Source organism: Crocodylus siamensis, chromosome 8, assembly GCF_052110815.1.
Source record: "Crocodylus siamensis isolate JL-2025a chromosome 8, ASM5211081v1, whole genome shotgun sequence".
Classification (NCBI taxonomy): domain Eukaryota; kingdom Metazoa; phylum Chordata; order Crocodylia; family Crocodylidae; genus Crocodylus; species Crocodylus siamensis.
In genome coordinates this window covers 18,325,101-18,444,483 of record NC_143402.1, presented here as the reverse complement: position 1 = coordinate 18,444,483, position 119,383 = coordinate 18,325,101, and the positions used below count along the sequence as shown (strand labels likewise).

Below are 119,383 nucleotides of genomic sequence, written 5' to 3'. Positions count from 1 at the left end.
ACTTCTTGCAAGCATTCCTACCCTCTTCTCCACCTGACTGACATGAAGTAAGTCTTTACATTAAAAATATTCCTATAAAATAAATGTCTTCATTTAAATTAATTCTTCCATGAGCATGAAGCCCAGAAATGTGACTCAAAAATGTGCAGTCATCCAGTTGGGGAGCAAAAACAATACCACATGACTTCAGTTACCAACCATACTTGGTTGTCAAGCAACATCCACACTGAATATTTGGGAGAAAATTGCAATGTGTCCATGAAGAGAGACAAATAAATTATTCCTGTGCTTGTTCAGCTTTTCTTGCTAGACAGGAAGCCAGTCATTAGGGGCTGTTAAGATTGCAGGCGTTTGTTCAAGAGCAGTAGGACCTATTTATGTTCATTTCCATCCACAGTGGAATTAAGTGAGCAGCAGAGCTAAGTGCAGAGAGGCCAGCCCCTTTCAGAATCTATTTTGCCACATTTCTGAAACCAAAGAGGATTAAAAAAAAAGGGCAGCTTAAAAAAAAAGCCCCGCCTTTCCCATAGGATATTAACCCCAGGTCACAGCATCAGTCTCCGTTTTAATAAAGGACCCTCAGACATTTATCATAAGGCTTGTCACATATATAAAAGGAGGGAAAGAATGATACATGGGAGGGAAGGAAAAAAAGGTGAGTGCTGCAAGGTGGCAAAAAGAGGTCAGTGTAGCTGGAGACATACAAGAGTGTGTTACAGCACTTCGGCTCTTTTTCCTGCCATGGCTTAGAGGCTGTGTGTTAGAGGCTAGGCAGAATCTGTGTGAATCATAGGGAGTCAAACTGCTGTTAGCATTTTATCTTCTGCTTCAAAATCCTTTAGCACCTGGAATCACAAATCCAAATGAGGCCAAGATAGATGAGGAAGAGTAAACTAGTCAGGTAACCCTGCTTCATCTTTCTCCAGCAGAAAAGCAGGCTCCTGACTGTGTTTTGTCCCCAGTTCTGTGTAAATTGTTACAAGACCTGGCTGGCGGATTTTTAGCTTTGCTTCAGGGCTTTTCGAAACTGCCCATCTCATCCAGGCTCGTGACTGCAATGGAAAACAAGGATTGTGTAGGTTTGACCCTGCATCATCTAGCCCTATATAAAAGAGGAATAACAGCTGATCCTTGTCTATGTGAGCTTCCAGTCAGGGAAGCCTATGCTTACTTCTAAGCATCATCTTTAAGTCTCCTAGTTCTCAGTGAAATTCAGGCACGCAGCTACAGTTCATTAGGTGCTGAAGAGCTGTGCTGAGTTAGTTTTGCTTGCTGGCTGAGCAGTAACTCTGCAGAAAAGGACCTGGGAGTTACAGTGGACAACAAGCTGAATATGAGCCAACAGTGTGCGCTTGTTGGAAAGAAGGCTAACAGCATCCTGGGCTGCATTAGTAGGAGTGTTGCCAGAGATCAAGGGAAGTGATTGTTCATCTTTATGCGGCATTGGGGAGGCCACATCTGGAATACTGTGTCCAGTTTTGCACACCCTCCCCCCCACTACTGAAGGATGTGGACAAACTAGATAGAGTTCAGCAGAGGGCAATGAAAATAGTTAGTGTGCCTGGGGCACATGACTTAGGAGGAGAGGTTGAGGGAACTGCGCTTATTTAGTCTGGAGAAGAGAAGACTGAGGGAGGATTTAAGAGCAGCCATCAGCTACCTGAAGAGTGGTTCTAAAAAGGATGGAGCTGGACTGTTCTCAGTGGTAACAGATGGGAGAACAAGGAACAGGGACAATGATCTTAAGTTGCAGCAAGGGAAGTTTGGGTTAGATATTAGGAAAAACTTTCTCACTCGGAGGGTAGTAAAACACTGGAACACATTACCCAGAAAGGTGGTGAAATCTCCATCCTTGGAGGTTTTCAAGACCTGTCTAGACAAAGCCTTGGGTGGGATGATCTAGTTGGGGATGGCTTTGAGCAGGGGGTTGCACTAGACGACCTCCTAGGGTCCCTTTTAACTCTAATTTTCTATGATTCTATAAATCAAGGCAACAAAACTTGAGCCTTGGCCATTGCTGATATTAGTAAGACTGCATCAATAGTGAGGTCTGAGTCCTAATTTTTCAGGCAGGGACAGCTCTTCTGTCAAGGAAATGAAATTGACCCTTCACACTAGCTTAGGGCTGTGGTCTGATATGGCTTCCTGCCTGGTCAATGAAGGTTTACAGCTAGTCCAAGTGTTCTTGCTGATTTCTAATATTGTGAATACATTTCTAGCCAGGGTCATTAACATCCAGTGCCATTTTTTGTGGCACAAACCCTAATGAGGCAATGTGGTTGCCTGTGATAATACCACACTGGATTCAGCATGCCAGAGAGGTCACTTCCAACCTTGTTCTGATATGGAAGTCTTAACTGCCTGTCTATGTCCCCTTTAATGATGAAGATTTGGTTTTTATGTGTTGCTGTTTGGTACAGATGCGTAATGGGTGCTTCGGGGGGTGGGGAAACTAAAGATAGGGGGGTTGATTGCATCAGTGGTGCGAATCAGAAGCAGTAACACCAATGTGCATAGTACCAGAAGTGAATTCTTTAGTTATTCCTTTTTACACTAGTATTGCATTCACCCCTCTCCCCTCAGGTTTTAGAGAAAAAGTTAAACAGAGCTTTCTTCCACTGAGGACTATAAACAGCAAGGAAATCAAGCAGCAGAAAAATGCAGCTTTAAAACAGTCCAAAGGGTGATTGATTAATAATGTAGCAGGATGTTTATCCATAAGGAATGGCTCTGTCTTCACTGGAGATCCAGGTGAGGTGCCTTTTGACATTAATTACAGGCCATGTTGCTGTGATGTTCTGTTTATGGAATGAACATTCTTAACTGTACCAATGATCTTTGGTGCATTTAAGAAAGGAAAACTATTAAGCCACAGATAAGGTTATTGCTTCTCAAAATGAAGTCTTTTATCTAAAAATAGGCACTGCAGTACAGCAGATAAGGAATAGTAAAAAAAAATGGAAACTGCCAGTGACAATGCATCAGCTTGTTCATACATAGATCAATAATATAGTCAACTTCTAGATGCAGGCATCCCTGACACATCCCGGGTAGCTGGTGGTAGGTGCTACATGTCATAGTCAGACCACTTGCTAGAAACACTTTGCTGACTCCTCTTTCTCTCCTGTGCTCTAACTGACTTGTTCTTTGCAGTAGGAGCTCAGTACTATTTGTCCATCTTAAACCATGTTGTCTGAGTACCCTGCATCTGCAAGTCACCAACAAGGGCTTATTATGGCTAAGCTTATAATGCTGGCTTGCCTCCTCTGCCACAGTCAGAGATTTATCAGTAGGCTCATGCAGAAGATTGGCCTGCTGCTCATGGTCATATCTCCCTCTAGTGGCTGAGCCCAGGACCTATAACAGCCTACTACAGTAAAGCCGGCTTAATTCACTTTGGAAAAATTGGCTGTTGTCCCAGTTCCCTGGTGCAGTGCTCTCCACATCTGGTGATCAACTCCTGATAAGTGGTCACTGCTGGATAATTCACCATCCTTCATTCCCCTCGGGGTGGTGAATTAGCCGGAGTTTGGAGTGTTTCCTTGAACTTGAAGGTAACTGTTTTGTGTTTCTGGTCTAGGTGGCAGAGCCTGTCCCTGTGAAAACAGTGATGCGTATAAGTGGGCCCATAATATGTACATGCACAATATCTGACTCTCTCCTTGGCCTTTTAGTTTCACTGTGTTTTCATTACAGCATGACTCAGAGTGGAATACAAGGCAAGGCTGTAGCTTCATCACCCTATGGGTACAATGTCCAGTTGCCTGGATCTCCCTTTACCTCTCTCTGTCTCTGCATTGTAAGCCTGACCTCTTGGCTACACACCCAGTGCATGCATGTTACACTTGCCTGGGACCATTTGATTTTCTTCCTGTGGAGATGCACATCATTAGGGATGGGAGCATGTGACCCCCACTTTAGCCTGACCCTGTATGTGAGACCCAGCCTGTCTCTGCTGGTCACAGGCACTGACTTGGCACATTCAATTGTGCACCCTGTGCTGGTCAGACTGTGCGGATCAGCACGATGTTTTCTACAGAGCATAGGGTGTTTTCCCTGGGCTTATCTTATGTTCGTTGGACTCTGGAACTGAACCCACTCGAGCCAGACCTAAACATGGTCCTTTGCAACTCCTGCTGTACCGGCTGAGCTCAACTGGCTTCTGGGTTTGGATTCCTTCCAGTATAAATGTCAGGTCAAAGATTTTAATTAGAACTGGAGATTCCACTGAGTCCAGTCCTGTGTATTCACAGACAGACTTTAACAGAAGAAATCCCCAGGATCGCCCCTCCAACCCTTCCGCACCATTGCAGGACACAGTACCCAGAATACTCAGAACTACCCCAAACCTGCCATAGGAAAAGCAATGCCAGTGACCTGCCTCAGAAATGATGTGGAAGCAGCTGGCTGATACCGGTATACTCCAGAAGATCCCAGAAAAATTATTGGTCTCCCGCTAAGGAGAGAACCAGGCCTCCAGAATGTACATGGCCTCTGCCCCATCCTTTCCTTAAGCTGCTTCTTTACCTGTCTCAAATACACACGCTGTCCATACCAAATTTTCAGCTGGTCACTATTAATACACAGCATGCTGCCTAGATCACAGGCAATAATTTGTATTGTTCACAAGGAGTAATGTGGATGAATGTTTCAGGCACTTGCTTAGAGATAGTAAGGACAGCTGTACCTCACAGCTCCTCTCCTTATTTGTCTTAGAGCTGAGGAAAGTCTCTGGAAGTGGGCCTGGCTTCTTGCTGCGTGAATGGAACAGACCACAGGTTCTAATATGTTCCCACCCACATACTCCACTCCATCTGTGCACTTGGAGTTGTAGCTTATTTCACAGACCGCAGAGAAAGCAATAGTTCTATGTATTTATTTTTATGGGCTCATTTATGGGCTGTTCATGCTGGCAGGAAAAGGCAGAGTGCACAAAAGCTACCTATCCAAGGCCATAAATTTAATAAGAATGGGGCAGCAAGCATTATTTTGGGTAGAATTATACTAGTTTCCTGTCCCTTTCTGCTGTGCCAGTTTCTTTTATGGATGTAGAGTTCAGAGGGATGAATGCTCAGTTGCAACAAGGAGAGAGTGAAATATTTCAAAGAAGAATGGGCTGGCTTGGTTTTATTTTCAGATCTCTCAAGGAGAACCATACCACCCGAGTCTGTGATCTCTCAAACTAGGCAGGGTTAGGAGTGGTCTCTACTTGAAAGACAGACCTTCAGAGAAATCCCTGAAAATTCAAGTGCTGCTATTTATTCCTCTGGAACAACACCCAAGCGAAGTATTAAGAAGCGTTATGCCACTGGTGTGCTGACTTCCAGATGAGATGTAAGATGGAGGTCCCTTCCACTGACAACAAAGATCTTTTGGCAGTTCATACAGGAGTTATCTTATGAATCCTGAGTATTCAGGTTCAGATTCCTAGCTCCCATTTTCTTGATTCAGTGGGTAGGTCTACACTGCAGTCAAGGTATAACTGCAGCTTGCATAGACATACCCAAGCTGGATGCACCTGAGCTAGCCTCAGTTCAAGGACTGGAAGCAAGGTAGCCACATCCACATGGAGCTCAGCATAGGCTAACTGCCTAGGAATTAACCGAGTTACTCACCTCAGTTTTGCAACCTGCAGTAAGGTCTGCGCTGTAACTACAGTGCAGGCAGTACTGGAGGTAGCTATTTAAAGGAACCTTGGGTATGACTATGGGAAGTGCAGCGTGGATATATTCTGAGTCACTTCCTTGGAAACATCACATGGATTTGCTAGTGCTGACCCTCCATTTGCAAAAAGTTGTACTGGATATTCTTCATCAAGCTTTTGCTTCTTTGTGCTCCTCGGTACTTTCTCCAGATAATGTTCCTGTGGTGTAACAGCTGCTGGAGTTTGTAGCTTTGTAGATCTCTCCCTTTCCAAAAATAAAAGCAGCAGGAAAAAGTCAATTGATTGGTGCCAGGATTGCACCCAGCATGAGTGAAAAATGCTATATTCAATGCCAGGGAGTGAAGTCTTAGGAGTTTTTTCACAGACCTGATGCAAGTGAGAAGGGCCCTTCTTGGCACTGGTGTGATTATGACTCAGAATTTGATACCAGCATGGCACCTGTGACAGAGCAGTGTAAACAGTGGTTCAGGCTGTCTTCGTAAGAGCTCTGGCCATCTTTTTTACAGACCTACTTGAGTCTTATCTGCTTACCAGCTTCTACCACTGTTGCTATCTCGGAAGCTGCCTTGGTGGTGAATACCAGCTGATCAGTGAAAAGAGAGCCAACAGAGGCAGTTTTGAGTAACTCATCCTGGAATAGGATGAAAGGATTCGTCTTCTAATGCTACCTGAGCTCAGATGGCTTTGATTGTCTGGTTACTGTAACTTAGGTACCTGTCTGAAATCAAAAGCAGAAATGCAGTCGTCTATAATCCAATCAAATGATGCTAGGAAATAATAATTCATCCTCCTATTTCTTCATGGAAAACTCCTGGGAGGTCTTCTTTGTGGAATGCTCATCCCTGCTACATTTCGAGGGCTGCAGCATGAACAGCAATGTGCTGCCACAGTCCTCCAGTCAAGCTAGAGCCATTTCAAGGGGTCTGGGATTACCAGCCTGCCAGCAAAGGAATGTCTCTTTTCCATTTCCCTGTGACTTCTATTTGTCATTGACCAAGGGAAAAAAAATTATATGGTGCTATGATAATTTGTATCAGCTGAGGATCTACCTTGACACCTTTTTCCAGCTATGAAAGTTAGGTGCCTACATCGATTTTTAAATAAAATTAATTAGATTTCCCTACCTGAGATTGGTAACAGCCATATCTCCCATTAAAAACAGTGCGATTCAGCACCCCTGAAAATCAGGCTGTCACTTTTGATGCCTAAGTATGAATATGTTTTCCAGAGGCAAATCACTGTGCACAACCAGGGAATTTTGGCCTTAATGTTCACTCTTATAAATGGGGCTTCCAAGTCATTTGTTTTATGCTAACAATATACCTGTCACCTTTTGGTTCCTCTCACTCTGTTCAGCTCATTTGGGATGACAGCAGTCCAGGAAGTCCTCAAAATAAGAAAGCAGTATGGGGGAACCTGAAAAATCCCCCATGTAAAGCCAGACTCTTGGACCAACAGCTTCAGACATAGCACAGGTGTGATGATATCACTCCTTTGTTGAATGAATTTACTTGATCTATGTTAACAAGGTGTGGGCTCCAAAATTTAAGTAGACATTCATCTTTTCTTTTGCCAAATCTATAGTTTGTTTCTAAAATTGCTAACCAAATGAGTCAGCTCCTGTCACGTTTGTCCCTCTTGAGTTACCATCACTGGAAAATATAAAGCCTTAGCCCTTTATCCTAAGGTTTAATGTTGCCACTGTGCACTGTGAAACGGTCTACGAAGGGCCCTGATTTTGGATGGGAACAATCCATCCCATTATTGGTTTGCTTGAGGAAATGCCCTTATCTTGGGCGGAAGTGGGGTGGGGGTATGTGTGTAGGTAGATATAGAGAGAAAGAGACATTTTCATAGAAGGATTCTTGTTGTATGTTAATACAGTATGTGTACACACAGATCAGGTATTGATGCATGGGAGTAGCCACTGAGGCATTCACTGGCCAATAGTGCTTGCAAATACTCAAGTCAAACATAGTGTATGCTCACACAAATTAGACAGGAGGTAAAAATGCTGCAAGCATTCAGCCCTGACCATCTGCCTAGAAATTATGAGCCAACGTATGACAATAAGGAGAGCTGTCAAGATGCATATCTATAATAATGCGTATATAACATCTATCCATATAGATAATGCAACTGTGTGTGTAGATATATAGTGTGATTGTATAGGTTCCCAAGATATGGGGTGTTATATCTATATAGAGAAAGATTCCTCTTGGCTGTACCTCTTATGGCTAAAGAACAGTATAGCATAGGCTGCATGATGGACACGTGCTTTGATAAAGGGCAAGAGGGAAAACCAGTAAATTGCTTAGCTGGAATAAAAAGGGTGCATAAAGTCCCTCCTTCAAATAAAATAAGATTCATTCCCTTGAATCTGTGCAGCTTTTTCCTTTAGAAATTGTTTAATTGTTTTCAAATGAGGCACAGGAATTATAAACCAATTCCAAGTGCCACAGTGAGCCAGTGGGAACAGAATACAAGACTCCTTACTCCAGTTTACCTACCTTACACGTGGGATAAGGGGTATGTAGGGGGAAGGCACAGAAATTAAAAAATACAGTAATCTGACTGTAAGACATGATAAGCAGGTGCATTTTATATAGACATATATGCACACACACATGTATGTATACTTATTACATTACACACACAACAGGTTTTTTGTTTGTTGGGGGGGTTATTGGGGAGGGCTTTCCCCCTTTTAATTTAAGCTAAATTGGTTGTCTTTACCTCCTCCTTGGTAACATTGAAAAATGATTTCTGGAAAGATATGTTAAGAATGTGCCCCAGGGTTGATAACACCTCTGTTAAGATTTCTTCCCATATTGTCTTTCTACTGCTATAATTGTGAGCCCCGGAGGAACGGGATTTCCACTAACTAGCTGGGGTCAATACTTAGTCTGTGTCACTAGGTGGCACTGCTGCTGTGCCATAAAGGCTTAATGTATGGAGGTAGCAATTGCAGTTATAGTTCCAGGGCACATCAGCTTGTTTCTAATTTTTGTTTATACAGGTGTAAAGAGGGAGGTGTTTCACTGCCATCAGTAGCTACTCCAGCAGATGGAAGCCAGAACCAGGCTCTGTGAGCTGTGCTGCGATCACGGGTTTAGTACATGCAAAGTGCAGCTGCTACTGCAGTAAAATACATGAGCTTTCTCAATAAAGAACAGGGACTGCAGGCCGGGTTGCAGAGCAGACAGGCCAGGCACTTAGAGTGAGGAGGTCTGTTCTATTGGGGATTCTGCCACAAGAAAACCACAGCACAAACTGCACCAAGCCCAGAGATGGCTGCATCTGGTTTCTAGCCACTAAGCTCACAAACCCCATCCCACAACTTGAAAGACTGTGAAACACCATTTTACTGAAGACTGCCCATTCTGGGGTCCCAGTTCTGGATGCCCCAACCAGAATCATTGAAAAAGTGGGGCCACATAAATCTGGCAGAAGCCATACAGATGTGACCATACTCTGGTGGTTTCTCTCTGGTGGCTGCTGTCCACTACTGCCTGCTGTTGGCACTTCTGGTCTTGGGTAAACAAGGCCAGAGCCTCTCAGGTGGATAGTGCTTTGGAAGTACAGTGCATACTTTTATCGACAGATCCAAAGTTTCCTAGCTTGATTTGCCAGGCTCAAACCATTGCTGGTTCAGACAAGCTTAAAGTCCTGTTGTAGATGAATTGTACCAAATACCTCCAACCACATGATGGGTGCAGTTACTTCAGCAACAGATGAAAGCACTTGTCACTTCATAAAATTGGGCCCGTATTTAGCTTTGCATGAAGGGGTGCTTATGATCTGTGGATTTTTCAGAAGACCAACATGAACATATATAATGTACAATGCACTTCTAATCATGGCTGGCTCTGCCTATAGAAGCAAGGGAATGAGGGCAGTGGACCGTAGCGGGATTGTTCAGTTTGCCTAGAGCAGCAGAAAGCCCTGAGCGGGAGCTGACTGGCCTGGGTTGTTCTGTGCACAAATCACATGCTTGCTACGGAGATAAATCAGGATGATTTGCTTTTCTCTGCATAATCCCCAGGTGACAGTGGCAGAAGCTTGGGATTCCCTCTGGAATTCCAGACCAAGCTCCCAGCCCAGATCCTAAAGAGACTCTCTTTCTTCTCTGTCTCCTTTTTTCCTGTTGAGGCAGTTTTATATGTGTTAATTGCACCCAGGGACTTACCTCTGCATTGCTTCTTCATGCAAAAACAGATCAAAATTACCCATGGATTTGCTTTGCATTAACTATAGTGTGAGGAAGAAAATGCTGGATTGACAGGCCTGGGCCCATGCTGTGTCGTTTTCACGTTACAGTCCCACGTTTCTCCCCTGCATTTACACAGAGAATGGAATAGGCCACCAGAAATAATCCTGTTGGTGTAATTACTCTGAGGTATTAGCACTCACATGTATATACAAAACATGCCTAATGAAGATGGGTGAGCACAGAAAGGTGAAGTGACAGGCTGAAGGTCTCACAGCAATTTAGTGGCAGAGCATGGTATGAAAGCCAGGTCCTTGGTCTAGCAGCTTGGGTGCTGAGCCTGCTCTACCCTAGAGGTTGGTTGGTTAATACATTTACAGATTTTAAACCCAGGGGGACCTTCCCGTGTTATGAGGACAGAGAAACCACCTGCCAGACTTTGGGTGTGTCACCTTCATACGCCTTGAGAAGCTGCTCTGCTGCATATTTTACTGATTTCTAGTGGAGTGGAGGGTGCTTAGCACCTACAGTCTAGAGTTGGGCATGTAATAATAAAACAAAGCGCACTGGATTGAAGGCTGCCTGTGCTAAAAGCTTAGAGCACAAGAGTCATGCATCAAGGCAGGGCCTGGCTCAGGAGTGGAACCCAGGGCTGTCCTGGCCGCATGACCATCATCCCTCCTTATGAACTGGCTGGAGGAGCTGATGTAACCCCAACTAATTCTTGATCTCCATGGAAATGTCTCAAGGCTGAGATCACTGTTGCTATAAATAGCCTCTTAGATTTTTTTTGTTGCTGTCACATAAAATATTATTTTACAGTTGGATTCTTGCCTTCCCCACGCGCTGTCATCAGAGGGTGTTTCTATTGGTGGGACACTTCTTGTGAAGGTGTTGTCATCCTATTAAAGAAATAAACTGTAGCTACTTGGACTAACTGCAGTAATAAAACTGGAGGTGGAAAGGGTGGGTGCATGAAACTGTCCAGGAAGATTCTGCTCTCAGCAAGATATTGCACTTAAGTCTTTTTTTTTTAATAGCTCAAATTGCTAAAACCCTTTTGGAAACATTCCTCTTAACTTATGGCAATGAAAATATTGCAGGAGTTGTTAGCAAAGGGCTGCCCCTGGCAATGTCAGATGACATGATAACTCTACTGCACACACAGAGTTCAGATGCAGATGACACATTTATGAAGAAACGCTGCCAAGTCACTGCTCATTTGTTTTCATTTTTTTAAGTATTATTGCTGCTGTTATTACTTTCTGTTACCTAGATACTGGAAAACTTACAATCCTGGCCCAGACCCAGCAGGGTAAATTAGGTATCTTAGCAGGAGGTAAGCAGAATTTAGGGGCTGAAGTCATAAAAAAATGAGTCTGAATAAAGCAATTCCAATGGATACAAAATTCCCTTGGCAGCTATATCATTCAGCACCTAAATTTTGACCTGAAAAAGTTCCCAGGCATCTAAGCTTGGGCTTCTGAGCATGTACAGAAGCATCCTACTCTCACAGCTACAAAGCCTTTAACTACAGCCTAAACTCTGCTGTGATCCAGAAGAGAAGTAAAGTGGTATCCAGACTCGATGTAACTCTCCAAGAGCCCAATCCTTTAGGCATGCTCAAAGCTCACCCAATAGCAATGAGTTCAATATAAACTACAGTGCCCATGACTAGTCTCCCAAAAAAGACCAAAGCAGAGGCAGCCTAATGGTTACGGCATTCAGTTAGGAGGATGGAGCCTGGTTCCTCGCTCTTGGTATTAAGTCTAGTTTTCAGGCAAAGAAGGATGTTTTATGCATTTTACACTGGCCTCTCCTTCTTCATTTGGGAGTTGGAGGTTATGGTCCCAATCCTCTTGGTTCCATGAATCTTGCATTCTTGACTGCCTCGGGTACATCCACACTCCTCAATTATAGTTGCAGGTGGTGCTGTAATGAGGCAGGCGGTGCCAGCTCTGCACATGCTACATCCTGAACTGGAAGTGGCATAGCTGCCTTTGTGTGGGGCTGTGTGACTGCTGGTAAGCTCCTCTGCCTGTTGGGGAAGTGGAGGTCACTGACAGGCATGCAGCTCTGCATGAAGGTGGCTCTGGTTTGGCAGGTGTTATGTGCAGTGTGGACATGGTATGTCTTGGTACAGCAATGCCTACCACCATAACCAAGCAGTTCAGACAAGTACTGCTACCCAAACTGGGCCAGCTTCTCAGGGAAGGTGCCCCACTCAGCCTGTTCTATAGCAGTGGGAGGATGATGTGAGTTTGAATCCCTGGAGACAGAGGGCAGCCCAAACCCCAAGTTTCCCAGTCTCTTGGTAAGTGCTCTGACCAGGAGCCTTTTGTACAAAAGACCACTGAGCACCTACTCTCAGAGGAGAACTGAGTGGTCTGGAGCCTGAGTGGCTAAGCTAACATCCAGCCCTGAGTTGAGTATTTGCGTTCAAGAGAGGGGCAGGAACCTATTTGAATCAGGTTCTCTTCCCTGCTGGGATATGGCCTCTTCATTTTTGAACATTGATCTTTACCCATTTTTATTTGTTTTTAATGGGTCACAGACAACTTCGTTTAGCTCCTTTCCAGTCTCTGTGCCGTATCATGCTCTCACCAAAGAAGCCTCGATATGGTTTATGCAGAGTGTTTCTTTTCAACGTGCAGTGTTGAGAATGCATGCACGGGCATTCAAAACTTCATCGTCTTAGTGACATTTTACTACCACAGATCTCACTCTCTGAAACCACGTTCTCAGGCTGCTGCCAGTGGATGACTCCATCTCTGTTTTCTCCCCTTCTGCTCCTGAAATCATTTACTTCTTTGAAATAATTTATCTGTTCCCTGTGTGTCAGGCCAGCTGTAATGGCTGTCTTAACTAAAGTTGAAATCTAAAAGAAAAAGCGTTTCTAATGACAGTCACAGGGAAAAAGTAACCACGTCAAGCATGGAAATGTCTGTGCTGGAAGCCACTTGCTGACATAATCAATTTCCAAATGCTGACTTGTGCTGCTTGACCACATGCAGCATGTTGCTTTTGATGTCTGATCCAGACTGCTCTGAGGGTGGACTAAAGGCCTTGTACAAGGTCACAAGATATGGCTGCTTCACTGAAAACAAACTCACTTTACCAAATGCTCTTAGCAGTTGCATTCCCTTGATTTAGGCATATCATGCTGATAAGTTTCCTCTGATGTTTGCGTAAGATGTTTCTATTCAGCCACATTTTCATTTCTGCAAAACGACATGCTATCCTGACTTTGGTGTCAGGAAGGTTCTAGCAATGCTTGGGGAAAGACCACCTTTGGGAGATAAAAAAGAGCTGTTTTCACCATTGTTCCACCTTAGCAATTGTAGGATTAATGGACAGTTGTTGGACTCTATGATAGCCACTATTTGCAAATTTTCTTCTGAGGCTGTCCTGGATCTGATCCACTTCTCGCTGAAAACAGAAGTCTTTCTATTGCCTGGAGGGAGGGGGGAAGATAGGCTGGCTCTGAAGAATGTGGTTTATTTTATAGCAACTGTCCTTTCACAAGTGACAAAACAAGGGAAGTTGGTGCGAGATAACACACCACACTCCTGCAGTGCCGTGGTCACTCACTTGGTGAATTCTGTTTGTTAGTGCAATTTGAAAGTGTTGATGAGATAGTGGGTGATTTCCCTTGAGGTGCGTATTCCCTCCTACACTGGGCTAATGGGTGGCAATAAAGGAACCTGTGTAGACAGACCATCCACCAAGGCATCATAAGTGATAAAAGTTATCACTTAATCCTTTAAAGGGACACTGTCAGCCTAAACATCATAGGAGATACCCTGGCCCCATGGAAGTCACTGAGACTATGACTGTTAACTTCTACCCAGCCACATATGGTTAAAGCAGTATTCCTTACCTGTTATTAATGGAAACTTAGTAAAAGGAAATAGAGGGCTTTAACAATCTCCTTCCCATTTTGTATTACATTCAGTTTGGTAAGTGACACAAGCTAACTGCGTTTCCTCTTCTTTCTGCTTCGTGTCTTTACCTGGCTTTAATGCACTAGCCCAAGGCTGCCAGGTTTGCACTGCAAGTACTCCAGGTGGTGGTTTACAGCCAAAAAAAGCTGCTTCTAATTTGAAAGAGAAATCCTGCAGATTTGCAACTTGGTTGCAAATATGAGAGAGCTCTTTTGGTCTTTACCTTCATAACAATGTCAACATGATCTTCAAAGCAGGCCATGGGTAGGACTTGAGCTACCTCAGTGATTGCATCACTGTCCACCACCCACCAAAGCAGCTGGGTCTGTGACAAAGCAGCTTTGATCACACAGCAAAGCCTTCCATCTTGATAAAGACAGCGTGATTTGGATAAATAGGGTAAAATGTCAAACAAAACAAGACCTATAAACCTATGATGTGAGAGTGGCTCTGTGATGCCCTCTTAGAGGTTGCCTGTGAAGAGCCAATACTGGCTGCTATAGAAAAATGAAAGGTTGAGGTGGGAACGGGGGTGCCAAAAATAGCCACCAGGGCAGGAAATCCTGGATTCAGACCTGAGGGTAGTGACATGAAGACATGGGTCACCTGCCTCCAGCAGGCCCTTCTGCAATTGTCATGGCCCTTCCCACATAAAGTGAATCTGGCAGTTCCCCTCATGGATTCTCCTTCCCGCTCCTAGCCATTTAGCTGGATTTTTCCCATATGCAAGGTAGGCCTAAATTAACATCCCTCCAGTAATATTACACTTTTCTATTGGCCTTACACCTCTATTTGTTGGAGGAGCTCTTAATTTGCGAGGCAATTTTTTTGTTAACTTCAAGTTTGAATCAGTCAGGTGAGTATCCAGATTTCCCTTTGGAATCAGCCTGTGTGAGAGGGTTAGGGATACTCTGGTTTTTGTCTTCATGCAGAATGGGTCACTTTTGTCAGGTGCCACAGGCTGCTGAGTTAGCACATTTGTAACATTATTCAAAAGTTTAATAATAAAGATTAAATTCAAGCAAACATTTTAAAAAACAGCTGAGAGACTGCAGCAGCACTTTTGGGAGTCCTGAAGAAGGCTGGCTTTTCTCTGTGGAGACACTATACATCTGTATAGTACCAAGGACAACAGGGCATGACTGGTACCACAACATAAATATGAATTAAATATATGCTTCCTATTCAACTATATTGATGCTCACTGACTATGTCTACATGACATGCTTACTGCACAGTAACTCATTACTACTGTGTTGCAGCTCATTACTACTGCACAGTAGCATCACAGGGCATGAACCGGGCCATGAAGCAGCTGCGCAGTAGTAATGAGCTACTGTACGGTCAGCATCACCACGAAGCTGTGCCGGGATGCTACTGCGCAGTAATGCCAGCTACTGCAGCATTACATCTGGGCAGCATGTGGAGCCAGGCTTGGCTAGAGAAAGCACAGAACACAGGGGGGGCTGGGTAGGGTGTAGAGCCCCCCCGCCACTACCACTGTCCCTGGGTGGGCCCAGGTCCATGCAAAGCCCAGCTGAGAGGGCAGGAGCAGGTCGGGAGTCCCCTCCCTCCCCCTGCCTGGACAGCTGCAGACTGGCAGCAATCAGCTATGTGGGGAGGATGCGTTCCTGAGCATAGAAGGGAAGAGAGGAGATCCTTACTTGCTTTGAGGACTTATAGGGAAGTCTCCAGCTGCTGTTCCACAGCCAGCAGTGGCATGTGTGAGTGAAAGGGGGTCCATCCATAGCACTGCGCCCCTCCCGGAGCCACCTTTCATGTTGGCGTTCTGAAGCTCCAGTGCTACAGGAGACTTGTCGGTGGTATGACATTGGCACACAGCTGTGCTACTGTTGTGGCAGAAGCGGTTAATCAGATACAACCCTAATTTGGGAATGTGCTGAAAACATTGAGACTTTCTTTTCCACTTGAAATACAGAGCCCACTTCCATGGTAAAGTCTTTTCACACTTGCAGTCAACTCCCAGAGGTGTGATTCCAACCAGCAGGGGGCAGTGGAGGACGGCCAGAGCATTCCCAACCAGAGGCACTGAAAATGGGAACAGGGACAAAACCCCCAAAGCTGAGAGGCTCCCTAAAGATGGGCTTTGTCCTCAGAAGTCCAGGGGAGGAAGGACTCAGGAGGTTCCTTTTGCTTTGAAAGACATTTAAAGAGAAGCTACAGGGCAAAGTTACAGGAGTGAGGCTGCATCCAGGGCCGTGGATAATGCCAGGAGGTGTTTGAGATCTGGCCTTGCTGTCTAGTGCACAAGCACAGCTCAAGACCAATGCAGAAATAGGTATCCACCGATTGTGGGAGAAAGCAGCCTGGCATGGGCTCTTTGCACAATCTACCAGTCACTGATTTGCAAGCCAGGGGGAAGGCAGGTCAGGGAAAGGAAAACAAGAGCAACAAGGAGAAAAGAGAGGATCTTTCTAAACACAAGCCAAGGCAAGATGACATAAACCAAACAAAGCCCTGCCCGGCCCATGGGTTAGCCCACTCCTTAGAAACCCATCAGGGCTCTGTGACTCTTCCTCTGCCAGGAGAGGGAATGGGAAGGTGGAGTTAAACTCCTCTGTACCCTGGACAAGCTAATGCCTCTGCCCCACTTCCTTTTCCAGACCATTTTAATTAATAACCCTAGATAGCTCCAGCATAGAGAGAGAGAGAGATCACTGTGAAGTTTGAAGCTATTATTTTAATCTAATAGGAGTTTGATACTACCGTAGATGTTCAAGCAAAGAAAGAGTAACAATTTAGACTTGACATATAGTAAAGCATAAATAACTTCAGGTGAGCGGGTTAGGAGGCCTGCTTTAGCACGTGTGCTTTCAGTTTACTGAAGTGCAGAACCAGGAAGGGAGGTACTTGTTTAAAGCAAAATAAATGCATCAGAGGGCATGTCCCCAGCATGTTTTACGTAGCTGTAATGCCTCTTCAATTGCATGCCTACTGCCATCAGTGGGAGCATGGTGCACTGTTGTGCTTAACACTTAACCATCTAGTACCACAGGACCCTGGGATGTACACAGGTCCTTAAGAACATTTATGTAATATTTTTGACTATGATTAACCAGCAAGCTCTTAACCTTGAGGGCCAATAGAGGGTGATATCTCAGACTGTGAAAACTTTTGTGCTTAAAAGATGTGGCTGAATTAAAAACCGTAGTTGGAAAAACAACTAAGAGCTGAATAAACATCCTTCCTTAAGCTGTATTGTGCCACCAACTCCATGTCCTTGCTTTTTGTACTTGGACAGTTAAAACAGTTGAGAAATGCCCAGGGGAAGGTTTGAATCCAACAAAAAAATTGTTTTCCGCAAAGTTTTAATGGCCTCAACAGAGTATTTCTGGTACTGGTCTGCGCTGTAAAAGGCCTGCTCACTAACACATGAGGGTTTGGCCTATGTCATAAGGAAAGGAAGGGCATGTTGCATCACACTGCCATCTGTATTGATTTGGACTGCAAATATTTCCCCAGACAGCTCTTGGCACCACAGGGCTGCCCATCGCAGAGAGCTGGCCAGGCAGGCCCCAGTTGTTCAAGGGATACATAGTCCTGTTGAAGCCACATGGGAGTAACCAACCTTCTCTGCAGAGCATTCACCATCTGGGCAGGCATGCCAACATCTTGCAAGTCAACATCCACTGGCATGCTGGCAGTCTGCCCAAAAACACTGCTGACCCCTGAGCTAAAGGATGTGAAAGTGAACAACCCTGTGCCTGAGAGCGGCCCTAAGGTGCTTTGGTGCGTAGCCGCTGATGGCACCAAGCCCCTCTCTGCCTGCCCAGGCCGTGCCCACCTGCGGCATGGGGCATCCAAGGTGGTGGCTGGGGCAAGGGACAGCTTAGGCTCCTCTGCTTTGGCCAGTCTATAAGATGCATCTCTACCCTCTACTGTGTGTGTGTGTGTGTGTGTGTGTGTGTGTGTGTGTGTGTGTGTGTGTAGGGCTCTCTGTGTGCATGCAGGGGTGCATGTGGTGGGCTCTCCGTGTGTGTGTGTGTGTGTGTGTGTGTGTGTGTGTGTGTGTGTGTGCACGCATGTGGAGGAGTGTGGGGGGGTGCAGGGCTGTGTGTGTGGAGGGGTGTGTGCATGTGGAGGCCTCTCTGTGTGTGCAGGACTATGTGTGCATGTGTGTGTGGAAAGGTGTGCATGTGCAGAGGGCTCTCTGTGTGTACTGAGCAGTGTGTGTGTGCGTGCGTAAGCAGGGCTCTGTATGTGTGTGTGTGTGTGGAGGGGGTGTGCATGTCGAAGGCCCTCTGTGTCTGCAGGGCTCTGTGTGTGGGGGGGGGATGTGCATGTGGAGGGCTCTCAGTGTGTGCAGGGCCATGTCTGTGTGTGTGGAGGGGGTGTGCATGCGGAGGGCTGCCCATGTGTGCAGGGCCGGGTGTGTGTGTGTGTGTAGGGGTGTGCGTGCAGCGGGCTGTCCGTGTGTGTGTGTGTAGGGGTGTGCGTGCGGCGGGCTGTCCGTGTGTGTGTGTGCATGTGTATGTGTGTGTAGGGGTGTGTGTGCAGCAGGCTGTCCGTGTGTGTGTGTGTGTGTGTGTGTAGGGGTATGCGTGCGGCGGGCTGTCTGTGTGAGTGTGTGTGGGGGGGGTGCGTGCAGCGGGCTGTCTGTGTGTGCATGTGCGTGTGCGCGTGTGTGTAGGGGTGTGCGTGCGGCAGGCTGTCCGTGTGTGCACGCGCGTGTGTGTTTGTGGAGGGGTCTGTGCGTGGCGGGCTGTCCATCTGTGTGTGTGTGTGTGTGTGTGTGTGTGTGTGTGGAAGGGTGTGTGTGCAGCGGGCTGTCCGTGTGTGTGCATGTGTGTGTGTGTGGAGGGGTGTGCGTACAGCGGGCTGTCCATGTGTGTGCGTGTGTGTGTAGAGGGGTGTGCATGCGGCGGACTCTGTGTGTGTGTGTGCACGTGTGTGTGGAGGGGTGTGCGTGCAGCAGGCTGTGTGTGCACGTGTGTGTGGAGGGGTGTGCATGCAGCGGGCTGTCTGTGTGTGTGTGTGTGTGTGTGTGCGGAGGGGTGTGCGTGCAGCGGACTGTGTGTGTGCGTGTGTGTGCGCGGAGGGGTGTGCATGTGGCGGGCTGTGCACGTGTGTGTGTGGAGGGGTGTGCATGCAGCAGGCTGTGTGTGTGCGCGCGCGTGTGTGTGTGCGGAGGGGTGTGCATGCAGCGGGCTGTGTGTGTGTGTGTGTGTGCGCGTGTGTGTGGAGGGGTGTGCGTGCGGCGGGCTGTGTGTGTGTGCGTGTGTGCGTGTGTGTGCGCGGAGGGCTGTGCGTGCGGCGGGCTGTGCGTGTGAGTGCGCGGAGGGGTGTGCGTGCGGCGGGCTGTGTGTGTGTGTGTGCGCGCGGAGGGGTGTGCGTGCGGCGGGCTGTGCGTGTGTGCGTGTGTGCGCGTGGAGGGCTGTGCGTGCGGCGGGCTGTGCGTGTGTGTGTGGAGGGGTGTGCGTGCGGCGGGCGGTGTGTGTGTGTGCGTGCGCGCGGAGGGGTGTGCGTGCGGCGGGCTGTGCGTGTGAGTGCGCGGAGGGGTGCGTGTGCGTGCAGCGGACTGTGCGTGTGTGTGTGTGCGTGTGCGCGGAGGGGTGTGCGTGCGGCGGGCTGTGCGTGCGTGCGGCGGGCTGTGTGTGTGTGTGTGCGCGCGGAGGGGTGTGCGTGCGGCGGGCTGTGTGTGTGTGTGTGTGCGCGGAGGGGTGTGCGTGTGAGTGCGTGTGAGTGCGTGGAGGGGTGTGTGCGTGTGTGTGCGCGGAGGGGTGTGCGTGCGGCGGGCTGTGCGTGTGTGTGCGCGGAGGGGTGTGCGTGCGTGTGAGTGCGTGTGAGTGTGCGTGCGGCGGGCTGTGCGTGTGAGTGCAGGAGGGGTGTGCGTGCGGCGGGCTGTGTGTGTGTGTGTGCGTGTGAGTGCGGGAGGGGTGTGCGTGCGGCGGGCTGTGCGTGTGAGTGCGTGCGGCGGGCTGTGTGTGTGTGTGAGTGCGCGGAGGGGTGTGCGTGCGGCGGGCTGTGTGTGTGTGTGTGTGCGCGGAGGGGTGTGCGTGTGAGTGCGGCGGAGGGGTGTGCGTGCGGCGGGCTGTGTGTGTGTGTGTGTGCGTGCGGCGGGCTGTGTGTGTGTGTGTGCGCGCGGAGGGGTGTGAGTGCGCGGAGGGGTGTGCGTGCGGCGGGCTGTGCGTGTGAGTGCGCGGAGGGGTGTGCGTGCGGCGGGCGGGCTGTGTGTGTGTGTGTGCGCGCGGAGGGGTGTGCGTGCGGCGGGCTGTGTGTGTGTGTGAGTGCGCGGAGGGGTGTGCGTGCGGCGGGCTGTGCGTGTGAGTGCGCGGAGGGGTGTGCGTGCGGCGGGCTGTGCGTGTGTGTGCGCGTGTGCGCGCGGAGGGGCGTGCGTGCGGCGGGCTGCCCGTGTGCAGGGCCGCGTGTGCGCGCGCGCGTGCGGGGAGGCGCCGCCGCGCCGGGGTGGGCCGGGCCGGGGGCGGCGCCGGCCGCGCTCTGCCTATGAAGCGCGGCGCTGGGGGGGCCCGGCCGGTGCTAGCGGCGCCAGATCCGGGGATTGGGCCGCGCCGGGGGCCGGGCCGCAGCCCCCCGTGCCCGCGCCGCTGCTCCGCGCCGCGCGCGCTGCTGGTGCTGCCGCTGCTGCAGCCGGGCTCAGCCTGAGGTCGCGGCCCGGGCCGGCCATGCAGCGGGACCCGGCGGGGGCGGGCACGGGGGACCGGCTGCTGGACAGAGCCGGCCCCGGCCCCGGCCCCGGCCCCGGCCCCGGGACGGCGGCGCTGCGCCCGGCCGAGGCGGCGGCGGAGGCGGGCGCGGGCGCGGGCGCGGGCGAGGCGGGCGCCGCGTTCCGGCCCCCCGAGGGCGGCTTCGGCTGGGTGGTGGTGCTGGCCGCCACCTGGTGCAGCGGGGCCATCTTCGGCATCCAGAACTCCTTCGGCATCCTCTACGTTATGCTGCAGGGGGACCTGCCCCCCGCGCGCCGCGACCCCTCGCTGGAGTTCAAGACAGGTCGGGGCAGGGGCATCCCGGGACGGGGATGGGCAGGGCTGGCGAGGATCCGCGGCTCCTTCCCTCCGGGGGGTTGGGGGACCCCACATCCTCCCTTATTGGGGTTCGCTGTCCCTGCGCAGGGGGCATCCCCGGGTCCTGGCAGCCAAGATGCTGGTTTATAGCATGGGGAGCAGGCCAGGATGGGGGGTGTCATCTCCTTGTTTTATCCCTCTCCTCACGAAGAGACTCCTAGGAAGAGAATTGGCAGGAGGGGACCGAGCTCGCAGGGCCGCTACTGAAAGCCGAGGGAAGCCTGGGAGAAAGAGGAAGGAGGGGAGCACAGTGTGGGGCCGCAGGGGTGGGTGCTTCTCATTGTGGGCCCTTGGATCCCCCCCCCCCCACACACACACACTTACTATAACGTCCACCTTTGGATGAAACATTCCCGGTCTGGTCCTTACCCAAAAGTGAACTCGTTAAGTAAGGGAGGTTGAAGGTAGGAAGAATCCAGCTGTCTTTTTTGGAAGGGAGGAGAAGAGGAGAGTGATGTTTCCTATATTTGGCTTCAAAAGCTCCTGGCCCTGTCCACCTGCGCAGGTCGGGGTTATCCCGAGGACACAGGCCTGCTCTGGCTGCTGTTCCATTTCTCCCTTCTGTTTTAAAAACATTAGGGATTTGCATCAAAAGCTGACAGGAGGATGTCAGGATTGCATCCAAGAGTGCAAAGTAACTGAGTTCAGGTTGCATGTGGACCCAATGCTCTCCCTTTGGGCATGTGCATGACAGTCGCCCCTGGCGTGCAACATGCAGGTGACACACACAGCCCACTTGGCTTTTTTTTTCTTTCTTTTTTTTTTTTTTTTTTGCAGCAACATTAGCCCTTTATCTGTTTCATCCACTGTTTTGCACTTGAAGAAGGCTGCTGGCAAGGGGTCTTGGTCTAGCAAACACACCCACCAGAAATTTCACTTGCTTAGTTTGAATAGGGATGTGAATGTTAGTAAAGTTACTAACAGGCTTAGGTGTTTACCGGGTTGGCTTTTCAGTTATTGAAAAGAGAGAAAATAATTTCCTTGCAACACATGTCCCTCTAAGCTTGTTTGTATCATGATAGCACCAGCAGGCCCTCAGTTGTGGTCAGGGCCATGCTATGTTAAATGCCAGATAAACACAGTAATAGACGGTAGACGGTCCCTCCAGCAGAGTGCTTACGGTTTAAATAGTCAGACTAAGTGTGCCAAGAGAGGAGAAAAAAACGGCCAAAGAGGTGAACTGAAATGCTTACAGTCGCACAGCAGGTCAGCAGGCAGAGCTGACGGGAGACTCCAGGTCTTTCAGGAGCCCTGGCCTCTAGACTATGCTGCCTTCCCTAAGCTAATGAAGATGTGCTTGAGTAGCAGGGGTCAACCTTTTTGCCAGGTGTGCCACCAATTAGTCCTGCACTCTTTCCAAGTGCCACTGCAGTCCCTTTCCCTTACCGGTTCTGATGCTCTGCTTCTGCTGTCTGTCTTGTCTGCCACTTTCCTGCCTGTCCCCTCCCCAGCGTGTGTGTACCGCACACAGAGGCTGCCCATGTCCCTTACAGCACCCGTGCTACAGGTTGGCCACCCCTGCACTAGACAACTGCTATAAAGAGTGTACGCTAGTGAAAGAAATTCACAAGATGCTGCACCTCCGAGATTCCAGAACTACCTGGATGATACCGTGGCTTGTGTAACAGCACAATTAAATACCATTGTGCAGTTAGTGCATAGCCATGTGATGATGGAGTTCAAAGTATATGGGCGACCTTCATTCCCTATTTAATTATTGTTGATGGAATAGATCTCATATCTCTCTGCATAGGTATAATCATCACTTGGTTGCCTCTTTCCTTCTTGCCATGATCGCATCACCAAAAGCCCAAGGTGGAAATGGATAAAAAGTATTTCTAAAAAAAGAAACTGGAAGAAATGTTTAAATCTTGCTGGTTTAAATAATATGTGCCCAAGAGGCAGCATGTGGGAGCTGCCTCCTTCCTTCTCTAACCTGTTTCTTACTTTAAATACACTTGTATTTATTTAAGGGTATAACTGCACACAGGGCCTTTATAAAGAAAGACGCCAGTGTAGGCGTGTGACTCAGCCCTATGGCTTTGTCATTAAGTTGCCCATATGCCACATGCATCTGAGTCTCTGTGCTTAATGAAGGGAGTCTCCATAATGCATGTGCTTTGATGCACTAACCCACTGTTGGCTTTACACACTTGTGTGCCAGTCCTCAGTTGCTTTCAGACCACTCATTTGCTTTCCTGGTATGTGGTAGTAAACATCCTTTTGCAATCCGATTTTGCCAGGAGGAATAACTGCCTCTGTGCAGTAGTGGATTTCTTAAGTATTTTGGCATTTAAGCCTACAAATGCAGGTTGTCCCTTTGGCTTTGAAAGGAAGCTCAGCAGGAAAGGAGAGAGAATCCCTCTAAAATCCTGGTATTTATGCAGCTTGTACCCCTCTTGCCACTGCATACTTAGGTCATCCCTGCAACCTATGGATGCCCCTCAGTGCTAACCGCGTGCCTGGATAGCAATGGATATAGAAAGCAGGTACCAGGTGTAATTCAAAACAGAGTTTCTAATACTCTAGCAGTGTTACCTCTAACCTGTTACTTAAGTAGAAGGCAGCAGTATAGGGCCACTTCCAGCTCAGCCTCCCCCAGTTTGTGATTGAACAGATCATATCTATCCCTCCATACTTACAATCAGCTAACATCCCTGTGGCAACTGCTTATGTGGAAACATAATCAGGAACGCATTTGTTACTGTTTTCGGTGTGCAAAGTGTCACAGCCTCCTAAAAAGAATTGCACTGTCTATTAATGCTCTGGATTTCATTTGCGCCTCTCTTCTGGCACAGAACTTGGAGCTGGAAACTCAGCCAAACTTGTGCAATCTGATCACTTTCCAGGGATCTCTAGCAACTACTCCATGGGTCACAATTTGAGAACACCCCCCAAAATAGGCAGAAGACTGGGAGCCAGGAGCTCCTGCATGCTGTTCCTAGCTCTGCTGCTAACTTGCCAGGTAGCCTTGGGAAGTCTTCTAAGTCAGTTTCTCTCTCTGTGAAATGGGGGCTGTCACTCAGTTATCTCACAGGTTTAATATTGCGTGAGAGTTTGAAGGTGTCAACGCAGAATTACGTTGTAGCCAAGTTAAATCCTGAAAAATAGGGTTTATAATATTTATACCAAGAAAAGATGCTAATCCTAACTGAGTAATAGCAGCAAAGACACATGGCCATAATTATCGAGGCTTATTTCTTGTTTGCATTGGTCGTGTTCTTGTGTGTTTGATCTCATAAAATGCAAAATCCTTGGAGTTCAAATGTAAGGTCAGGCTTTAAAAACATCCCTCTTCCAACAATACATTGAATGCATACTTCCTTTGTTTAAAGAAATATACTGTGCAGCGTATGTAAACAAGAAATCCAGTTAAGACCAGCATGCACTGCTGTGAATATCCAACACGCCCAGGCACAGCAGGAGACAGGAGTTATAGGGAGGCAGATTCTCTGTGCCTTGGGTTGTGTGTGGATTTTTTAGAGGAGGGGTATTGTAGAGGCAAATTGAATGTGGAGTGAGAGGAACATTTGTGCTCTGCAAAAATCAGCCAGTAAAGAAACGTGAAGCAGTGCTACCTTCAGGATACATGAAAGTGGGAGGTGGGGTTGTTTTAAAATGAACAGTCAATCCAGTGTGCGCTACCAAGAATGTGTGGAATAGGTAACATAAAGGAAAGACCACTTAAACCAGCAGGCCCCAGTGGTGGTGGTGGTGGGGTGCTAAAGAGTCCCAAAAGATGTCATGACAATGATTCTAACTTGTGGTGTGGCTGATTATTTATGTATTTTTTTGAGCCTCGGTTTTCCCTTCTATAAGCAGGGGATGACACCCACCTGCCTCATGGGGGGATCTGAGAAAGGGCAAACAGTGCTGGGATATGTGCATTTGGGACAGTGCTGTAAAGCAACAGCCTTTCAATGCTAGAAAAGCAAATTCAATCAGGATGGCTGCTCTGATGCTTGCTCAGTAAGCTCTGGGTCTCTAGGGGCCCTCACCAACCCAGGCACTAAATAAGGAGGGGGACTTCCAGCTGCTCTCTTCCCTAGAGAGGTTGTAGACTCAGTGTTAGTGAATGTTAGACAAGAGAGGCAGAACAGGCCCTTGCTTTGAGCTTCAGCCAGAGAGAGCCAACCAAGATGCACATGCAGAGTTGAGGCAGTCACCTGTACCGTCTCTATCCCCAAGCACAAGATGAGTCTTAGGTATATGGGGTAGCCAGGTGCTCTGGTAGGATGGGCATCTCTTACCACTGTGCATCTAATGAACACCAAACAGCTCCTTTCACCTGTAGATAACCACCATCAATTTGCAAGCATCCCCAGTGTAATGGTAGGAAAGCCTGCCTGTCTGCAGTTGCGAAAGTTTCTATTTTAATAATTTTGTCATAGATGTTGCACTTTCAGAGATTTACTGAGAGCTGGTATGGCAACCAGAAAGACTGCATTGATTCTTCCCCTCTCCCCTTTTTTAATTTTTAAAATCTACTCCATACAGATTAACTAACTTTGCTCAATATTTAATGTTCCAGTTGCTTGATATGGAATGGTAAGCACTCTGCTAAATGGACCAAAGCACGTGCTTTTCACCACAGCTCCAAGTGCCTCTGCATCCAGCTCTGCTGCAGTGCTGGCTTCTAACTCCTCCATGAATGGCAGCATCTGTGGGTGGCCATCCTGTGGTGTGTGTGTCACAAGTGGCACAGGAAGCCAGTGTGTGGCAGGCGGCAGAGTGGGGAGAAATCAGGCAGCACAGCAGCAGACAGGGCAGCAGATTGGGCAAGGAAAGGAGATCAGAGTGATACTTAGGGAGGGCTAAGTACCCCATGCTTACCAGAAAGATTGTACCCCACTGAGTCCTTCTAAGAAAAATGGGACTATTTTTCCATATATGCGCAGAAGTGGAAGAAATCTCTGCTGTCTTTGCCCTCTGCTGAGTTAGAATCAGCACCCTAACATGTCCTGTAGGGACCAGATGGTATCTCAGAGTGAAGATGAGGTTAGGTATTTAACAGGATGGATTTTTTCTCAGGATTAAATTGATTACATTTGGAGCCAGGCAAAGGATAGCATGTTTGGAGGAACCTGGGGGAAGAAAGGTGTTTGTGGCGGTGGGAGTGGGTCAGTAAAACAGAGTAAGGACTGTTACTTAAACTCAAGTGTGCATGCTCCAAACTGCACATGAATCTTCTGTAGTGGCCTTGGATAAGTGTCCTTCCCGAAAATGTTCATCTTATTTTTAAATGAGAGGGATTTAACTAGAGCTTGGCAGGGGCTGTGAGTGAATATGCAGAACAAATCTGGGCATCCACCCTGTCTTGGCTAATCTGAAGAGCCAGGTGGGCCAGCAGACTCCTTTCTGTCTGTGTGGATATGGCTTGTCTTTTGTTTCTCTAATGCCCAAGAGAAGCAGACAAGCCAGTTATGTCCTATACTATAGAAATGCCATTTGACAAAAACAAATGGCTGTATTTCATACTCAAGAATATCAGTATCTGGGTCAGAACCAAGAGGCTCGGTAGATTTATGGTTTAGAGGACTTGAGAGAGGAGCAAACGTAATGAAGTGTTTAGGTGCTGGGGATAAAAGCAAGCAGCAGAAATTAGAACCCACGCTAAGGCTCACAGCATCGAATACTTTGTTGTGGGGCCCCACTGGCTCTGTGGGTTAGGAAGGGGAAACCCTTCTGACAGCACATGTCAAGAGTTTGCTCTTGAACATGTATTCAAGTAAATTTTAGCAATACTTCACAACACTGCGTACTTCAGTCCTTCCTTCAGATCAGTTGCGGTAGAGAGCTGCGTAAAGTGAAGAGGTGGCATCCAGTTCAAATAGTTGTCATTAAAGTACTCTGTATTTTAGATTTATCCCAAAAACAAAAGCTTCAGGATCTAGGGTAAGGACGTTTTTACTACCTTCACCTTTCCTTCATGAGAAAAGGGAGGGGAATGATTTTGTGATAATCTCTGGAGGACTCCTTAGCCCTGGTGATTCTCAACCAGGGTACTGTGGCCCATTGGGTGAAAAAAAAATGAATGAAAACTAAAAACTGGCATTTTCTGAAAAGGGCTCATGTCTAAAAAGGTTAAGAGACTGCTGTCTTAGCCTAATGAGAAGAATATGGGAATGTTTTCAGGGACATCTTCCTTTTTATATATATATATTTTACTTTCTTTGCCTGTAAACTAATCCCCTGTTAAATTTGCACCTGTATCCTTTGTCACTCTCTGTAACTTATGTTTCCACCAAGGATATTTGGTGATATTGTACGTAGAGCAGACAGACCCTTTGTTTCACTCCTACATGATTCTTATGAAAAGGTAATTTAAATTACAAATATTCAAAGCATCACTGCCATAGATAATAAGTAAATAAGACTTCTAGTAACATTAATGCAGAGCTGAATTTAGTACCTAGGCCTTCTCTTTTGTCATATATCTCAACTGTGTTACAAAATAAACTTCAGGTTTTACCATCATGACCTGCAAAGATCTTCTCTCTCCTGTCCTGAAGGTGGCACTCTAGCTGTGGATGTGAGGTTGTCATTCACGCAGCCTCATTTGAGAGGGACTTGACATCTACGTTAAATGCTCTTGATATCTATGTTAAAGTTGTTGTATTACTCTGCCTGCATTTTTCTGACTCCTTTAAACCAGTGAGTTTAATTCCCTCCACAGACCTATCACTGATCATGCTTCAACAGTCTGGGAAGCTGCATTATGCAAACAGCACTATTCCCATTTTACAGATGTGTAAGGTGAGAGGGGAAGTCATTGCCCTTCCTCCCACCAAGGGAACTGTCCGATGGAATGCAGGTGTCCTGATCCCAGATCCTCTTTCTAACCTACGGATAGCACAGCTTCGCTTCTAGCTTCTAGCTAGCTGTGTGTCCTGTGATTCATATTGCCTCTCACAGTATTCCATATGTATTTCTTCTGCTGTTGAGTCTCTCGGTATTTCCTTAACTCTTCTGTTAAAGTCTTCCCTTTTCTCTTTCCTGCTCCAATCCCTCCCACATTTATTTTGGTTTTTCTTGTGCATTTAATTTGTTCTAGGTCACACTGTTAGCCTACTCTTGTCCTGTCTTGTCTTGTCACTGTCCTAACGGGAACAGTCTTTTAGCTCCCCCTCTTGATAGAGCTGTGCTAATGCAGTCAGCCTTCAAAATACTTCACTGCGCTTTCATAGGTTAAGACCCAAAGGGTCTCAGGATTCTCAGCTCCTGAGTAACACTTGGAAGGTATGGTCCATTACAACTTGTGCATGTCAAAATAAGTAGTCATTTTCAAGACTGGGATTAAGCATAAAGAATTTAACAGATTCAGTTAATCAGTTTGCTGCTAAAATGTATTATTTTGATATGTGTACCTCTACAAATTATTATATAGAAAATGCAGGCAAATATCTCTGTATTGCAAGACAGCCTAAGAAGGTTTATAATCCAAGTATTCTGAATTAGAGGGTGTTAATCATACTTTCTTCTGATCCTTTTCATTTGTCTAACAAGTATCATTGCCTCAACACAATATGCTGAGATGGTTCATAATATTATTTAATGCTGGGGACAACCTCAACATTAACCCCGGGCACCTATATCCTTTGTCACTTATGATTCCACCATATTTCTATTTTGAAATAGAATAATCATAAATAAATGGAAATGCAGAAAAGTTGTCATGAAATTCAACAGAAAAAAAATTGTTACGCTCTTTTTCTGCTTATACACTTGAACCTTATGACTCTTTGGGCTAATATAGGGACAGCTAACTGTGAAACTGCCTTGACCCTTCACACTGTCCAGGCCAAGTGAAATGTGCAAAGAATGAGTAGAAAACAAAAAAGATAAATAGACATGAGTCTCTTTTTTTTTTTTTAAGTCTAGTTTTAATAATATAAATTTAGTAAAGCATGAAGGTTTAAAAAATAAATAACCCCAGCTGGGTGTTCTTGGTTAGCTCATTTCGTAGGATGGGTTTATCTCTTGCCGTGCTATGAGTTGATAGTGATGTCTTTGGAATGTGAGTATTTCAGAGAAACACAAGTCTACTGAATTTGATAAGCATACCAAAAGGGATTGTCCATTGATTTCCAGGACTACAGGCACAATGTCATTGCTCTAATCAGCATAAAATTGGAGACAAACTTCAAAAGTTCCTTCTTTATTCAGCAGTAGCTGAAAGCGCAGATATAGAACTCAAATTTAACAAGGTTAATACAGGCGTTGCGTTTGGATGAGCAACTGTGCATATAACAAATAACGTTCTGTAGTGTGACCAAGCAGGATGTATGTTGCATGTAAAGTGTGCCCCACTGAGCAGACTGACTCCTCTATCAAAGCACTCTCAAGCTGCCTCCTGCAGATGAATGAGAAAATGCCTCAGCCTACATTAATGAACGAGAAAAGTGTCTTGTCGAAATCCAAACTGCTGTGCCATAACTCTCATGATGTTTGGCAGTCTTAAAGCCACGGCTTTCAAGTGATTCTGCAAGAGTCATCTTTAATATTAAAAAAAATAGCCCTTATTTGCAAAGAGAAGCTTGGAGGAGGGGACTCTGAAGGCAAATGAAGAACACTTCTATAATTGCAGAGTTAGTGTTCATTTTCCAGAGCCACCCTCATGACTTTGTTGCCTGGTTGATTTTTATTTTATTTATTTAGTGTAGCTTTTGCTTGGCAACACTGGTCTTAGTTCGGGTAGTAACCCTCCCCCCCCCCCCCCCCCGACATCCAAGCACAACCTACTTCTTAGCATGTTCTCTGTTCCTCACACCTTTCTCTGTTATAAAAATTGGCTCCAAACTGGCCCAAAACAGTACATTTCAAAGGAGGTCAAGGCCTTCTACAGGGATTATCCTGCCTCTGGCTACAGTATCCTGGGGTAGATTCTGATTTCAATTCCTTTGGTATGAATCAGGAGTAAAACATACAGTGAAATAAAGGGGATTATACCAGTGTGACTGACGTCAGAATCTGGCTTAAATTTTTTGGAGTAGAGGTACCAGGTTCTAATAATGGTTCCCTGTGCATGCGTTGTGCATTTTTGGTGCTTCCTGCACACGATTAGTTACGTTGCTTTAGTTTTGGCTGTGTCTGTGGAGGATTTTTATAAGGCAGAGTATTTGTCCCTGCAGTAGCAGTGACTTCAAGATGAAAGTATTATATGCAAATAGGTTAACAAGACACAAACAAGAATTGACTAATGCCCTTTGCAGGAGAGCTGTGATAACCGGGAAATGGAAGGCTGGCTGATCTTGGAAACTCTAAACCTAAGAACAATGAGAAGCTTCATCGGGGCTAAAGGAGGGGGGGGGTTGGGCTGGTAAGTCAGTCAACCTTAAGGAAACAGTTGGCAAGGAATCAGTACCTGCTCCTCCTGTGCGAACGTGATCTAAATCACTACAGGGTGTGTTGTTTGTTCCACTGATCTTATTGCTCAATCCACACTCTGCACTGTATGGTTTAAAAAGCCACAGAGTGTTGAAGAATGCAAAGTATCTGCTAAGCAATGTTGCCTCTTCTTCAAGCCTGACCAGCTCACCTAGGCATGGCCTAGACATGCAACCTTGTAACCGTCCAGGCTAAGATGGTTTCTTTGTATCTCAACCCAGGATGATACCAGGGGCTCTAAATAACCACAGATACCAATAAAATTTGATATTTTGATACAGAAAATCTGATTTGCCTAGGGCAGCTATGGATAGATAGTCTCAAAAGCTCTGCTACAGGCCGTTAAAGGGGCCATGAATTAAACATGTAGTTTTTTTTTTTTTTAAATGTGTACGAGGGAGGGGAAGTTAAGAAACTAACCCGTGGGTCTCTTGTTATAAAGGTTACTGAAAATAATTAATTATTTTAACATTCAGTTTTATTTAAGCTTCCACTGCACCTTCTGTAGCAAAGCCCTAAAGTGGCACTCGGGATCTTCACAAGGGAAAGTGCAAGTGATTGGGACTCAAAAGTGAAATTGCCAAGAACTAGAAAGTGAAAGCTCCCTTGTCCCTGCCTAATAAAATCCAAAAATGAAACACTTCAACAATTAAAGGAAAGAATTGGGGCCCGGGCAGACATTCCTAGGACCCAGTCTATGATCACACAATTTTCTTTAAGCCACATGATTGTAGATCAGATGGTCCCAGTTGTACAAATGTTCTCCAGTGCCAGGAGCTGTGCTGGGAATGCAATCTAAATAAGATGGTGTGGGGGCGCAGGGTTGTCAGGATTGCAGGGAAGCCTAATGAGTCCACAGGGGGCTTGGTTGGTCTATGGAGGGGGGTTGTCCATCTGAGGGTGGTGGGGTCAAGAGGCTAAAAACAGCCTGGTCAGGCTTGCAGGGGGTACGAAAAGTGCAACCCAGGGGCTATGGCAAGCAGCTGGACATTTGCAGCCCCAGATCTGCACTCTCAACATGTACAATAGTTTTGTAGATGGGACATTAAGTTAGATCAGGTCAGCCATTTTTTGCCTGATATAACTTCCCCAAACATATGTACAGATCAGCACTTAGATCAGCCTAACCTAACATCTGCACTTACCCTTGGATACTGCTATGACAGGCACCATAGAAATAACATGAAGTCCTCTTAAGAAAGAGAGCAACATGCTGTTATTAGGGAAAAAGCATAACGTGGAAAGGCTGTGTTTTACTAAACTTGGCAACAGCCCATATCCTCTTTAGTCAGAGAAACTGAATAATCTAACAGTTTCATCATAATGAGTAAAATGTCCACGTTGCAGTGTATCACTGAGACAGCATTAACTTATATTTGACCAATAAAAGTTTCCATTATCTTCTTTAGAGGTGTTAAAAAATCCTCTTCCGCATTTGTTCTCCAAGCATTGCTATGCTGAGAGTTTAAAAGTGGGATAATGTTTATTGTCTTTAATGCAAAGACATGCAAAGGCTAAATCAACAGTGCAAAAGCAGGGAAGTAAATTGTAAATCTTGTCCTTTAAATAATATAAGGAATTCTTAGGACGGGTTAAGTCCCCTACTCACTGCCTTTTGCTTTCTGCAGTCATTTACAGAATGAGTACAAAACAATAGTAAACTACTAGATTTTCAAGTTGCCCACGTACCTGCTTTGTGGAGAAAAGGTGCAGTGTAAGGCAAGGTAGTGGGGTTGTTATGACCTCCAGTAAGCAAAGAGGGTAGAGTTAGTGCCCTAAAACACGGCTGGCCTACTTGGTTGTGATGGACATCCAGAGCCCCATCCTACCTGCATGTGGAGGCAAGCCCTGTTCTGTTCTTCCAGAGAGGACATAGGGTTGCAGTCAACCATAATGTTTGCTCATCGTAAGTGAGGGTGTTGTCAAGTTCCTGGTGATGCTTTATTGTTCATTTCCTGGGGGCAGCATTTCTGAACCCAGTTGGCAGGTTCCATTTCATGTTCATCTACTTCCCTTTCATTAAAATGGCACTAGGTAGCTATTACTGCACCTCCTGGGCCTGCAGTGGTTTTGCGTGTGTCACAGGACAGCTGCCTGGAGGCAGGGCAGATTAACACATAGGCAAACTAGGCACGTGCCAAGAGTCCTGAGCTACAGGGGGCACCACCCTTCCCTCCATGGCGGTGGTGCGAATGGCTCCATCCGCCTCCCTTCCCTTCCTCTCCCCTTCCCTCCACTGGCCTCACCACTGCCACGGCTGCTTCCTAGCAGCAGCTCCGAGCCCTGCTCCCTGCAGGCGGCAGTGCCAGAGTGGGGTCAACCAGCTTGGGGCCCATGAGTTTGTTTGCCTAGTGCCTACTAGAGGGTTAATTCAGCCCTGCCGGGAGAGACTGTATCCTTGCTACAGGCAGAATGGCTGCAAAGGCCAGGATGTGGACAAGCTGGGGTTTCATACTGCAGACCCTTAATTGCATCTCTTACCATTGAAACTACCTGGTTGAGTACAATCAGACCCTCCAGAATGAAGCCTCTTAGCACACCAGCTGAGACATGCAGCAGGAAGAGTCAGAAATGAAGTCCAGGAATCCTGAGCTTGGGTCTTATTGCTTCCTGCAAGACTGGTTTTCCAGGAAAAGATATCAAATTAGGGGTCAGCAACATTCTGTGGTGGCAGATGGGAATGGCCCAGCTCAGGACTTGGGTGAGTCACAGCCGGGACCTAACTGTTGCCACCACTTCTGCTTCTCCCTGCTGCTGCTTCTCTTCACTGCTCAGCTGTGGTATGGCACAGGAAAGCTCTCAGCCACCTGGCTGCAGCACAGTATGGCACAGTGTGGTATGAGTAAAGCCCCTACTGTCAACCACAGCCAAAGCCCAGATCCACACACTGGATCCAATGTCTCTGGGGAGCATGGATCTGACCCATGGGCCATATGTTGCCAATCCCTGAGTTAAATGAAATGCCTGACTTCCTCCATATCCATAGTCTTGAAACAGAAAAATTTTAGCACAAGGCCCACCTCATCATCTGCTTGTGGGTTTTTGGGTTTGTTTCTAACAAGGAGGACATCATCTGGGAAGCTGGAGACTATGTAAGCCCTGCTGGGGAAGAGAGGTACATGGGCTGTTTCCTGCCAGCTCAGAGCCTGTAAGCTTCATGGGTTCATGGGTGTCACTGTGTTTCAGGTGAAAGTAGATCAGGCACCTGCATCATGCATGCGTCTTCACAGTGTGTCTGCCTGGATCCCAACATGGGGCAATCGCTTTGCTGCAGTTGGTCTTTAGGTGATGTCTGGTCCCTGTGCTGCATGACACCTGACTGGGCTTCCAAGAACTCTAGATGTACGTACTCCAAGCTTGAGGTATTGTCGGAAGTGAGGGAAACTCTGCTTACGTACCAGAGCTCAGTATCCCACTAGGAGTCACCTTCTCCAGCAGGTGCAGAGTAGTTGAGAATTGGGGTGGCCTTTCTGCAGCCAGACTCAGGCTGAATGTGCAGGTAGAGGACCGGGATCCAGTGTAGGTTTCCATCTTGAAAAAATAGCCTTTGAGTAGCCTGTAATGGCCTTTGACTGCTGAGGCAGTTCAGACTATAATGGTTTCCCATGCTCTTTTTGCCCCATACATGCTCACTAATCCAGGTTGCCAACAGGGTCTCTTCCTCTGTCTCCTATAGAGGATGCTGATCTCCCAGGTGCACCCTGCTGAGACACCACCTGAGTTTTGCCCTTAGCTCCCCTTCATCCCTCAGCCTGCTGTGTTCCACTGGCCATGACAGCCACAGTCATGGAAGAATTCAGGGCAAAATGATGCCATCCCACAGCACGGATCTAGAATTATGCCGTGCTTGAATAGAAAGGAGGGGATTGCACAGGGGTTTGCCTGAATAGTCTGGGGAGGGCTAGGTCTTGCTTCCAAGAGCTGCCCAGTACAGCAGGTACTTTCTCATATAACTTGATTTCTTCCTATGGTAACTGAAAGCTGTTAATCAATGACTTAATTAGCCCAAGGCAGCAGAGCTGGCCAAATGTGTTCTAACCCAAGTGCAGGCTCTGCCGAGCAGCCTTGCTGTCTCTCACATCCTCTTAACATGGGAATGAATTTGTTGTAAACAGGGTGGTGAGCTTGTTTGAGCAATCACATTTTCATTGAAGCTTAGCAAGATCTCCCACCTAGTTGTTTATTTGTAAAACAACTGGGCAGGAGATCTTGGAAAAAACAGATAATTTTTCATTAAGGAGTGGCACGTTTCAATGAGCGCCCTGGCTGGGTGCGATGTTAACTAGTCCCTTGTGGCAGAGAAGCACAGCTGCATATACTGTGGGCCAGCATTTAAGAGAGAGAATGTAAACCTGCCTGTGGATCATCTGAGCCAGAAAGGATCGTCTGAACTGGAAAACTTCTGGCTGTGCCTTCAGCCTGTACTGTTTGGTACCACTGTGGTATTTAAGCACTTAGACTCATAGAAAGGACCTCAGGAGGTCACATCTAGTCCAACCCCCTGCTCAAAGCAGAACCAGCCCCAACTAGATCATTCCTGCCAGGGCTTTGTCAAGCCAGGCCACTTGCCAGACTTCAAGTCCAGACATAGTTCTGTTGGTGTCATTAAAGCTGCTACTGTGTGGACAAGGTGTGAGCTGAAGTACTCTGCTGGGGTAGGCCCAAAACATGCGTCTGTAGCAGGGTTCTGAGCTCAAGGAAACGTCTGAAATCTGCTTTATAACATGCAGCGTGCAGAGCATAACTAGTGTTTGTGCCATTAGTAACACAGTCTACTCTGTGGATGATTTCAAGTATGGTCTAAATGGGGACTGTGGATTCTTATCCCATTACGTGGATTAACTTTTGTGACCCCGTGGTCCCTATGGGTTAATTACTGCTTTGCCTCTCCCCACACTGCTCTCTTTCCCTCCCTCCCTTCCCTGTCTTTTGAATTCAATTCACTCTATTTGATACACTGCTCTGTGCATGTCCTTTCACAGCACCTGATGAATTGAGCTCAGGCTCACGAAAGCTCATACTGTATATTTCTGATTTAGTTAGTCTGCAAGGTGCAAATCTACCCTGCCTTCTGTATAAACAGCCAATGACGTTATGATGCTAATGGGGAGCTAATCCCAAGAGGATATACTTGGGGGTAGCTGATGAATTTTGAATATGGGATTTATATAGTACCTTCTGTCAGCAGATGCTAAATTTATAACCTGGGGACTTCTTTACCTTCCTCCCAGCACTCTGATGACTGTCTTATTCGGTGTTGGTTGGCAAAGACCCAGATGTCAATGGCTAGAATAACAGTGCATCTGTCTTTCTACTCCATGTGTGTAATTCATAGTACATATATTATGTAATGCATAATGTTTATATGGAGAATTCTCTTATTCATGAACTCCAACAAGCAAAATATGTAACAGATGCCTTTATTTTCCTCATCTTAAGAGAGTTATCTCTTTCCCCCCTTTCTTTTTAAGCCTTTCTTTCATTGGCATTTATTTTTCAGTAATAGATTGGGTCTCCAGCCTCATTTTGCTGGGTGCTATGCAAATGCACCACAAAGCAAGAGTTACTGACCAAAAGCAGTTCAGCTGTAGTTGCAACAGCCTGGGAAAGGCTTTGCACAAATAGAATTGCAGACCAGTGTTCTTACGTAGATACATTCAGAGAGAGTCTGCTCTGTGCAAACACACTACATCAGGGTGGGCAAAATGCAGCCCGGGGGCTGGGTGCAGCCTGCTAGGCCATTCTATCTGGCTCGCGGGGCCCCTAAAGTATTTAGAAAATTAATATTTATCTGCCCTGGGCTGCCTGTCATGCAGCCCTCAATGGCTTTCCAAAACTCAGTAAGTGGCCCTCTGCCCAAAATATTTGCCCACCCCTGCACTACATGCTTCTGAAAACTTGAGCCAAAAAATATGTTTAGTGCTTAAAACACCTGTAGAAGTAGCTGGACACTCCAGATATTCACATCTGGAAAGCTGAGTCACACGCATTTTTCCATCATCCCAGGTTTCTCTTGGATGAAGGTTAGGCAACCTGCGGCACATACAGTAACTGCGTGCTCTCTATTAGTAGATTGGGGGTGGTTTGCTTTGCTTTGCTCTAAGCTATCTCTCTTCCCCCGCCCCGAGTTGGCTGGAGATATTGCAAAATCCACATTACAGATATTTAGAATTGCTGTAACACGCTTTTCTTTGTGAGCATTTCAGATATCATACAATTGTCTCATGCAACAGGTCTTGGCGGATACCGTAAACAAGCAGCTTATTAAGGAAGCAAAACCACAATTCTTTCAGCGAGGTAGCCCTTCCTATATGAAAACTCTACAGAGGCAATGTTAACAGCAGGGGAGGGGGGATCTCACATCACCTGTTTGTTCTTCTGTCTAGTTAGAGTCTCCGTGCCAATGGGGGGTAGGACAACACCCATCTCTTCTCTTTTGGGTCCAATCTCCAAGCTTATTTGAGAGCCTACCCATGCTCATTTTGTCCCTGCTGTGCAGAAACTATAGGAAGACCAGTCCCTGTGCAGACAAGCCTCCTCATCCACCCATTGGTGAGACAGCTGAATACCGCAAGTATCAGCCACCCCATATGAGCCCCTGGCCACTACTCCAGCGCTTCCAGCATAGGAGCCAGAGCCAGATCCATGAATCAAACTTGTGTGCACTTCCCGCAGGACAGCGCATAGTACTGCCAGTAACTTGAAGCCGAAGCTATATCTTTGCATTTAAATGAACTGCTGCATTGGCTCAAGGATTTTTCCTCCAGGGAAGGGAAAGAAGTATTTTGTTGAGGATCTGGTTACAGGTGGTAATCTATAACAGAAAACACAATGCTTCAAGAAGCCATCTTCACTGTAGGGTATCTGGAAAGCAGGCAAGTGACATCTCCCTCATGGATTGTTAGGGAGAGCAATGCAAACTTGTCAGGGTTCAGTTTGTGAGCCAAGTGCTACAACAGCATGTGCAGCGTTTGGCAGGGGATCAATCATTTCTGCTTCACTTCCCATCCAGTGAAGTTCTATAGCATTCAGGGTTGAAACAAATGGGTTCTGTAGAAATGACTGCTAAACCCGACAGGAACAGGGAACGATATCTTTGCAGTGGGAGAATTTGTGTCTCAGAAGAAGCAAAGCACGGGGATCTCATTGGCTCTGAATTCTGTAGGTCTTTTCTATTAAGGTTGGCCATTCACAGTTGATATACTGAGACCTCCCACATGGCCGCTAAAAAATGGGAGCCTTGGAAGGATGGATTTTAGGTGGCCTTTCTGTGGGGAGGGCAGCATCCCAGACTGGATGTTTGGAACATATCCACCTAGTTCCCTGGCATTTGCCAGCTTCTTAACCAAGACTTGCCTCAAGTGAGATGGAGGCATGGTATAACCATTTTTCCCCATTGTAGGCAGTTTTCCCCATTATTGCTTGGCTCCCTAATGGTGCAAAGATGCATGCACTCTTGGACAGCTTAGGCATTTATCTCTGTTGCAGCTCTCCTCCAGTAGAGTGAGGTAAATCCTCCCTTCATCCTACAGGGGCATTGTGAAAATAAATTCATTACTGTGGGTAAATAAGCAGGTATTCTAGTGATGGGTACCACAGAAACCTCCCTAAGACAGTTACTTCTCTGAAGACAAAATTATTAATAGTGTGTACTGAATGCGTTGGATCCTGCAGAAAAAAGAGCCCATAACTTATCATAATGCCTATGCATAAGGGGGATACATTTAGGTCACACAGACCAACTTAGCTCTGGCACTTCCTAGTTTCTGGAGTACTTAAATTTGCAACAGCAATAATGTTCTTTTAATTTGGTTATTTAAGCTTATGTTGTGGTAGTACCTAGAAGCCCAGCAAGATCAGATCCTGGCTGATCCTGGCAGTCTCAGGTCATGACTATTTGCATGTAGTAGAGGCATTGTAAGAGCTTACACCCCAAAAAGGTGAGGCAGGTAGAGGAAGTCAGTCAATCTCTTTAGATGCAGAGCTGTAGCAGAGGTCTACTGAGGGTCAAAGAGAGTCTGGGGCAGAACCAGGAACCCCTCTGAGTTTCCAGCTCCTGATCCAGCCTCCCAAACTTCAAGGCTGTCATTGCTTTCTACTTGCCCATAGATGATGATACAGCATGGCATTCAATAGCTGAACTGCTAAGTATTCAAGTATTGCCGCCTGTTGCACGAAGTTTTTAGAAGGGTTATGGTCCAGCCTGTGCTTTCTGCAGCCTGTCAGGCCCCCAACTCTGCCCTTTCTCTATGGCACTTGATTGGACTGGCTGGAACAACAGATGGCATGGCAGCCTGCAGAAGAGCTCTCTCATCTGTCCCCCGAAAAAACAGCACTTGGGAATCACAAAAATGACATGAGTTGTTGCATAAGGAGAGATGCAAACTCTTACTATTTGTTTGGCTCCCGATGAAGAGGGAACATCAACAGTCACAATGTTCTTGATCACTGGCCAACTATTAATCCAAGTATTTTAGCAAAAGCCTGTTTATTTCTTAATCTTTATGTAAACAATGGAAGCTGGGAACGCTGGGGGGTGGGGAGAAACTTGTCTAGGGACTAAGCTCACTTTAAAGCCAAGCATGCCATACTTATGTGCCTGGGGAGAGCTTAAAGTCAAAGGAGAACAGGTTCCAAGAAAATAATACTAGGTACTTAGCTACAATATTTTTGTTCGGGGCTCAGAACATCTCCTTTCTCTCTTAGTGCCAGCTTTAATAAAACAAAATGAAATTTCCAAGAAAAACAAACTGGAGCTCTTTAAAAAGGCACTGTCAAGATTAAAATCTGTAACAATGTTGTGAGTTACACCTTGGATGATTGAAAAAGAAAGAACTCTAAACATCTTCTTTCCGTCCGTCCTCCTTCTCCTGCTTTACTCTCTGATCTTTGCTTGAGTCCTGATCCTGTAATGAGACGGGCACAGGTTGAACCTTGGGCCCAGCACCCCCAGCTGCACGAGCACTGCAGTGGGGCTCTGTATAGAGGCAGCACCTCATTCAACCAGCACCTCATTACTGGATGGGTCAGGATAGTGAAATTAAGGGAGAAGGGGAAGAAGGTTTTTCTTTGTTCAGAAGTAGATCCAAGGTCTTTAACCTTCCTGCTTAGGGGTACACTCCATATAGCCTGAATAGAAGAGTGAATCATGAAGCAAGTCTTATGGGCTTGCTCTTCCTTGTGTGTATGTGTGTATGTATTAATGAAGTACATAATTTGGTTACAAATGTTTCAGTTGCTGGATTCTGCTAGAGCATAGTTTGTTAACTACTCTTCAGTAATAGCAGAAGAATTGTCAGGCCACTTCATCACCATGCGGCAGCTCAGCCTGCAGGAGTGGGGCTGTGGTTGCTTGGACACTAGGAAGGGGCCACCATGCTGTTGTACAAGATGTAGGTGGTTGTAATACCACTTCTTCTTTCCTGGAATCTGAGTTGGGGTTTGTGTTAAAGTTAGAGTTAGCACTGTCCTCTGTAGGGAAATGGGGAAGGAGTGTTGGTGAGAATCCTGTGTGGTTACAGGTTGGATTCACTGTGCTCAGAATGTCTTAGTAGCTCATTAGCTAGTCTCATTACAGTGTGTGAATGAGGGGGAAAAAGCACGCCAAAGAGAAGAGAAGACTGAGCAGGGATTTAATAGCAGCCTTCAACTACTTGAAGGGAGGTTCGAAAGAGGATGGAGCTGCACTGTTCTCAGTGGTGGCAGATGACAGAACAAGGAGCAATGGTCTCACGTTGCAGCAGTGAAAGTTTAGCTTAGATATTAGGAAGCATTTTCTCACTAGGAGGTTAGTAAAACGCTGGAACAGGTACCCAGGGAAGTGGTGGAATCTCCATCCTTGGAGGTGTTTAGGACCCAGCTAGACAAAGCTTTGGCTGGGATGATCTACTTGAGACTTGTCCTGCTTTGAGCACAGGGTTGGACTAGATGACCTCCTGAGGTCCTGTCCAACCCTAATTTTCTGTGATTCTATAATTCTAAACCAGAGACAGATCCTCTTCAATGATTTATGTGAGTGCTCAGTTAATCCCAACTCTGCCATTGAAGGTGAAGAGCATTATTGAATTAAAAACTTACTTTAAAATAAAAAGAATGCTTTATGTCTAAAGCATCCTCAATCCACCCTTCTTAAAGGAATGGGTGTCCCAGCCCTCCATAATACTCTAATTTGTGACAGTGAAGAAGGAGACAATTGCATAGTTGCATGCTCCCTGTGAGAAGCAGCATCAGCATGGTTTCAGTTTGCGCTCAGTTTCACTGGGGTCCGGTCCTGCTAAGTACCACGTGGAAGCGTTCTAAGAGATAGGCCCTTTCCTGGAGAATGGAAGGACTAAAGCCTTGTCTAGACTTGCCACACCAAAACTTTGGTGGCAGAAAGCAGCTGCCATCACCCAGGTGTCAGAATCCAAGCATACTAAAGTATTTCAGATCTGCCAGCACCACACTGCTCCTTCGCTGCATCACGTTTTTTCCATATCCCGCCCACAACTTGGTATCTTTGCCAGAATTTACTTTATCTCAAGATAAGCGCACAAAAGGACAAGAAAAACGAGTCCCCAGGACATAGAAAAGACGGTGTGCTTCTCTTAGCCATGTCCAAATCAAATACAAAATGGCAATGCCCTTTTAAACTGAAGAGTGTGGAAAACAATTGGAGCAGCTACGTAGCTACCTACAGCTGGCCTATCAGCTTAAAGAGTGATGTTCATATCTATCTCCCCATCTCATTGTTTCATCTGAACACAGCTCCCGTAACAAAGACGTCACTCCTACAAGAGTCTGTTCTCTGTTTCTTGACCCCTTCTCCAGTCAGATTGCATTAATGCAAAGTTACAAAATCTTATGCCCCCCCCCCCACTACATAATTATCATCCAGTTATTCCAGTGCCTAGCTACAGAAAATTCAGTGCTGCTTCAGAGGACCAGTCAAGTCTGGAAACAGTGCTGCCCAATTGTGATTATTTTTCTAATTCTTAATGACAAAATCCCTTTTTTGTTTGTTTCTAGGAAACTTTTGGAGGAATCTGTGTTCACAGTCCAGCTAAGAAAGCGCTTAGTAGAGCAAGATGGGTATAGGTTTTAGCAAAATATTAAAGACATGGGAACAAGGGGAGCCTATACATGAGCAACAGGCTCAATTAATCAAGTCTCCCAGACTGTGGTAATTACCACACTCCAGCAGACTTCAGCATCCTGTGTATCAGCATCTCTGCTCTTAAAAATGATGGCACCACAGGGATGCTGATACGAGACACTCCAGGTGTTTTAATTAAAGCAGATCTCAGAGCCACTCTAATTAAAGTGCCCCACCTCCTCCCTGCTCCCCCCACCACACCTTGGAGCACGTGTAAAAACACCCAAGATGATGGAGCTGCATCTTCTCCTCTGTTAGACTCTGGGGGTACCTGCCCTTCATTGAGATGGGGAACAGCTACAGGGGAAACCTTTTGGTCCTTTCCTCTTGCTCTCTCACGCTGGTTTTAGTTGATGTCCTCTGAATAGCAATCCCTCCACCAAATGGCTACACTTCTTCTGATGTACCACAACCTGATATAGATTAATGGGGCATTCTCATCCCGTCTGGGTCAACAGTGGGGCTGACAGGCATCCCAGGCATCCTCTCTGCCTAGCACTTCTTCACTTCGGTTATTCTCCTCTTGCAAGCTGTATATCTTCTCTGACAGGGCTACCTACTCCTCTGCCAGCTACTGCTCACTCTAAAATAGAACATACAGTGTTACCCCCACGTGGGTAAGTCATGATGATGAGGCTGTTTACTGGAAACCAAGCAAATCTTTAAAAAACAAAATGAAACAACCCTAAATCTAACTATATATGCTTCACCCAGGATTTGGCTTATTTAGAAAATGGTCCCTCTTGGTTCCTATATTGATGTGTCAAGAAGCTTTTTAAAATCAGTGCGTCAGACGTGCTTAATGACTCTAGAGTAAATCCACCCCTCAGCATTTGCACATGTAGACACACCCAGTGACAAGAAAAAAAATGCATGATGGTTGAGAGCCACCGGTGACAGTCTCTTGCACTTCATCTGTCACATAGCCCTCCCATGCACACTCAGGAATGGGATAGGCTACATAGCAGCATTAACATTATAACATGCTCAGTGTGTGCACCCTAAATGGAAACTGGATGTTACAACACCCATTGTAGATACTGAGCCTGTGCTCCCTTGTTGATGTTGAAGCTGCCTCATCTCATGGGCTCAGCCAACATCACCTGGGCGCTGCATCTCTGGTGGTGGAAAGCCTGCCAGAACAAGGATGTGGTAGCCCAATGTTTGCTCCATTGGAGAACTGGAGCCAACCAGCAAAGACTCATGTATGGGTGGAGCTAATCACTCATGGGGTGAAACTGAGTCCAGCCTACCCACAGGATGAAGCTGATTCATTGGTCTCAAGTTAGCCTTCTATAGAGCCCTGAGCAGAGCTTAAAACCATGTGCCTATACTGAAAACCTCTGGGAAGAGCTGTCACAGTGCTACAGGCTGCCCATACCTTGGATCGTAAGTGCTCCCTGGGGTAAATGTGCCTATAGTATTTCTCATGTAGAAACTATTCCAAATTGTGGTCTAATGTGCAAGATTTTCCAAAACAAAACTAGAGTCTTTCTCTTCTCTTTTTTCCCCCCCTCTTCTGTCTCCTTGCAACAAAAACACATTCACAAAATCCAGTTCAGAATTCAGGCAGAATCTCCCCAGGTACATGCTTGTAAAATGGCTGGGGTAAATAATTTGTCCATTGCATCAACCACATCTCAGTCAAGAGTCCAGCAGGTTGCTTGTATTAACAGTCCAGTGATCAGCATCACCTTCTTGCAACTATGGTTGTGTCAGATTCCAGGGGATGAGGTAATTGGATCGTTTTTATCATTTAATTGTTAATAATAATAAAAGTCCGCTGGGAGAAAGTTATCCCTTGGGAATACTATCTCCGGGCTTTAAAAATAAATGGTGCAAGGTCCCCACAGTTCTCAGTGTGTTCACTACAGGTGGGGCTCTTCTCAACTTTATTCAGCCTAGAGAGAGGAACTAGCACTCTCTTAAGGCCCCCTCTTCTCCGGTCTACAATATCTTGTGCTAGATGATTGCCACCCTTGCTGAGTAGCTTTCTGTAAAATGAGAGACGTGCAGCCTAGTCTTGGACAGTGTACATCTTCCAGGAGTGCCAGCAAAAACAACAGGAAGCCTCCCTTAGCAATCAAACAAAGCTGGTCAGAAACCAGCTTGAAATGAGAGGCACTTAGAATTAAAGGGATATTGTTGGCCCTTTTCTGGATTGCTTTTTAATTTGTTTGTGCAGTTCTCCATTGTCTATAATATCATTTTTAGTAGCCTGAAAATACAATTTCCTTCCCTTCTACTTTTTCCTGTTCCACTTGGCAGACATTGTGTGTGCATGTGTGGTATGTGTGTGTGTGTCCCCTCACCATCTCTCTCCTGTTTGTGTTGTGTGTGCATATAACCTTGGTGCTGGAACTGGCCTGACAATCCTGGAGAATGAGGGTCTCCATTTACCTAATCACTGCATTCCTGTAAGAGCTGTGTCCCTCCCGACTTGCAGTCTGCATTATCCATTCAGCCCTTGAAACCTCTCTGCAGAGGTTGGCAACATCAGTTCCTGAGTTCAAGTGCAATCAGATATGCTAGTCATGCCTGCTTAAGTCGATATGGAAAGTAGGTGCTATTCTGAAGCTCAATGCAGGTTGCTAGCGTAGCCTATCTTTGCAACAGTTTGGATCCTGTCTTTTAAATGACCTGTAACTGAGAGGTATTTTATTTGCCAACACAAACATTCGGGGTTCTTTGTAGCTTGGTCGATGACTTATGCTCTCACTTGGGCACATGTACACAAGACGCTACTGTGCAGTAGCAACAATCTACCGTGGAGTAGCTCATTGCTACCATGCAGTAGTATTGCCAGGCACTAGCTGTGATGCGATGATACTGCGCAGTAGCATTGGAAATAAACTATGCGGGGACGCTACTATACAGTAATGCTGGTTATTGCGCAGTCATTTAGTACTTGCATAACTGACAAGCATCTTTTCTCGTTAACCCACTTCTGATGGCCGAAAAACAACTCTGAATAATTGACTTTCCTGCCCTTAGAGTACACATGGGGTGTTATACTTCAATGTGATATTCTTATTATGGGCTGGCTAGTAAGGATGGAAAGGAGAGAGGCTGTAAGTAGTGCAGTGGGTTAGCCAAGGTGCTGCCAGTCAGGGGGATAGCGTTCTGGCATGGATAAGATTGGATTGGGGTAGCAGGGCTTCCTGCAGATTAGGACTGAGAGGCATGTACACAGCTAAGGACGGGAAGACTGGAGGAGCTGGAAATGATCCGACTTAGGATTCAGATTCATCTGCAAAGGTTGACTTGAGAGCACCAGGCTGAAAGAGCAGAGAGAGCTGCCACTGGGGCCTCAGGTGCATCAGCAGTGCTGTACTAAAGGGGAAACTCTCACACAGCTGCTGTCTGGGCTGTGTCTGCCTCAGGATAGTCATTACCTCCCCTCTTGCATAAGCAAGTACTAAATGACTGCACAGTAACAACTGCACAGTCCACTGCTTGTGTAGACGTGGCCACTGATTCTTAATGCGGAGCAGGGAGGTGTACTTTGCCCTGCTTCAGACATTACTAATGTCACTGACAGTCAGACAAAGCTCTGAGCTCTGTCAAGGCACAGCAAGGAAGACGTGCTTTATTTGTATGAGGAGAGTGGCCTGAATAAAAACTTTGGACCTGAATAGATCCCAACTCCAGAAACTTTCCGATGGACTATGGAGTAACACTTTATTATTCACATTCTTAAATCTGCATTAGAAATCCCGCTTCCTTTCTCCTGCAAACATGAGAAATAGGGCCCTTTTCTGAGTATCTTGACTGTGTGGGTGGCAGCAAAGCCCTGTGGCTTGGACTGTGTGGTTTTTCGCAAACACAGCAGGCCATGTTTAAGGATCAAGGATCAGTCATCATTCTAAAGGGAAAAACAAAACTGGCTTTCAGCAGGGACCACACTGATTCAGTGCAGCAGCCGCAGTGACTGAATACAGGAGGGGAGGCAAAACACCACTTGGTGAACTTGCAAAAATTTGGGTCCTTGCGTAATGGGTAGAACAGTCCGTCTCTTCCCAGCACTTCACATGCAGATTTTCTGTGATCAGCTTTATGGAGCAAAATGGAAACCAAGCCGACTGACAAGCATCTTTTCTCACCAACCCACTTCTGATGGGCAAAAAATAACTGAATAATTGACTTTCCTGCCCTCAGAGTACACATGGGGTGTTCTGCTTCAACGTGATGATGTTAATACGTACTGGTTAGTAACAATGGAAAGGAAGGAGGCTGTAAGTAGTGCAGTGGGTTAGCCAAGGTGCTGCCAGTCAGGGAAGTAGCATTCTGTGTGATTAAGAGTGGATTGGGATAGCCGGGCTTCCTGTGGATCAGGACTGAGGTGCATGTGTGCAGCTGAGAATAGGAAGACTGAAGGAGCTGGAAATGATCCAACTCAGGATTCAGATTCATCTGCAAAGGTTGACTTGAGAGCACAAGGCTGAATGAGCAGAGAGATGTTCACAAGGGGCCTCAAGCATATCAGCAGAACTGTCCCAAAGGGAAACTCTCTCACGTAGCTGCTCTCCGAGCTGTGTCTGCTTCCGGATACTCAATGGTGCCATTGACCCCTTTCAATCTTAGACCCCAATCCACTTCAGTTAACGTTTAAACCAAAGGGCTGTTTTCTAATGAGTAGACAAACATCAGACCTGATCAGCTTTCTCCCTCCCAGCAGATTAAATACATGTCATGCTGTAATGCACAGGAATTTCAGCTCCAGCCAGAGCTCATGAGGGATGAGTGTCTGGTTGTTACTAAGCCCTTCATAAGGGGCATGGCTAGAGCTGTGAGAGTCCATGCAGAGACCTAGTTTCCAACCAAATACTTCTCCCCGTGCTGCATAAACCTTCTTTAGCTAAGCAAATATTTCCCAGACAAAGGGGCCCATTCTCCCTGTCCTGTGCACGTGGCTGTTACCAGGGTCCCACGTGTGCATGCAGGAGGGGAGGTATCTCTTGTGAGTAGTCGCCTGTGTGCTTACTATCCAGCAACCTTTGCACACAGTCAGCCTGTTTGTGACTACCCACCCATGCCCTGGAGCAGTAAATGTCCCTCACAAATGAAATACCTCCTGTCAAGTCCCTGGAATGCAACAGGGATTGAGCGAGAAGACCCGGCGAAATAAGAGCTACTGGTGGCTGCCTCTTTTCTTTTTTTTTTGATCAGCTGGTGTCCATTCTGACAAGCACACACCCTCCCGTGTGCTCCTTCCCCACCCTCAAACAGGAGGCCTCCCATGCTGCACCATTGTAGTCCTTGTGTGCTGCATTCCTTACTTCTAGTGCTGCTGTGGGTGGTCTGTATCTTTTTCTCTTCCCAACATTCAGCATCCTCAGATCAGAAGGAGCGGGGGGTGGAGGCTCTCACCCTGCTAATGGTGGCCTGTGGCTCATATTAGTTTTCTTTTTTCATTGGCCAAAAGGGAGCCAGTAGCTCAGAGTTCTTTCACTGGCAGTGGTGTTGCTTCGTCCATACCTCACTTCTCTGTGCTTGAGTTTCCCAGTCTGGGAAAAGGGAAATACTTGTATCGCAGGAGCAGTGTGAAGTTCAAAATAGCATGTTTTGAGTACTGGAGAAAGGAGTAGTACTGACTCAGTCTAACAAACCACAAGAACACTGCCAACCTTGCTGTGGGTGGCGGTGAGCTTCATTGTGCGTTGGTAGAAGTTATTTTCCTTTCGCAGACATACAGATGTCAGAATTGCTCCAGGTATAGATTTGGGGAGCTCCCCTCTCTGCACAGGCTCTGGTGAATCACACTGTGAAAGTCATATCAATAATGGAGGAGTTATTTCCCCCATTAAAGCAAGTAAGCTGTTTTAGCAAACTAGACTGTGAAGCCTGTACTTGTAGTGAGGCACATAGGCTAAGTACAGACAGCCAAAAACCTTAGGCTGAATCAATTCAGTCTTTGCAGGTTAGTCTAAGCTAATCAGGGGTCGGACTCGATGATCCATTGAGGTCCCTTCCGACCCTAGCATCTATGTAACTCTGAAACAGAGGTGAACAGACATTTACTTTTGACTCTGGAAATGCAGCCACATGCCAGCAATTGTTCACGCCAGGGTGCCTAGAGTATGGCTCTCCAGCTGTGAGTTCACTTCCTCTTTCTGCTGCCCCCAAGGTCTCTGGGACTTGCAGTCCAGAATTACAGCAGCAGGACTCTGCAGGGTTACTCATCACTTCCTCTTCCTGCTTTCAGGTGCCTCTGGGATTTGTAGTCCACAGTCACAGACAGCGGTAAATTTGAGCAGGGGAAGGGGTGTTTAACCTCTCTTGCTGGCCCTAGATTAGGGTGGCCATCATAGAGGACAGTCCTGTTGTCCTCTATCTTCTATTGATACATAATCCATTGCCTTTATGTCCTCTATTTTTCTCTTCAGGAGAAAAATAGAGAACATAAAGGCATCCGGCTTCGTATCAATAGAGGACAGAGAACAACTGGATTGTCCTCTATGATGGCCACCCTAATCTAGGGCCAGCTGGGGTTTGCCTGGAGGGGGCAGCCCTTTCCTCCCTTGCAGATTGGCCTGCATCCCCAGCTGGGTTTGCTCCCCAGCCCCTTGTCAGCCCTCACTCCTCCAGCTAGGGAGCAGAGGGGCAGGGCAGCCCTGCTCTCTGGAGCAGACAGCACAGGGCTTCAAAGCATCTGGGATGCTGGGGGACTGTGATTTAACTTAAATCAGGAATGAGTCTGGGGCAGAAGTTGCATAAACTGGTTTGACCCAAATCAGTTAAGTCTGATACTGTATTCAACCAGGTTTATCTTAAACCTGTTTCAGTGTTTTTGATGACTTAAATCAACCTATGTGTAACTGTTGTCCCTAGCTATGCTGTCCCTGTTCCCAGCTTGACTCTAGCCAAATGCTCACCAGATTCTTTAAGTGAACTTCACCTTTCTTCCTTCTCTTCCCATGTCTCTTCCTTCCCCCTCCCCCACCCCCAGTGTTTTATCCTGTATCTCAATCAAATCCAGTAAGAAGAACTTGAATATTTTTGCTGCTTTGTGCTGACCAAAAAGTGTCTAGTTGACAGACCTGAAGAGTGACATTCTCTATTTTTTCATAGGATATCAATAATTTTGGCAGAGATTCACTCCTACTCCCATTGTTCCACCGAAGTGCCTCACCCTATCTAGAGCTAAAACAAGTATTTCATTTTCTATTGCCTAGTTAATATTTGCACCCAGGGAGGACTCAAATTAAAACTGTTAGTTGATAAGGTTCCTAAAGCCCTGGCTATTTGAGGATCATAGCCTACTTCACAAAGTTGGGTAAATATTACAACACTCCCCCCCTCTTCTTCCCCCCAAAAGATGAGGAAATGCAGTCACCAAGGGGCTGCCCAAGTGAGTGTGTGATAGGCCTGGAAACAGAAGCCAAGTTTCTGGGCTCCCCACCCAGGTCAGCTGGTTGATGTCAGATAAGGCAGTCTAAGGAAGAAATCTCAAATCTGGCCCAACTTTCTAAAAGCTTGTTGATTCATTATCACTGTCACTTCGTGCTATACTTTGTGTTGTACAAGCATGAGCAACTTTTCAAGCCTTTAAAGTTATATTTTATAAACTTCTCAGTCCTGATCAATTTTGTGCATTTCTGTTCCTCTTCTGTTGGCTATGTGCCCATCAAGTAGGCATTCAGGGCACATATGGGATCACACTTGTGGTTTTCAGTAAAAATCACTCACAGCCAAGGGGCTGCTAACTGAGCAGCATAGTATGATATATGCCTCTGTACAGCACAACAAGACGCACAGCTCCCTGCAAGACTCTGCAGACCCATTGACCTTTTAAAGTCCTGGGTGTTTAGGAAGTTTAATGCCCATTCTAATAATTGATGTGTTTACTAGGAGGAATTAAAAGCCAAATCTGTGTGGCTTCGACAGGTTGTCAGTGTGGCTTCCTGTGTCTGGTTAGCAGTGACCCTGAGGGATCACCCACCAATGCCAAATCAGGTGCCTTCCCATTCTGTTCCCTATGTGAATAAAAAGTAACCACCAGATCTATAAGCAGGTGAGCACTTGTTGGTAATTTTGAGCCATCAAGGCAGTACACCTGAGGGCACCCTGTGCTTTGATGTAATCTAGGGACTGCCAGACAGTGCAGCACATTATGGATGTAAGTGTCAGGGTGACTGCACATGCATGTATGCATCTCGCAGGTTGGCTGAACATTGAGGCCATTAACAATTTCATATAATGGTTGTAGGTCTGAGGCATCACTCAGTTTGGCCCGTCAGCTGCATTTGACGATCCTTAGCTCTGAGGGAAGAAAATACTCTGTTTCTGCTGTTGTGCAACTTGTTTTCGCAGGCTGCTTCACCAGCTGGCACAATTCCAGAAATGAGGATGAAGGCAAAAGGAACTTGAGCTCTAAAATTTGAGCTAGCATCGAAGGGATCTTTAAAGTCTTGCATGACCCTGTTCCTAGTTGCCTTACTAATTGCATGCATGCCCTTGTAACAGTCTTTATGTGCTTTGTATTCCCTAAATGTGAACAGCTGGTGTTGTTGGTAGGTTGTTTTCAGCATCAGACTCTTGACTCTCAAACTCACTTCCTGGCCTAATTTGACAAAGCCAACCTTTGAGGTCATGAACCTTGGTGCAGGTTACAGTGAAGTTTATCCTGTTTGCAGCTTGACTCTTGAGGGTTGTAATGTTTTGTTACAACCTTGGGCTGTTAACATTGTTATGATAAAAAGTTCAGAAGTGTCCAGTACCAGTGCAATGTTTGCCTGCCTTTTAAGATGACAGTTTCAAGGGCTTTTGGTTGCAGGAGACCATCCCCATGACCTGCTATGGCAGGTCAGTCCTTATTTGTTTCTTTTTCAAATGTTCTTTTCCAAATCTTTTTTTAATTAAAACAAATCAAGCCAATATGTTTGTTCTGTGCCGCTGTGTTGGTGTTTGGTCCAGGAAAAAACTTAAACAGTCAGTGAGGCCTAGTGGGTAGCCAAAACCAGTGAGTCACTAGAAAAGAAATGAACTTTTAAAGTTTGCTGTGCTTCAGACCCCCAGGTGCCAGAAATTGAAGTCTTGGCCAAACAGCCCCAAATGGCCATTAACTCAGCTGGGCCAAACCAAAACCCTGGATCTGAACTCCTTGTAATCTCAGTCAATCCAGATCCGAACTTCATTCTCTGGCTGGTGTCTGTTTCGGATCACTCTACCATCTGTCTTTGGCAGTTAGGTCTCTTTTCTTTTTTTTACAAATGTGTAACAAGAAGCTGAGTCCTGCCCCAGTGAGTTTATAATCCAGGTACCCGGCAAGACAGAATAGCAGGATGCTCTAACCTTATGCACAGTCTCATCGGTAGGCAGTGTGATAGTTTTGAAACACTCAAACTCTTGCAGATGTCTCTTTCTGTCTTTTTCCTAGAAGCAGCCAGGGGCCAGTGAAGGGAATTATGCAAAAGCACTCGTGTAAAGTAAAGTTTTCCAATTGCATTGTGTATCTTACTCCACCATTCGGGGACTAACAAAGCCTAAAGCTGCAGGAGTGAGGAGGCTTCACAGGAGTGGTTCTTTCCAACCCAGCCAAGAAAGGGAGAATGGATTTTGTCAAAGAGAAGTTTTAAGGCCAGAAAAGTTTATTTTGACTGACTAATCTGATGACCTGAATAAATAGGCCATGAAATTTCACCCAGTAATTCCTTCATTAATCCACAAAATGGGATGGAGATGGAGTAGCAGTTAGCTTGGTTAAGACTGCCAATAGCACAGCAGCATCTACCATGTTTTTGGAGAAGCTGTAGTAGGGATTAACTTCCCTCCTTAGCCAGCATGTGAATCTTTTTGTGTCTAGCTTTAGTTTCTAATTGCCAGCTGTTTTCCAAGTTCTGGGGCTACGTGGGCGGGAGAAGGATGCTGGATGCATCTTTCCATCCCTCCTAACAAGAAAAGTTGAAAGTTAGTGAGGCAGGAATTTCAACAATGAGTCCAGAAAGGGAGTTCTGTCTAGAACTATTCTGCTTTCTAGAGTCAGATCCTACTCCTCAGAGCATTTTTAGGTGGTTTCAGTGCTCTGGGGTGTGTACATGTATATATGTGTCTTTGAACAAACTTATTCTTGTCACAGGATTGAAATCCCTGCCCCACTGAAATTGATGGCAAAGATCCCATTGACTTAGAGCCAAGACCTGAGCTGACTGTTCCTCTTCGAGCAGGGGATGTCAGTTGTAACAAGAATGAGTTCCTGGAGCTGGCACACTGGAAGGCAGGAACAAAGAAAAAGAGGACGATATGGGCTCTTTTGTTAATTCTTTCACAGTGTTGCTTTGTGTGGCATGTATTAAAACATGTGCTGGATGCTTGGCAAAAGGTATCTCTTGCAGTGGATACAAGCAGCATAGTTTTACATTAGCTGTCACTAGGTCACAGGGCATCCCATAAAAACATCAGTCCTCACATGCAGATTCTTTGTGTTACAATCATTTTAATACTGAAGATTGTTTGGGAAACTTCTTTGTCTCATAAATCAGAAACAAGTGCTGAAATCCAGATTAGGATTAACATGTTTGCATGAATGATTTTCCTTCTCTATATTACTAATAATACCTCGTATCTATTAGGGGTGTACAAAGCTATGGTTGCTGATTCAATTCGGCAGAGATTTGGCCCAATTCAGCGGCCAACTCTCCAAATTTGAATTGAATCAGGAGACCCTTTAATCTCTCTGAATCAAATCATAACCCTCCAAATCGAATCAGAGCGATTCCGAGAGATTCAATGATTCGGACAGAGACATACCTTTAAATGTTTTTTCTACATATGTCAAGGTACCAGGCAGCTCATGAATGCTGAGATGGTGGGGCAGATGGAGCATCCCACGGGAGGTGGGGGGGGGCAGTGAAGTACTTCCAGAAGCTAGGAGGCACAGGGGGCACCGGGGGGGTCCCCTGTACACTTGGCAGTGGACAGCCCCCCTCCCCCCATGCGCTTCTGTGGGACGCTCCATCTGCCCTGGCATCACAGCATTCACGAGCCACGCCTGGGACCTCAAGGTATGTAGAAAAAACATTTAAAGCTGTTTCTCTCTTCAGACCTCCTTTGGGAGCTTGGGAATTACAGTCCCTTCTTTAGGTTGCTAAGGCTAGGGACAGAAATTGCACATAAACCAGTTTTAAGTGGTTACAAACTGGTTTAAAGCTGTAACAGAACAGAAGCTCAGTGCACATAAACCAGTTTCAAAATGGTTGAAACTGGTTTAAGATTAACCTGGCTGAATGTAGTATCAGACTTAACTCATTTGGCTCAAACCAGTTTATGCAATGTTTGTCCCAGACCCCGTACTGGGTTTAAGATAACATCCTCAGCATCCCGGCATGCTCTCTGGGCTAGGAGGGGCTCTCTGCTCCACAGCAGCACTGGCCCGTCCCCTCTGCTCCCTGGCTGGAGCTTTGGCGGAGACTTGCAGGCACAGCAGGGTCCGCTTGCTTCCCACTTCTTGCTAGACAAACAGGGATCCCCCACCTCCCTCCCTCCCTCCCTCCCTCCTATCTCCCACAATACAGACCCCAGGCCTAGAGACCCTAGGCATGTGGTATGCTAGCTGACGCCAAGAGGTGACTGTGTGTGAGTCTCTCTATTTCACTGAAACAGGCAGACAGAACAGTGACCACTTAGGGCTGTTTGGAGCTAATCAACAGGTCAGCCTATAAGCTACTTAAGAAGAGTCTGAAGTAATGGAGAGAGGCTGTTGTTTTGCTAATGAAGTGATAAACACTCTTACCAGTTTGCTGCAGACAGTACAAAGAATAAGGGAAGAAGACTGAAAAGCTCCATATCATCAACAGACACATGTACTGCACACCCGCCTTGCCTCAGAGTGCTAGCAGGGTGCTGGGGTCTAGCAACACTCCCGCCCCTTGAGCAGCCAGTGGGGAAAAGCCTGGAGTGGTGCAGGCAGACCTCCCTAATCAGTGCATCGTGCCAGCCTGGCCACACCCCTCCTCTCCCACAGCTCAGCACTGTACAAGGAAAGGAGGTCTGTTGTAGCGCTCCCCTGCACCTGCTTCTAGCCTGAGCCACTGCAGGCATGTCTGTTCAGTTACAAAGTGATTTAACCTAGGCAGGTTAGACTAACCTGAAAAAATTGAATCAATTCAGGTTCAGGCTTTTTGAATGTCTGTCATAAACCCCTTCCTGGTTCAAGTTAAATCACAGTCCCCCAACATGATATACAGCCCTGGGCTGGGCTGTTCTGTCTGCTCCAGAGAGCAGGGCTGGCCCCACCCCTCTGCTCCCTAGCTGGTGGGGGGGCAAGCCCAGCTGGGGATGCAGTCCAGTCTACAGGGGGAGGATGGGATGACTGCCCCCCACCCCCACTCTGGCAAACCCTGGCTGGGGGCTGGGGTCAGGGAGGAGGGTTAAACACTCCATCCCCTGCTCAAACTTAGTGCTGGCTGCAACTGAGGACTCTAAATCCCAGAGGCACCTGGAAGCAGGAAGATGAAGTGATGCGCAAACCTTCAGAATCCTGCTGCTTTAATTCTGGACTGCAAATCCCAGAGACTTTGGGGGCAGCAAGAAGAGGAAGTGAACACACAGCCAGAGAGCTGTAGTCTACCGCCCCCTGGTGTCTGGCCTGAGCCACTGCAGGCATGTGGTTGCATTTCTGGAATCAAAGGTAAATGTCTGTTCACTCCTGTTTCAATTTAATCTGTGCAGTTTTTACTAACCTGGAAAGACTGAATTGATTCAGCCTCAGGGTTTTTGACTGTCTGTACCTAGCCATGCTCTGAGCCTGCCTTGCCAGCTCAGAAGTCAGGGCAAATGTTTGCTCTCAATGCAAGAACTCTTTTGTGTGTGCATGTGAGAGAAAATATACAAGAAAATCTGCTGATGGAGCTGCTGCATGGGAAAAGTTCATGCAGGAAGCCCCATGCTCATTTGTATCCTTTGCAGAGAAAAATGCAGATGGTATTAAAGATTAACTGTACTGTCCTTTTGTGTTTACATGGAGGGCGGGGGGGTTAATCCAGGAGCGCTTCAATGACTATGTTATGGCACCAGTGAAATGCAGCTTCTGTACAATGTTGAGAGAATTTTGATTTCTGTCAAATGATCTTCTCTGTCAAAAGTGCCAAGGGATCTTTAATATCCACATTTCAGACAAAACCTCTGGCTTTATAGTCTCATCTAAAATATCCATGAAAAAGAAACTACAGTGAATCTGAGTTGAAGAGAGACAGATTGAGTAGACCTTGCTAGGACTCCTGGTTGTAGTCCAAGTGAATTGGTGAAGTTGAATCTGATGCTTATGCTAAGCCAAACCATCCCTTTCTGTCTCAGAAATGCATTGCACTGGGAAGGTTTTTAAGGTTTATAGGCCTAGAGAGTATTGCAGAGTCACTGCTGGATTAAGCTTGCACAGCTGTTCCTGGAGTACTCCAAACTAAAGCAGCTGCCTGACAGACTGTAGACATTATTTCTCTCTCTCTCTTATTTTTCCCTCTTGGGCTTGTTAGGAGTGAGTGTTCTGGTGCCAACTGATTCTGTACTCCATGCACTGTAATGAGACATTCCTTAGCAGTGGGGAGGTTGTGACCTTGAGTGCTGACTTGTCAGCAGTGGGGGCTGACCTTATCTGTTGTAATAATAGTCAGGGCTTCTCATCATTTGCAAAAACTAACAACACTCTCCTGAGGAGATGGGGAAAAAATAAAGCATAAGAGTTATTTGCTGAAGGCCCAGACAGTCCCTGTTGATGTCAGGGCTAGCTCTGGGGATTAACTGACTCCCACATTTGGTAAAGGCAGTGGTGTTCTTGAAGGCTCATCAGGGGAACGTGTGTAACTAATATGAATGACTGCGTGGCATAGACCTAGTGAGAAGGCAAAGGGCCTGCTGTTTCTCAACTGTGGGACTTCTCTATTAGCTCAAGGAGGTGTTCATTTTTGGAACTAGAAAACCAGTTTCTAGCTCCATCTCCCCTGTTGGTAATTCATGCGTCTGCCAGGTTGCATTCACTGCTGGACAACATCTAGGGAGAGCGGGCATTTGATGTCTCTCTTAGGTCATTGGTGAGTTAGTTTGCAACTTCAGTAGAGAGCCCTGGAAGTAGCTGTTTCACAGCAGCTGCAAATACATCCTTTTTTCTTCTTACAGTGTGGACACGCAGCCCTCTCTTTAGGAACTGAGCTGAGGCCTAGTCTACATGGAGACTTTTTGTCACCAGAGCAGCTATACCCACACATCCCTGGCAGAAACAAACCACACCATGGCAAGTTGCTGTCTTTGCCAGTGCAGCTGATCTAAACTAGGTGTTCATCTCATGCATTTCCATCAGTGTATTAAAATTTCAGCGTAGATAAATCCCAAGACCCTAGCCGCATCTGCCAGTCCACTGGCTGTGGGCAAAGATCAACAGACAGCTCTGGAATGGTTAAATCTCCCTCATGTTCCCTCAAGTTGTTTTCTTGGCTGACCCCACTGACAAAGAATTACTTTTGCTTCATCCTGCACATCAAGGTCAGAGATGATTGGGCCCGGGCCCAGCAATGGTAATTACAAGGTAACGACTTCCTTTCTCTGGGGGAGTGCATGCATCCCTGCTGCAGCTGCACAGACTGCCCATCTGGAGCCTAGCACAGACTGAAACCCAGCTCTTGATCTTGGTGACTCAAGAGTGTTCCCAGCCCCCTGCTTGTTTTGAACCTTGTGTGTGTCTCCTCTGCTCGCCCCCGTTTCTTCCATGGCAGGCAGGGGGTTAGCTCATTTGCTCTCTGCTGGAATAGCCTTTGTTTCCAAACAGTCCCTTTCCTTGACATTGTGTTTCCCTAATTTCCATGGCACACTGCTCAGCTCCGAAGAATGCAGTCATTAAATCCCCTCTATCAGTTCATGTCTTCTTTCCATTTCACACAGCACTGTCTGAAACTAAATGAGCAGCTCTTTCAACCAGGCGAACCCTATTAAAGGAAAAGTGCTCTGTAAAAATGCAAAAATGATGAGCTTTTTATGAGAGGTTTTATGAGATTTTTCCCAGGCCTGAAGAAAGTTGTATTTTGTTTCTCTCCAATCCCACCATGCTCAGAAAGAAGGGAAGAGACTCTTTCAAGACAATAGGACAGAAAATAATGAAATGTTTTAAATGTTCAAATTATTTACTTTCAACTTTAGAAACATCAGCATTCATTGCATTGCCAGAAACAGCAATCATATATCTATGAAAAAAACTTAGTGAGATTTTCCTGTCCCCTCCAGTACCAGCATTTTAACTAGGGGTGTACCAGTAAAGATTTTCTTGGCTGATATTGATGGTTGATTATTAACCAGCCACATCGGCCAATATTGATCTGATAGCCGATACCCACCAGGAAGAGGCCAGTGCTGTCCCTGACCCCAAACCTATAGTGGTCAGCCCACCCTTGCCCCATGCACGCCTCCCCCGGGGGTGTACACAGTGGCAGGGAGCCACGCCTCCTGGATGAGCCATCTGAAGCCATCCGTCCCACTCCTGGGATTGCATTCATCACCCTGGCTGGGCAGTGCCTGCCCCTGCCCCACTCCCTTGCTCACCATGGGGGCCTTGATATTGCCCTTCCCTCTTCCACGCCCCTTGCCCCCCCACAGACTTACCTGCAGGGTGCTGCTCTCCATGCTGCCCAGCTGCATTCCTGACAACATGCATGTTGCAGATGTGTGCATGCATGTGACATTTATCGGTAATATTATTGGCTAAAAAACGCCAATATCTGATTATGTTAATTTTCTGGTTATTGCTGCTGATTTGATTCATAGATTGTAAGGCCAGAAGGGACCTCAGAAGATCATTGGGTCCAGCCCCCTGCACCAAGCAAGAAAGATAACTGCAGGTCAGGTGACTCCAGCAAGGTAGTGATCTAGTCTCCTCTTGAAGATTTCCAGGGTAGGTGATCGCACCACCTCTGGAGGCAGCTTATTCCACAGTCTGGACACCCTGACTGTGAAAAAGTTTTTCCTAATGCTGAGCCCAAATTGATCTTTCAGGAGTTTGTGGCCATTACTCCTGGTTTTTCCCACGGATGTTGTGGTGAACAGTTGCTCATCGAGCTCTTGATGTACTCCCCTAGTATAGTGGTAAGCTGCTACAAGGTCCCCTCTTAGCCTTCTCTTCTTCAGGCTGAGGATTCCCAGATCCCGCAGCCTTTCCTCGTATGGCTTGCTTTTTCAGACTCTGATCATATGGGTGGCTCTTCTTTGGACTCTCTCAAGCTTGTCCATGTCCTTGTCAAAGTGAGGTGCCCAGAACTGGAAGCAGTACTCCACCTGCGGTCTCACCAATGCTGAGTAGAGCAGAAGAATCACCTCCTTGGTTTTGCTAGAGATGCATTGATTGATGCGTGCCAGGGTATTATTTGCCCTACTGGCTACAGCATCACACTACCAGCTCATATTCATACTGAGACCTATTGTTACCCCCTTGTCCCTTCCATTCGTGGTGCTGGTTAGTTCGGTGCTGCCAAGCCTGTAGGTGTGTTGGGGGTTGGTCATCCCCAGATGGAGCACTTTACATTTCTCAATGTTGAACTTCATCAGATTCTGATCCGCCCAACTTGCCAACCTGTGTAGGTCCGCCTGTATCTGCAGCCTATCTTCAAGCATGATCATGCTGTCCTTTAGCTAGGTGTTGTCTGCAAACTTAGCCAGTGAGCTCTTCACCCACACATCCAAATCATTAATAAAGATGTTGATATGTCAGTGTACCTTTAGTGTTTGTGCCTGAAAGCTTGCAAAGAACAATTTTTCCAACTATTTAGTTGGTCTAATAGAAGATATCACATCTACCCAAAGAACCTTGTGTGCTAATTCAGCAAAGTACTTCAGCACTCTGTTTTGCTGAATTAAGACTAAGGTGGAAGTGCCAAGTTTCTTGCCTTCCTGTAAAGCACTGATTTTCAACTTAGGGTACCAGAATACTCTGAGGTGCTGTGAGATCCTTTGAAGGGTGCCAGAAGAAGTATGAAGGGATAAGGAAGGTGTGAAGAGATGAGCAGATAAGGGTAGACTCAGGCTGTACCTGCCTGGTCGCTCCCCTGCCACCACTGCCTGGCCCCTCTGCAAATAAACGAGCACCAAACATGGCACTGCTCAGTTCACAAAAATTATGGAGAGAAGCCTTAAGCCTAAAAAGGTTGAGAAACACTGTTCTAAAGAACTAACACTAAATGCATTTCAGGACTTAGTAGTCATTTTTGTCCCTTCCCAGAAGATGAGACGGTTGGATGGGCGAACGGTCCCTCCTGGTGTGGCAGAGAAGGAATCGCAGGGTAAGGCGCACAACTCGTCTGCTCTGTTACAACACAGTCATTTTTGAGATGGGTAATGAAGGTGAGGGAAGGAAGACCTTTATCACAACAACATCCATTTAGCCTTTCTCTCAGTTTTGTCCTGTCAGAAATGGAGTGAGTTTTAAGTTCTGTACTTCTCCAAATGCATCTCCGGTGTCTTCTGTGGAAAAAGGGAGCTGAAATGGGTATAGACCCTACTGTATTTATTTTAAAGGCCTGAAACAAAGGCAGCTTGTAAGACAGGTTTTGGAGAATCTCTCTGATCTCTTCAAGAAAATGTAGGAATAACCACAATCAGAACAATTTACCCAACTCCCTTCTCTTTTTGTTGCCACTTCCTTCTTTTTCCCAGTCTGAAGTTTGGGGACTGATTAAATGAAACCTGCATCTGAACTATCCTAAAACTTTGCAGTTCCCAGCCTATGCACTCAGGGCTGTGATTTCTGAATGGTTTGTGGATGAAGTATTCTCAGAACTCTTTCATCCACTTACGAGTTTTGTCTGTCCCAAGTTTCTGGACACACTTTGAATGCTGAATGGAGAGGAAGAGTTTGAAATACAGCCTCTTGATACATATTTTGGGCTCTAACTTGGCAGCTATTCGCCTGCAGGATCAGGCTTATTAAAAATAACGCCCACACCAACTCCTGAATGAATGAATTTGGTTTCAGTTTAGTGTATTGCTGCGGCTCATCAAGCACCTAGTGGTGTCATCATTTGCAGACAAAGGCCCTGTCCATACTATCAAGCAGTTTCCAACTCCAGGTTACAACCAGCTCACCATTAACCTGTCTCTACAGGATATCAAGCAGGTGGAAAGTGACCCTCAGACATGAAGCTTCCAGTAAAGCTGTGAAACTTCTGGACCTGTTATGCCAGCCTCATCGTAGGGCAATGAATCATTGTCACTGGCCATGTCTACACAAGATGCTGACAGTACAGTTGTTACTGCACAGTTATTTAGTACTTGCGTACTCAAGTATTAAATGCATGTGCAGTAACTGGAGTCAGTGAAGTGTAGCATCCCCAAACAGCTTTTTGGTGATGCTGACTGCACAGGAGCTCGTTACTACTGTGCATTAGTGTTGCATCACGCTTCGTGCCATGCAGTGCTACTGCACAGTAGTAACAAGCTACTGCTCAGTCAGCATCTCATACATGTGGCCACTGAGGAGCAGTAGATGGACACTGTCTGTTCCCTTCTTTGTCTGCTGCTCCACACAAACTGGGAAGATAAGACCGGTACATTTGTACCTAAACCAGCAACCGCCTCCATCAGAGCTGTTAGAGTTCTAGTGGCTTTGTTTACAGGGTAAAGGCATATTATTAGACTGGAAAACCAACCAATTGAGAAGTACACCCTTCAAGGACTGTCACAACACATTTGGTCATCCCAAGGTTCAGTCTTGGTTTGTCTTACCACCAAAGACAAACCAAGACTGAACCTTCGGCCATACTTGGAGGACCTCACTAGAGAGTGACTCAGGGATGTTCAGGCAGCCAGGAGGCAGTGGCCCTACTGAGCCTTGCCATCATGATAATGATATTTCATTTTCTTTTGAAATTATTTTCCTTGTTTAGCAATAACAGTTTAAAGACATCATAGTCTACAAAAAGGGATTAGCCTCTCAGGCAGTCCCAAGGGTGGTCAACCTACAGCACAAGTGGCACAGGCAGTCTGTGTGTACGGGACATGGCAGACTAGGGAGGAGGCAGGCAGCACAGCACAGCACAGAAGCAGATAACGCAGCGAGCAAAAAAGGCAGAGCAGCAGCTCAGGCAGGGGAAGGGGATTGGAGTGGCACTCGGGGATGCAGAGCTTATTTTGTGGCACACCTGCCTAAAAGGTCAGCCCCCACTGGTGCAGCAGTTGCAAAGGGATCTGCACCCACATCCTGACATTTGTTTCCAGACTTCCTTGGGAATGGACCTTTTCCTGGCTTGATGTCAGTCTTTATTCCCTGGTGTTCTGGAGTCCTGTAGTCTGTGTTCATCCCAGTCAAGTGCTGAATGGCTGTTGCAGGAACATTATGAATGAAGTTTCTCAGTCGTATCTCTCTGGGTCATTGGCCCTTGCCATTCACTTACATATGTGCCTTCTTGTCATGCAGCACTGCAATTGCTTTTGCTTAGAACCAGGTCAGTCTTCTACCTTAATTCTCTGTTTTCCTGCTGCAGTGATAAATACAACTAGAAGCACATGCATGAGCCCATAATTTCTGTGTCTCAGATTAGCTGCCCTGTGGAGGGCTGCCCCAGTTACTGTGTTCTAAGTTATACAGTGTGCCACATTGGAGATACTGCACTTCTGATTGGCCTTAACGGCAGTATTAAAAGCATAGGCAGCCTATGGCCTTTGCACCAATGCAGCATAGCATAGTTAGGGGAGTGCTGCTGGGCCCTTTAGTGCAGCACCATGCAAAAAAAAGTGGGGTATGTAGGAGAGCAGGATAAAAGCTGTAGAAGCCTGTATAAACACAGAGAGCTGACACCGTGGGTGTTTCTTGCCTGTATGTTTTGAGAGGGGGAAATGTACAGAACAGCACCCAGATAAATATTGGCAGTGAGCAGTTTTTAGTGATGCAAGTAATAAACTGATGATGGCCAGTCAAAGAAGCGCTTCAGAAAATTGGGTGCTAGCTCTGCTGACAGCGTGAACTGAGTGCACAAAAGGCTCCAGTGGGATCTAGAGACTGCGTGTGAAATGTCAGTGGAGTGGAAAGTGTCTGAATTGCCCTGGTGCTGTAAGCAGTGCTAGGCAACAAGCACAATGTCCTGCTTTTGCAGGAAGATTTTTGAAATCCCCATCACTTGTACTACTGCTGCTGTTAATGATTGTGGGTCTGTCTGGGACTGCACCAGCCAGGAACAGTATAAGCAACCTGCAGCTGGGCTTTCAAGTTATCCTTGCTTGGCTTGATTTGCTGTTGGCTTTTTATGTTTTGATTTTTGACTTGCAGTTTGCCATCCTGTGGCTTGTAGTGAGTTGAGGTTTCTCCTGGAACTTGGCCTAAGGAATTAGTTGTAAAAGCCATAGATTAAGGCCCAGGACTTGCAAAGCCAACTCAGTTCTCTGAGCACTGGCAGGTCCTAAAGGGCTCTTGGTGTCCCCTCTTGGATTTGTAACCTCGTAGGTCCAAGTGCCCTGGGAATCAGAGCTGAGCGGCACATCTTTGGACTGATCCTAAGTCAATGGGAGTGTCTTCATTCAGTCTGATTGGGCTTTGCATCAGGCTTGTTGTGCTCTGCAGTGGTTCACAGGACTGGACAGCTTCCTCATCCCAAGTTTCCTCCCTTTCTTTCCCCTCCCACTCTCTACCAACACACAGCTAACCATGTAGTTTGATCTTCTCCTTCATGCAGTTGGCAAAGCCACTAAAATCCTGCCAAATTCCCAGCTGTTCCTCACTTATTTATCTGCTTGCCTTCCTGTCTCTCTTCAAAGCAGCATCCTACCATAAATGTCACAACAGGCAACTGTTGTGGAAGTCCTGCACGTGGGGGAGCTGCATTTAGAACATAAAGAGCTCTGCCCCGGGGATGCTGGTAGCAACAGAGTCTGGCACTTCTCTGTGGATCCAGCCAGAAGAAAGGGTTGTCAGACTTATTCTGTAAGCAGTGGGTATGTTATGCTGACTCCATAAGCACTGGTTAAAGAAAAATCTTTTCCTTTCAGTTTTAGTCTTAGTGCTACTATATTAAGTCAGAATCTTCTTTACTAGTTCCTTCCTGAGAATGAAAATGAGGGTTGGAGGACAGGATATCTATACTTGTTCCTGCTTGTCTTCCCAGCACACCTTTACATATATCTGACACTTCAGTAAGTGCCATATATCTGCTGAGTGTCTTTATTCCTTAAGAAACAAGAGCAGCCATTAATCAATCTGACCTGATGACACCAAATGGAAGTTTTTTTAACTTGTGCAACTCTGATAGATAAGAAAAAGAAATACATTGTCTTCATGTGTCCCTGAATATGAGATGCTTTATCCAATGCCTAAAATGCCTTATCAAGGGCATGTCTTCCTTAGCAAAAGATGGAGGTTCCCAGCATAACAAAAGGAATCCGTATAGTATTATATTTGAATGATATTTCTGTTTTCAATTGTCCAAATTTTCCAGGTAGATAGTTCTTATAGTTTCTTGCTTCTTCCAGGAGGATGAAAGGGTTCACATTTTACACCAAGCCAAGATTTAAATAGCTCCCTTAACCTCTGTACACAAAATGTCTTTATGAAGAAACTACTTGCCTCTACATTTGCTCCAGGTAACCCCAGTGATTCTGCAGTATTGATGTGGCCATGGTTTTCCCTAAGCATAACTGTCTACTCCCCCTGTGGAGTGTTGCCAGTTCCTATCAGAGAAAGTGTCACTACACACTTTGCCAATTGTGACCAAGACTTCCTCTACCCATAGTCTGAATGATCCAAGGCAAATCTACCTGATCTTGGTTGACCTGTGAATCCTGGTCTCTGTCTGTGGAGTTGGAATCCTGCAGAGAAGTCGGGTGGAGAATAAGGGAGGCAGGCAGCTGAAACTGCCTTACCTCTGTTCTTCACCTTATGTTTTCCCCATTTGGAAGCTAAGGCATGATACACATTTCCTCCATTTCCCAGCAGCTGATGGAGTAGGTTGTTGTCTATGAAGGACTGGTTCGGCGCTCTCATAGACAACAACCTACTCCATCAGCCATCCTACTCTGCCTTCTGCCACTAAGCTTTGTTGCCATGAGAATTATCTTCAAATTCAGTGCCACGTCTATTTTATTCCTAATGTGCATTGTTGCTTTACATCTGAGAGTGACTCTGGAGTTCAGTGTCATGTACAATTTATAGCGTGTTCTTTTGTGTAAATATTCTGTTATACACAAGGCCCAATAAGAGCAAGACCTTTGCAAATGACCTTCAGTGGAAATAACCATACTGAACCTCTTCCAGTATGATGCATCTTGGATGCTGGTCTGCAGTAGTTTCAAATGTCTGATGGAAAGTCCCATAATGCATTCAATACTTCAGTCACTTAAAATTCAAGGTTAAGTGTCATCCTGCTAAGAGCTGAATTCTCTCAGTTTGCGTTTCTCTTCTTGTCACACTCTAGGAGGCAGGGTGGGCTGCTCCTGAAAAGGCGGATTACAGTCAGTGACTGCACAGTGACTGTCAAATATTATTCAGTCAAATAAATATGTCATCAAAGGAGAAAGACTTGTTCCTCTCTCTCTCTCTCTCTCTCTCTCTCTTTCTCACCTGTACTTCCATGTCTTAATTAATTACTGGGCTTCACTTAACAAAAAGGGATATTTTCTGAGGATTTCCAAGTGTTCACAGATATTGATCTAAATTAATAAAACAAGATTAAAAATCAAGAGAATATTTTGATATCCCTATTTTGCCCTCTGGGTATTAACTTTAATAAGAATAATTCCTTAACACTTCTCATCAGTAGATCATAAGAAACTTGAGAAAATGCCATTATCTCTATATTACCTGTGGAGATAGCAAGTGATGGAGTGAAGTGGCTTGCCTATGGCACAGCAGCAGTCCAGCGGTGAAGCAAAGGACAGTGCTCCAGTCTCTCTAAACACAAGGTGGTTGCTGGTGACCTGGGGTTGGTTATATGCCTGGGTCAGAGCTGATGCAGAGGCAGCACCACCTCTGTTTTTAGGACTAGGTCACCAGTCTCGCACCAGTGTAACCTTCAACAAGATTTGAGAGACCTGGGCTTTTGAGAGCCTGGCCCTTTCCCAGTGTCAGTATCTGTGACTAAAGCTCCAACATGAAAAAGCAACAGCCTTGTCCCAAGGTAGATTCAGAAGCTTTACATGGGCCCAATGAACATCCTTGAGTCAGAAGCATCACCTGCTTGAGTTATGAGCCCTGCAGAGCAGAGCCCAAAGCCTGCACGTAACAGTCCATTAAAACAAAATGTTATCTTGTTTGTGAGCAAAGCCCAGAAGGAAAGCAGCTTTGAAACAGATACACAAAGCTTAAGGAAGATCTTCTTTTGAAAAGCCTGCTAAGGCAGCTGCTGAGTAGCTTTTCCTTGCATCTTAATATCTTCTACTAGGCAGATTTTGGCTTCAGGGGAACAGGAGATGCATTTGCCTTAAGCAAATAAAGTATATAACCAAATATTTAAATAAAAAAGATGTCTGGAGGCAGGGATTCTCTGTGCAGGGTTTACCTTTCCTCAGCATAGAAAACTGTGATTTGCTGTTTAGGTTAGCCGTGGCCCAGCAGGGCTTAGAGAAGTTCACATGGTGTGAGCACTCCTTTCTCACCTATTTCCTAGATTTCTTGCAGATATTTCTCAATGATCTTCTTCCTCCTTACATGCAGGCCTCCCTCTTCCTTACCAATGACACTTGCAGCCCCTTGGCAGAGGAGTGCAGCAGGAAGAAGTGGATGAGATGGGGGAAGAACAGGCACTGGGGCTGTAGAGTTGTACATGAGCCCCGTCCGTCTTCTCCACCATTCCAGTGTGCAGGCTTCTCAGCAGATCAGGATGCCGTATGTCAGGCCCTGGGACAGAACCTAGCGGACCTGGCAAGTTATTCAATCCTCAGTGCCTATGTTTTCCCATCAATAAAATGAATGGTATACATACTTTCCCTATCTACGGGGCTTTTAATGCTTGATTTGATTGTAGAACACTTTGAGATCCTTGGGCCAAAGGTGCTAGATGTACTCAGTGTTCCTCAGCTGACTGACTCCGCTTCTCTTCTCCTCTTTGAAAAAAAGAAAACAGGGAGGCAGAAGAGAGGTGCCGAGGATATGGGTTGAAGGGAGGCAGAACAGCAGTGCCTAAAGCACCCAGGGCTGATGCTGTCATATTACTTGACTATTTTTATTTAATGCAACAAAAGGCTCCTCTTTGTGGGAAGGAGAATCCTTGAGGCAGTTCAGTTGTATACCTTATTTTTTATTTGTTTTCCTTGGCATTTCTGCTGCCATAGTCAGCCCCTTCTGGCCTATCCGTGCTTCACTGTGGTCTCCCTTCCCTTATCGCCAAGCCTCTTTTGTCTTCTGTCTCTTCTGCACATACTACTTCAGTGACTGCCCTTCTGAGAAATATCCCCCTGGCTGTCCACCCTATACTGTGTCTGCTGGTGCTTCCAGTCCTGTCTTGTCGCTTGGCTTAATGGGAAACTTCCTGTTGGTTCTTATCTGGCACCCGCAGTTGGTCTCCTATTGCTTCTTAGCACTCGGGATTATTACCAGGGAGTCCCGTAGTGCTCCTTTCTAGTGCACCTGATGTCTCCAGCTTTTGCTAGTCTCTCACAGAGCTCTTGGTACTTAATGTTCCGCTTTAATGAAGGAAGAGTGTCCTGTGGGTTCCTATCCTGCTCAAAACAATGCGTAGCCTTCATCTCCTGGGAACCGGTGACACAGAGAAATCTCCAAAACAGGAAACAGCATCTTGGATTCAAAAGCGCGCTTTCGGAGGGGCGGATGTTTTCATGGGGCCGGATGCAGTTTAGGGGCAGGCCTCACTGACAAAGGCAAAGCATGTCAGTGCAGTTCGGAGAGCATTTGTAACTCCTTAACGGTCTTCTTCATAGTCCCTCTGATGCTGGCTGATGCTGGTCTGATGCCAGAATTGGAGAGCAATAATCCTTTAACAGAGCAGTGGCCAGCAAGAGCTGTACCCATGTCCCTGGGGTTTGGCACATTCACAGTGATGTTGGGGCAGAAGTTAGGTGCTCTTCATCCTGAAAGACAGGCAGTTTTATGCTGAAGGACGAGGCAGAAGTTAGGTGCGCTTCATCCAGAAAGACGGACGGAGCTGAAGGAGGACTGTTTAGCGGTTGTTAGCAGAATACATGCTATGAAAGAGTACTAGTGCCACTTCCTCGCAGTAGAGGGTAGTGGTGCCTTGTATGTTAAGACGGGGTGGCCAACCGGCAATACATGTGCCACAACTGGCACGAGCAGCCTCTGAGTGGCAGGCAGCAGAGCAGGGAGAGAGCAGGGAATGCAGCAGCAGATCAGGCAAGAAACAGAAAGCAGAGTAGATTGGGCAGGCAAAGGGGATCAGAGTGGTACTTGGAAAGCTTATGGGGCTTATCTTGTAGTACTCCTACCAAAAAGGTTGGCCCTCATTATGCTCAGATTTCTGCCCCATTTTAATATATATGGTGCCTTCTGTCAAGGGATCCCAGAACACCTGGCTAAGATGAAGCTTTATAATGCCAGTTTAGCAGGAGGGGAGTTGAGACTTAGAAGTGATTTGGCCAAGTGCGGTGATCGGAACAGAAAAAGAATCCAGACTTCCCCTTGATCCCCTGCACTTGCCACTACATTCTGATTCAAACCACGTCTCTGGGGATGAAACACCAAACGTAGTTGTGTTTTGGTAGGACCCTGGAGTCTGTACTGGATAACAAGTTCCCTACTCTATTGTCAAAGTCAGTGGTCTGCCCAAGCCTAGCAGCCCATTGAGCTAGTGAAGTACAGGCAAGCCAGTTATTGCTACCATGGTGTAAGTGGCTCCAGCTGCACAAATTCAAGCCCTGCTCTGCACCTTACAGCTACTGGAGAGGCTGCTGGCAAAGGACACTTGACCATTCTGGCTGGAGTGTCAAATGTGCCCAGATATGATTGCTACAGTGAGATCCCTTAACCACTCTGACCCCATCCTATTGTGGTATTCAAACAGGTAATCCAAAATCCATATTCCCTGGCTCTGGAAGCTCTTGGTCTTGCCACAAGACAAAGTGCCATAGGTGGGTCCGATGAGCAAACTGGTGGGAGTTGAAGGGGAAGTCACAGCAGCATTTTCACCAGGGGTGCTTCCACCTTCTTCTTCCTCTCTCAGAAGCTGAAGCTGCTCTGTGCCTGCAATGCTGGTGCCTTCAGGCTTCCGCAGTTACCAGCTTGCTCAGAAGCGGGGGGGCGGTGCATTTTAATTATAGAGGTTTCCGGGAATCCGCTCTAATCAAATGACACAGCATCATGTGTTATTAAGCCCCCACATGTTTAAAAAGGGCTGTGGGATGCTTCATCTAAGCCTAATTCAGTAAGGTTTAGTTCAAGCACCTCACAGCCATTGTTAAACACACAGGGGCTTAATACACATGATGTTGCAGCAATGCTGCAGCATTATAATTAAAACACTAATGAGCACATCTGTAGGCAGCTTATGTTACCATGCTAGAGCACTGCTAACACCTGGTCCTCCATAAAACGGGGAAAGTTAAGTTTCTGAAAGATGGGTCAGGTTCATGGGTACTGTAGTAGATGTAAGACATGCTCATAAAAGATGTAACCTTTAAACCACATCTTCCTCTTGCAGAGCTGTATGACTTTGGGAGGTCAGGGTGCTGTTTGACATGCCAAAGAATGTTGTTTGCCAGCTGGCCTGTGTGCTAATGTTTGTCCAGTCTGTCTTATGTACCCTTTCCACTGCTACATTACCTGCTCTTTGCAACAAGGTACAGACTCTGACTTAGTGACCCGCTTCCTGTCTGATCAATTGGCTTTTGGCTCCTTTGTCTACGTGGTTAGACAGAAACGCTTCTGGTCACCTTTACAGATCTGTTAGAAAATACATCCCAACTTACTACCTGTTTTTTCCCTTTCCTTCCAAAATGCAAAGCTGGCCAGCCATTTAATTGGTCAAAGATAGAGTGAGGAGGTGGGGGACATGCCTAAGCAGGACACCCTGCTTCCTCTCCCCCCATGCACACATACAGGACTTTGAGTTTTCATTAAGAGGAAAAAGAGCATTGGGCCACTTTGTTTGCAGTTCAGGTGGAATCTTCTTTTTTTTCAAAGTGAATGTAGACAAAAACATTTAATGGGCTCACTAATTAACGTCCCTTCTTCCAGGAAGTTAGCACAGCACAGGCAGGGCAATTCCAGGTTCTCCGCACAGAGCCATCTGCATGCCTCCACCCCCTCCTGGGATGGTCTCTGAACAATCCTCTTCTGCCTCCAAGGTGGAATAGTCCAAACATACTCAGCAGCCCCATTCTCCTGGCAATAGAAATGCTGAGAGCCAAATAAGAGGTTAGCAAAGAAGAGAGTTCTGCATTGTGAAAGTAATAAGCAATCCTGCTAAAGGCTTGTTCCCACAGAGGGTGGGAGAAGTGTATTTTTCTCTATTTTAAATTGTGATCCTAATCACGTTCTAGTTTTAGCCTACTGGCTTATGGACTCTTGCTGTCATCTCACAGCCTGATCTGCGGGCTCCAGCAGTGCCTTTTGAAGAGAGACATTGCAATTCTTTTTCCATAAGCCAACTCCTGAGAGTTGCAGTTCTTCCCAGGGTGGGTCTGGTTTGTTGCTATGTCTCCTTTAAGGGTTTTCACTGATGGTTTTTGTCTACCTAATCCTTCTGCATAGTCCTGCGAATAGGTGATTTCAAACTCTTTGATGTAGTGTCACTCAGTACTGGGCCATAATGTTTAATACACTTAAGAGGCCTATCATTCCCTTCCTTTCTCCACCCAATAAAAATGGACTTTTCAGATTAATTTAATTGGGTTTTTAAACTACTGCAACATCTTGCATTAATTCCTTGCTCTTACACATTTGACCAGAATCATAAAAGTGTTTGTTGAAGACCAGTAGCCAGGGTAGACTTAGCTTACCAGCGTGCAAAGTACCCTACAATGTAGGGTATGCCCTGAATCAGGCACACCCTGATCTGTAAGTGACTGACTACAAGAATCCTACATTGAAGCAGCTACGGCCATTCTGCAAGGTCACCACAGCTACAAATTATTCTTTCATAGAGAAGTAAGGCTGGAAGGGAGCTGAAAAGACCATCCAGTCCAACCAGAGACCTAACCTGCAACTTTAGTGTTATTAGCACCATGCTCTAACTAACTGAGCTAAAAGGCCACTAATTAGTGAAAAAGCTTTTTGAAGTGCCTTTTTCTGCAGAGGATTTACTGGAGAGTTACGCAAAATAAACTTTTATTTTATTCATTTCTCTCTGGCCTTAAGTGTTGCTGAGCAGTGGTCTGGGCTTCTTGTATGGGGACAGGAGAATACAGATTCTAAGAATTATGTTGTTAGGGAACAAATGTTAATATATTTATTGAAAAGCCAAGCTGGGCAGACCTTCATACAAAAGCATTCTTTCTTTGCTCCTAGCCACACAGCATTTTTCTTCTTGGCCAAATACTTCCCTAGCACGTTCTTGTTGCCTTGGTAGAAGTTTGTGCTTCAATCTGGCATATTAAAAAAATGAATACATTAATTATTGGAGAAACAAATATACCCTACACATTTTCTCATGTTGTGGAACACATACCCCTGGAAATATGATAAATTGATAAAGATTGCACAAGAGGAAGGAATGGGGGAGCAGAAAAAAGACAGAGATTAAATAAGTTTTGCTTAGGGGGGTAGTGGAATATGAAAGACAAGCCTGCAATAATTCTGATATTGTTGGAGGGGTTATAGGGTGGTATGACAGTGTTATCTGTAACACAGAGCCAGAGGGGTACGCAGCAGTATGACAAACCTAACATAGGGATTGTGACCTCTGAAACATTTGGAAACTGCTATGTTGGCAGAAGTAAGGGAAAAATAGTTTACCCTAGAAAAGGAAAATTGAACCTATCCTTATTGTCTGAGCTCCTCGTTATGAGAGCGTGTTCCTTGATCTAGCCACTGTCAAAATGGATTGTATATATAATGCATCAAAACACAACATGCTGGGTAAGCTAGGAACTTGACAGAGGGTAGGATGTTTGGATACAGTTTGAGATGCAGCTGATGCCAAGTTTCCAAGGAATTTTGTACAAGTCTACAGTGAGCTATCAGTTGTTTTTAAGGCTATTTTAACTTGGGAGGTCTAGTTTTGTAATGTTACATTCCATACCCCCAAAGCAAACCCCAAGTGCCATACAGTACTGGATTGGGGAATGTCCCTCTCTTGCCAAGGAATCGCTTGTGGATCCATCTGGAGTGTGCCTTGCAGAGTTTGAGAATCTTGTTTTTTCTCCTTCTGATGATCCTCTTACCATGGCCTCTGTGCATTTGTGCTCCATGTTGCTGGAGTGACACCCATGCATCTACCTAGACCTCTTACAAAAAATTCCTGTTGCACTGCATGGCCTTGTTTCCCCAGCTTTTACCTATGGCACCCCACAATAGGCAGTATGTTGGCATTTCAGGTGTTGCTTGTAACTGTGGGTGAGGAAAGTGGCAGTTTTGGGGCTTCCTTTGGTTAGCAATAGCTTGAGGGCACAAGAAACCAAAAGAGGCCTCCTGAGTCACAAAGTTGAGTTCTGTTCCTGTGAAAGGGGAAGATTGGTCAGTACTTGCCCAATGGACAAAAAACTCTTCAGAAAGCTGAGCTACCCAGGACATCTCCCTTTCTTGAATTTTGCTCTTCCTGATCTTGTCTCATGAAAGAGAGATCTGCCTCCTCTCCTTTCAAACCTCACTGCCACCATAGGAGGAGGGCAGGTACCTGCGACTAATTCTCCTTGTGCCAGAGGGTGGGATTGAAAATTGCTTGTAGAAAGGATTTACTGCAAACCAGGGCTTCCTTCTTGAGTAAGCCTGAGCAAGAACCACCTGTTACACCTCCTTTTAGCTGTGTCCTGCAGTGTAGTGAGTGGCAGGTTGTGTAGTTTCTTTGTCTGTTTAATAAGCTGAGTGAAGACCTGCAGTGGTTGAGGTAATAATGAATGTGGAACCTAGATGACTGATGTCATCTTTCTCTTAACAGCAAACAAGGCAGATAGGAAGGAGCTTGCCAGGGAATAAAACTTGCAGTCCGAAAAAGAATATCTTTTGTGTAGACTGCTGACATTGTATGGAGTATTTTCAGGGCCCCAGTGCCTTGCCATGCTTGGGATTATTGTCCCATGTCACCAGGATAGAATTTTACCAACAAAGGTGTCACTGTTTGTGATGGATTATGTAACATGGACAGATGTCCACGCAACTTCCCATCAGCCACCAGATGTCTGGGTTACTCCTGGACTGGATTGGACTGGGACTATTGGCAGACATGAAAAATGCTTCTTCCCTTTGTTGTCCTGAGCTGTCCAGACCTCATGAGATGCATCATTGATTTACCCTATTCCCCGAAACATTTCTGGAATGATGCCAGGGCCTTGGTTTTCTGGTAGAATGTCACAAAGGAAGAGAAGCTACCATACATCAAAAGAAGGGCTGCAAGGCTGATTTATGAGAGACTTCAGGCTGTTAACTGAAGAGCAGGTGGATTCTGGCATCCCTTTTCATACCGTCCATGTGGAAGTGCTGCAGCTAGAGTGGATATGACAGCATGAGCGAAACATGGGTTCTTAATCATGCTTTCTATCAATGGGTCTTAAAACGCTTTATAGAGGGAGAAGCTGTGACTTAATTCCCATGTTACACATAGGAAACCTGTGTCACAGGGAAGTGAAAATGTCTTACCCAGGGTCAAGCTGTAAATTGGTGGCAGAACTGGGACAGTAACATAGTTACCCTGGCTCTGAGCTTGTACTGCTTTCTGCCAGGGCTTGTTTTATATCCTATAGATTGATCTTAAGCTGTGAGGCTTGACTGAGTGACTGCCAAACCAGTAAAGCAACTGAAGCTGCTGGCTCGAAACAACTACCCACCTCATCCCTTCCATCTCCCTGCCTTCCTCCCCACTGTTCTCTGTCCTGTCTTTTATATTACCTGCTTTCCTCCATCATTTGCAAAGACATTACTCTGACCCACTGTGATTGCTTTTGGGCTCCAGGGTGCCACAATTCCTCCTTTTTTCATGGCCAAGTTATCAGGGGAGGGAAGGAGTGTTAATAGCAATGATCCTGCACTAAGCTTTGCAGCACCTTTTGTGAAAGCGGGTACATTGTAATCACTGCATTGAAATGCAGCCCCTCCAAGTAAAATCACTAATGGATAAGACGGTGTGCAATAACACCAAAGAACAAAAAAGCAGAAGAGGGATAGACTCTAGTCTGAAGCTGCCGAATGGGTTTAGATATGGGGACAGTATGGATAATTGGCTTCAAAGAATCATAGAAAATTAGGGTTGGAAGGGACCTCAGGAGGTCACATCTAATCCAACTCCCTGCTCAAGGGAGGACCATCCCCAGCTACACCATCCCAGCCAAAGCTTTGTCTAGCTGGGGCTTAAAGCTCTGAAGATGGAGTTTCCACCACCTCTCTGTGTAATCTGTTCCAGTGTTTTACTTACCTCCTAGTGAAAAAATTCATCCTAATATCTAACCTAAACTTCTCTTGCTGCAACTTGAGCCCATTTGCTCCTTGTTCTGTCATCTGCCACCACTGAGAACAGTCCAGCTCCATCCTCTTTCAAACCCCACTTCAGGTAGTTGAAGGCTGCTATTAAATCCCCCCTCAGTCTCCTCTTCTCTAGACTAAATAAACCCAGTTACCTCCATCTTTCCTCATGAATCATGTCCACGAGCCCCCTAACCATTTTTGTTTCCCTCTTCTGGACTCTCCAATTTGTCTACATTCTTTCTGTAGTGGGGGCCCAAAACTGGACACAGTGCTCCAGATGTGGCCACACCAGTGCTGAATAGAGGGGAATAATTCCTTCCCTTGACCTGCTGGCAACACTGCTACCAATGCAGCCCAGGATGCTGTTAGCCTTCTTGGCAGCAAGGGCACACTGTTGCTTCATATTCAGCTTATTGTCCACTGTAACCCCCAGGTCCTTTTCGGCAGAGCTGTTGCCCACCCCATCAGCCCCCATCCTGTACTGGTGCAGGTGATTGTTCTGTCCTAAGCGCAGGACTTTGCACTTGTCCTTGTTGAACCTCATAAGACTCCTTTTGGCCCAGTCCTCCAGTTTGTTTAGGTCACTCTGAATCCTAGCCCTACCTTCCAGCATAACTACTGCTCCCCCCAAGCTTGCTGTCACCTGCAAACTTGATGAAGGTGCACTCTGCCATCTTTCAGGTTGCTGATGAAGACATTGAATAAAACTCGCCCCAGGACCAACCCCTGGGGCACTCCACTTGATACCAGCTGCCAACTAGACATTGAGCCATTGATTGCTACTCTCTTAGCCAATGCTTCAGTCAGTTTTCTATCCACTTTACAGTCCGTTCATTCAGCTCGTACTTCCTTAGCTTTCCTGTGAGAGTGTTGTTGGACACCATATCAAAAGCCTTGCTAAAATCAAGGTACACCACATCCACTCGTCTCCCTGCATCCACAGAGCCAGTCATCTCATTGTAAAAGGGAATCAGGTTGGTCAGGCATGACTTGACCTTGGTGAATCCATGCTCACTTTTCCTAATCTCCTTCTCCTCCAAGTGCTTAGAAGTAGCTTCCTTGACAATCTGCTCCATGATTTTCCCAGGGACTGAGGTGAGGCTGACTGGTCTGTAGTTCCCTGGATCCTCCTTTTTCCCTTTCTTAAATATGGGCACTATGCCCTTTTCCAATCATCTGGGACTTCTCCAGATCACCATGAGTTTTCAAAGATGATGGCCAGTGGCTCTGTAATCACATCAGTCAACTCCCTCAGCACCCTTGGGTACATCCCATCTGGCACCATGGACTTGTATGTCCAGCTTTTCTAAATAGTCCCTAACCTGTTCTTTCACCACTGTTGGCTGCTCACCTCTTCCCCAAACTGTGCTGCCTGGTGCACAGTAGTCTGGGAGCTAACTATGCCTGTGAAGACTGAGGTGAAGAAGGCATTGAGCACTTCAGCCTTTTCTTCATCCTCTATCACAAGGTTGCCTCCCCCATTCAGTAAGGGACCCACACTTTCCCTCTTCCTCCTCTTGCTACCAACATACTTGTAGAAACCCTTGTTGTTACCCTTCCCCTCCCTTGCTAGCTGCAACTCCAATTGTACTTTGGCCTTCCTGACTTCATCCCTGCATGCCCAAGCAATGGTCTTATACTCCTTCCTATGTATTTGTCCGTTTCCACGTCTTATACGCTTTCTTTTTGTGACTTAGTTTACTGAAGAGTTCCCTGCTAAGCCAAGCTGGTTTTCTGCTGTACTTGCCAGTCTTCCTGCATATTGAGATGGTTTGTTCCTGAACTTTCAGTAAGGCTTCTTTAAAGTATAACTAGGTGTCCTGGACTCTTTTCCCCCACTCAGTCTGGCTTCCCAGGGGATCCTGCCCCTGAGTTCCCTGAGTGTGTCAAAGTCTGCTTTTCTGAAGTCCAGGGTCCTTACAGTCCTGCTCTCCACCTTTTCTTTCCTCAGGATCCTTAACTCAGTCATCTCATGGTTGCTGCTGCCCCAGTTGCCATGCACTATTACATTCCCCACCAATTCATCCCTGTTTGCGAGCAGCAGGTCAAGAAGAGCACGGCCCATAGTTGGGCACTCCAGCACTTGAACCAAGAAGTTGTCTCCAACACTCTCCAAAAACTTCCTGGGTTGCCTGTGCACTGCTGTATTGCCCTCCCAGCAGATGTCAGGGTGAGTGAAGTCCCTCATGAGAACCAGGGCTTGCGACTGGGGAAACTTCTGCTAGCTGTTTGAAGAAAGCCTCATCCACCACTTCCTCCTGGTTTGGTGGTCTATAGCAGACCCCCACCACAACACCACCCTTGTTGCTCTCTCCTCTGACCCTAACCCAGAGACTCTCAACAGGCCTGTCTCCAGTTTTAGGCTGGAGCGCTAAGCAATCATATGACTCTTTTACATAAAATGCAGCTCCTCCTCCTCTTCTCTTCTCTCCTGCCTGTTCTTCCTGAACAGTCTGTACCCATCCATGACAGTGCTCCAGTCATGCGAGCTATCCCACAAGTCTCTGTTATTCCAATCATGTCATGGTGTTGTGACTGTGCAAGAACGTCCAATTCTTGCAAGGAGCAGTAAACAGTGGAGCATATCTCCAGATCCCCCAGTTGCTTACCTTCCCTTTCTGCCCACCTGCCCCCACCCCTCAATGCCTGTCTGAGTCATGTATCTCCTTAGTCGCATGCAGTAACAGCTAGAGTTATCCAGGCCAAATTGTTCCCATTTGCTATCCGGTGCTGGTGCTCTTGCTTCAGGAACTGCCCAGGGTGGGAATTCTCACTCAGTTCTTGCAAGGGGGGATGTGTATATCACCAGAGTGACTGCTTGGCTTGTTTGAGAGAAGCAAAAGAAGGGGTTTTAATCTTTCTAACATGACCCTCAACTATCCTGGGATCAAGTAAGTGGAAGAACATTTTGGACTCTGAATGCGAAGATGCAAAACCCTTTGGAGAGCCATGTGAATGGCAAGAGTTAGCCCCAACTAGCACAAGGTTAAATCACATTCAGTTCAGCAAAATTTGCACTTCACTTCGGGATTAAGCAAACCCTAGTCAAAGGCCGATGAAGACTGGTCAGGTCATCACTCTTCTAAGGCTATAAATTTAAACAAGCAACAGTCTGCCCCCAAGGGATACTGCTGACTTGGACTGTTGTGTAACCATGGGGTCAGTCAGAACAGCTTAATTATTAGTGAGTCACGGTCAGCGCACAGTCCCATCTGGCTTTGGTAGCCTGGGCTATTAACTCCAAGAAGCATGTGCTGCTGAGCAAGCAGACTGGTTACTGAGGGAACAACTAATATCCCCGAAGCCTTAAAGGTCCCAGCGGATGTGGAGGGCCTTTCAAAGTGAGGTGCATTCCAGTGACTCATATACATTTTGGTAAGATGTACCTCACTTCTGGAGACCGGGTGGGACTGGCCTGCAGGCTCTAGGTGCGTAAGCACTTCCGTGCGAAGCTCTAAAGTTCTGCTTTCCGCTGTGCCTGCTCTGGTGGCACTCCAAGGAGTTGGTGTCCGTGACTAGTTACTCCTGGTAGTACTGATCTGCACTTTTAGCAGTGTGCCTAGGTGCACACAATAGTTTTTTCACCATTTTCCTTCCTGTCCCACACTCCCCGCATTCTGAAATGAGCTTGGCAGGTGAGGCCAAACCTTTAAACATTCAAACTTTACTGCCACAACACACATGGACATCTGTTGTCCTGCTTCTGGCTCTTTGCTCATGCAGTTCCCCATCTCTTTTTGAGTAAGATGCCAGCTCTCTTCTACTGGCAGATCTTCAGAGAGGCTGGAGCATGGTGAACCTGAATGCTTTGATCACTGGTGCTATAAAAGTCACTCTACCACGGTGAAAGTATTCTTTATTCGTTATGGGTTGCTGGCACCAGATGCTTGTTGCTGCACTCCTATTGAAATGAAATGTGCTTCCAAAAGTAAGAGACTGGAAATACTTGAAAAAACATGAAACTCCACTAATGACTTCTGTGAACTGAAACTCATGAGAAAACTACCTTATTTTGTACCTGGATCACTGATTATTTCCCTGAGGAGTAAAAATGTGCCCAGCACCTCACAAGACATAAATGGGATTGTGTCCATGCGCAAAGAGTTTTTAGTCTCTCTCGCTGGCCCAGCTAAGATCAAATGACAGACCTAGAGGATGTGTTCACAGTGGGAAGCAAGCACTTTTATTCTTGCTTTCTCCTACAACCCTTTAGAATTTTTCCGCGCTCACAAAAAGTTAGCCAGATAATTGCAAAGGGAAGTTTAGGGGCTGTTTTTAAAAAATCTGGCCTCCAGAAACTTCTCTTCTGTGATTCAGTGCACTTGGCAGCATAGTTCACTTCTTTGGTGGCAGCATGGGAAATGTTGCCAATGTCCCTTCATGGAGAAAAAACTACAGGATTTTTTCAAATCTAAAACAAGTTTATTTTTGTTTGTTTGTTTTTCCCCATTCAACCTGGGTTGGAGGGATAAGCCTCATCTTGGATTTGAGTATCAGCCCAGGGCAGATGGATGCCGTGGCTCTAGCTCTGGTGCTGGCTTTAGCCCTGACCCATTGGGAAGGTGGGGAGGGAGGGAGCAAAAGGGGAGTGGGGGTGTTGACTGCCTGCCCCCCTGCTGCTGCTTTCCATACTGCAGTGGTGGGGAGAAGGTGATTTTAAGATAACAATTCATTCTATGCATGGGAAGTTATGGGAAATTATCAATTTGTTTTGTATGAAGTCTAATTATTCAGGTAAATACTGGTAAAGGACTCTGCAATAAGTAGCCTAATTAGAAAGAAGAAAAAATCACTGAGGATCAGAGATAAAGGAAAATCAAATGCCTGAAAGGAGCAAATGATTCAAAGCTCAGAACTAGGAGTGCCTGTACAGGAGTGCAGAGGCTGCTCTGATGTGCTGTAATTACAGTGCATCAGAGCAGATTCGATTAATTGAGTCTGCTGGGGCATGGTAATTACTGCTCTCCAGCCAGCCTGCATCTCGTGCATCAGCACCCCCAGGCTTCAAAAAGGGGATAGGAACATTTTATCTGAAGCTTGTCGAATGAGCTTTAGATAAAGTGCCCCTGCTGCCATTTTGAAATGCAGGGATGCTGATACACAAGATACTCTGGGCATTTTAATTAATCTAATCAAAGTGTCCCCCACCCCGGGAGCATGTGCCCTGGGATTTCAGTTCCATTCCCGGTTCTGCCACCAGGTAGCCTGTTAACTCCAAGCTAGTCCGAAGCCTATATCATTAGCAGCAAGGCAAGGATAATTGATAATTTCTGGCTTTCTTCACAGACGTGCAGAAAAGCTTTTGAAGTATGTCTGCGCAGCATCATGTATTGCCATGGAGAGATACCCAAGCTAGGGAGCTGACTTGGGTACTAAAGACAGAATAACCATGTTGGCGTGGTGCATTGCCAGACTAGTACACCCTCTTTCGCAGCAGAGCTAATTAGCTCATGTGGCACCCCATGCTAATGCAGCAGTCTGTTTCTGAATCCCAAGCTGGGTCATTCAGAGCTAGCTCAGATATCCCTATGCTTGACTGCATTGTACCGTGTAGACCTGCCCTTTGAGATCTTGAGTTACAAGAAGTAAGGGAATTGCTTGTGATAGTACTTAGTATGTAACTCTTCTCCTAGCAGCAGTGTTTCTGACTCTGGCAGAGTCCTTTACTTTCTCTCTGTGGGTATGTTTTGAAAAGGGACTTGGGAACAATGAGTATTAACAGGCAGATAGAGAATTAAATGCAGGGGTTGAGTCTCTAAGTGTGTGCACATTTAAGAGTGTGTATTGTTGCCAAGATAAACTCAATCAGGAATAAATATCGTTCTGCATGAAAGGCTAATTACAGATTTGAGTTCAGTGTGTAGCAGGAGGGCATTTTCACCAATTAAAATGGAACTTTTTCCATTTTAAAAAATCTAGTCATGGAGAAAGGCAGCTGAGTACAATTAAGTAAAGGAGCCATACCAGGTCCATTTTTACCCAGTGCATGTCTGTGACTGAAGTTCCTATATTTAGCTTAACGTTAAAGCTAAATAGCTCCAGAAATATACAGACCTAGACAAAATAATAAAACACTTGTAAAAGCCTTCCCTATCTCACAGTCCTTGGCACTGTGGGGTGTTCGTCAGGAACTGGGTCAGTGTCTCTGGGTTTGTGGTTCTTCTCTATAGGACTCCGCTCTTTCAGGTCTCTTCTCTTCCAAATCAGGGAGCATCTTCTCCAGTCAATTTTTTGACTGTGGCTAGTTCTACTGTCAAAGATGTTCTGTAAGCCTGTGCTTACATTCTTCCATAAGTCCTTCTTCTGAGTTCCCTTGACTAGATAGTGCTTTATGGCTAAGACCCAGAGCTGATGACTGACTTGTTCTGCTTCTGAGGAAATTCCACTGTTCTGAACCCAATGCAGAGAGATAAAAAATCATGGGGCACTTGTACACGTGACGATCGTCACCATGTATACATGACAGAAATGTTCTTTGTGTATCTTAATAGCATCACACGTTACACATGCATGAGGTTTGGGGGTTTCAAATGAGTTTGCAACATTGCAAACTAAACTATATCCCCATGTAGTTTAGTTTTCACTGTTGCTGCTTTTAACTTTGCAGCCTTTATTCTGACAGCTCGACCCCTGGCCATGGGTGAGGCAGTCGGGCTCCACTGAAAAAAAGGATCAGGCCCCTCACCACTTCAGCAGGCACCTGGCCCGCAAGTGCTGGCGGTCAGAGAAGGCAGGGGGGATGGTGCATGGAGCGCTGGAAGCCTGGGCAGGCTCAGGGAAGAGTTGGATCCTGCTGGGTGCTGTGTCTGAACTGGGGCGGTGCCCAGCCCACTAGTAGCCTACCTGGGCAGCTCTGAGGGGTGCTGCCACCACGGAGGGAAGGACTGGGGCCCCCTGCAGCTCAGGGGCTGCTCAGCCTGCCAGTGGCTCGTCCCCCGGCTGCGGGTAGGCTCCACCAGAAAAAAAAAAAAAAAGGATTGGGCCCGTCACTGTAACTGTGATGCAAACATCAAAATGGTAAGTTTCAATTAAAAACACACTGTTTCAATTAGAATAAAACCCTGGAGTCTAATCCCCCATCACGTGTACAAGTGCCCAAAGTCTTCTAGCTTCAGCCAACCATTTGTCCTAAAGTGAATAGGAATTATCAAGACTTAACAAACTGCCCTTGTCCCTGGCCTGAAATACACAGACCTAGCCCTGGCAGCAGATAATTTCATATAAACCCAGGCATTCATTAATGCTAGTATTTATATGTAGTACTTATAAGGTATACATATACAGAGTCTCCAAATCATCTGGGTGGCTCTTGGTAATAGAAAGATATGTCTGGCAGTTAGTGGACTTGTGCTTTTTCAGTTTAGGTGAAGGTGAATTTTAATAGTCCCCATTAAACTATTAGTTCAGTCTGTGATAATCTAGTTTTAACTGGGGGTGCACCAATAGAGATTTTTTTGGGCCAATACCAGTGGCCGATTTTTAATGAGTCATATTGACTGATACCAATCCAATTGCCAATATGCATCCCAGCAGCTTGGAGAGCAGTGTCCAGCTGGTAAGTCTGTTGTGGGGGAAGAGAGGAGGGGGGAGGGAAGTGGCATGGTGGGCGCAGATCAAGGCCCCCATGGTGAGGAAGGGAGTGGGGCTGGGGCAGGGGCAGAGCACAGGACAGAGCCATGAGCAGCTCATCCAGGGGGCATAGAGGGGTGGCACACACCCCGGAAGGGCATGGGGATCTGTACATAGGGTGCGGGTGGGCTGGGGCTGGGGCGGCACTGGGCTCTTCCCAGTTGGGGGGTGGGCCAGGCTCCACTTGGGGTGGGCAGTGGTAGTGCTGGGAGAGGGACTAAGGGGGTTGGGGGGATTGCAGCCACCCCAAAATTCACTGTAGCCCCCCCCACACACACACCCACTGCTGCTCACCCCAAGCACAGCCTGGCCCAGCCCGCTCTCCAGGAAGAGCCCAGTATCACTCCCAGCCCCACCCTGCACTGGCAGCCCACCCTCACCCCACATGCAGATGCAGGGCAAATGCCCCCATGGCCTTCCGTGGTGCCTGCTGATTGCCAATACTGTAAATTTTCCTTATATAGGTGCCAATCCAATATGGGACCGATGTATCAGTGTGCTTTCAGTGCACCTCTAGTTTTAACCAAAGCTCCCGTTTTACACAGTCCATGTAAACTGGGTGGCCTTGATCTCCAGAGGAATCATTCCACTTTTCTTCTTTTTTTTATACTTCAAGTGGAGTGTGTTCTTGAAGTCTCCACAAGCTTTTTGAATCTGACCAAAGATCCAAGAGAAATCCCTCCTATCAAATCTACAGGGTTTTGCCAAAGACTCTAGTACTTTGGTTTTTACCCCAAACCACAATTCAACTCAAACATGACTTTTAACAGTTCTTTCAAGCTAACTAGGGTTGACTTATAGTTTTGGGTTAAAACCATACAAAACATGGCTTCAGCTGAAATGGGAGAAATTCAATGCATGTCTTGATGTATAAAGAGCTCTGCAGTAGTCTCTGGCCAAGTGAAACCACAGATTTACCTCCTTTTTCACTTAACAAGGCCACAGCACTGCTAACATTAAAGAAAAACGTCCAAGGAAGCTTGGACAGATGTTCTCCAGGAGATGGGTCATGCAGCAAACTTGTTCGCTGGCATGGCTTAGCGTCAGATCAAGTGTTGTAAAGTCAAAACTGACGGAAAGTTGAAACATGGTGTCAATTTATAAACATTGTAAGTGCAAAGTGTTGCACTTTAAGGCAAGGCTAGACAATCGCCTTGCTGGGGTCATTTGACCCTAGTACTCTTTCCTGCCATGGCAGGGGGTTGGACTTGATGATCTGCTCAGGTCCCTTCCAACCCTACTAACTATGAAACTATGAAACATTGGGACTTATTTTTCACATCAGCTGGTATCCTTTGCTTAGTGATTTTAAAATACATTGAAATGGCAGCCGTAGAACAAGCTCTCCTTCCTGAGGAGATGGGGATGTTCAGAGAGAGCAGCATTTGCCCAAAACAAGAAAAGGAAAGGAGCTCCCTCGTATTTTATTACATGCGTTTTACACTGCATCCTGCTGTTGAAGCAATAAATTCCAAACTAGGATAGTTGGTTTAGAGTTGTCTTTAATTATTGCCTGCATCCTTGGAGGGAGGGAGCTCAGACAGGAGGGAATATGATGTTCTAGGAATCAAAGCGCAGCTTCGGGTTTAAAAATTCTGAAATCCTCCTTAGCTCCAAATCAGAAGGCTCTTGAGACAGGGGAAGCACGGGACAGGCTGTCCATTTTTATCATATGTTTGATGGGCTCACTTTGCATTTACCTTCTGGGAAGCAGTTTAATTCTTTGTATGTTTTTTTCTCCCTGTGTTTTCCAAGAACATGTACTGAAGATTGGGGCCAAAGCCTCTGGTGCATTAACACTCCTCTGGCTTTCACATTCTTCCCTAATAGGCTGTAATACCATGAAGAATGGGGCATTGAAATAGTTCCTTAGACCTACTTGGCCTCATGCTGATTTGCAGCAGGCTTCGGGCTGTGTTCATTCCTCAGCAGAACAACAAGGGTTGACAAGTTAACAGGGAAGAAGGTTACAGAGTGGAGTCACTGCTGCAAGGGGAAATTAAGCCAAATCGGTTTGTGGTGGTTTTTAACACAATGAATGTTAACGATCTATAGTGTCTAGTGTAACTACAACTAGCTTCCCAGATATTCAGAAAATGGGGCACCTTGGCTGTGGTTTTAAGAAAGGGAAGCTTGTTTGGGGGTAGATGAATGTGGATCTAAAAGATAAGTTGAAGTTTCCTTCCTGTACTCATGAGGCTTGTACTCCTGAGGTTCAACTATGGCCCTCAGAGTTGCTCTGTTACTTGGTGGGTTGCTGCCTTGTCTCTGGGGCATGAGGGTGAGGTTGGATCTAGTGAGCAAACAGTTTTTGCCAAATAATTTATTCTACATAAAGGCTATTTGAAACTCTGTAGAGAGGGATTTTGAGGGCTTAGAAAGTCTTGGCTGAATGGTTTTGTCATGATACTTAAAGACTGCTGTGGGTGGGCAGTGTGGAGGGGCAGGGTTGGGGTGTGTATTTTTTACTATTTAAAAACTTGCCTCCACGGTGCTAGAAACCTCAAACCTACAGTATTGAATAGAGGGAATTCAGAAGGAAAAACTGACAAGCCTATTTTCACAGGGGAAGCACCAAGGTGCAAGAAACAGGCATGTTGCATTTGTAATGTTGAAGTCCAAGTTTAAAATGGCAGATGGTCCAAGTTACAAGTACATTGTTAAATGGGATCCTTGATCTTGGGGACTTTGCCTTTATCTGTGTGCCATACAAGGAACACACGTTAAGTTGTTACATGGGTGAACCTTTTAGGCTGTAATTGGTGACGTGCTCGAGTCCCTGAGAGTTGACTTTTCCTGTATCATGCATAGAGTCACTGTCCCATTGCGAGGAAGACAGCACAATGGGACCTCCTCTGCGTGGAGTGCTTGAAGTTGAGATTCAGGCAAGCTAAGCCTCCTTTTGGTCACAAAGTACTGGAGTGTGGCGGCAGGGCAATTCACACATCTTATTGCACAGCTCCAGGGGCTTGCGTTCGAGCCCAGTCAGCCCCACTGGAAATGGGCACCTGGTTATTCAGGCTGGGAGTCGAAGGCTGCCAGAGACAATGATTCCTGCATCACTCCTTTGCATGCCAGTGGCTATGGAAGTGTTTTGCCTTAACCACACTAGCCCAACCAACTGTTAGGCTCAGGTGGACCTCTTCCATCCTGTCTTTACTTGGATCTGACTAGTACAAACCCTAGTTTTATAGGGCCTCATCCAGTCTGTACTGGAGTTCATGGGAGAACTCTTAGCGACCTCAGCAGGGCCCTGGGCCCTACAAGCATTCCCTCTTTTCCTTCTGTGGGAGGGCAAATGACCCAAGGAAGGACAAAAAACTATTACAGCAATGCTTTCAGTGGGAGCAAGGTGAAACATCTGCTAGGATTCCCACCCAGAGGGTGGTCAGTTTGGCAGCTGTTGTTAACAAAACAATTATGATTCATTTAGTACTGACACTTCACTTTCCCAGGCCTGAAGTGCAAAGTTGTGTTGGCTCTCAGGCCACCTGGTGTCCTGATTGCTAAAGATATAGCTAATAAGTTATTACATATCTGTCAATCTGCATTGTGTACTTTTGTGTTGAAATTGCAGCATGAATGCTGGTTAATATCTACTAGGTAAAAGTACATGGCTTAGGTAAATTTAGGAAGGTACCCAGGGTTAAACATCCCCTGTGTACTGAATGATTGCTAGAAGATAAGGGAGTCTTTGATGGTATTCAAGGACAGGTGGGGGAAGAGTCACAAGAGGGGCAGGGAAATACACTGGTCTTGAGCCAAGCAAGTTTGACTAGTATGTAACCAGAAATGCACTTGAAAAATCTCATTTTAAGTCCTGGGGGCAGCCGAGTTAGCTGTAACAAATGCTGCTTTCTCCTCTCAAATACACCTGTATGGAAAAGGACAAAATTAGAGAGGAGGGGTGGCTTGGCCTGGAGGATATGGTGCTAGTCTGGGACTGGAGAGCCTGGTTCAACTAGTCTTTTCAGTAGGACCTTGGCCAGATCAGTCACTGTGTCTCAGTTCCCCTCTAAAATGGGGCTAATCATGCTTCTTCACCCAGGGGATGTGGAGGACAGATGCAATAAAGATTTTGAGGTTATCAGATACTGTGGTCATGGGACTGTGCAAGTGCCTAAAGTAAGTGGAGCAAGGGAGGAAATATGCCTAGACTCAATCAGAGCAGTGCTGTCTGTGGAGTTACTCTCTTAGCTGATCTGTAAAGCATTATTAGTTCAAAGGCAAAGGTCAGTGAAGTAAAACCATGTATAATGGGCATGCAAGTGTTAAGTATCTCGTAGGTGACTATCATGACTAGCAAGGAGAAGGAGATGGTAGCACTGGACAAACAGATGGTGACTGCATCCTAGATACTCATGTGTTTAAGACTTTCATATCCACACTGGAAGTTAGAAATGGAGAAAGAGCTACTGTCTTTTGTGGACATCTCCCTGCAGTGCACAAATTGTTGATAGTAACACAGCAAACTTCAGAGTAGATGCATTTAGCATGTGCTAGTGAGGCCCATAGTGTGAATTGGCAGCTCCACTCTTTTTTTCTAGCTTCAAATCTAATTCATACTAATTTATTTTGTGTTTTGCCAAGCCTCTTTTAGCATCACTTTTTCTTAGCGAAACCTACCACCTTTTCCATAGCCATGCCCACTTTTTGGCATCTATGTGTTATCTTGCACTGAGGATGTTTGGGTCAGAAGCCACGTGTCCCTCTCTGGTATAATATCACCTGAGCTTGTGCAGCTTCCATGCTCCCCTTCCCCTGTTCCCTGCTCCCTGCAGCCCCCTTTTCCAAGTTGCACTTTTCTGCCTGCTTGCACTCTGGGTTAATTAAATTATTCAGGCTTCCGGTTTATCAGATGTAGAAGATTGTCAGTTCTTTCCCCCCCCGCCCCCCGTTCCTGTTTCCTGTTGGCCCCTTCAGATTTAACTGCGTTCATCTAGTCCAGCAAAACTGAAAGCCACTCAACAGAACGCCAGAGAGAGTTCTGCTGTAGAAAACTAAGTTAGCATTTCTCCATCTGCTGGGGTGAATAATGTACATGTGTCCGGATGATGTACCAATGTAAATTACTTCAGAATCAGGAATTGGGGAGCTTACACAGTAGCTGCCTCTTTTAGTGTCTTACCACTAAGTGTTAGAGGACCTGGAAACAACTGTTTGTTTAAAGGCAAACTGCTACCCGAGATGTGAAAAAAAGAAACCTAAATCAGTACAACTTCCACTGGTAGTCTCTTACTCCTGATTCTCTCGGGGTTAATTCTCCACTGAAGTTGGTTGCTCCAGAGATGAAGTATCCAGTTTTACATAAGCTGGGCCTTGCCCTTTCTTTACATCATTGATGTAATTTCGTTGCCACCTGTCTGTGCCCCCCCTCAACTAACCTTTTCCACACATGCTATCATCAGCCTTTCCTTTCCAGTCCTTTCCAATTTATTCTGTTTGTTCTGTTTTTGGGAAAGAAATCACAATTTTCAAATCACACTGAGATAAAAATGGATCCACACTAAAAGTCCACACCTGAGTACTCCTGAACTTGATAGAAGTTTGGATACAGGCCCATGCTTTACACATCAGATCCATCTCTACATTGAGAAAGGAAATCCTATTCTAGTTAAGATTGAGCTGCTGTTTCATGCTGGCCTGAGTTTGTAGTCTGCTAGAAAGTAGACAGATTTCCACCAATTCATTTCATGCCAGGCCACCAAGTAGCTGTGAACGTGCAACCATATTTAAATGAAAGTGCTTATGATTACCTACTTGAGTGACAAGACCCACCTTTATAGTAGTGTTCTGAACCTACTCCCCTCATTACAGTATGGATCGTTTCTTATATTTAAGTCGTTGTCTCGTCTACTCTTCTTTCCTTTAAATTTCCCGTTGTTGCTTTCACCAGCTCAACTGAAGAGCCACTGTGTTGAGAACCAATATGGATTGCTGGACTTCAAGCACTGTCATCTAACTGAACAGATCAGAACTAGGGCATGAAACTGTTGGCAGCTGCCAGCATCTATATCTTACTACTACACCTGCTCCTGGTAGCACCAGTAGCAGCTGTGGGAAATCTTAGTAAAAACTTCCTACTGAGGACAAAGCCTAAGACAGGATCTGAAGTCATCAACCAGTTCTTGTGCAATCCATATTGTGGTTTTTGGGCCGCTGGGAAACTGCAGAGCTGAGATGAGCGTCCTTTCCCTTTGTTTCTCTGGAGATTAATTTGTAAGGAATAAATAGGCTAAATTTACTATACCCTACGGTATGATTTTAATGATGTTTTTAAAACATTCAGAAAAACAATGAGCTAAATACCAGAGGGAATTTGGATCCTTCTAAGTGATTACATTTTTTCCCTTTTGTGTTTTATCCTCATTCAAGGGTGATTTTCTGTTGTGCAACTTGCTAGTCTTGTGCTCTGCCTTTTGCAGCTCAGTTTCTGAAAGCCAGAGCTGTTTTATATTATTGAAAGCCTGATTGAGCTGAGTCCATAAATCAGGCAATAAACACATTGTTGCATTATCTCCCTTATGGAATAGATGGTTAGAAGGACTTGTCACTTCTCTGCATCACATACGGAGAAATCCACCTCTGTTTTCAGGTGCAGGAAAAATTTTGGTCCAGGAATTCCCCTGGCTTGAGTGTTAGAAACAACTGGTGTCCCAGCCATGATCAAACTCTCCCTGATAGACTAAGCTTACTCTGAAAGAGGTCCTCCAAATCACATGGGGGGCAGGGTTGGCACTAGCACTGCCTGCCTATCCTGTATCTCTCCCTGTGAACTTTATTCAGACGCCCACTGCAGTTATTCTACCATCTTCTCCTCCCCCACAGTGTTGTGGGAAGTTGTATTGTTTTGGGGGCTCCACCCGTTCCTGTTGGTTGTTACGTAGGGAGGAGCTGTGAGGAAGCTGTGATTGTCCCCTTGGCAGCCACATTACCATCCTATTTGCGGTGGAGAGGGACGCCGGGGTGGGATGGGGGCTGGGGGGAGGGCAGGAATGGACATGACTTTTTCCTGCACTGCTGTATGGATTGCATCTGGGCAAATTGCTGTTCACTCTCTAAATCCTCACTTTAAGAACATCCTGCCTGTCTTGGCAAAAGTTGGGACTGTGATTTTGCGTCTTCAGCCAACACTTTTGAATCAGCGATTCGCACAGGCTGCTCTTTTCTTTCACTCTGCGGGTAGTTTCTGCTGGTCTTGACAAGCAGGCTTAGGTAAAGCAGCAGTCATTTTAGGAAGATACAATTTAAAATAACTCTGTGATCGATAATCTTTAGTGAGAGTTGCCCTGCCTGGCTGCTGTTTTATTATCCTCTAGCAGAGGCTGTCATGGCAGTTGGGTGATGGTGTGCCGACATGATTTTGCTTCATTTGTTAGTTGATGCCAGTGACATTCAACCTCCAGCTGGCAGTTAGTGACAGTGAAGCTGTGCCCATTGAAGTATGACCAATATCAGGTGCTAAAAAATCTTAAATCATGTCTCTCCAGACTCCCACTCCCTGCATTGAAAAAAAAAATGAGGCTGTTCTGAAGGAAATATTTGACCAAAATGTGTGTGTGTGTGCATGCGCGTGTGTTCATGCACACAGTGATATTATTTCCTGGTGATTTAAGACATTGTCCTGCAGGGATGGTGACGAGCAGAGCTCTGACACAAAATTTTCAATTGGAAATCATAGTCTTGGCCTGATGACCAGCACTGCAGAAGGAGCAAGCTATAAACATTTATTTTTAAATTAACTCACTTCCCGGCATATGAAACCCACATTCAGCAGTATTGTTGCGCTACACGTGAAGTGCCAGGTGACACGCACAACATGGTTTAACATACTGAACCTTCCTTTGTCATCCAGGTGGCATGGGGGTCTTGACACCGCTACGAAAGGGAGCGCATGTCCAACAACAGAGTATTGTTCTGTCTGCTGTTTTGGCAAGCTGTCTTCAGAAATAGCATGCGATCGATCCCAGTTCTGCCTTTTGAACTTGGAAGATACCAAATTGAGAACTGATGGTGCTTTCACCCCCTCCCACACTGTGAAAGCTGACTCCAAAATAAACCCACTTAATGTTCATTCCAGTAAATGTTTGAACTTGAAATGTCTTGAGATTAATCCAGTCTTAACCCAATTCCTATCCAGATTTTGTAATATACTTAAATTAATTCCAGTCTAGTCTTAAATGGGATTTTGTCTGAATTTTCTACAGCATGCTTTAAACTCCAGTTGATCAGAGCGTGTTATCAGTATGACTGTTGTGGGCATCCTTTTGTTTTAAATAGGTTACATCAGTGGTCTGCAACCTTTAAGAAGCTGTGGGCTGGAACGAGTCAGCTTCGGTCTGAGGTGGCTTTGGTGGTATGTGAGTGCCAGGAGGGCTTTCCCTGCACCTGTGCTGAAGCAGACAGCTGGGAGCTGCACCCACACCACCATTGCTCCTCCAGCCCCTCCCTTTCACCCAGCTGCATGCAGGCTCAGCCAATGGGGGCTGCAGCAGGGCTGGGGGAGTTGAAAACTGCATCCATGCTACCACTGCTTCTCTCTGCTGCCCTCCCCACCCCACCCCACCTTCCAGCTGCAGTATGGGCACAGCTGGAAGCTGCCTGGTACAGCGCCCCCTGGCTGGAAGCTGTGTCTGCATTGCAGTTACGGGGAGGGGAGCAGAGAGAAGAGGCAGTGGCATTGGTACATGGGGCAGAGAGCTGCACCAGGCCTGGGCAGCCTCCAGCTGTACCTGCACTGCAGCTGGGAGGTGTGGGGGAAGAGGGAGAGCAGGAGGCATCAGTGCAGATCAGATTTGCAGCTCTCCAGCCATAGTTCAGTCCCCCACCAGCTGGAAGCACACAGTTTGTGGGGTGGGAAGGTGAAACACTCTAGGAGAAGCAGTGACAGCATGGTTGTGGGCAAAGACCTTCAACTCCATGGGCTGGATTCAGTGACCTTCAACTCCATGGGCCGGATTCAGTGACTCTGCAGTCTACATGCAGCCTGTGAGCTATACATTGCCATGTTGCCAACCTATGGATTACATAGCTGACATGGCAAATGTTTGAAAGGGAGAGTGGAGGTTGGGTTATGTCTGGGATTGGAACTGAAGACCCAATTGAAAATCCACTGGAGTCCAAAGCAAGACTCCCCTTGACTTCCAATGAGCTTTGTGTCATGCTTTTGCTTTGCTAAGTTCCTTGAGAGATGCCAGGTAGGATGCTGTCCTGTACAGCAAGCTAATGGAACCCCATTCTTTTCCCATTAATATCAATAACAGGTCTCTCAGTAAATGTTTTACTGGGCCCATAGAGGCTGGTATTTCCAGGCTGCAGTGTCCCAGAGAACCATAACAGAGAATTCTTTGGGAAGTTTTAATTCTACATTTCCAAAAGCCAATTCTGCTTGGCTCCTTCAGTGTTCATACCTGTCCAGTCAACCCCAAAATGAGAGCAAGTCTAGGCATCAGTACCCTGCCTTACAGTCATATTTTTGCTATCTCAGTTCTGGGTACTGTCTCAAATCTTTTCATTTCCTTGGACCTTTCGCTGTGCTTCTCTTCTGACCTCTTCTTGGACCTGTCAAGGTAAAATCAGCACTTATTGCTGACAGGAGCAGCAGCAGTCTTGAGTTCAATTGCTGCTGTCACAAGAGAGACATCAGATCTGTTCCCTCACTCTTAAGCATAGTACTCATTTTAAAGTAAAAATAAGAATGAACTATTAACCCAGATGCCCTGATTTTTTTTTTTTTTAATACTGGCACACAACTAAAGAGGTCAGAGCATAGCTGTGGGAGCCAGTAGATTTGTTCTCTTGCCCTAGCTGCGTCATTGGGCAAGACACTTAACCTCATTCTCCTTCATATGCCATGTCTATGAAATGATGGTAGCAATAATCCTTCCCTCTTTTTCAAAGTAACTGTTAGGTTTTGTTAGTCAATTTTGTAAAGAACCTTGAAGACAAATAGATTTCTAGAAACAATAACTATTTTTTATTTCTAATTTTATCTGGATGATTTTTACCAGAGCATTCTGTGTTCATCACTTACAATAAGGTGTTTCTCTAAGGTGAAGTAATATATGACAAGGGATTTTTTTAATGAATTTAATATACATTTTTAATTGGCCAGCACTTCCTTCACAAAGCAGAAATTTTAGAATTTCAACAAAGATGGTACCAAACTTCCAGACTGAGGTTTTTGGTCTCTTCCATCAATGCAAATACAAATTTTGGAGGCAGCTTTGGATACCAGCTACTCATGTCTAAATTCAGAGTAATTTAGGTCAGAATCTGTCTTGTAAAATGTAACACCTGGTGTGTGCTTGCATTTCCATGTTTCTTTAAAGTAAATTTCCTAAAAATAACAGACTTCACACATGATGGGGGCATTTAATATTGTACTGCAGTAGAAGAAATATTTCTGAAAATATATTATCCAACTTCATGAGCCTTTTGCATTTTGGCTCTTCTCCCATCCTCCACTCCCTCTAGCAGTTGTTTTGGACAGCTCTTTGGAAGGATGTCATCTAATGAAGTACTTTTATTGCACTATGTTTATAACCAAGAAAATTGGCTGTAGAGAGAGTCTCTCCAACTGCCCCCTCTCCTCCCCCCCATTTTAATTTTGTTTTGTTTTGTTCTGCAGTCAAATGGGAATACATTCAAACTAAAGTGTGTCCCAGATAACTCCTGCTGTGCTTCAGTTATTCTCTACTTTTTTGCTCCAATCTCAATTTACTGAAAAGCTTTTGAATAAGTTAGTTCTTGAAAACCTGTAATTCATTTGGAAAGATTAACTCTGCTCTGCCCCGAGAGTGACCTCTTTGGAGGGTTTTTTGCGGGGGAAAGAGGACAGAAGATGCTGTTGTGTGGGAAGGATTTTCTTTCAATAGGGACATGGCTATGTTCTGAAGCACACATGGCTCTCAAAGGACCAATTGCACTGGGTCTTAATTGTACATCCAGATGAAAAGGTTTGCAGAACAGCAACAAAAAAAAACTTTCCATACTGAGTATTTGCTGAAGTCTGCCTTGCAATGTAACTGGGACTATTTGCTGTATATGAGGAAGGTTTTGTTTCCTGAATGGTCATGTTGCTACTTCAGTCATTATACTCTAGAGCCAAGCACTGAGAATTGCACACCCTGGGAAGCTGAGACCAGCTATGCAGAAATTTAATTCCACTCCTGCACACTGTGATTATAGATGAGAGATCCTGCAGTAATTTTAAAACATGCTTTATTACAAGCAGTCAAGAAGTAGGTAGCTATTGCCATATCAGCGCTAGATGAATTATCCTAGCATGTCAGGGCAGATACATAAGAAGGCATACAATTTTAAGTACTTAATGAGTCCAGATATTCAAGAAAAAGTATTCATATCCTGTTTGATCAATAAAACAGTTCAACATTGCAGAATGTCTGTTTCTCGCTGTAGAAAAACAGCTAGCCAAATCCATTAAGTATATTAATATTGCAAAGGGCAACTCTTGGAGGTCAGGATATATTGCTGATAAGGTCTTCATGACCTTATTTTTTTCAGCCTGATGTATCTACCAAGTCATATCCTTGGCTGATGCGAGCAAGTGTGGATTTGTTGAAGAAAATGGAACTACCCCAGTTTTGCAAGCCAAGGTCCTTTTTCTGCCATGATCATCCTGACAATGATCCTGACAGATTTCTTTCCCCATTCGATGGGCAGCGACTGCAGCAAGGTTTTTACTGTGACCAAGTGCTGAAAAAGGCACCACGCAGTCAGCACCCAAGACCTAAGTTACAAAACAACTGTCTTGGGCATTGTGCGTAATCAAACCTGGGCACTGGATGAGGTGGAGTGCTTCCAAAGACATAGCATGGAATCAAGGAAAAAAAAACTGTATCCTGTTTCAGTTTCACATGGAAGCCAAGCTGATTTGCTGTTCTGAGTGCTTCACTTTGCCATCTCGCTTCTTTATGACATAATTTGTGACCTGGCCATTGACTTACTGCAGAGTAATTATTCTTCTCATCTTTACCCTTCCTTCCTTCCTTCCTTCCTCAGAACTCAGTGCTTTAAACCAGGAGACCTTCCCAGTCAAGGTGTAATGTATTCATTCTGTGGTGCATTTCCTGTTTGGTCCTCATCAGCAATGACAGACAGAGATTGTATTTTAACCTATTGCTTTTCTAAATCTACTCTTCAAAGTTGTGACAGGTTGAAGAGACCTTTTTAAAAGTTCATGGCAATCAGGCCCCAAATCATTCTTTAAGCAACAAATGCCTTTTGGAAAAAAACAATAGTTGCTGTAGGTAAAAAGAGGAAAGAGTTGGGGGGAATTAACCTGTTCAGAATAGGCTTAAGTTTCTGCTGATCATGGTTCCAAAGTGTCTTGAAATCACCAGAAAGGCTCCTACAGACATGAATGGACTTTGGGTTATACCTTTCTCTACAAAACCATGTATGTCGGACTTCTGTGGTAACAACTTTGTACATGTTTCTAACCTAGCTATATGCACATACAGCACATTTACTTGTGCAAGGCAAGGTAACATTGCATATATAATTTTAGAGAACAACAGTGGTACAATGCTAGTCAGTAAGAACAGTTCTGTGACGTGTGTGTTCTCTCTGATTGCCCTTGGACTATGCCAGTGTCACTCTACACAGCTTGGACTGCACTCTTTTAAGTGTTGCCATGTCTCTGTTTTTTATTTCTCATTGATGTCCAGTTCCTGTCATTTGAAAGTACTGAATTGTTTACTAGCTTTTGTTTCTCAAACCGATGCTTGCTGCAATTAATATCTCTGTTGTTCCATGCTGCTCATGGAGTAGGGAAGAACTTTGCAATGAAAAAAAAAATCTTAAATTACTTTTTAAAATATCCTCCTGTCACACAGGGATGTTTAGCAATCTTTGGCCCTTTCAGGAAGCAGGTGGTAAGGGATTGTAGGTATAGCTGACAATATAGGGGTAAGCATCTTGAGATATCAAGCCCCAGTCTAAGATGTAAGGGCCTCTCCTGGGTCAAGGGCTGCATCTGTCTATGCAGAATTATCTGGCACACAGCAGCTCAATCAGATGGGAAGATGAGTATACAGACTACAAGGTAAGCTAGATGAATACCAAGGAATCTAGGTCCCTACTGTAGAATATACAAACTCAGCAAACAAGGATACAGCATCAACTTAAACACATATCCCTTCTGCATGCCCTACACCAAATGTCCACAGGTTCTGTCCACAAGAGAAGTCCAGCAAGGTCAGTGAAAGTTCAAGCAAGCATGCCTCTAAAGGGATAATGTCCAGTTTTGAGTGGGGAGTGTAAGGACTGGCTATGTTTAAAGAGATGGGCCTCTCTAAATTAGCTTCTGCTGACAAAATCCTCCTCCCTGCCCCACTGTTTTTTCTCTCACTAATGTAGGTTTATAAAGCAGTTTCTGATCTTTTGCTTCCTTTGTCTCTTTTATAGCATGGGTTGGAGCCCTGGCCATGGGGATGATATTCTTCTGCTCTCCCATTGTGAGTATCTTCACTGACCGGATTGGCTGCAGAGCAACGGCAGCCTCAGGTGCAACCGTCGCCTTCATTGGACTCCTCTCCAGCTCTTTCACAAAGTAAGGGTGAAATTTTGCCTTGAGGAGACATGTAATTTCCTGGCAAGCTGCTTTCTTCTGTTAATTGTTCTTTAATAGAGCCTTTTGGCAAAGATCAGGTGTGGTTTCGTTGCCTGGAAAACACTACAGCTCACGTGTCACTCACTCGTTTGCTTGTTCACTCACTCACTCTTATTTAATTCCCTCTTCCCCCCCCCCCAAAAAAAAAGTTTTTTCTTATTCTTATCTTTAAGCAACAAGACACAAACCTTAGCCTAAGTTCCTCTAGAGCAGGGGTGGGCAATTATTTGGGCCACTTACGTTTCAGCGAGCTGTTGTAGGCTGTGTGGGGGGAGAGGTGCTGACCTGGTGCCATGTGCCGGGGGTGCTGGCAGGGTGCACTTGGCTGGGCAGGTGGGGGGTTGCATCAGGGAGCAGGATGGGCAGGCAGAGCTGGGATTGCAGGCCTGTCAAGAGGCTCTCAAATGTCTATGCTCCTGATTAGGAGTTTGAAGGTGTCCCTTACCTGGGAATAAAGTAACTCAGCAAAACAGCTCTGTGTCTCTGTACAGAAGGGTGCACTCTGACATGTAATTGTACAGTTAACCTACAGACAAACATTGTCAGACTAAAAAACTTAGTAAAAAAATTATAATCCACCTTCAGCAGGAAGAGTGAAAAAAATATTTGGAATTAAATTTGACCATGTAGGTGTGAAAGAGTTAATATCTTCTGCTAGCGTCTAAGGAACTGACAGCTGTGTTATTAGTCAAAATGGAAGCACAAACTGAATGTTTCTGGGTTGTTTGGTTATATATACAACAGAAAGAAAATAGGGGAATTTAAATGCATTTTGGATTGGAAAGTGTTATTTCCATTGGAATGTTTTGCCTTTGCAACACGCTGTGTTGAAAAGGCACAGAAGTATTATTCTTTTGTCAGTACTTTTGAACTTTTGTGGCAAGTCCTCTTCCATGTATCCCATGAGGACAGTCATTAACATAAGGTTTTGATACATTGATTTGGCTCTCTAGAACCTCAGACCTGATGCAGCCCTTCATTTCTGGAGATCAAGGAGGACTGCCAAGTACATACGCCTGTATCTCCACTCTCCGTAGTATCTGAGGTTCCTAATTTAGATGTTGTTTATTTATCTATCCTAAAGCGAATTATCTTTGAACTTTAGTCAAAGCCGACATGAATAAAAGCATTGTTGCGGGTCTTATTTCAGCCAAAACCTATATGGTTTAAATTAAAGCACTTCCTGAAATACTTCAAGCCATGTTTATTTGAAGGAAGGTGCCTTATCCCCAGCTTTCTCCTGCACCACTCCCAGAGCTGGAAGACTTCACCATGGGGGGGACGGGGGCAGCGAAGATAAAGCAGAAGCCCAGAACAGCAGCCTTCGTGCCAGCCTCTCCTGTCTCCTTTCTGTGTCCGGGTGGGAAATGATCCCAAGGCCATACCACAAAGAGAGACTTGAAACGGACATTTTAAAATAAAGGAGCAGAAATCTCCGTGGGAAACTTATGCCACACAATCCAAGTGCACTGAGGAGGCCACCCGCTGTTCAGTGAAACTACGGGCATACAATGGCAGGCGTGCATTGCTGGCTTCAGCACAGGACCACACAGCAGGTGTTGCCAAAAGTTCAGGGGCCGTGTTTGGTCCCATTCCAGATCAGCGCATAGAGGAGCTTTGGCCTGAATTTCAGCCATTTGTTGGCCTGAATTTCAGCCAATTTCAGTATATTCCTTGTCCCATCCCCCACAACCCCTGCCCATAACCAGCCTATCTTCTCACAGCCACACGCATGCCCATCCACCACTGAGCAGTACCAGAAGTCCTTGTGTGTCACACAGTCCGGTTTCCTAACAGATTGTTTTGCGTGCCGCAGCCCTGCAAAATGTCCTGGTGGTACCGATGCTACAAGTCGGATCCTTTTGCTCTACAGGCCACGTCTACTATAAAGCTTGACCGGCATAGCTATCTCTATCCTTCGACATTTTTAAGAGTAGGTTAGACAAACATTTATTTAAGATAATTTAGACATGGACAATCCTGCCTTGAGCAGTGGGTTGGGCAAGGTGTCCTGCTAAGGTCCCTTCCAGCCCTACTTTGGGTGTGAAAAACATCCCAGCTACACCAATAGAAGAGAGGTTTTCTTAGCTTAGGTTACATTTGGAGAGGTGGCACAGCTAAGCTAGGGTTAGAGGCGCTTCTGTTACTGTACGTTCTCTCTCTGTGATTAAGAACTCCATAAGCTTAACTTTCAGGCATAGCTTTAGCAAGCAGATACTCTACTGTAGATAAGCCCAAGAGCATGAACTGCAACCACTTGATATGAATACAAATCAGTGGCAGGGTTTTGGGGGTGGTTTTTAGAAGCTGATTTCACTTCATGTAGAAAATTTACACCCTGAGAGCACCTGTCCAGTCCCAGTGGGACTGATACATGGGAATTCATGGCGATAGAATAAAGGAAAATGAACTGCAGTTGTGCATAATTTCAGACAGTTTTACTCTGTAATCCCTTTTTCCTTTCAAGCAGAAGTTTGACATTTCCTTTCTTCGCTTGTGAAATGTTTGTGCAAAGCAAAGCCGGACTTCAGACTGTGCCACTTGGATGGTTTGGAGTTTTGTTTGGTTTTTGTTTAAAAAGAAACAAAAATAGATCCTTTCCAGGAGGGAACTTTAGAGCTAAACTCCATATTTCCTACTTTCATAGTCACAGTTTAAATTCCTTCAGATGTTATGTAAGGGTAAAATAAAAGCCCTCTGTATCTGTCCGGGAGGGTGTGGGGAGGGAGTGTCCTCTTTATCAGACAGCCTTAGGCAAAAGTGAACAGAAATCAGATGAGCAATGCTGCTTAGCTTGGCAGTCCTCCATCTCATTCATAAAGTCCAATTTTAAAATTTAAAGTCAACAACTTTTTGCTATCCCATAACAATGAGTAAGCTTTTATATAAGCCAGTCATAGTCCTCAGTTTCAAATAACATGTGCTGTAGGTTGTATGCACATAGCAGCTCCTGTATTCAGATGCAGCAGTGGTTCATCTGGTCAAAGTGCATGGAAACTTGAGATAGTAAAGAACTGCTAGTCTATTCCTCTGCTAGTGCAGAATTGTTTCTTACCCTTTTGGGTCTTGGCTGGGGCTTCTAGCAGTCTGCATGTCAGTGTCCTTGACAGGGACCAGTGTCCTAATGTTAATGCACCAAGTTGTGCAATACTCAGTTGACTTTTACTTCATTTTATGCCTTGATCAGGATATTTCTGTTTTATACATAAGCACAAAACCACCTTGCAAAATAAGATAACCAATTTTAAGGCAATTAAGGCAGGTCTCCCAAACCTTTTTCCCCCCTTTTTTAATACACCACATGTCCAAACTTAGTAACATTTATGGAAAATTGGGTTCACTGTGTTCTCCTCCTCCTTGTCATAGATTTCATAGACATTAGGGCTAGAAGGGACCTCACAAGATCATCGGGTCCAGCCCATTGCCCAAAGAACAAAAAGTCAGCAAGAGTCAAAGGATCCCAGCAAGATAAGCATCCAAATGTGTCTTAAAAGTGTCCGCAGTAGGTCCTTGCACCACCTCTGGGGGGAGTCTACTCCAGGCCTTGGGGGCTCGGACAGTAAAGCAGTTTTCCTTTATGTCCAGCCTAAAATGGTTTTGCAGGAGTTTGTGACTGTTGGACTTTGTCATCCCTTGGGGTGCCCTGGTGAACAGGCATTCCCCATATCCTAATGCACATCCCTTATGTACTTGCACTTTGGTCATGGACTCTTGCACTTCAGTTCCCACTCAAGACTTGAGAATCCCATTGATACAGGTGGATTTGAACTAGGATTGTATTTCCAAACATCTATAAACTTGGTGGATCTAGCATGAATCTGCATCCACGCTTTGCTTATATCTCTATCTAAGCTGCTCTAAAGTGCCAGATGCAAACATCCTTGGACTTCAGAGCGTCTGAAATTCAGATCCAAACCCTATTAAGTCAGTCTGTGTTTAGTGTATGGCACTGATGACATACTTGTAGTTGGACATGTGGTGTATTAAAAAAGGGGGGAAAATGTTTGGAAGACCTACCTTAATTGCCTTAAAACTGGTTATCTTGTTTTGCAACAGGCATACTCTTAACAGTAATAGTACCAAGGCTACCTCATCTCTTTTTCTGGTTTTCTGGTTTTGATGTCTTTTAACATACATTGTTACACTGTTCCTTAAAAGCTGCTGCTACTGCTGCTGTTCTAATGGGCTCTCTTACAAAGAGATAAACATCAGCTATGTTTAACGTTTAGGTTTTTTCACAATTTTAGCTGGGGTTTCTTGAGCAAAGGCAGGAAACAAGAATCAGAAATGTTTGGTATTTCAGTGGGGCTATCTCCTTCCATCTGTCAAACCTCTTCTCTGAAGACTCAAAACTTTCCATCCTGTCTTTCTGCCTCTGTAGAGTAGTCAGTTTTAGGGGCATTGGGAAGGGAGTTACTTTTTCCTTGAGGGCTACGTAACCCCTTTTCTACCTGATAAGTAAAAGAGCTTTCTTTCAGCTCAAGAAATAGTTGCCTGTCGGCTTTGTTGCCATCGATACTGGTCTCTGTTCCCACAGATGAGTGTTTGGGTCTGTGCTGTTCATTGCAAGTACACGCAGTAGGTGTTTTGGGGGTGCAAGTTATCAAAGGCAAAATGATATTACAAGAATTCCACCAATGCCGGGATGTGGTGTTTGAACACAGGCCACTTTTGATGGGAGTCTGCTTTCCTAACCAGAATACATTTTAGGAAGGAAAAAAAGTAACCACAGAAAGCAAGAGTTGGGCCAATTCCTTGCAGAGATAAGAAAAACAAAAGCGTTAACCTCTCTTCCCCCACCCAAGCCAGCTTAACAGCAAGGAGAGGAAATGGAAAATCCTGCCAAAGGTTACAGGGGCTCTCACACAAGAGTCTGTGGGATATTTTAACGCACATGCAGATGGGACCTGTGGTTTATTGTCCCCAGTCATTCAAAATTAAGCTTGTTCCAGAGCTTGAGTCTGCTTTATCCCATCTGGGACTGTGGGCATGGGATAGTATGGCAGTATGAGTGCAACAGAGAAAACAGATGATCCTCTAGTGTCTGTATTCCACATTCAGTGGCTGGGCCCTAGACCGCAATGTTGTCTGCACTCTCAGGTTTGTCCTTGAAATAGTTGTGTGAAGGGCAGGGGAACAGCTGTGCGGTGATTACTCATCTGTCCACCTGATGTCTCCTGAGGTTTCTCTGGTGTGGTTTGGCTTTGGAGGAGCTGGACATTGGTTTTTGTGCCAGTCATTTGTCTTTGAATAACGCAGTATAGCAGTTGTGTCCTGCTTTGTGCTCACCTAGCTGGAGAGACAGACTCTGTAATGGAAAAAGTGAAATGTTTATAAACATTTTCTCAGTTTGCTGTCCAAAAGAAACAGAACAGCAAGAATCTTCTTACCTGCTTTATTAATAACATTGGCATTTAAAGACAAAAAAAAAATCAAACTTTCCCCCCCTTAAGGATTTCAAAGCATATTTATATGGTCATGTCACTGGCTGCAGAAAGGCAGCCACCCCTGTAGTAGGGTATAGCATCTGGTTAACAGCTCACAATAAAACTTCAGGGTAAAAATGGAAAAATAACAACATCCAGTTGAAACTGGCAAGGGGTTTAAAGGAAGCAGCACATTTATTACCGAAACTGGAGTTTGGGCAGGAACACTCCACTGTTCTGTTCTGGAACAAAATGCCAAAGGCTGTTTTAGCGGTCAGGCCTCCAGCTTTGAAATTAGGGATGGCTGAATATTTTCAGTTTTTCCATTTAACAAAAAAATAACTTTTTTCACAAAAGAACTGTACGTCTAAAAAATAAAGAGGATTCGAGTTCCATATACTGGAGCAGGACCTCACGGGAAGTGTAATTCAGTTGCCTTTTATTCCTGTTCTCTATGGAGAGAAGCTAAACTTAATCTACCATGAGATTTTAGATGCTGCCTATAAAATGGAGACAATCCTTGCATTGTATGCTTAGATTGTAAACTCTTCAAGGCAGCCTTTACCTATATGGTTTCTGTCACAAAATGGGCCTTGATCTCACCTGAGCACTCTGGGCATTACTGGAAGATAAACTGTAATAAGCTTGTGCTGTTTAACAAAGCAGATTTGTTTTTGCCAATAGGTCCCTTGAAGTCCGCTACTTCACCTACGGGATCCTCTTTGGATGTGGCAGCTCCTTTGCTTTCCAGCCCTCTCTGGTAATTCTTGGTCATTACTTCAAACGGCGCCTGGGCTTGGCAAATGGCATCGTGGCTGGCGGCAGCTGCCTCTTCTCAATATCCCTTCCGTTCTTTTTGAAGACTGTCGGTAAAGCCATTGGGCTGGCTCACACTTTCCAAGTCCTCAGTGCCTTTATGTTTATCCAGATACTTTTGTCTCTGACTTTCCGGCCCCTCTTGCCTCCTTCTTCTGACTCTCACCAGGACGGGCGAGATAAACTGGGCAGCCGAAGCATGAAACAGCAGTGCGGGAACCAGATGCAGAATTATTTCAGCATGAGGGTTTTCAGGAAAAAGACCTACCGGATATGGGCTTTTGGAATCGCCACTGCCGTCCTGGGATACTTTGTACCTTACGTGCATCTGGTGAGCAAGAGGGAGTGAATAGGAATCTGTCTCTGTGCAGCTAGTCTGTTCAGCTAAAGCCCCTCAACCTGCCTTGCATTTTGGCTGGTGATCTTCAATGCTGTTGACCAGTGCTAGTACTCAGCTGGAGAGTGCATCATCACAATGTGTAGTGGATGCAGAGGGAAAGGGTGGGTGGGTGGGTGTGGAAGAGAGATTTCTAATGACGTTCCTCCTTCCAAGGACTCTAAAAGGTGAGGAAGGATACTGAAGGGCAAGTGGGGACAGAGTTGCAAGGGGTCATGTAGAAGAGAGGCTGATGCAGCAGTTTCCCTGTGAACAAGAATAGTGAGGGGAAGAGGCAGCTTTGGAGCATTTCACTAACAGAGCATTTTGACTGCCTGAGCCCCCTTCTGGACTTCATCTGTGTAAGTCATGGCGGCTGGGCAGCTACTGCAGGTCAGTAAAGCTGAACAAGTAATCCACCAATGTGGAGGTGGGGCACATGCTATAGTTGGAGAGCTCATTACTGGAGTGGTCTCCAAGGCCTTTCACTGATATGTTGGGCTTGAGGTTGGCAAGGGGGAGGGTGTCACTGTGAGTTATATTAAGGTCCAGCATATTGTATTTGTGTAGCATAGCAGAGCCGTTCTCTAATAGCAGTTAATCCTTTGAAGGGAATTCCACACAGTTGTAGTCAGTATCTAGTTACAGACATTCCTCTTAGAAATTCTTGGTCTAATGTTTAAGACAGTCCCAGTCAGTCTGTGTTTTTGGTGACTGTAATTAATAGGTTTATTGAGGCTTAATGGCACTATTTCCCTCTATCCATCCCAGATTAAGTATGTGGAGGAGGCATTTAAGGAAAACCAAAAGGATTGGATTCTCTTGGTTTGCCTTGGAGCCATGTCAGGGCTTGGACGCTTGGTTTCTGGCCGGATTGGTGACTGCATTCCTGGACTGAAGAAGATTTACTTGCAGGTATGCTATGCTTCATCTTCCACTCCGCTCCTCTCCCCCATACAAGTGCATGCTAAACATGAAAGCTTTACTACCCTGGGATGACTTGCCCACACAAATATCAATATATGGCACTTAGTGCATTTCATCCAAGGAGCTGTTCAGGCTTTCCACCCAATTAGTTAACCCTCCCAACACCCAGGAGGTAGTTAAATATTATTGAAGGTTAAAGTGAGCCATAGAGAAGCTGTATGCTTTACTCAATATCTTCCAGCAAGTCAATAATGGAGACAAAAATAGAAGTTGAGAATCCTGACTCTGATTGCTCCTTTCCTAACTGGTGCCATTTTCCTCTTTGATTTGCTAAAAAAGGCTTCTGAAATTAGGTGACTAGTCCATCAGATAATCCTTCTTTTAAAGGCCTCCCTCCAGATTAATCTAGAGTGGCCCTCCAAGTAAAAACATGACTGAATTCAAAGTAGGGGGCAACATCAGTGTCATGATCCATATTTCTTACTGTAATTTAAAAAAATGTGGTGCCAGTATCCAAAATTAGGGATGGCCTGTTGCTTGTTTGCCCTCACAGTTCTGGGAGTTGCAGAATGTCTGACTCTGTGTTTTGGGATAACTAGCTTGCTAGAGTTGCTACCCAGTGCCCTACTCTTCCTAATTTTAGGCCTCAATGTAAGGGGTAAGAGAAGCAGATCCTCTGGCTTCTCTTGAAGTAGGACTACAGTTAGCTTTTTTAAACAGTGTTTTGTGAGTCAGTCATCAATGTAGTTCCGTGTTGTCGTTCATTAAAATTATACAGTTGGGTCTCATTTCTAGTAGGATGGGGCTCTAGACACCTTAGTTAGGGAGCAGGTAGCATTCCTGCCTTTTGTTTCCATGGTCACATAGGAAAGGAAATACTATTGTTTGTTCTTCAAAAGAGAGAGCTTCCCCAGACTAGAGCTCTCTCAGCAGCTTCAGGAACCGGGCTGTTCTCATTTACTCTTTCAGCCCGGACACAGAACCTAGAGAATGTAAAAAGATGGCAGAATATGTTGGATTAATTATAAAAACATTTTTCAGGTCACCTTATTGATGCCTTTTGTAGCTGGTGATGTTGCTAACATTCAGTCAGATCTCTGCTGTCCTGGGGTTTCCTTTGCCTGTATGTTATTGCTCTCTATTATTACCACAAACCCATCAGTCTCTCTATTGAAGTGCTTATGATGGCTCTCCTGTTTCTGGGTTACATAGCCTCAAGCCTGGCTGCTGCTGCAGTTCAGAATGCCTGACCTATTCCTTTCCACACAGAACACTTTTTACCTAGGGTCAGATTTCCAAGGGGTTTGGGAGCATCAATGTGTCAATAGGCAACATTTTCAGAGCAAGTTAGGTACTTGATTTCAATAGGAGCTGCCTGAAAATCTTGCTAGATGCCTACCTGCATCGTTGGGTATTTCAGGACCTTTGAGGATCTACTTAAGGCATGAACATTGAGCACTGCAAGGTATGAGCAAGATGATGCAGCTGAAAGCAGCATGTCCAGGATAAAAGAGTGGCAGGCGAATGAGAGAGTGAAGTGGGAGGGAATATTTGGAGCAGCCAACAGGGCCGGCCATTCTAGAGAGAGCAAAGAATCTGGAAGGGAGACAAGGTGCTTATTATATATAAGAAGTACAGGATTAGTCAGGGGACCGGTCATAGAAAGGATGGGCTAAGGGTGGGCTTCTACACTACTTACATTATTTGTCCAAAATGAGCCCTCTTGTCTTAAAGAAATGTTTTCAAATTACAAGTATGAAATTACGGAATGGATTCTTGTATTTTTTCTCTGAAAGTCCCACAGCCTTGGACTTGCATTAAGAAGCCACAAGTTCATGGTTTATCAGTTACCTGTCTAATATCTGCACTTTGACTCTTCAGGTTGCCTCCTTTATGCTTTTGGGCCTCATGTGCATGATGATCCCACAGTGCCAAAAATTTGAAGATGTTATTGTTGTCTGCCTCTTTCTTGGACTTTGTGATGGTTTCTTTATAACTATCATGGCTCCCATAGCCTTTGAGTTAGTTGGACCAATGCAAGCTTCTCAAGCTATTGGCTATCTCCTGGGTCTTATGGCCATCCCAATGACTGCCGGCCCACCAGTAGCAGGTCAGTAGAAGTGTCGGACTCTAGGATCACAGGATTTTATGAGATTGCATGTTAAGTCTTGCATCACAAATGATGGGAAGGTGGTGGTGGCTAGGGAAGAGTGAGGTATTGTTGGAAGAGGAAACGCATACTGTTGTCTTCTTCACATATCCACATATTTTGGCATAAACTAATGCATTATCTTAAAAATATTCTACATTTTTTCCACATTAATTTTAGCTGCAATATGTTTACAAATAAGACTTTTCCTATGATGTAATGGTGTTTTTCTTCACATGGGGCAGCTGAATACTGAAAAAATTAACAGAGTATATATCATCATCCCAGCAATTTAAAAAATAGTTTTAAGAGCAGATGATAGAATTAGACAGAACAGGCTAATATCAAAATTGATCGTGTTTTAATAAATATTTCATAGATGTGTGTTAGCCTCAGTTATTTGAAAAATATTTTAAATTAGAGCTCCATAGTTACCACTTTTTTATAACATGAAATTTAGAGCTGAGTTTTTGGCAGAGGGTACGAATCATGCCTCAAATTACTGAACAAAATGTAAAGATTAGATATGGGGTCATTATCCAACAAACATCAGCATACTTGCTTAACTTTAAGGACTTTGAGCTTATTTGTGTTTAAAGTAAAACACATGTGCAAGTTCAATGCAGGAACATGCCCTTGAACAAGAAGGGCAGCTGAATTTGGTAAAACAAAACAAAAAAAGCACCATCAGTGCTTATGCTTCTGGGCATGAATTGATGATTCAGCTGGTGTTGAGAAAAGACTGTCAGCATCATTACGCTGCTCCTTAGAAATATCCTGAATTGGACACATCACACAAAACCATGCAATCCCTATGTTTCTACATGCAAGAGAAATCTTGGAATTCTAGGGACTTTCCTAACAGCCTCAAATGATGATGAAAGTAGCATCTCCAGAAAAAAAAAGTCTGGTCATGTAAGAACTTGCTTGAACAAATGGTATTGCACAGTTGGTCTGAAGGAAGTAGCGTGTAATTGATAAATGTCCGTACTTGGTTCTCTCTCCAACCAAAAACAACCCCAAAACAAAACTAGCATGGACATCCATAAGCAAACCCTATGTTACAAAGAAAGGCGTTTAACATTCAACATGTTTATAGGCAGCTGGTACCTTTTTCTGCTGTATATTTGTTTATCAATCTAGTGATAAGAAATTGCATCTGCAGTATTTGATTATGAAACGTTACCTTGATTTTATTTCTGATTCTGGTTTGAGTCTCAGAATCTTATTTCAGTTGTAGTTAAATAATAATTAGTATCTGAAGCTGTGATCCTTAATTCTGATACAAACTCTTAAAATCCTGGGTAACAGAGCTCCATTCTATGAAGCCTAGTTAGGGTGGAGCTGGAGAGGGCCCAAGTTGTCTCCTCTGTGGATTTAGGAAGACTTAAATTAGCCATTAGTCTAAAGTTACTACAATCACAGTTCTTCTGTTTTTCAGGATACCTCCATGATTATTTTGGGACTTACCACCCATCCTTTTACTTTGCTGGTATTCCCCCAATTATCGGGGGCCTGGTCTTGTCTGTCGTGCCGCTGGTTCATCAAAGAATGCTCAAGAAACAGCAGCCGGATTCTGGCAAAGACAAAATGTTGGTTTCGGAGACCGTCATGAATGGAGAGCTCCTTCCAGGCTGTCCTACCACTGAGGCACACATATAAAGCCTTCTTCCAGTCCCTCACTCCCAGAGACGCACATACACATGTACACACTGTGTGACACCAGCATCTTCCCCCTGTCTAAGCACAGGCCCTTTTTTAAAAGGAGCATAATCCTGTGCAGTTGCAGATGTGCTGCAATATATTTGTTAGGGCTGTGCGAAGCTTCAGGTACTGATTTGATTTGGATGAGATTGGGCCTGATTCAGCTGCCAAATCTCCAAATCTGAATCAAATTGGGAGACCAATACAAAGGTCTGAATTGATTCGAAGCCTTCGTATCGATTTGGAGGAGATTCGGCAATTCAGGCAGTCCCCACTTGCCGCGCAGGGAGCTGGACCCAGACTCCATGCTGATAAGTAGGAGGCAGGGGGGAGACCTGGAGGAGGGGGCACTGCTGGCACTGCTGCAGCGGCTGTCAGGGCTTTTGGGGCCTCATGGCAGAGCCCCCCCACACAATGTGGGGCAGTGGGGGGCAGCGGGGATCGCTGCCCCACCTGGCAGGAGCCAGTGAGTGCAGGGCTTTTTTTTTAAAGAGCTGGGATGCTGGTGCTGGGCAGAGCAGGGCAGCAATTGATGGGGTTGGGAGAGTGGGCGGGGGGGTGGGATCTGTTTGATTCGGGCAATTCGGCAGCAGCTAAATATCTTAATCAGATTCGGCCAAATTGACTTGGGACAGTGATTTGAATCACTGAATCGAAGTACTGTCCTCCGAATCAACTGAATCCAAATCTAAAATAAATACTAGCCACTTCACACAGGCCTAATATTCGTAGAGGAAAAATTTCTCCTAGTTTAATGCTTTTAACTTTTGGAACCATTTTACACAGGACATTTTGATTTTTAAAGCTGCATTTTTCTTCTCCAACTATTTTCTGAAGAGAACTCTAACTTGGACTCTAACTCGCTTTTCCCACTTCCTCAATTTTCTAATTGTCACAATATTTGTTTACAGTTAATGAATGCCTTTTAAAGCAAACTGTAGGCAGAACTTGGTGAACCTTTGGGTTTTAGTTACAGATCCATCCCAACACACAGCCTCCTTGATTCTGCCTGCACATATTGCCTTGATGTTGGATTCAGCTCCATACTACCTTAATCTTATGATTAACAGAGCTTAATCTATGATGAACAGATTTCAAGACTTTTTTTTTATTCCACTTGAAGGCAAAAAAATTAAAATAGAGCTAAGCATTTGTCATTTGTAAGAGTGCTGAATTCTCCCCTCCCACATCAAAAAAAGAGTCCTTTCTGGAAATTTTCAGTCTGCTTAACTGGACCATAAGCTAATTCCTGTATGGCCTGGTCAGCCACCAAACTCAGATTTCCCCTCTGATATTCCATCAAGGAGAGAGATCCCCTCGCTGTGTGTCCCTAGTGTCAAACCTGACTTGGCTGTAAACAGTTAAAGTAGGCTAGCTGCTGGTTGTGTCAGATGTGTTTCACTGATGGCAGGAGAACTTTGGAGTCGCACCTTTTCCATCTGCTCTTGGATGGAAAGAGAAAGCATACTGCCCTTAGTGACACTGAGCAGTTATTGTGACTCATAATGTAGCCCCTGGCTCCCAGGATCGCTGCAAGAAAACTGAAGGCACTTGAAAACACAGAAAGGTAGAAAAAGAAGAAAGTGTGATTTATTGTGGGCAGCTAATTTTGAGACCCAACTCCATCCATTCAAGATGGAGATCCCTCTTAAAGCTGAGGTGATGAACTGTTAGCCTGTGGTTCATCTGTTGGTCACCTCTAGCTTTCTTAACCAGTAACTAAATGAGTAGGTTTCCAAGCCCCCAACAGAAAGAGGAATTAACTGCTAACTTAAGATGTTCTAACTGGTAAAATACTATATTTGCAGGTAACAAAATGACTAGCACTGAATCCTCCAAGAGTCAGAGTCCAGTGGCACTTGGGCCTCTATGTCAATTTTGACCTGAGCTGTTCCACTTGGCTGGTTAACTCATCTTTAGCATTTCTTAACCGCATTGAGGTGTGTGGGTTAGTTTTTGCTCAGAATTCCAAGTAAGTCAAGGCTGAAAAATTGACTGGAAGAAGGGAAAGTGAGCCATGCAAATGCTAATGGACTTGGTGTGCCAGGTCTGTATTATTCTTCAATGATCAACTTGTCAGTATTACAGGAGCTGTGGAAAGAGGCAGAATATTTGTAAAAGGCAATTTTTTCCTTTTTGTGTATGCTTCAGTATTTTTCCTCTATGCTTATGTCTTGCTGGGGCTCAGCTTGAGAGGTCACTATGGGACATGGAGGTTTCGGACAAGATCTAGGGGCAGGTTGGCTGACTGCCCTTCAAAGTGATTACAAGTGTGAGTAAAAGAAGGGGGATCTGTCTTAGCAGCACGGATGCAGTGTGTACCTCTGTGTGAACAATATTTTGTGCTCCAGCTGGTGGTCAAAGCTCAAGGTAGTAATGAGTATTTTAACTAGCTGACATGATCAGTTTCTATTCAGAACCACAGTCCACAAGGCTCAAGTGACCACTGCCACACTTGGAAACAGCAGAAAGCAAGCACGTTCTGTAAGAACAGAGAACCCTGAGGTCATGTGGAGTCCTGCTGATTGATGTGGAGACTCCAGCACATTTTGATCTCTCAGAGAGCTCACTGAGAAATTCAGGAGAAGCAGATTCATGGACTGGATTGAAGACCAACCTTGGTAGTTCACAATCCATGTTTGTCAGTATAACCAGGTGTTAACAAAGAGGAATGAGGTTCTCTGGCTTTGGAGCCTCAAGAAATCTGCAACAAAGATGACTTTTAGTTTCCATAGAGCTAATTTGTTGAAGAAGTGGAGATTGTGTGTTGAACAAAAGGTGTTTCATCAGAATGGATGATCTGTTTCACATCTTTTTTTCTTTCCATTGCCTTGCTTAACTAAAAAAGAAAAAAAGCAGCCATTATAAGTGAGTTATGGCAAAGACTGCTAACTGAGGAGTCTATGGAAATCTTTCTGTTACTTAGTATGGAGGTCTAATGAAGTATTGGGCCATAAACTTGTTCTTAATTCATGCCTGTAACTCTTATCAACATTAGCATTGGGGTGGGAGTTTGGCATAATGACAAAGGGCTCCACATGCCCCCCCTGCCTCTATCTACGTTGACAGTATACAGCAAAATGGTGTGCTTTGTTGTTGTTTTTTATAAATGTCAGTCCCTGTAGGAACATCTGGAGAACTAGATGGCATTTTGTAGCACTTAATAATTTAATTCTAAAATGTGGATGGGTGTTTTATATGTCAAAGTATGTGTGTGTGTCTCTATCTTCCCATCTTGCTCTCCACCAACCTTTTCCTCTGAGGATACATTTTTTTAACTATTACTCATTACTAGAAAGCAGAACACAAGAGAATAGAACATGTATCAGAGCCTTGGAAAAATGCATCAGCTGGAACAGCATGTTTAACAAGCATCTGTTCCATACCCATGTCTTGATGTGAGTCAGATTGTGCTGCTCTGACTCAAACTGAGCAGTACTTTGCGCTACCACTAGCCCTGCTGGCTGCTGCAGGATTCCAGGTGTGAGCCCCCAGCCCTATTCCAATGAGGTCTATGGGACTATTCCCACAGTAAGGTACATCCTTGCAACTAGGAGCATCACAATCTGACCAGTAATCCCTATCTTGAGATGAAGAAATGCCTTTAGTGCGACTGCCTTTGTGTCCTGGTTCTTCATGCTACTTTAGAGTTCTTTTTTAGTATATTTTCAGTATTAAAGCTTTCCTTTCAAGGGGTATTTTTTCAATTATAAGAAAGAAGGTAAAGTTGAATGTGCAATAAGACAAGCTGTGCTGCCTCAAAAAACAAGCACTACATGAGTCAACATGTGAATGTTGGGTTCATAAGTAACCGATTACACTTGCTGATACCAAATAACAAGGCGCTGTGCCTTTCCCAGACATTAATTCTAAATACTTCTCTAATGCTTGAGACCATTTACAGATCAAACTCCTTATGTGCAAGAATCTCCCATTAGCGGATAATCTTCATTCTGAAAACTCAGTCCATGAGTGTGATTGTGCTATAACATGACAACGCTAGCATGAAGTGATGATCCACTGTCTCAAGAAAGTTAAAGTTTTGAGCCATCCAGGGTAGTTAAATGTTCTGTGCCAGGCATACAAAGGGTACAGTAGTGAGTAAGATAGACAAATTAAGTGTTTGGGGGGAAAAACTGGAGGTAGCAAACTTCAACCTACTTCCATCACATTTTCCTAATCTAAACACCCTTTTGTCAGTTCTATGACAGGCAAGATATTTATTAGATAAAGTATGGCAAAATTCTCTGCTTTCATCCACACAGTAAAGCTAGGTTCTAATATTGTGTTTGCCTAAAAATAGTTATCAGAATCAGGACAGCTAAATATCCAAGCAACCCTATGCAAAGGGGTATGTTGTCTTTAAAATGTGTTCTTGTCCTGTAGCTGCCTTATGTAAGCAATAAGGTGTATTAGGCAGATTCCAAGAATTATCGCATGTGATTGGCATGCAATAGACATGGGTGTGAAGGTTTGAGTATCTCGGAACTGATAGTAATTACGCTAATTTCTCAGAAATTCACTGTTCTTGCTTGAGGGCTATTGGAGTCCATCATTGGAACGTCAAGTCATAACTTCAAGCAACTTCACCTGAATAACCAAAAATGCATTGACATGCTTACACTTCTCTTCCCAGTGCAGTGGCTAAAGAATTAATATGCTTATGCTTTCTGGTTAAGGATTTGGTTTTGAGATCCTTACTGAGACAATTTCCCATCAAAGTCAAACTTGTCAGCATAAAAACTGAAGGATTATGTTAACTAGAGCGTTTTGTGATTTAAATATCCTATGTTTATACTATACTCAAGCCAGTGCCCAGGCTTGGTCTTTGCTTTGTTCTTTTTTTTCTGCAAGTGTCAATGAGTTTTCAGCTGTATGGGTTCTTCATCCATAGGTTTACAATTTCACTTTCTTTTCTGAAATGAAACAAATCGTTCTGTTTCCTTCTAAGAATGAAAGCAAAGGCTTCGGCTGACTGTGTTACTTTTGTCTCCTCCATTTCTTAGGAAGGGAGGGAGGAGTTTGACAGTCAAAGTTTAGTGACACCAGCTCAGTATTAATCTTTGGAATGTTGTGCAGTAATGCACGCACTGCCAGTAATGAAACTGGACTCGTTTAGAAATAAGGACACTGTGAATTCAGACAAGAGGAGAGAAGGTGATTGGTTTATTGTATATAGTGAGCAATGAATTTGGAGAACAGCTGATGAATCTGTATTCTTACCTAAGGCACATCAGAGCAGGACATGTTGTAGCGGCCCCCTGCTTAAGAATCTGTTGGATTTTCCATTCAAAAACCTAAGCTCCAGGGTGTTAAAAATTAGTCATTAAAAAAAAAAAAATTGGCTCCTGCCAAAACATGGCAGGAGATTTTTAACTCCTATCACTCTGACAGCAGAATGTTATGTGCCAGACAAACTAAGAGATTAAATGCTCATCTTTTAGCTTGTTTTCTAAAGCTGTTTTGAGTTACTATGAAAATGAAGGTGAAAAACTGGACCTTTGCCATCTGTGGGTGTTCTCTCTGCCTTGGATATTTTGCTGATCTCCATAGTTAAGCAGTATTTTAGAATGGATGCATCTGAAGCAAGGGAGAAAAGGATAAAAAGAAACCATGAATAACAGCAGCAAGAAGGAGACATCATTTTACATCTGTGATAATGAGAGGTGATGGTCAGCTGGTAACCTTTCTTTCCTTCTTTCTTTCTTCTTTTACGCTCTGTGTATTCAAAGGGCTTATTAAACAGCTTAAAGATCTTTGCATGATAGGACCTGTGAGAGAGCCTATGTGCTATTTACACTCCAAATTAAGAGCTGCAGAGTCTATGGAGTCCTCCACAGGTCTGCTGTACTGTAGTTAATTGTCTTTTCAGTGCATATTTAAGAGTATCACCACCTAGTGATTAGCATTTCTTCAAGAAACTTGGAGCCTTTTGTGTTTCTGAGGGTCTTGACATACACATTTAGAGACGTTTTAAAAGGGCAGCAGCTGTTCCATCCCAATTGTTATGTGTGGACAAGGTGGAAATAATAGAAATGTAGCGACTCCACTCCATCTTAATTTTGTTTGTCCACATGTATCAATAAGAATGGAACAGCTGCTGCCCTTTGAAAATATTCCCCTTTTGAATCAACTCCAAATGTATATCTGTCCGTATCCTCAAGTAATACGAGCAGAGGCTTAAGGAAGGCACCTGAGCTAAACCAATGCACCCTTAATCTACAGCAAAGGATCCAAATTCTGTTTTTGCACCCTTGTATTGTTACCAGTGCAACAGTAAAGTTTCTGAGGTGTACCTTACTGTAAGTGAAACCAGGCACAAACCTTACTGGTGTACCTGTGTAAGTGCCTGCAAAGGGCTCTCTGGTTCAAGTGGCATTATCTGCTGCCAAGCTGCCTCCATTTTTGCAACTCATGTGTTTAGATCAGATCTCAGATTTCCTTGCCCACATGCACTGTTCTAGACTTGGTCGAAGGGAATGCATCTACTTTCAGTGATTCCGAATAACCTTAGAGGGAGATGTGGGCCTGAGTCAAAACCTTTGAATTTTGATACAGCTTCAGATCTAGATCAAAACTTTGTACTTTTAATCTCAGTCTCTTGGGCCAAAGAATAATTCGTATTGCAGATCAGGATCCAAGACTGATTCTTATCTTTTCTCATTTTCATTGTGGCAGAATAATTTTTCCTTATCTGACTGAAGTGGAGAACACAGAGGGGTTTAAAGACCAGGGTTACTCCAAAATAAAGCAGACTCCCCTCTCTTGGCCTTTGTCCTCCAGCCAGTATAGCTAGTGGCCAATATATATCCTCAGAGAATAACTAGCTGCCCAAATTCAAATTCTGTAGTTGGAAGTCTTTTCCAAATTTTAGCTACCCTTATATCTGTTGGAACGATATGCATTATACAAGTTCACCTTAAATACTTATCTAGCTGACAGTTTGTGTAATAGAAACTACTGGCACTGGTTCACTTTTACTGTTAGTTTCTTCTTTTAAATGGCCACTTTTGGGTGTTGAGTTATTTGGTAAAACTGCTCATCATGGATCAGCTGAGTCCATGAAACAGCAGCTCCAGTTCAGGACACTTAAACCAAGTCTGTGGGTTTCACACACTTTCCTTTCAAGATATTTTCCAAGGAAGCGCACTTGGAGCTACCGACCAATGCAATTCTATTGCGTGAGGGAAGGTGACTCTAAATGGTCCCAGTACATCAACACGTAAAACCTCTCTTTGGACTGACGTTCTGTATTTGGGGAGATTGCTCGTTTAGTGGAGGGTTCCACTGTAATTTAGCCAACTATGATCTCAGCACCTATAACCTAGTCAGCTGTTTCAGGCACTGTCATCTTAGTGTGTCTTTAGAGCCAGACATACTCTGTAAACTCCCTCTTTTAGTTACTGGATTTACCTTGCAAGAATTGGCACCACTAACCCATATGTCCTCTGACAGGTTCAGTCGCATTGCCATAACACCTGAGTGGCATTTGTGTGCTCACAAAGAGCAAGTCCCATAGTGTCTTGGGCTCTGTGGGGTCACTTACACTGGTACCAAGTGGGAACCTATTGCTACTGTTCTCCTAGGGTGGCATTTATGTTGGAGTATATGATTTGGCATAGTCTCACATAATGGTCCAGAATGACTATTTCTAATGACACCAAGATTATCTCTCAGCATGATCCTACATAACCTTCTTTTGATAAATAAAATTTAAATCTCTTTACTATTGCTGCTATGTCTCCTTTACAGTAGGAGTGCTATGCGATCATGTAGATATATCATCATAACGCACCAACAAAATGCTGAATATCAGTGTAAGCTGTATCCATAAAACTGCTTTTGCTAATAAAACGTAGTCCAGCCCCACTCCTTCCAAGGAAAACAAATCATACCAATAAAAGCCTGGTTGTGTCAGTATAATTGCATCTATGTTGGAGCGCTAGCCAGTATGGGCATGAAGGCCAGGGATCACAGCTCTTCATAGTCCTGAATGATGTAGGTATGTTGGTGGAAACCTGTAATTTGAATGTGACTTTGGTCTCCAAGCAGCTGGCATGTTGGTGATTTTAGTGAATTTGTTCTTTTGTGTTGAGTTATATTGCGGCCTTTTTTGTCAGACTTGTGAAACTAGTTCATCTGTGAAGCAAATGTGCTCTTTGTTCACTCTTCACTAGTTTGATCATAGTCTGCTAGCTAGATTCATCTCCTGTACATATAAGCCTTTCCAAATCATTTTTTTCCCCCTCCAACAGTCTGCTTCTGTATTGACATAACATCATTACTAATTGCAAATGCAGAATTGACTGAACAGGACATGCTCTGTATACTTGGACTGCTCTCAGCCTTTGTCAAATGCCAGGAGGACATATCGAAAGAAGGAGGGAAAAAAAATCCCCTAAGATTTGGTTATGTACTTTTGGGGGGGCGGGGGTTGCTTTTCAACTCTGTCTGGTATAGCTAACACTTTATAATACACTTTCCAAAGTTTGTCCTCTCTGTTACTTTCAACTCCAACTGCCAAGACAATCTCAAATGTAAGAATTTTAAGCATATTGTAAGTCTCTAGTTAGCTGTCCTATTTACTGAGGAATGAAACGTTTTGTACTTTCTTGTAATAGATGTGGTGCAGGCTGATTTGTTTACTCGAGCAAGTTTCTGCTTGGCTTTGCTAGTCTGCTCTTCGCTGATCTGCCAGGCGGATGTCAACCTCTCTCTTCTTCAGCAGGGTTCTGCAGAATCCATCCATGAACTTTTGACCTTGAAAGGTCTTTGTGCTTACCTGAAAATCTCACTGGTCTTTCAGGGGTTTCAGTACAGTTGTTTTTTTTCTTTCCGGCTTTTGAGCTCATCAAATAGTTTCAGAAAAGTACAATACACCTTAAAGGCCCCTGCTTTCCCAGCCTATCCAGTTTCACCTAATGAAATCCATTTAACGGAGGAGATGGGACTGATCTTGGGAAACGCTGGGCAATTTGAAAATGACCCCTTTCTCCCCCATGATTTCAAGCCGAACGCTGAGTGCGAGCAGCGACGGCTGAGGTTTGAACTTATGCTGCCAGATGTCAGATAAGACTAGTCATTTTACATTACAGTTCCCAACACTTCAGCTCACGGGAGTGTTACTGCAGTGCTGTGCAGTATCCAACACTGGTTTACATTATGCGGGTGGATATCTCTTTCATGCCATAATGAAGATGCATCTTTCCATATCCTGGCTAGGTCTTTTGGAGACTGGAACTCATTGCATTAACCAACCAGTTGTCTTTGCTGGAAATGCTCACTTTGATAGTGGAAGCCAAAAGTGCCCACTGAAGAGGAGAGAGAAGAAAACGCCCTGTGCAGCCTTGCTGTCCTCCCAGTTTTACTCTGCTTTATGGATCCAGCTCATCGCTGGAAGTGAGGAACTGACTCTGTAAGGTACTCGGCATCACCCTCAGCCCTCACTGGAATGCCTCCAGTGAATGGGCAGTGTGGACTTCTCATGCCTGCATTTCATTTAATCAAGGCACTTAAGTATGTGGTTAATGTAGCCTTAAAGTTGCTACAGTCCTGAGTAGGTGGAGTTTCCTGAATCAGGGCTTGAGCACTTTGCTCAGCTGGGATTGACTTCAGGCATACACTTAAGCAAGGTCTTAAGCATGCAGCTGAATCGGGGCCCATAGAGAGCGCACCATGCCTCACTGAATCAGGCTCTCAAGGGCATGCATGCAAAGCCTCAGGACTGTGCCAAGGAGTGCCATCATGAGGCACATGCCACCTAATCCATGTGGACGACCTCCTGAAATAGAAATAATGGAGCCAACTTAGCCTGGCATCACACACGCGCGCGCGCTCCCTGGATGTGGCGAGAGCGTACATCTAGAGCAGAATCCCATAGGGAGGTGGGAGGTGCTGACGTGCCTTGGGGTTCGGGGAAAAGAAATCACATTGGTAAACCTAATGGCTAGAGTCTCATTCCAGCTCCTTTCTTTTATGTCTCCTCCTTGTAAAATGTTTCACATTCTCTTAAATTTTGTACTTGGAAGTGAAGTATTTGGATGTGTGTTTAAAGTATGACTGACTGTCCTTTTTCAAATGTGAACTTCTGATTGTTGGTATAAAAATATTAGTACAATTTTTGTAAAAGTTTATGAAACTATAAAAATATATAGAATTAAAACTGGTTAAAAAAAATTGGGGTTTTGCATATTTGTCACCTTATATTTTCCCCTCCGCTCTGGATGTGTCTTCCAGACCGCTGAACCAAGCAGAGCTTCTCTGCCTGAGACACATCATCTGATCCCAAAATACACCTGCCTCCTCCCATGTGATTTTAAAAGAGAAGGAATTTAGGAAAAAGCAGTGTACCAAGCTGTTTATTTTATCCAGTCTCTCATCCAGCCTGAACCAGCCTGCGACATTGTGCAGAATTAACTGCTCAGTTTTCAAGTTAAACAGTAAGTTACAGGGAGGGGAGATTTTCAGATGCTCTTCTGAGGGGTGATGTAGCAGCAAGGTTGCTTGAGAAGAGAGGAATTTCTAAGAAGAAGGTTCTTGGCTACTTAGGAGCAGGGGATAGGCAGATGACTGAATGGGCTACTGGTATGTCTTGCATTGTAAAGGCTTTCAGGAAATACCCATGGACCTCCACAACAGTTTAATCTTAAATTCTGCAGGCCTGGTCCAGATATGTAGTCCTTGTTTTGACTTTTTGTAAATTGTGTAGTATCTATGACCATGTTTAAGCGAGTATACCACAGGTTTCCTCTGTCTTTGTCTATCCTCATATTGCCACTGTCAAACACTGAGTCAGCCATCTGTGCCGGATGGAGGGTTTCTGGTTAATATTTGGCAAAAGTTTCTGAAAACTGTTCTCCTTTTCCCTAGTTGTCAGCATTTCCTTGGTTGCACATATTGTATTATTTCCTTTTCTAGCTGTATCTGTCCAGTCCAGCTGAGAAGAAAACTGAAACAGTGCTCCAGTATCATCTCCATCCTCTCCTCTTTTCTGGGCCATGAGGGTAATGGGAAGTTGAAAGCTCTGTAAATGTCACCTCCCTCTTATTCTGACTGAGAGATGCAATGGGAATAAAATAGTCCAGAGATCTATTCCCCCCACCCCTCCTGTACCTTCACAGTGACTTTTGTCTAGATTTCATAGACATTAGGGCTGGAAGGGACCTCACAAGATCATCGAGTCCAGCCCCCTGCCCGAAGGGCAGGCAGTCAGCAGGGGTCAAATGATCCCAGCAGGATAAGCATCCAAGTATTTCTTAAAGGACTCCAGAGTAGGTGCTCGCACCACCTCTGTGGGAGTCTGTTCCAGGCTCTGGGGACTTGGACAGTAAAGAAGTTTTTCCTCATGTCCAATCTAAAATGGTCTTCCAAGAGTTTGTGACCATTTGTGAACGTTGAACCTAATCTTCCCATGGGGTGCCCTGGTGAACAGATGTTCTCCCAGTTCCTAGTGCGCGCCCCCGCTTATATACTTACAGGCTGCCACCAAGTCACCCCTGAGCCTTCGCTTTTCCAGGCTGAAGAGTCCCATGGCTCTCAGCCTCGCCTCATACAGCCTGTTCTCTTGACCTCTAATCATTCGTGTGGCTCTCCTCTGGACTCTCAAGATTGAGCTCCCTAAGCCCATTAAAAAGCCAGAACTTGTTCAGTCTGGCAGGTCAGTGACTGAGATGTAATGGGTTGAAATGCATCCACTAACTTCAGTGTACAATTTGGTGCCTACTTGGAGGGCCTCTTTGGCCTCTGCCTCCCAATCTTTGGGGGGACACACAACAGGGGGAGAAGCCGGCTTCAGAATCCAAGCTTCCTACTCTGTCTACCAGCTTAGTGTCCTGCCTGCCGATTGGCCGGTTTCATCACTGACAATTGGGAAGACAACCTTTTGGGGACAAAAAGAGCAAGAACAACTGCAGTGGTCAATCTGGGCAGCCACCACTATCCTGCCGGTTCCTTCTGCACACCACGGCACTTGCACCGCTTGCAACCTCCTTCCTCCCACTCCCACAGACTGACGTCTCCCTCTGCTGGCACACGGACTGCTCTGCTTGCCTGACCCCTGGAGCAACCCCCATCGTAGCAGGGAGGCAGTTCTGGGTGATGGGTAGCTGGGTGGGGTACTGGCTCCATTTCCTCCTGCTACCACAATAAAGTTGGAATAATTAAGGAACTGCCAACAGAATTACTCAGAAGAGGGCAAGTCAGGGGTTCCTTTGTAGAAGCTGAAAACTCATGTAACCTTTTAGAACGGCGTGGACCTGCTATAGCAACAAGCCCGGTTTGTTTTCAGATCGGTTTCACAAGTCAGCGAGCGAGAGGCTGCCTGTGACCAAGAGGCACTCCTGCCACCTAAAAACAAAGCAGCCAACTTGTAGCGTCCTGATGCCTGGGCAGGTTTAGATGGCCCTATTGCATCACAAAGCTGCATAGGACTGTGCTTGCTTGCTGCTGGCATTAGGTTGGCATATGGGAATGCCTCCCAAGTTTTGACAACATTGTGTAATGAGTGGTGAGAAGCGATGCCCTCATTCCTGTCTGACGCACACTTGATTGACTTCTACAACCAGTTTTTTCCTGGGGCTGGAGTGATTAATTGCATTGGAAGCTGCAGTGGCAAGCTGAGGCCCCTACGGCACACAAACATGCACAATGCCAAAAGTTAGTAAAAGATAATTCTATAATTTTTAAAAATTTTTCTTCTGTTCTGTCAGATGTTTTAATTGGCAGCAGGTAGGAATGAGATACAGCTTCTTGGCACTAATGGAAATTTTTACTCTGTGTGTGTGTGTGTGTATATATACACCTTCCAGTTTGAGGTTATTTTTTTTGAATATCCCTTGACCAAGAGCAGTTGCAGAAGAAAGCAAGGAATCAATATAGCTTCACAGGGAATACCATGGCTAAGATCATGGAAATGATTTCACCAAGAGCACAGTATTGTTCAGAGCGGGGATTTGAAATTCCAGTTTTATTTTCTGTATTTGGAAAACAGTGTGGGAGTGGGTTGTTTGTTTTTTTTTCTTTTCATTTAACTTAAACTCTGCCTTATTGTCTTGACTATTTCTGCATACACTCCAGAGAAAGAAAAGGTCTGGTAACTGGTGGGCTCAGGATCCAAACTGACTCAGACCTGGCACTGGCCAGTCATATGGTCCTGTTCCTGATATGAAGCTGGAAATGGGTCCAAATCCATTGCCTGCCTGTTTGCTGCTGCTAAGCTAAATGAAGAGTGAAAGTTTTCCAGCTCAGCCATGTCCAGCAGAGGTGACAGCACAGCCCCCTCCCTTCACCTGGGAGCTGGGTCTACCCACCACATCCATTCCAAAACTGGAAAACTCAAGCACGCTCTGAGTGAGTTGATGGGCCATAGGCAGCAACCTGTAGCTGTTGGGTGGGGGGGGGAGGTGCGTTTCTTTCCAGTCTCAAGTGCTACATAGAAGAGCAGTGCTGGTGCATACCTATGTTCTCCCAAACCCAGTCACGCAGCTCTCTGTCTGTGGTACAACACAGAAACAGTACCAGTACTCAAACTTGGGAACATCTTTGCAAACAGCCTCTCTTTCCAGTCTCTTTTGCAAAATGAATGAATGGCTGGCCTCTGATGTGGGGAAACTCTTCTTGAAAAGGTGTTGCTCCCTACGTAGATAAGCGCAGAGTTCAACCAACCCACCTTCAGTTGCAAAAAGTTGATGGGATGCCTGACTTCAAATGGGTTTTTACTGTTTCAGACTCTTTCAATGGGGGACTCATCCAAGCGCACGAACATACAGATGCAGAATTTTCCAGAATCAAGTTAAAAAAAAAGAGGCAAAATCAAAAGGGTGAGGGTTGTTTAAAACAGTGCAACGCCAAAATTAAAAA

The 119,383-nt window shown here is 45.3% G+C and overlaps 1 protein-coding gene across 1 annotated transcript; it reads left to right on the top strand.

The window, feature by feature from the left end:
• Positions 1-20,274: 20,274 nt before the first annotated feature.
• On the top strand, positions 20,275-114,401 carry SLC16A2 (solute carrier family 16 member 2). The gene is made up of 6 exons (XM_090059400.1): positions 20,275-20,788; positions 93,924-94,068; positions 100,239-100,701; positions 101,518-101,661; positions 103,555-103,783; positions 105,264-114,401. The coding sequence occupies exons 1-6, from the start codon at positions 20,464-20,466 to the stop codon at positions 105,482-105,484; spliced, it is 1,527 nt and encodes a 508-aa protein (XP_089915526.1). The 5' UTR covers positions 20,275-20,463; the 3' UTR covers positions 105,485-114,401.
• The last annotated feature ends 4,982 nt before the right edge of the window (positions 114,402-119,383 follow it).

What these genes read in the sequence shown, in the direction of transcription:
- SLC16A2 (XM_090059400.1), top strand. Translation starts at nt 20,464, where the DNA reads ATGCAGCGGGACCCGGCGGGGGCGGGCACGGGGGACCGGCTGCTGGAC. An exon ending in CTCGCTGGAGTTCAAGACAG is followed by an intron (nt 20,789 to 93,923) that starts GTCGGGGCAGGG and finishes TCTCTTTTATAG; the next exon opens with CATGGGTTGGAGCCCTGGCC. An exon ending in TGCCGGCCCACCAGTAGCAG is followed by an intron (nt 103,784 to 105,263) that starts GTCAGTAGAAGT and finishes TCTGTTTTTCAG; the next exon opens with GATACCTCCATGATTATTTT.